Source organism: Canis lupus, chromosome 6, assembly GCF_048164855.1.
Source record: "Canis lupus baileyi chromosome 6, mCanLup2.hap1, whole genome shotgun sequence".
In the NCBI taxonomy this organism is placed as follows: Eukaryota; Metazoa; Chordata; class Mammalia; order Carnivora; family Canidae; genus Canis; species Canis lupus.
In genome coordinates, this window is record NC_132843.1 from 26691088 (window position 1) to 26835266 (window position 144179).

The 144179-nt window shown below is 41.0% G+C and overlaps 4 protein-coding genes and 1 long non-coding RNA gene across 22 annotated transcripts; 2 read left to right on the plus strand and 3 right to left on the minus strand.

The window, feature by feature from the left end:
- Positions 1–8907: 8907 nt before the first annotated feature.
- ZNF397 (zinc finger protein 397) lies at positions 8908–53224 on the plus strand. 7 transcript variants are annotated; one of them, XM_072829269.1, is made up of 6 exons: positions 9328–9436; positions 10906–11402; positions 11668–11791; positions 14477–15504; positions 17580–17594; positions 50497–53224. In XM_072829269.1, exons 2-6 carry the CDS (start codon positions 10986–10988, stop codon positions 52243–52245), a joined length of 3333 nt encoding a protein of 1110 aa, XP_072685370.1. In that variant the 5' UTR covers positions 9328–9436; positions 10906–10985; the 3' UTR covers positions 52246–53224. The 7 variants fall into 7 exon arrangements, with proteins under 7 accessions (XP_072685368.1, XP_072685370.1, XP_072685369.1 ...); XM_072829267.1 differs by lacking the exons at positions 9328–9436; positions 50497–53224 and adding an exon at positions 8908–9100 and having other exon boundaries at positions 14477–18356; XM_072829268.1 differs by lacking the exons at positions 9328–9436; positions 50497–53224 and adding an exon at positions 10059–10116 and having other exon boundaries at positions 14477–18356.
- LOC140635141 (uncharacterized) lies at positions 30741–33130 on the minus strand. Its single transcript, XR_012032469.1, has 2 exons — positions 32027–33130; positions 30741–31650 (listed from the first exon to the last, which is right to left on the minus strand). It is a non-coding gene; the product is annotated as an uncharacterized lncRNA (long non-coding RNA).
- A 12839-nt stretch (positions 53225–66063) lies between the features above and the next one.
- ZNF24 (zinc finger protein 24) lies at positions 66064–76726 on the minus strand. 4 transcript variants are annotated; one of them, XM_072829281.1, is made up of 5 exons: positions 76569–76696; positions 75125–75262; positions 74185–74687; positions 73783–73930; positions 66064–71537 (listed from the first exon to the last, which is right to left on the minus strand). In XM_072829281.1, exons 3-5 carry the CDS (start codon positions 74602–74604, stop codon positions 70999–71001), a joined length of 1107 nt encoding a protein of 368 aa, XP_072685382.1. In that variant the 5' UTR covers positions 74605–74687; positions 75125–75262; positions 76569–76696; the 3' UTR covers positions 66064–70998. The 4 variants fall into 4 exon arrangements, with proteins under 4 accessions (XP_072685382.1, XP_072685383.1, XP_072685381.1 ...); XM_072829282.1 differs by lacking the exon at positions 76569–76696 and adding an exon at positions 75892–76157; XM_072829280.1 differs by lacking the exon at positions 75125–75262 and having other exon boundaries at positions 76569–76726.
- LOC140635135 (uncharacterized) lies at positions 75900–108105 on the plus strand. 9 transcript variants are annotated; one of them, XM_072829270.1, is made up of 9 exons: positions 75900–77006; positions 82117–82218; positions 86872–86947; positions 100979–101079; positions 101620–101870; positions 102753–102894; positions 103056–103455; positions 106767–106866; positions 107820–108105. In XM_072829270.1, the coding sequence occupies exons 1-2, from the start codon at positions 75915–75917 to the stop codon at positions 82132–82134; spliced, it is 1110 nt and encodes a 369-aa protein (XP_072685371.1). In that variant the 5' UTR covers positions 75900–75914; the 3' UTR covers positions 82135–82218; positions 86872–86947; positions 100979–101079; positions 101620–101870; positions 102753–102894; positions 103056–103455; positions 106767–106866; positions 107820–108105. The 9 variants fall into 9 exon arrangements, with proteins under 9 accessions (XP_072685371.1, XP_072685372.1, XP_072685377.1 ...); XM_072829271.1 differs by having other exon boundaries at positions 103067–103455; XM_072829276.1 differs by lacking the exon at positions 106767–106866.
- On the minus strand, positions 93589–101965 carry LOC140635140 (zinc finger protein 396-like). Its single transcript, XM_072829289.1, is given in 5 exon segments — positions 93589–95057; positions 95059–95107; positions 95862–96204; positions 100901–101069; positions 101549–101965. Coding segments are annotated over 5 exon segments (1188 nt in total). The 3' UTR covers positions 93589–94847.
- Positions 108106–144179: the final 36074 nt, after the last annotated feature.

Genomic DNA, 144179 nt, shown 5'->3' on the forward strand with positions numbered 1-144179 from the left:
GGCCATTGCAAGGTGCTGGCAATTACAAAGTCACTACCTTCAAAAGCTCAGCTTGAGAGGAATGGTATAAGGAAACTGAGTGGTGTCAGGTTGAGTAATGATCAAGTATGTATCCTTATCTCTATAGTCCCATAATTTCCAAAAATCATAAGTTAGTATAAAAGTAAATTATAAAAAAAAGTAAATTATAGCTTTAAAAATTTTAATACTCCTTTTCATTTAAATTCAATTAATTAACATATAATGTATTACTAGATGGTAAATATGTCCTAAAGGTAAGTATGTAAAGAAACCATCAATCAAACATTTTCTCCTGTGTTTGGTCCTATATTTCCTGGAGGAAAAACAACCCAAAATTCAGCTGCCCGAATTTTCCTTCCAAAGGGCAATTTTGAAGGGATTGGTCAAAACACCATATGAGGTTTGCCACCCACCCAATAAGACAGTAGATACAAAAACCACAAAGCCAAGCAAACTAAATCTGGCCACAATGACTTTTCTGTAGCCAAGTGGTTCAATTTCCCATTTCTTTTTTTTTTTTTTAAGATTTTTATTTATTCATGAGAGGCACACAGAGAGAAGCAGAGACAAGGCATAGGGAGAAACAGGCTCCCATGCAGGAAGCCTGACGCGGGACTCAATCCCAGGTCCCCAGGATCACACCCTGGGCTGAAGGCAACACTAAACCGCTGAGCCACCTGGGCTGCCTTCAATTTCCCATTTAAAGGTAAAACTACTTGGACATCTTCACCACCACCACCACGAAACTACCCCACCACCACCACCACCACTTCTTTCCCCCTAAATGTTTCACTTAATATTGACATCAGGCCTCTGAGCCGCTGAGAATATCCCTCTCCAACATGAGCTCACTGGGCTATGGTATATAGGTTTTGTTTTTGTTTTTGTTTTTTTTAAGATTTTATTTATTTGAGAGAGAGAGAGAGAGTGCTCACACACCCTTGAGGAGGGGGAGGGGCAGAAGGAGAGGGAGAAGCAGACTCCCCACTGAGCAGGGAGCCTTAGGTCCTGGGATCAAGACCTGAGCCCAAGGCAAATGCTTACCTACTGAGTCACCCAGGCACCTGATGGTGTATAGTTTCTGATTTACTTTTTTTTCTTTAGTAAACTCCTAATGCTTTTGTGACAAGAGGGGGAAAAAGCTTTTATTGTTTAAATAGTTCATTCAAGTCACTCTGACAGCCCCGGTTGGCATCTTAGGATAGGAATCCCAGTAGACTACAAAAAAGGACAAAAAATAAGAGGGATTTTGGTAGGTTTTGGTCTCTGCTGTATGCCCAGCACCTAAAGTAGGCTCTGGTACATGCAGACACCTTGACACAATTGTTTCAAGAATGGATCAGAACCCATTATCTGTCTGACTCTGAAATCTACACTGTACCACATCAATCTCCCAAACTAATCTGATAGAATCATCTGGGATATTTGTCAAAAACATAAATTCTAAGAAGCCTCCCTAGGTGTTCTAATTGAAGGCCTAGAAATGCATATTCTTAACAAAGATCCTAAATAATTCTCACCACCAGGAAAATCCAGCTCTACAGTACTGTTGTGTCTTTTTTTTTTTTTTTTAAGTTTTTATTTATTTATTCATGAAAGACACAGAGAGGCAGAGACACAGGCAGAGGGAGAAGCAGGCTCCATGCAGGGAGCCTGATGTGGGACTTGATCCTGGGACTCCAGGATCACACCCTAGGCTGAAAGGAGGTGCTCAACCACTGAGCCACCCAGGCATCCCGGCACTGTTCTTTCTTCCAGCCTCCATGTTCTTGTCACCAACATGACCCTTCCTCCCCTAATACCACAATACACATTTGTTGAGAACTATTCTAAGTGTATTTATTTACATGATGCTCATAACTTTATAAGATAGGTAGGTACTATCCCTTTCCCCGTTTTTTAGAAGAATGAAGAATAGAACATTTAAGAAACTTGCACAAGGTCACAGAGCTAATAATTGAGAGAGCAGGAATTCGAACCCCATGTTGCTCCAGAAACTGAACCCTTAACCATCATGTTATCCTGTGCATACCCACTGATCCCATCCTCCCCAAGTGCTGGCCCCAAATATCCCTTTGGGTACCCATTTCCACTCCCAGTGATGAAAGTCAACTTGTAGTCTCTGTATACATGATCACAACTTTCAAACTGGTAGATTACATAAAGGAAGCTACATAAATAGATATTCAATTGCGTCTTTTTAATAGCACCAAAAGATAGTCGCCATTTATAGGGGAAGTGTTATTACCTGCAGCAGTATAATCCCAATCACCAAAACATAATGTAATTTTAAAAAGCGAAATAAATCCAGAAAAGGTAAGAAAATTAGGTTGCACCTTCTGAAAAATATTTTAAAGTAATGTATTTGGTCTTCAGGGGGCTTAAATATTGGGTAGTATATAAACTAGTTTGTCCTTTACCACCATGCTACCTGATAGGATTAAAAATTAATTTCTCATTAGGTGCCGTCAGAGAGAAACCCGATGGGTATTCAACAAATTCACCATTCTGTAGAAAATTTCAAGTAAAACCTAGATTTTCTTCTAAATGATTGCCACAACAAAAGAATTTAGGCAAATACTACAAGCTCAAGGTAAATTTTTAAGCAGATTAGATTTTTAAACATGTCCACTTAACCACAAATAATAGTCATAATGAAATGAGGTGACTGTCTTTTAGTATCCAAGTCCTATGGCTTTTTTAAGATTTTATTTATTCATGAGACACACACAGAGAGAAAGGCAGAGACATAGGCAGAGGGAAAAGCAGGCTCCCTGTGGGGAGCCTGATGCGGGACTAAATCCTAGAACCCCAGGATCATGACCTGAGCCAAAGGCAGATGCTCAACTGCTGAGCCACTCAGATGCTCCTCTATAGCTTTTTTTTTTTTTCCCAGAAAAGCTTTCTCTCCAGATTCTAGTTTCCTATTCACAAAAACCAATAGAAAATGTTTTCACTCAGCTTTTAGCCGATTTGTTGATTTTATTACTCATCATAGTCCATGCATTTAGAAAGGCATCACCTTTTCCCCCTCTAATGTTAGAATTTATCTTTATTGAATCACCCCCAAGGCAGAACAGAATCCTCAGGGAAGGTCTTTCTGAAGTGGCTGATAAGATTAAGAGCTAGGATGAGGCTGGTCATTGTGGTTAACCTGAAAAGGAAGGGGGAAAACACTGGAACAGGAAGAGTCCACCTGTAGCTCTAACTCCTTCTGGGCAATGATAAACGCATGAATACACCTCATGAGCAACCGCAAGGACTTTAACATTGATGCAAAGAGAAACAACTGGGTAAATAAGGCCTTTGTTTACTGTTTGGAGTACTATAAACAAGCACTGTCTCGTTCTGTTAATACGGGTATTATCTGTCTCTAAAAAAAAATACAAAGCTAAACTGGTGACATCATGGTATCAGTAATAGAATATACTAGTGTAGTAACTATTTTGGATATCTATAGCTGATGATTTGGCACCTTGGAGTCACAGTGTCATGCTAATGGTCCAAGGTGTTTTTTTGTTAGATATTCTTGTTGCATATGTGTACTATTCAGGATCAGGCATTCGGGAAACCTATTACAAACCCTCCAGCCACAAGCCTCAACTGTGCATTTTGCTTTCTGCACCATAGGAAACACCCCCACCCAGCTACTTCCCAGCACTATAAAGAAAAGTTTAGTTCCCGTTCTCTCTCCATCTTCTCCCTGTGAGTAACCCCATGTGGCCCGGTATGGCACGCAGTGCCTCCCATCCTCCAGGGAATTGTAATAAACTCTTTCTTCAAAGGCAGTTATTGCCATGTCTCTCCTCTTACTCTATCCGATTAAAATAAATCCTGGGTTGAAATGGTCTCTTATTCAAAATCTTCCTTTCTGGACACTCGCCATCTTTGAACACTTCAAATACATACCTACTATCACTAGTTTTAGTTGTACTGAAAGGTAAACTGAGGGACATGAAAATTTTGAAGTGTTTTTGTTTTAAAGAAAGGCAGACTGCCGCATGCAACACCTCATTTGGATGTGTCTGGAGTCTTGGAAGCCTGACTGCCCTTTATTCTCCTACAAATGGACCTTGAGAACTTGTTTGGAGGTCCTATCAGGGGAGCACACCTGCTTCTTTCTATACCCTTGACTGAAGAACTGTCCTCCTCTATCATGGAAGGTCATCCTCTTAGACCAAGTGCACACAGCTTTGGGAGGGACACACATGAACTGGTGAGGGAGAAAAGGGACATCCGCCTAGCCAGCCAGATCAGCCAAATCAACCCTGTCCGTCAATGGGAAGACAGATGTCACAGCCACATCACCCTCACATCCAATTTTTTTTTTTTTTTTTTTTTTTTTTAAGATTTGAGAGAGAGCACAGTCACAAGCTAGGGACAGGAGCGCAGGAGAAAGAAAATCTCCAAGCAGACTCCCCACTGAGAACAGAACCCAATGTGGGGCTTGATCCCACAACCCATGAGATCATGACCTGAATAGAAACCAAGAGTTGGACGCTTAACCCACTGAGCCACCCAGGGACCCTGTTTTGAAGGGTTTTTTTGAGCAAACATCAATGTGAATCAGGCAGCACTAAGCTGAAAATGGCTAGGGGCACCTCACCAGCAGGAGCTAAGAGAAAGGCCTTATAGCTGACAGAAGGAAAAACAAATCAAAGAAATTCTTTGATTAGCTCTAACTTGTTGCCTTATTTGAGAAGGCCTAGTTGGCTGTTTCTGATTAACTGTTCTTAAGTTTCTATTTCTTAATTTTGAGATTTTTGACGGCATCCACGCTAGCTTAGGTTTTGGTTTGCTTGCCTAGGCTGCTAAGGCATTAGAGCCACCTCAGTGGCTCCTTGGCTAATTCCTTGAGCTAAGTCCGGCGCTCTCTCTTGTATGTTTGTGTGCTAGGCCATACTGGAAAGACAATGTGGAAAAGCAAAACCCCTTATGGGGTTTATACTCTAGGATTTATAGTGGTAAGTGAAGTGAGAAAGCCTAGGTTTTATTTCATTCGAATCCCTCATTTTTCTTACCAGTGTTTCACATATACTAATGTTCAATAATATGTCTGGAATAAGGGAATGATCCATTTCCCTAAAGTGTCAGAAGCCATTTTCCTCTACCTTTTATTACTGGACACTGGTTTATGGTTAAGAGACTTTAAGCAAATATATCCCACTTGATAAAATTGAAGCAGAGCATTGTTGAAGGTGATAGTGATTCAAACAGTTAAACTTTACTGAATAAATAGCCCTACTCACCAATCACAAGTTTATGAACCTCATGAAGTGGGTCCTCACCAGATGCTGAATCTAGACACCTTGATCATGGACTTTCCAGCCTGCAGAACTGTGAGAAATAAATTTCTGTTGTTTATAAGCCACTGACTTTATGGTATTTTTGTTACAGTAGCCTAAACAGATTAAGACATCACATAAGTGGAAAATGTTGGCTAAGGCTTTTAAAAGTAATGAGTTACTATCCCACCAGAAGTGTTAACCAAGTCCTAGCCATAAATCTCCAATCTACATCTCTTGCAACAAAGTACTTGGTTTATATTTTAAATATACACTATCTTATAAAGAATGACAGGAACTGTTTTTCTAGTGCCTCACTTTCTTACCTACATAGGAAAATCAGGTTATCTCTGTGAAGTAGAAGCTACTATTACACACTCAACATTCATCTGCCTATCCCCTTTTTCTCCCTGTTAGAAGGCAGAGGTGGGTCAGTAAAGTATCCTCCAAACTGAGAAGGTAGTTCGAGAATTTTTTTTTTAATTTATGTATTTATTTGAGAGACAGCAAGAGAGAGTATGTGTGCAAGCACAGGGGTGAGGGGTGGATAGAGAGAATCTCAGGTACACTCCTCTGAGCACGGAGCCCACTGCAGGGCTCTATCTCAGGACCTTGATATTACGACCTGAGCCGAAACCAAGAGTTGGATGTTTAACCAACTGAGCCACCCAGGCGCCCCAAGAAAGCACTCTGAGACCAGAAAAACAATACAAACTACCCCGTACTCTTTACACAGTCTAACTCAGGGCAACTTACAGGGAGAATTGGGCAGACAGATGATCTGGAGCACAATGCAGCTATTCTCCAGTAAGTCCAGACCTAACCCCCAGCTTCTATAGAGCAAGCAGCATGGTGGTGAGGTCATACCGTGGTTTATCTCAAGTGGTGCTACCTGTGCACTAGTTCTATCTCTACTCGTTATCTGAAGTAGAACCTTCTGTGCACCAGTCATCTCTACTAGTTATCTAAAGTGGTGCCTTCTGTGTGTCATTTTAGGGAAGATTAGAACAAGCCTTCCTGCATTCAGGTCAGGGCATGCGTTAACCTCCACAGGACCTGAAACATGTAGCCTAAAGGGGAGGTCATTGCGAAGGCATGAATAAGATGGAGGGCCAAAGATGGAATCAGTGTTGTCAGCACTCCTACACTGCCCTTAACATTTCTGCCTTTTTAATATAATTTTGTTTACCTTCCCCAGTTTGTCTTTCAGGAGACACTGGCTCCTCCTCACACCTGAGATATGAACCTCAATTGCCCTGAGTCCATCATGCGTACCTCACCACCCATGTTGGTGAAAGGCATAGACAGTTAAGGTAATTTTAATTAATAAGACATGTGAGGAAATCTGCTGAGGGGAAAACTTTTCCTTAGTCTTGAAAAGGGGCAGAACATAATGGTGTTTCCTTTTTTTGCTTATGGATATCATCTGTAATCTGAAACTAAGTCATGTTAGGACCATAAGGGAAGCCCGATTAGAAAACAGGCCAACACACTTAAAAATGGCAGAGCAAAAAGAGGGAAAGGACCTTCGTCCTTGGCAGTATCGTCAAGCCATATTTGATGTATTTGTTTGGTTAACAACCAACCGTAGGGATGGCCTTATCCCCACACACAGAGCTATCTGGGATAATAAAAAGGGCTTAAACAGTATGGACATTTAGTAAGGTTTGCTATTACTGCAATTGAATGCATTCCTTCTTGGGATGCCTGGGTGGCTCAGTGGTTAAGCCTCTGCCTTTGTCTTGGGACGTGATTTCGGGATCCTGGGATCGAGTCCAGCATCAGGGAGCCTGCTTCTCCCTCTGCCTGTGTCTCTGCCTCTCTGTGTGTATCTCATAGATAAATAAAATCTTTAAAGAAAGAAAGCATTCCTTCTCTCCTTGAATAGTTCCACACCAAAGTAGTAGACTCCTCCATATGAGAAATTGAGGTCAATTGGATATAAGGATAACTGCCTAAATTTCCTTCCATATTCAAGCTGCTCTTCCTATTGAAAGGTGGAGTCTATTTCCCCTGCCCATGAGTCTAGTCCTTCTGCCAATGGCATACAATGAAAGTAATGTAGGGCCAATTCCAAACCTAGGCCTTAAGAGAACTAGCCTATTCCCTTTCTCCTTCACTCTATTGGAAGCCCTGCACCATATAAGAAACTTAGGCTAAACTCATGAATGATGAGACTACATGGAGAGAGGCTCTACAGAGGAGAATCAAGTAACTCCAGCAAAAAGGCAGCTTCAAGACCACAGCAACGTGAGTGAAGCTTTCTTGGACCTTCCAGTCCTAGTTAAGCCATGCTAGTGGACACCTCAGAGAGCATGAGCTAGCCATCTCTGCTAAGCCCTGCCTGAATTATTGACCACAAAATTGTGAACGATAAAACACCTATTTTATTTATGCCACAACAGATAACTGAAACATACAGTAATATTACTTGTTCTCTTGATTTGTAAAATTACCAGTTAGTTCAAAAAGATTAATCACTAAAGATTAATTAGTTAACTAAAGATTTAATCACTCTGAGACCTAATTATTTTTCCCCTAAATACATGTTTCTTAATGGTCTTAGCTTACAAAGGATAATGTTTCCATGTACGCATTACCTTGTACTAACATTTCAAAAATAATTAAAAAGAAAATATTTATTGAGTGCCTGGGTTGCTCGGTTCTTAAGGGTCTGCTGTCTGCCTTCTGCTCAGGTCCTAATCCCAGGGTCTGGGATTCAGCCCAAGTTGGACTCCCTGCTTAGCCCAAGGGGGTGGGGGGGTGTCTAAGTCTCCCTCTCCCTCTGCTGCTCCCCCTACTTGTGCTCTGTCATGTAAATAAATAAAATCTTAAAGATAAATGTATTTATGGGACGCCTGGGGAGCTCAGTGGTTGAGTGTCTGCCTTCCCCCCAGGGCCGTATCCCGGGGTCCTGAGATGGAGTTGGCATCGGGCTCCCTGCAGGGAGCCTGCTTCTCCCTCTGCCTGTGTCTTTGCATGAATAATTTTTTTAAAGATTCATTCATTCATTCATTCATTCATTCATTCATTCATTCATTCATTCATTCATTCAGACACAGAGAGAATGAGAGGCAGAGACACAGGCATAGGGAGAAGCAGGTTCCATGCAGGGAGCCCGACGTGGGACTCCATCCAGGGTCTCCAGGATGCAGGCGGCACCAAACCGCGGCGCCACCGGGGCTGCCCTGAATAATAATTTTTTTAAAAAAAAAATCTTTAAAAATAAATAAAATAGAACAAAAAATATGTATTTGCAACAAATGAGTTGACAACCTTGCAAGTAAGAAAACCCGTCGCAAACATAAAAAGAAAAATAGTAACACCTCAATTTTTTTTAAAAATGGGAAAAGCCATTTCCTTGAAAAACCAGAAATGGTCAGTAAACACGAAAGGAAATAGCTTACCCTCAAGGTCCCTAATCTAAATGAAATGCAGGTTAAAGCCCCATGAAAGCATCATTTTTCACCCACTAAACGGCCAAAGAAAAACTCAATCACTAAGTCTTCATGCCAGCTGGGTCAGAGTCGCCCGGCACGACGGGGCCTCGAGGCCTGTCTGCAGTCGCAGCTGGACTTCGGGCTGTGTGCGCGTGCGCGGCTGGACGGGGCCTGATCCGACGCCGCTGCCGCGCGGGGCTGTCGCAGGGCTGGAAGCGCCTGCATTCGGAAGAGCAGCCGAAGTGGCGGCTGTTTTCCGTTCAGTCCGTTCACCCACGCGTTTATTTTCGTCGGAGCTACTGGAAAAGCACTACAACCACAGGGAAATCTTAATACTTTTCTGTTAGACTGCAGGTGAGCTAACAGCGCAGGTGTGCGGGAGGCGAGCGGCGGCGGCGCAGGCCGGGGTCGGAGGCAGCCGACCTGGGAGCGCGGCCCTCCCGGGCGGGGCGACCTCTCACAAGGACACGGCTCCGGCGGCCGCACGCCCCGCGGGGCTGCGCGCTGCCGGGGAGGGAAGGCGGTGGGAACGAAGGGGCCGCGGCGCTGATTGGCTGCCCGGAGCCAGGGGCGGGGCGCACGGAGGTTCCGGAGGCCGCGCGAGCGGAAGGCCGCGGGCGGGCACTTCCGGTCTTTGTGGCTCGGCGCTCCGAGTCGGCGGCTTGCTCCCCGGCCGCCCTGGGCTTCGCGGTGAGGGACGCGGGCCCCGAGCGGAGGGAGGGTGGGGAGGACGCGCGGCCGGGCGGCGGGCGCGGGCGCGGGGTGAAGGCGCCCCGCTCGCCGGGCCGGCCCATCCCGGGTTTCCGAGCGCCCGGGGGACCCAGAGGAGGCCAGCTCGAGCCCTTGCCGTCCAGCGGGAAGGGCAGTCCCTCCCCTGCTCCGCGACTTCACGGATGCTCTTGTTTAACTGGGCTGTAAAAACAGGCTGATGCGGCCGGGCTGGCTTAGTAAACCTAAGTAGTAGCCTAGTCTACATCTTCTAAACCCCTCAAGTTACTGTAGTGTTAGGACCAAATTATATTGCTCTGTCCTGCCGTTTCATGGCCCATAATACCCTCCTGTCGATACTCACCCATCCTAGAGTCAGGTCATGTGTGGTCTCGATCACAGAAATTCAATACATAATTATTTGTTGCCACATTTCACTCTAAAAAATGTTTACTTCCCCCCCGCCCCCCCCCTCCAATATTTTGAGCTGGAGAACGGAGATTGACATTTTTGCTGCTTTTGTGTCTCTGTGATCAAAGACAAGTTTTTGAGCACGCAGTGAGCATTTAACAAACAGTTCTTGGTTAATTCCTCTGTAGATTCATTTACTCACGAGCAGAAACCTTTGTGTTCTTAATGCCTGGCTCACAACAGAGCCCATGGTGAGTGCCTCCGTGTTTGTTGAAGAAATGCGCTGAAAACTAAAATCGATCAAATGGCAGTTATTTTTTAAAAGTTTTTTTGTTTTTAATCTGAATCAACTCATGTTTAATATGAAATCTTAAAGATGTTACTCCCCCTGCAAATGTAAACATTATTTGCCATAGATAGAAGGTAACTAAAAATAAAATTTTAAAAGCCCAGCATTATGGGGCCCCTGGGTGGTTCAGTGGTTGAGCCTCTGCTTTTGGCTCAGGTCGTGATCCCGGTGTCCTGGGATCAAGTCCCACATCAGGCTCCCCGCAGGGAGCCTGCTTCTCCCTCTGCCTATGTCTCTGCCTCCCTCAGTCTCTCGTCAATAAGTAAATAAAATCTTTTTTTTTTTAAAAAGCCAGCATTATTAAATCCTAGCTACGTATTGTTATCCTTGGAAGTCTGAGCCTTATAGTTATTAAAAAGAGAGTTCAGCAAGTTTTACAGACAAGTTAAAGACAGGTTTTTTTTTCTCCTTGATACCATCAAAATTGAAAGAATTGAAAAGGAAATTTCTCATCTGATTCATGTTAATATTGCATTCTTTTGCTTTTAAAATTTCTTATAGTATTAGTGGCAGAAATTCTAAATGGGTGATACATGGGATGAGTGATCTTTAGTTTGTCACTTTATTATTATTTAGTTACAGCCTCAAACTTGTTCCCTTTCAACATATTACAGGGATGACTGACCTTTATTATAAGTTCTTAGATACTTTTTTTTCACTTGTATAAGTTAACTGTTTTTATATATTTCAGGAAAGAAGAGATTACTCCAAGAAACTCTGAAGTATAATAGCCAGTTTTAGTGAGCTTTTTGCTAAGCTGTTTAGGCCAGGATGGCTGTGGAATCCAGAGCGGTTTCAACCTTGGTCCCTCAAAATTCTCAAGATCAAGAACTAATACTAGTGAAAGTAGAAGAAAGCCTTTCCTGGGGTCAGAAATTTAAGCAGAGCGGGAGTATCAGATCCTGCCAAGAATTGTTTCGCCAGCAATTCAGAAAGTTTTGCTACCAGGAGACACCTGGACCCCGGGAAGCTCTGGGCCGACTCCAGGAGCTTTGCTATCAGTGGCTCATGCCAGAGTTGCACACAAAGGAGCAGATCCTAGAACTGCTGGTGCTGGAGCAGTTTCTGAGCATCTTGCCTGAGGAACTACAGATCTGGGTTCAGCAACATAGTCCAAAAAGTGGCGAGGAAGCTGTGACCCTGTTGGAGGATTTGGAGAGGGAATTTGATGATCCAGGGCAGCAGCAGGTGGGAACAGGGAGATGTGAAATGTTGTGGGAAGAGAAATTTACAGACTAGAGCATGTGGCACTCTCATAGCAGTGGAATGAAAAATTGTACTGAATCATACCCTGAAGTGACTACTATGGCCATACCTATCTGTATCCTTAAGTAGTTCTTTTTTCCCTATTACTCATCCCCGGGAGATATCTTCATTGACCTCTTTGCAATTTTGACTAAGCATTTTCCCTAGGAAGTTTCTCACAAAGCTAACCATATTTTACTGATTTCAGGGACCAGCAGTGCCGTGGAAGGATTTGACACGTCTTGGAACATCCCAAGAGTTAACAAACATCCAACTCCAGCCTTTAAAGACACAGCTGAAACCCTGGGAACCTTGCCTTTCCCCTAAAAGTGGTAAGAAAGTAGAAACTCATCTGGGAACTGTTACCAGGCCCCTGGTTTTGAGGATACAGAATTAATTGCATTTTACAAACTTGCCATATGTGAGCCTCACCTGTCTTACTGTAGACCAGGGGTACCCGCTTTAGAAGCTTTGTATTCAGTAACCCTCATGAAGTGCAGTCATTCCTTTGTGTTTAAGTTTCCCTGTCATTTCTTCACTTATTCCTTGATTTTATAACTTAATAAGGTGCTAACACATCTGGTACTGTGTGAGGCACTGGATCTCTACCTTCAAGGAATTTTTATATCTAGTTGGGGTAATAGATAAGCAAAAAGGCAGTGGCAGTATGGTAAGTTACAGAGTAAAAGTGGGCTCTAGGTACTATGGGGGCACATATACACCCCTAACACACCTAACCCAATGTTATAGATTCAAGGAGTACTTCTTGGCAGAGACACCTCAACTAAGATTTGAACTATGAGTAAGGAGAGAACCAGAGGAGGGAGGAATTGGGTCCCATCCTAAAGGGAAAAGCTTTTTTCTACTCACACTTCTGAACTGGATTGTGGGGTTTTCCTCACATTAAGCAGCACTAATTATGAGCCTGATTACCCAGAATTAGTACGCACCCCACAGGTTAAAGTTTTGGCCCCACAAGCCTGCCTCCCTCCCCACCCCCCACTTCAGATGGCAATTGCATGTAACGAATCCCCCCAGGTCACCCACACTTCTGTCCAATTGACTGTAAATCTGACAGTCTGAGACTACCTCCTCGGGTTTCATAATTTGCTATAATAGCTCACAGAACTCAGGGAAACACCTTGCTTATTACTCTTACCAGTTTATAAAGGACATAAGTGAACAGCCAGGTGAAGAGGTACATAGAGCAAGATCCAGAAGGGTTGAGAGCACAGGAGCTTCTGTCCCTGTGATGTTAGAGGTTCAACATTGTGGCACTTGGATGTATTCACCATCCCAGAAGTTCTCTGAACCCCTTTGTATAAGGTTTTTATAGAAGTTTCATTACATAGACGTGGTTGGTGAAATCATTGGCCATTGGTGGTTAAATCTCCAGTCCCTCTCCCTGGAGGTCAGAAGGTGGGGTGGAAAGTTCAGCCTTCTAATCAAGTAGTTTGGTTCCTTCGGCTGGACAGCCCCTACCCTTCAGGAGTTACCTCATTAGCATAAACTGAGGTACTGGTTGATAGGGGCTTATGAATAACAAAAGACACTCCTCACCTCTACCACTTATGAAATTACAAGGGCTTTAAAAGCTCTATGCCAAGAACTGAGGATGCAGGCCAAATATATATTTCCCATATTACAATATCACACAAGTAAAGGCCACAAAGTCCTGAAGGTGAGAGAATACAACTCATTCTGGGAACTTCGGGTAATTCAACTTAACTTGAATGGAGAATTCATAGGGGAGAGATGGCAAGACACAACCAGGGAGGAAAATGGGACCCAGGCTGCAAAAACTTGTAGATCGTCCTAATTAGTTTGAACAGTACAGTGGAGCACATTTGAAAGATTTTAGGTAAGAGAGTAGTTGATTGGACTTGTGTTTTAGAACTTACCTGTAGATTGGAGGATAGATCTGAGGTAGGCAGGAGTAGAGTCCCCTTAGGGACTGTTGTAATCTAAATGGCCACAGTGAATAAATCAAAATGTATTCTGAGTGATGAGGAAGATTGAAGCTGCCTTCTGTTCACCAGTATTCAAATTACATTGCAGTAGCTGGTCATGGTTAAAAGTGGAGAATTTGGGAAAGGAGTTGAGGATAATACTCAGGTTTGAGTCTTGAACAACTTGGTTAATGATGGTGCTATTCATGTAAATGGGAAAATATAAGGAAAAAATACATCTGATGATGTGTTTAGTCTGGGCTATTTTGATGCTTGTGAAGAATCCACAAGTAATCCCCCAATTAGCATTGGAGATGAGAGTCTAAAGATTAATAGAGTGTATTGGGATAGAATTGGGGTCTGGGGAGACAATATCTTATAAGTAGTGAGTGAAACCTAGAGGGAGAGAGTTTGCAGATTGAGGGTACGAGAAAGCCCAGAACAGAATCTGAAAGACCTTGTATTTGAGTGATAGGTCTTGAATCTAAGAAATCAGGCTAAGATAGGTGGAAGAGAAATGTCCAGAAGGAAGGTGTGGTCCCCAGTGAAGGTGCTGCAGAAAAGCTAAGATCCAGAAAGTATTGGATTAAGCAGCTATGAAGTTGGTGACCTTGATGAGAGTAGCGAGGGCGTGTGCAGGTAAGGCAGAAACCAGATTGCAGACAAATGAGTACAGATAACTTTTCAAAAAGCTTTACTCTGATTGGAAGTGAGGTTGCATGAGGAAGATGTGTAGGCAAGGAGCTGGACTTGAAAAAGGTGAGAAATTTGGGCTTATTTATATGCTGAACAGGAGTCAGCAGAGAAAGAGGTTGAAAACCATAGGAAAAGAATGGTAGCCACATTAATCAGTTGAAGTTTCAGAGGAAGCAGGAAAGAATAAACTTCCAACTTTAGATGTAGGCCTATATAGTATTAGAAAGGTGGAGGGGCCAGTATGGGCAGCTAAGGAAAAGATGTATGTGGACTGTGACCTCTTGTGGATGGAACCCTCTGTTTTCTATCACACGGAGAGTGGGTATTGAAAGTGACTAGAAAAATAAAAGTCTGTTTTTGCTGTTATTTCAGATTGTGAGAACAGTGAATCAGCGACTAAGGACATTTCAGGAGAAAAATCACAAGGACTTCCCCAGGAACCTTCGTCTGGAGGAGTTAGTGAACACGAAAGCAATTTAGAGTGGCAACAAGAAAGTGCTACAGGGGAGAAATTAAGAAGATCCCCTTCCCACGGGGGCAGTTTTAGTCAAGTAATCTTCACACACAGATCTCTAGGAAAGAGAGACCATCATGAGCCTCAAAGCGGCTTGATTCTAAGTGCAAACTCTATAACTTATCAGAAAGTTGCTACAGAAGAGAGACCTTATAGATGTGATGTGTGTGGGCACAGCTTCAAACAGCATTCCTCTCTAACGCAACATCAGAGAATCCATACTGGAGAAAAGCCCTATAAATGTAACCAGTGTGGGAAGGCTTTCAGTTTGAGGTCATACCTTATTATTCATCAGAGAATTCACAGTGGTGAGAAAGCATATGAATGTAGTGAATGTGGGAAAGCCTTCAATCAGAGCTCAGCCCTCATTAGACATCGCAAAATTCATACTGGTGAGAAGGCTTGTAAATGTAACGAATGTGGCAAAGCATTCAGTCAAAGCTCCTATCTCATTATACATCAAAGAATTCACACTGGCGAGAAACCCTATGAGTGTAACGAGTGTGGGAAAACCTTTAGCCAAAGCTCAAAGCTTATTAGACACCAGCGAATTCATACGGGAGAGAGACCTTATGAGTGTAATGAATGTGGAAAAGCTTTCAGGCAGAGTTCAGAGCTGATAACCCATCAGAGAATACATAGTGGAGAGAAGCCGTATGAATGTAATGAGTGTGGAAAAGCTTTCAGTTTGAGCTCAAACCTCATCAGACACCAGAGAATTCATAGTGGAGAGGAACCTTATCAGTGTAATGAATGTGGCAAAACCTTCAAAAGGAGCTCAGCCCTTGTTCAGCATCAAAGAATCCACTCTGGGGATGAAGCTTATATCTGTAATGAATGTGGGAAGGCTTTCAGGCACAGATCAGTCCTTATGCGCCACCAGAGAGTCCACACTGTAAAATAACTGGTGAATACAATGAATGGTGTAAATATTCTGGTCAGAATTATATCTTTGTTAGTTGAAAAGGTTTACTTTGGAATGAGACTCCAGGCTGGTAAACTGCCAGGTCTGGAGTCATTCCGACTTACTGCAGCACTTCCCAATGCTACAGCAAATTGTCCCCCGAAAGCTTTTCCTGTGACGAATCAGAACAGCAAATGGAAGAATCACTGCTTCCAGCTTTTCTCTTACCATTAGGAATACTCAGGAAATAAGAAAACTGGGAATATAACATTAAAACCTCATTTTCATGAGAATGTCATAAAGAGGGTGCAGCAACCCAGGCTGTCACTGCATCTAATTGTCCACATGCCAGGTTTGGTATACTGTATGAACAGTAAGAGGGTCATTTTGTCCCAGGAATACAAAAGTTTACTGACCAATTATGAACAGTGACAGGGCAGCAAGACAGATGGGGAAATGGTTTATCAATGATTTATTGAGCCCAGGGCGGCCCAGAAATGAGGAAGTGAAAATAATACAAATTAATTTATCCAACAGTTATTTTTTGTGGGCCTGTGTTGTGCCACGCACTAGGACTACAATGGGTAATAAGACTGTCTACAGTCGAATGGACAAGGCAAACTGGCAGTGGCATTATGGCATGATCAGTGCTATGTGACCTTAACGAGTACCTGACCCAGCCTTGGATCAGGGAAAGTTTCTGAGAAGAAAACGATCTGAAGGATGAATAGGAGTTAGCCAGGGGAGTAGGCAGGCAGGCCAGGGAAGAATATTCCCAGGAGAGGGAACAATAGACCAAGGAAGAATGTCTGGCACATCCTGAGAAATTTTAAAAGGCCATTTTGTGTGGAGTGTTGCTGTTGAGTTCCTTTTGAAGTGGAGTCCTGTCTGTAAGAGAAGCATGGATGTAGCCAGATCCTCTTAAGCAGTGTCTGTAGCAAAATAAGAATCAGTGGAGAAGCTTCTGTTATTAGAGAAAACCTGGAGTTCTTGGACCACAGGGTAGAGTGGAGCTTTTTCTTGGTCTGCTGTGGGCTGAGGAAAGGGTTAGTTTCCTTGCCTCTAGGCTAAGCTAGACCTTGTGCATGTTTGGAGGAGGCCCAATGGTTAGAAAGAGCCCAGCCTAGCAGTTAAGCCCCTGTTAGAGTTCTAAATCTTCCCACTAAACAGAAGGACTCCTTTGGTTCTTCAGACTATCAGAGCTGCTGTCTGCTTCCTGCTAACTCACAAAGCCCTGGGTCAGAAGCTGCTATGGCTACCACATTTGTTTCTGGGGCTGTACCCCCATAGCTCTAGTGCACTCCCTTGGCCTCAGGTGCTAAAAAATATTTGTCAGTCGCTAGGTCTGCGACTTATTCTCCAGGCACCTCACATGTGTGCAGTTTTGTCTTTTATTGGCAGTGTATCACAATCTTGTGAATTTTAGTTAAAGACTGTGCTAAAGGGAAGTGGCAACAAAAAGTAACAGTCCTGATCCATCCACAGACTATGGGAGCCAGCAGGAAAAGTATCCTTGGACTGGTGCTTCTCAGCGCAATGCAGGAAAGTATAAAGTCAGCAACAAAAAAACCTGTTACTCAAAATACCTAACAGGTCAGACAGAGTTCTAAAACTTTGCCAAAAAAAAGGAAATCTATGGGAATCTAGAATCCTGTGCTTAGGGAAAGAGTTTTCATGAGGATAAGTAGAGAATACCCTTGTTGGGGCATATGTAGATGAGCAGATACTAACCAGTAAGAATGGCAGGGAGGCTAAATCCCCATGCTTGGAGAGTGAAAAAAGAAAGGGATAGGATAACTAACATGTAAGCTATTCATACTCAACTCTGTATCCTCTCCCAAGGTAAAGACAAACTGAAAAGGGTAGGACAATTGATAGGTAGGAATTGATACAACATATATTACAAAAGGGAGAGATTATAGAGTTCTTAACATACCAGTACAAAACCTAAGAGGTACTTTGCTGAGGGCTTTGTATATATGTATTTGTTGTTTCTCTGAGCACATTTTGCAGATGAGGAAATGAAGGCTTAGGATCATGGCTTAGGATCTTATTAGCTAAAAAGTGGTGAGGTCAGACTTCAAAACCAGACAATAGGAAAACAACCCTTCTGTGGAGCCACTTCTCTATAGTATCTCCCCATGAAAAAGTCCCAGTAGAAAAAATTGTACTTAAGTAAGCCAATCACAAAAGAACAAATGCTAATGGGTGATAAACAGTCAGTTGCTAAAATAAAAAATGTAGGAGCACCTGGGTGGCTCAGTCAGTTAAGCATCTGCATTCAGCTCAGGTCATGATCCTCAAGTCCCAAGATGGAGCCTGGCTGCGGCTCCCTGCTCAGTGGGTCTCCTCCCTCTGCCCGTCACCCAGCTTGTTCTCTCTCTCTCTCTCTCTCTCAAATAAGTGAAAAATAAATGAAATCTTTAAAAAAATAATAAATAGAATAAAAAATGTATATTAAAGCGAGAGTTGAGATGGCACTTTTTCCCCTCATAAAATGAAGATTCAGGAAAATAAGGAATCCAGTGCTGCTGGTGAGCTGTGAATAGATACCATCTCTGGCAATCAATCCCAGAAGCCTTAAGCATTGCCTTTTGACTTTAAAATTCTACCTGGAAATGTATGCTTCAGAAAACATCATGAATGTATACAAAGTCTTAAAAGCTGTTAAGATGTTGATGTCAAAAGAAATGACAACATATCTTAAGTAAAAATAGAACATGTACAATATGACTCCATGTAAAAATATATTTATGCATTAAAAATCCTGGAAATATGTAATCTCAGAGTGCTACACCAGCTATCTCTGGGTGATAAAATTATAGGTGATTTAATTGTTTCCTTGTGATTCTGTGTCCTCCAAACTTTCCTACAGGAAATACCTCTAACTTCAGAGAAAAAAAGATTAAAAGGAATGAGAACCCAGGATAATCAAGAAATACTAAGGAAAATACGTGCTTTTTATATCATCTTTGTCCGTCCCAAGTCCTAAGTTACCTAACTTGTTAACTCTGACCCTAACTCTTCCTCATTGTTAATGGATAGTGGCAGACACAACCATCTCACACTAGTATACAAAAAATCTCTGCAAATCATAAGTTTCTGTGCAAATAGAAGTTAACTGCGTGAAGGCTATCTGTAATTGAGGAAAGCAATGATCTTGAAGTTGAGCCCTTGGTTCATGTTAGTGCTTTCTCATGAATTCTGCAGCCATGAGTGAGTCACCTCACAACCCTCAGTTTAAAGGAGCTGAAGTAGATGACCTTTTATAAAGCTTCAACATTCTTTGTTTATGAAAGAGCAGGCACCAAAATAAGGTAGATGTCAAAGGCAATTTTTAAAGATGTGCAATTTAGGCAGGGTCCTTAATACCACTTTCCTACCTCTTGCCTTCTCATTTCCATAGATTGCAATTAACTCTGCCCAGCTGGAGACTGGAAATTTAAGCAAATTTGACCTTGCTATATCCAAGCTCCTCTGTGAAATCCTTTGCTTCTCTTGCCCCATTATGTGAATCTAAGTATGAGGGATTGCCAATTAGATATTTCCCATACAGAAGAAACTGACCTGGAGAGCATTTCTGCAAAGAAGGGCAGACCCCAATGACACCCATCTACCCCCTACTTTCTAATGGATCAGAACCAGACATTGATACTGTCATCTGTAGCTGGTGCAAAGGATCACAAATCTAAAGGGTCTTGGGGTTTTTCTGTACATGTTTCTGTTGAGGACTTGCTGAGAGAGGAGGGGAAGTCTGTCGCAGAACCCCAGGCTCTTGCCTCTAACGCTTCCTGCTTCTAAGGTGGACACTGTATGTATGTTTAAAGAGGCTGCTTGTTCTCCTTCCCACAGTTTTTCAACCAGCTGCCCCTAAACGTTGTGACTTCACCTGCTGAACTGCAGCCCAAAGGGCTATCAGCTTCCAGACACCTTTGGACACCTTTTGAAATAAAACCAAGAACACCAATCTTCTTACTTCTTGCTCCAATCCCCCCTGCTTTCTCCCAGCATACCTCCACTTGTGTTACTATGCTCCTGAACAAATCATTTCCAGAGCAAAACTTTTAAGATTCAGATTTTATTACATCTTGTATTACATTCTAATACTCAACAGTTTAAGTATATACTCAAAGTATAAATGTTACGATCAGTTACTAAAAATGATTTAGCAAACAAGGTATTTACCAAAAAAATACTAGGGTTGGGGAAAGAAGAAACCAATAGATTGTATGCCAAAATGTTAACAATGTTTTTGTGGGTGATGGGATTGAGGGGGATTTCTACTTTTTCATTTTCTATATTACCAACATTTACAATTAATTCACAACCTGGGGGGGGAAATCTTATTAAAATTAAAAATATGAAATCCTCCAATTGTCACCTATAGGAAAAAAGGCAACTCCATCTATTTGAAGGGTCTCTCCAGACTTCTGATTGACCTCACTCAATGACAATCTCCCAACCTGTGGACACAAAAACTGTCCCTTACCCCCACTTCACCTCCCATATTACCCCAAACAGCTTTGATCATTGAGTCTTCAAAAGAGACAGTATCTGGAAGGGAAATCAGCATACCCTAGAGGATAATCAAACCTTCTCTTACACATGAATTGCCTTCAACAATTAATGGTTGTTTAATTAAAACTGCCAAAATAAAAATTAGCAGAGAAGTAGAGTTTTGAGGAATCTGAGGGTGTAATTCAAGAAGTACCTTTGAGCCTGATAATAAGGGGAGGGGCAGGAAATGAGGACTAGTGGCTCCTGGGAAGGCAGAGCTCCCCACTCCTACGCTCTTGTCAGCTTCCCATTTCCTGAACTCTAGGGTCATGGCACACCAAACACCGTCCCTCTAGCCTCCCAATATGTTTTCTTTCCCTGGTGTACATACATGCCTTTTTCCACAGGATGCACCAAAGTCTACCATCACACTAATTGTCCTGAGTACCTCAAGGTCTTTTACATAACTCTGGGTCTGGGATAGGCTACCCAACTCTGTGATTATAAACAGGAAGAGAGGAACCAACACAAGTCCTGGCTTCTAAACCAAGGTTTATGCAAAGAAATTCCTGCTGGAGGAGTCCTGATGAAGAGACCTCTCAAGATCCTCTCTCCATGCCTTTGTATGTGCTACAACCTCCACCTATAATGTTCTTCTCTTCCCTCTTGCCTTGACCTGGCTTATAGGCACCCTTTATTCCTCAAGAAAGATTTTGTCACATTCAGAAAGCCTTTAGTGACTCACACCAGGTTAGGTGCCCCTGTGATGTATTTTGACAGAATCCTAGATATTTCTACCAAAGCACTTATCACACTTTACTGTCATTACCTGCTTAATAAATATATATGTATCTCATTAAGCCTTTAACTCTGGGAGGGCAATGGCCATGTCTGCCCCCGATGGCTAGCACATAGCAGGTGCTCAATAAATAAAGAGACCTCAGTTGACCTCAGTAAGCTCAGGGTTGCTTAAAGTCCTGGCAAGGGGGCAGAATGAACTATAAACTAATCCAGGGCATAATTCAACATTTCACAACCTCACAATTCAACACTTTGGAGAACAAAGTGACTCTCAGCACATGCCTCCGACTGCCAGATGCCCGCTGTTCTTGCTGGACAGAGATCCTTGCCATTGGAGGTACCACCTCTCAGTCCACCTGATAAGGAGCTCTTTCGGGATCTTTACCCCAACGCTGGCTATATTGTGAAGGTGCCTGCCCATTCAACACATCCACAACCATCTTTGTGTGGATCACCTTGTACAGCAAGTACTGACTTGGAGTGGAAAGGCAGGAACTATGCTCTCAGGAAACTTTGGTAGGGGGGGGAGGGGGTCTTGCCCCAAAAGTGAATCCCTAGTATTACAGAATTGTACAACCCTGACACAAGAGTTAAACTCTGGTGTGAGTTCTCTGGTGTTGCATAAGGCCTGATCTGTGCCTAAATGTTTTCCTACATTTGCTACATTCATAAGGTTTCTCCCCAGTGTGGATTCTCTGGTGCTGCGTGAGGGCTGAGCTCTGATTGAAGGATTTTCCACATTCATTACACTCATAGGGTTTTTCTCCAGTGTGAATTCTTTGATGTTCAATAAGGATGGAGCTTCTACCAAAAGCCTTACCACATTCAGTACACTCATAGCCTTTGTCTCCAGTGTGAATTTTCTTGTGCTGAATGAGGGCTGAGCTCCGGCTGAAGGCTTTCCCACATTCACTGCATTCATATGGTTTCTCTCCAGTGTGAATTCTCCGATGCCTAATGAGCTCTGAGCTGCCCCGGAAAGCTTTTCCACATTCACAACATTCATAGGGTTTTTCACCACTATGAATCCTCTGATGTCTAACGAGGTCCGAGCTCAAACTAAAAGCTTTGCCACACTCTTTACATGCATAAGGCCTCTCTCCAGTGTGAATTCTCTGGTGTCTAATCAGCTTTGAGCTCTGGCAAAAGGCTTTCCCACAGTCCAAGCACTCGTAGACCTTTCCTCCAGCATGAACTCTTTGCCGTGTTACAACATTTGAGTTCACATTGAGAGTTCTTTCACTCTTGTCATAGTCAAGGACACACTCTTCAGTAGAGATTTTCTTGTTGAACGTTGTCAGACTAAGATGTCTTTCCTGGGAAGGGGGAGGACTCCTTTTGTTCCTTGCAGCTGTTTCTTTTGGCTTTTCAATATTGTGAGAAGCTCCCAAAGCTTCTTCTACTACCTGTCCTGAAGGACTTTCCCCAGGAAGTCTTCCTGGGGATATCATGGCCGCTGATGCTACACATTCAATAATTTCTTGCTTTGCTGTTAATACTTTGTCAGCTGCCAGCTTGCCATCTAAAAATGTGAATAGAAATACTAGTGTCACTCAATCCTCATGTTAGAATAAAGGAAATCTATCATAACAAGAATATAAAGTAACCCAAATGAAGTAGGTACTTACCTATTAGGAAAAATCTTAACTTACTTCCTGATCTAGAATTTGGAGAAGTGACCTGGGGTGGGGTGAGAGGAGGCACCCTCAGAGAGTAAGGGAGACATAAACAAGAGTCAGCAGTGGAGAGGAGGGATGGTGAGCAGGGAAAGACATGATTTAGAGGAGATTGTGATAAACAGGAGTAGTAGTGAAAGATCAGGAAGCCAGGAGACTATCCTGAGTTAGAGGAGAAGATGTGTTTTCTGGCAACAAGGGAAAAGAAAAGAGATGATAGCGAGTGCTCAGGAGAAAAAAAAAGAGGTCTATGAAACCTGAGTAAGTGGTACCCCTAGAAAAGTAGGAGAGCAGGATATAGATGAGGAAATGCTTTCGGAGTTAGAATTGAGCACAGGTTGGTAAGCAAGAACTAGAATGCAGCATGGCAATTGCAGATTCTGGTAGGTTCTAAGTAGACCCAACAATTATAAGCAAATAGAATAAGACAAAGCATAAGAAAAGGAATATTGTAGTTTCCTGACTCATTCTGGGATCAGGTGGGAGTCTTATATGTGCAAATGGTCAAAGGCAGATGGAAACAAGAGGCAGATGTGACCAGATGTGACCACCTGGAGCCAAACTTTCAGCTCTCAAAACCCCCTCTCAGCCCCTCTCATTTCTAGATTTCTAGTAACTCAGGAGGAGACTACTAGGTGTTGGCTAAGGGAACTTGAATTATTTTGAGAGGGAATATCTGAAAAACTGTTCAGTTACTTTCATCCTCCCAGAAGTCCTCTAAACTTGAATGCATTTTACAGATAAAGAAATGAAGGCTCAGAGAGGCAACATCATCTATGTAATGCCATCAAATTAATTCACAATTGGAAGAGTGAGGATTCAAAGATGCTCAGCATCAAGGCCTGCAGTTTTCCCCTATGTCCCCTACCTGGTCAGGGACCTGTATGGTCTAAAAGCCTTTTAACTACGGATGTGGTCTTTAATTGCACATTAACAAACATGCTTTTAGCCTTTAATGTTATGTAGATGATGCTTCACTGTCCATCCAGACCTGCTTTATGAATATGGTGCCTCCTTCCACCAGGTGCTGTGAGTGTTGGCTCCTAATACCCACAGGTGCCCCCTTCTCTGAAGAGTTGCCCTGGCTGATGAGAACCATCTGGCCCACGATGTTATTTACACCCTCACTGCCTCACCCCAACCCCCACCTCCTTAAGAAGGGACAACTCAGCAGTGCCCTTAAGCTCGGGGTGGGGGTGAGGTCAGGATCCCACAAACCCGCAGAGACTAAGCCAAGGCTAAGTTTTACCCAAGATCACATTATGGCTTGATATTTTCCCTTCCTAACTCTGCTCTTCTCACTCCATTACAGATTTCTTCTGAAGGGCCCTCTGCACCCAAATCTCCATATCTCAGGCTCTTCTTCTGGCATGATATACTGTTAGGCTGGGAAAATCATAACCAAGGATATAGGTTGTAACAATGTAACAATGACATGGTGACTCTTAAAGTTCTTTCAAGGTGGATCCCTCCAGTGATTTAAACCTTACAACCTAGGTGAACAATGTGAAATACTCAACGTTAATTCCTCAGAGGCAGGGCTAACCAAGACCCCTAAGACTGAAAAGTGATGAGCACAATGAGCCTTATCAGTCCACAACAGTAATATGCCACTGTGAAGGAACAAAAACACAGTGCAACAGATGAGAGCTGGGAAATGAATCTATCATATATTTTAAATTAATCGGATCCTCCTTAGAGTTGTTTTTATCTTATCCTTGTACTTCAAATGAATGTGGAGGAACTGAAGCATGTCCAGAGAAATGTGCTAAGATGACCAGAGAGAATCAGAGGCAGTGAGATGCTTAGTCAAGAAAGATGTGGTACTCTCTTCCAGATTTTTTCCTCCCTTAGGTGCTCTGCCTCAGCCCTAAAGATTTCCTACATGTGTTACTCCTGTATTCTTTGGAGTTGTTTCCTTTTTTTTTTTTTTTAACCACTTAGTAATTAACTCCATTATAGTCAATAAATTCTTAATATGAACTTTCCCTGTTCAAGTTGCTACACAGTTTCTATTACTGACACATTACTCATCTCCACCTTAGGGGCTGCCTTGCCAGTGGACCACAATATATAAAAACGTCTATTGGTCTTTGAATATCATGGGTATAAGAGAATTTCATTAAAAATCTTAATTCTTAACCCAAAGTTAGGAATTATATTAGAATCTCAGATTTTAGGCACAGCCAATGGAAGAATATTTTGAGACTTGGAGGGGGCCTTTCCATCATATTTCATGACAGCCACAATTGACTGTCATTAAGGAAATGTACTATGCCATAGCTGATAGCCCTATCATCATCCTCAACGCCAAATGGACTGCAACTCCTTACCTCTATGGGAAGTCTGGGACTCCTGAGCCTCACTCTTGCACTGGTTCTCCCAGGGCTGGAGCTGTATACTCAGAGACTTCAGTGCTCCTATGGATGTCATTTCCTTCCAGATCATTCCTTGGCCATGAGCTGTGTCCTAGGAGTAATCAAGTACCAGCACTATGATTCTGAGGATACAGAAGGAAAAAAACCCTAGAATAACAGGGCAAGGCAGCTAGAGCCAGAAACTCATTCAGATGATTAGACAGAAAGCAACAGGACTAAAAGCCTCAGTGCCTTGATCCCAGTAGACAAATAACCCAGAAGACAAAAATTTTTAACTGTTAGCCACAAGGCCGCTTATAATGGCTTCCCGCATTAACTTATAATAGGTAAAACAAGCAAACAAAACACGTACTTCTTACCTGTTGCCTTGGTTCATCAAGCTCTTTCTCCAGCTCCTCCAGCATAGTCACGGCTTCCTCTCCATTCTCAGGCTGGTACTCTCGAAGCCAGGCCTGCAGCTCCTCAGGCAGGATGGCCAGGAACTGCTCCAGCACCAGCAGCTCCAGGATCTGCTCCTTGGTATTCACCTCTGGCCTCAGCCACTGATGGCAAAGTTCCCGGAGCTGACTCAGAGCCTCCCGGGGCCCAGCGGAATCAGAGTAGCCAAACTGCCTGAACCGCTGGCGGAAGGTCTCCAGGCTACAGGTGTTTCCCTGACGGCCAAAGTCCTGCCCCCAAATAGAATTCTCTTCTTCAACCTTCACAATTATAAGTCCTTCTGGTTCTTTTGGAGCATGGTAGGCCAGGGCTGTGGCTCTTCCTGACATTCTGGGAAGCGACAGTCTAAAAATGCTGCCCAGTGGAATCAGGAAAGGAATGGTCTGTGTTTAAGAGATTCCTTCTGAATTCTGCTTCTTCAGGGAACTCCTGAGATGGACAATGCTAATGTTACACAGGGGGGAAAATATGTTTCGAATAAAAATGCAGGTTTTCGAAGATCAATTGCCAGAGAGTGTAGCACTGTAAAGAAAAGTGACTAAAAGGGAGCTCCCACATAAAACAATACATTAATAGATGATTCAAGATTTTTTTTCAAGATCAGAAATAAAAAATTTAAGAATCACCAAAATCAGGGGCACCTGGGTGGCTCAACAGTTGAGTGTCTGCCTTTGGCTCAGGTCGTGATCCTGGGGTCCTGGGATCGAGTCCTGCATCGGGCTCCCCGCAGGGAGCCTGCCTCTCCCGCTGCCTATGTCTCCACCTCTCTCTCTGTGTCTTTCATGAATGAATAAATACAATCTTTAAAAAAAAAGAGAAAAGAGTCATCAAAATCAACTCAACTTTAGAAATAATGTTAAGGTCAACATCAGGGATAATAGTGCTTCTGGATCATGGAAAGCATATCACTGTAGCAAAACACTGTAGTATATTATTCTCAGAATAATAATCACCATATTTGTAAGTACCTATTAGACACCAACAGTAGCCAGATATTTAACATAAGTTTTATATGATTTCCCTAATAATTCCATAAGAACAATCATAATTACGCCTATTTCCTTTTTATTTATTTTTTATTTATTTATGATAGTCACAGAGAGAGAGAGAGGCAGAGACACAGGCAGAGGGAGAAGCAGGCTCCATGCACCGGGAGCCCGACGTGGGATTCGATCCCAGGTCTCCAGGATCGTGCCCTGGGCCAAAGGCAGGCGCTAAACCACTGCGCCCCCAGAGATCCCAATTACGCCTATTTCCAAATGAGGCTACTGAGATGCATAAGTTGACCAAAGAGACACAGCCTGTAAGCAGCAGAACCAGACTCTGCAACAAGACTATCAAGCTCTTTTATGCTCTGGGGTCTCCCCCAAAGGGAATTTGCATTTAATGAACACCTACTATGAGCCAGGAACTTTACAAATACTACTTTATTGGGGCTTGGCAATAATACTATGAGGTAAGTATTATCATCCCCATTTTATTGATGAAGAAACTGAGATTTTTAAAAGTTAAGTAGGAGCACCTGGGTGGCTCAGTTGGTTAAGCGTGTACCTTCAGCCTCAGGTCATGATCTTGGAGTCCCGGCATCGAGCCCTACATCAGGCTCCCTGCTCAACGAGGAGTCTGCTTCTCCCCTTGCTCCTTTACTCTCTCACTCTCAAATAAATAAAGTATTTAGAAAAAAATAAAAGTTATTTACCCATGGCCCCAATTTGGTAAATAGCAAAGTCAAGGCATGAACCTAGAGTTGCCCAATTCTAAAGCACTTGTTTATTACAGAATGGGTTAACCCAGGACAATCTTGGTGGATACTACGTATTTTAAATGATGGTGAAAATGTTAGGAAAGTGTCATAGAGAATGGCCAGAGTGAATGTACAAAGAATTCTTGACTTTAAGTCACAGGTTCTGAGAAAAGAAAAGAATGAATTCATTAATTATTTCAACAAATACTTGAGCTATGCGCTAGGCAGTGTACTGAACAGGATTCTCAGGATTAAAAGGTCTGTCCTCAAAGACTCCTTCATATGACAAAGTAACAAGTAAACCGACAAATGCAGTGTGATAAATCCAAGGAGAGAGGGAAGCAGGCCAGGTGGCACAGAGAAAGACAACTAAGACCAGGGAGAACTGCCTGCGGAGAGGAGACATGTCAGCAGAGACTGATAAAAATGAATCCGGTGAAGATGTAAAGTAAGGTCATTTAGGCAAAGACAACAGTGGGTAAGGAGAAGATGTGGCTGAATGAGGGAGCTGCACGTGGTTTAGGGAGGACAGACCAATGGTTGCCACCTCTGGCTCAGAATCAGCCATGAAGCATGGACCCACAATAGACTGCCTGAGTCAGATCTCTGTGGGTGAGGCTTCAATAAGTAAGTACCCCAAATGCTTCTGATATGAAGCCATGGTTTAAAAGAAAAAAGAAAAAAAAAAAAAAAAAGGCAGGTCAGAGCCTGGGACAGAGTTCAGGAATAGTGAGAAAGGAGGCACCTACTGAGGGACAGTAGGCCAAGGGTCTGAAAGCTTGTATTGCAGAGGTTGCATTTGATCCCCACAGCCATGAGAATGGCTGGAGGATCTGTCTGCCCATTCAGCAAGGGACACGAAGAAGAGACAGGAAGGGGTCTGTTGCAACCATTTGGGCAAGGAGGGCCTGAGGTATGGGAGCCAGAGATAAGGATGGGAGATTTGACAGGACTCAGGGACACATGGGCTAAGGGTTTGGAAGAAAGAGGAGTCAAAGATAGGTTTTCAGATGGTGCTGGTGACTGAAATGGTGGTGGTATCATTTCCTGAGTTATTTATGATAAAAATAGGTCTGATATGCCTACAAAGCAGCATTTCCTAAATTATGTTTTTGCTATAAACACCTCAACACAGAGAAACTTGGGGATAATTTTCCTCTTAATTTTTTGGTACTTGAAAAATACTAAATACATTTCTTTAGTTCTTATTATGTGACAATTGGTATTTAAGAAATCCCATAACAATGCAACATCAGATCTATGTGTCACTCTGCATATAGCATTTACCAAGGGCGGCATCACATTAACATGTGTGCTTTTACTTAGTGATCGCTAGTCTATGTATGTCATGGGTCTTCCCTCTTTAATTTCAATGTTTGTGATACTATTAAATTTTTATTATAAGTACTAATGCCAGGTGGCTCAGCAGTTAAGTGTCTGCCTTTGGCTCAGGGCGTGATCCTGGAGTCCTGGGATTGAGTCCCACATCTTCTCCCTCTGCCTGTGTCTCTGTCTCTCTCTCTGTCTCTGTCATGAATAAGTAAAAAAAAAAAAAAAAAAAAAAAATCTTAAAAAAAAACATTAATGCCTCACCAACGTGTTTTCCATAGGTATGTGGCTGAAGGGAAGTATTTCATCATAAAGCGTTGTTTCTCTTCCTTCTTCCATCTCCTTGAGAGACCCACCCTCTTCTACATCAGAGTTCCATAGGTTAGCCCTTAAGTCTGGCACTGTCTTCACTGTCTCCCAGGCATCTCTACTCTGGGCCTCTCATCTGAGCACCAGCCCTATTTACCCACTGTTCCTCACTCCCACCTCATGAATTTCTCAAAAGGACCTTAAACAGCACATCCATGACCAACCAGTGATTCCTCCCACTCTAATTCTGCTCCTCCCCAATGGTCCCCTCTAGGGAAGTAGGAACATCCATCTGGCTGCACTTCTAGAAATCTGGAAGCATCCCTAACACCTCTTTCCTATATTTAATGCAAATTAAGTCCTACTGATTTTACTGCCTATCTCCAGAATCTGCCCTTCCATATCTCTCCATCAGCAACCAACCTGTCACACTATACAATTACACACAGTCTGCTCATATTGTAACCAGGGCAACCTTCTCAAATTGCAAATCTGACCCTGTTCCTCTGACCAGTTTTTAAAAAGCAAATGCAGAAACAAAATCAAAATCCTTAGCCAGTCTCTTTGATTGTACTCATCTCATTTTACAGATTCCTGAGCTGTGCCCCAGCCTGAGTCAGAAATTCTGGTTTTATATTTGTAAAACATTCTGCAAGTGATTCTGATACAGGCAGGGTTGGGTCAGTTAGAGTCATCATAGACACAGTTAAAGAGAATTGTGTTCCTTTCAGAGCACTTCTCTCGTTTTGTGAGTTTGTATACTTTAGTGGGACTATTGGGTTAATACCTATCTTCTCTGTGATTCAGCTATAAGTTACATCAACATTTTTGCTCACCATTTTCTATCATCCAATCCAATGCACAGAACAGAGGAGGTGCCATATATATGTATCTATATATATATATATATATACCTCATTTATATATATATATGTGAATACCACTATAATGAAAAAAAAAGTTTCAAAGAGGCAATGGTCAACACTATCAAATGCCTAATAAGGACTGAATGATGTTTCCATTGTTCTCATAGTGCAGAAAGATGACTTAGTTCACAGGACACCAGCTTTGGAGTTAAGTGACCCAACGGTTTGGAATCATAGTGTAGCCTCTTACTATCTTAATAGCTCTGTGATGACAGTCACCAACCAAATCTAATATTCTATTTCCTCTCCTAAAAAAGGGAGTTAAGGGGATCCCTGGGTGGCGCAGTGGTTTAGCGCCTGCCTTTGGCCCAGGGCACGATCCTGGAGACCCGGGATCGAATCCCACATCGGGCTCCCGGTGCATGGAGCCTGCTTCTCCCTCTGCCTGTGTCTCTGCCTCTCTCTCTCTCTGTGTGTGTGTGACTATCATAAATAAATAAAAATTAAAAAAAAATAAAAATAAAAATAAAAAAGGGAGTTAATACTTTCATTGCACTGTTATTACAGGAATTGGAAGTAACATAAGACATCTTGAGTAGCGCTTGGTGTATTAAGCATATCTTTTTATCCTGGTGTTTTGATATCTGGGCCTTGCTTACACTGGAGGGACTGTCCTTCCCAGAGTTAGCAGATTCCTAGAGATAATAAACTCACTTCCAAATGTGCTTTTCATATGCAAACCACCAACCCAAAGCCCACACCCCACCACCTCTTGCACTGGGTTCTCACCTCCAGGGCCACCATTCCCCTGCACTAATCACCCATGGTCAGAAAATTAGTGTCAAACCAGAGAGCTTTTCTATGCCACAGAGCCCAAGGAAACTATTCAACCTAAGCCTGTTTACCCTGCCTCACCCAGTGCTTCCCACAGAAGCCACAGTCGAGGCTCCTGTTCACTTTCCCCTCACCTGGCCTCCTGACTGATCCTGTAATTTTGCCATGTGACCATGTGGGGCATGGCATACTTCCTCTTCTTGGAAACTATGAGTAACAAACTATCTTTTGAATGGCCATCATCTCCTGATGTGTTGGCTTCACCATGACTAACTTGGCCCAGAGCAAGTTCTCAATGCACGGTGGATATGGCGCAAGGGAAAGGCAAATTCCACATCACAAGGCATGAGTTATAGAATAGGCTTTATTGGGGAAACTTATCAGCTAGGGGTCGGTAAAAAAAGAGCACCGGTCCATTGAGTCTTCCATCATCCCCAAAAGGGAATTCTGGAGAGAGGTGCTGCGGTTTCAGGGAAGAAAGAGCTCCTTCTACCTTCTTATAGGTAAATGTGAGAAAGCAGCCTTGTCAGTGGAAGCCATAGGTTGACTGCTTGGGACCAGAATTGTGTTTCTAAGTGTCTGTGTTTACAGAGTTGTCTAGGGTACCCATGTGGAGGGCTGGAAGCGCCGAGCTGAGATCAGGGCCTTCCCTGTGGGAGGAGGGGAGAGCCTGGTCCCAGCTAGCTCTCAGTCCAAGCAACCCAAGAACCCCCAGGGCACTTTTGGACAAAACTGCTGGCTGCAGGATGGCTGTGACGATAATGTATCTGCATGGTTTGCTTACTTAATTGTAACAGAAAACACGGAGTTTTCACTGTGCAGCGGAGCACTGTCTCTACCTGTTCATCTTCACAGCACTTTAAGGTCTCGGCTCTACGGTCTTACTCAACAGAAGCTGAGAAGTCAAACTTTGTCTCGGGCCCCACGGCTTGCAAGTGGTGTAGTCTGGCCTGTTCTCAAACAAAGTGGTCGGACTCCAGAGTCCATACTCTCAGAGGCTGATGCCCTTCCACATCTGCCTTCCCTGCCAAACCAGTGGCCCTTCCCAGGAGGAGGAGGAGGAGGTCCCGGGTGTGTTTCCACACGTTTCTTTAGCCGTACTTACGGAATGCCTCCTCCGTGCAGGCACCGAGCCCAGAGTCCTAAAACAGGGCCGTGTCCTTGCCGTTACAGAACTTAACCGATTTAGTAGGGAGGCAGACGTTAAACAGAAAAGGCCACATAAGGAGTCGGGTCTAACTTAGCCGTGGTGAGAACTGCAAAGGGGAACGTCAAAGGGCTCTGAGGGTCCAACCTAGACTGGGGAAGTCAGGACGGACAGCCCAGCGAGCCCTGACCGCCTAAGGGGTGCGAGGGGAGGCTGCCCCCGTTCACCTCCGACTCCTCGGCCCCGCGGCCGGGCACACAGGGGGCGCCCGGTAGGTGCTGCGGAGGCCAGGGACGCCGGGCGGTGGAGGAGCAGGCCTACGGGCAAAGGCGTGGAGGGACGGGCCGGCGGGCGGGCACAAGCGTCGAGGAGGCGCGGCCACCTGCGAGGGCCGCGGGCCCTGCCTGGGGGCGGGGATAGGCGGAGGCCGGACGGGGGCGGTTTGGGAAGCACCCGGGGCCGCGCTGCCGCACCGCCTCACTCACCCTTGGCTCGGCTGCCGGACGGACCCCAGGCGGGGAGCTGAAGGGCCTCGGGCCGCGCGCGCCGGAAGTGGGGGCGGGCGCGCCCCTCTAGGAAGCCCGGAGGACTGCGGCTCGGTGCCCGGCGCGCGGCGCGGAGGCCCGGGAGGAGGGGTGCGGCGCCGGCGCGGAGGGCGGCTCTCCGGGCGGGCCCCGGTCGCGACAGCCCCGATTCTAGAGGGGTTGACAGGCGACGGAGAGAAGGAAAAAAAAAAAAAGAAAGAAAGAAAGAAAGATTTATAGATGATGATAGATAGATGATAGATGGAGTGCATGTTTGGTGCAACTCCAAGGAGGTGGAAAGAGAGCCCTCCCTCTGTAAACGGGGGAGAGAAGGGCGCGAGCACAGTCGTGCCGCGCAAACACGCTGTCGCCAGCGGCGGGTCCAGAAGCTACCGCGGAGGAGTGCGTGGGGGCTGGGGAAGGGCCCGGCCCGGCTTGGCTAGGCTGCGAGGATCGGCCGCGCCGGCGTGGGCAGGGCAGTGCACGGCCGGGACCCAGACGGACCGAGTCCACGGCTTTCTCGTAGAAGGCGCTACGCGAGCCGGGGCTTGCCCAGCGACCCCAGGGTTGGCCTGGAGGAGTGGCCGCGGGGAGGGCGCCGCCGTGGGCGGTCGAGGGTATGCTGGCGACTCAGCCCCGGCATCCCCGCTGGCGAACGCAGGCCGCCGGATGCGGTGGGGTAGGGCTTGGAGAGATTCAGATGCCAGGCTCTGGAATTAGGAACGCCTTAGTAAGCACTGCAGGCCGTCTACATGCGACATGGCAAGGCTTGTACTTCGGAGCTGTATCTGACATACTGCGTAGAGGGGACTAAAGGGCAAAACAGATAAGAAAAAGAGGATGGGTGGGGGGGCTCCTGGTGGCTCAGTGGTTGAGCGTCTGTCTGCCTTTGACTCAGGTCGTGATCCCAGGGTCCTGGGATAGAGTCCGGGATCAAGCTCCCTGCAGGGAGCCTGCTTCTCCTCCGCCTGTGTCTCCGCCTCTCTCTCTCTCTCTCTCTCTGTCTCTCATGAATAAAATCTTACTAAGAAATTACATCAAACATTAAAAAAAAAAAAAAAAAGAAAAAGAGGACAGGCATTTAGAAATATGCACTTGTTAGGATTTGGTAGTATCTGAAAATAGGATTGAAGATGGAGAGGGGGAATGACATGGCCAAGAGAGTTCTTATGGAAAATCCAGAGGAAATTCTAAAATACCAATGTTTAGGGGCGGAAGAGCAAGAACAGATAGAGAAGAGAAGCTGCTTGGAGGAGGAGAGCCCAGAGGTTCAAACATCCTAAAAGCCAAGAGAGTGTTTCAGGAGAGAGAACTGGAGGAGGTGAGAGCTAAGGTGATCCTGGACTTAAGGGGAGGGGTTGGGAGGGGAAAGGCTTGTGAGAGAGATGTTACCTGTGGAATGTACTTGCCAGGGGTAAGTGTAAGGTAAGACAGTGAAAACAGATGATAATTCCTTCTGAGAAATGTGATCGTGCAAGAAGAGAATAAAAAGGACACTTGGTTGGACGAGGCAACATGATTGAAAGGTATTTTGTTTTTCAAAGATACTAGACACCTAATTATATTTGTAGAAAAAAAAAGGTAAACTGTGAGTTGGAAGAAAAAATGAAGATAGAAGAAAAGAGGAATACACAACTGATGGGGAGAAAATGAGACGGGATAGGTAGGTGGAGTTGTCTCAGAAAATAAAATGAAGCATTAGAATAAAAAATGGTGCATTTTGGTCTGTGTTTTGATGCTGTCAATGCAGAACAGCCAAATAGTATTGGTTAGTAATCCTGATTTTGCAAGCAAATAAATGCACATACGATTTGCTGAATTTTCACAAACTGAACATACTCATATTATTCAAATGAAGAAACAGAACATTATCCATCTTCAGAAGTCTGCCTTGTGCTCTCTTCAACTCATCACCCTCCTCTAGCTACACTGATAGCCACTACACTGAACTTTGAACATGATAGGTTGATCTTGCCTCTTTTTATACTGTATATAGTTGGAATACAATATGTACTCTTTTAAGTCAGGCTGAATTCAACATTGTGAACATACTGTTTTACGTAGATGTACACTGTACATTTCCATTTCTAATATTACATTGCATGATTATACCAATATTCATTTACCATATTATTGATAAACATTATTGAAAGAGATATTTAAATATCTAACCACATTAATTTATTTTGGGATGTTAAACCAACTTACTAGGATAAATTCCATTGAGTCATGGTATATAATCCTTATATATAAATGAAGTTAATTTTTTAAAAGATTTTATTTACTTGGGGGGGCGGTGCAGAGGGAGAGGGAGAAGCATGCTCTCTGTTGAACAAGGAGCCCAATGTGGGGCTCGATCCCAGGATGTTGGGATCATGACCTGAGCTGGAGGTAGATGCTTAACACACTGAGCAACCCAGATGCCCCTGTATTAATGAAGTTAATTGGCTAATGTTTTATTGAGGACTTTTATGTCTACATTGTTAGCAATATTGGTCTGTAGTTTTCCTGTAATGTCTTTGTCTGATTTGGTATCAAAGTGATTACTTGCCCTTCTATTTTCTGGGAAAGACTGTAAAAGACTGGTAGTCTTTTTGTTTAAGATTTTATTTATTTATTCAATAGAGACAGAGAGGCAGAGACATAGACAGAGAGAGAAGCAGGTCCCTGTGAGGAGCCCAATGTGGGACTCAGTTCCAAGACCCAGGGATCACGACCTGAGCCAAAGGCAGATGCTCAATCACTGAGCCACTGAGGTGCCCCAAGACTGGCATTCTTTAACTGTTTGAGAGCATTTACTAGTGAAGCCATCTGGGCCTGTGCTTTTCTTTGTTAGAAAGTTTTTCATTACTAATTCAACTTTACTTTTCATACATTTATTCACATTTTCTATTTCTTTTCTAGTCACTTCTGGTCATTTGTATATTTCAGGTAATTTGTCCATGACACTTATGTTGTATAATATGTTGGCATGAGGTTATTTATAGTATTCCCTTATATTATTTTAAATTATTATAAGGTTGGTAGTGATGACCCCTCTTCTCTGCTTTTGTTCATCTTCTTTTTCTTGGTTGGCCTATTAAAGGATTGTTGATTTTTGTTCATATTTTCAAATAACAAAACCTTGGTTTCATTGACATTTCTTTATTGTTCTTCTATTTTGTATTCCATTATTACTCTAATCATTATTACTCCTTTCCTTCTGCTTTTTTGTTATTATTAAGCTTGGTGCCCATTTTCAGACTTCTTAAGGTGGAAATTTAGGTTTTTGATAAGAGATTTTTTTTTCTAATACAGGCATTTTAAAGCTATAAATTTTCCTCTAAGCATTGCTTTGGTTGCATCCCATAAAATTTTGTATGTTGCATTACATATTCATTCAATTTAAAATATTTACTAATTTCCTTTGTGATTTCTTCTTTGAACTAGAGGTTATTTAGATATGGGCTGTTTAACTTGCAAATATTTGTAGAGTTCCCAAATTACTCTGTGGCTCAAAATGCCCACTGGCCAAAGGATGCCCCATCAGCCCCTCTCAGCTCAGGTGGCCTTGGTCTCTCAGTGCTTAGAAGCAGACTTGCCTCCCAGGCACCCCATCTCCTGCCTTTTGAATCCCAGAAATCTGATAAGCTTCCTTCATCTTGTCCTGTCTCTGTCCAACTCAGGTCAAACTAGCAGTGTTTCTGGTGATACGACCTGATTCTCTAGAACCAGGCTGGTTGCCTGTGGATATCAAGGGGAGCCACACAATTACATGCAGAGGTCCTTCTCAGATCCTTCCTGGATCACCCCATTTCTATTTTCGTTTTTTGTTGAGATAGTTGGTTGGGTGCATGAATCACACACTCAATCTCTTCACTAAAAAGTTGTCCAGGGATCCCTGGGTGGCGCAGCGGTTTGGCGCCTGCCTTTGGCCCAGGGCGTGATCCTGGAGACCCGGGATCGAATCCCACATCGGGCTCCCGGTGCATGGAGCCTGCTTCTCCCTCTGCCTGTGTCTCTGCCTCTCTCTCTCTCTCTCTCTCTGTATCTGTCATAAATAAATAAAATATTAAAAAAATAATAATAATTAAAAAAATAAAAATAAAAAATAAAAAGTTGTCCAGTTATATTTGTGGCCTTGTCTCCAGAGCAAGGATAGGATGCGAAATTTTCCAAATTACTGATTCCTTTTTGCTTAACAGTTCCTTCCTCAATTTATCTCTTTCCTCTCACATTTTACTATCAGCATCAAGAAAAACCAGCCACAAAAAAAAAAAAAAAAGAAAAGATAAGAAAAAAAGCAGCCACATCTTTCATACTTTGCTTGGAAAGCTCCTCAACTAAATATCCAAGCTTATCACTTACAAGTTCTATTTTCCATCCAATAGCAGAACATGATTCAGCCAAGTGTCTGCTACAAGTATAGCCTTTTCTCCAGCTTCTAATAATGTTTTCTTCATTTCTGTCTGATTACCTCACCAGTATATTTAATGCTCATTTTCTCTAGCAAAATTCTGTTCATAACAATATATGTATTCTCTAAGATGACAGAAAAGTTCTCTACTCTCTTTTTCACTTCCTTCCAAGCCCATGCTAGTCACCTTTAACATCCATATTTCTACCAACAATCTCTTCAAGGCAACCTAGGTATTTCCTATCATGCACCTTAAAACCCTTCCAGCTTCTAGTCATTACCCCACTCCAAAGCCACATCAACATTTTTAGGTATTTGTTTTTTGTTTTTTTTTTTTTTTTTTAAATATATTTTTATTTATTTATTCACGAGAGACAGAGAGAGAGAGGCAGAGACACAGGCAGAGGGAGAAGCAGGCTCCATGCACCGGGAGCCCGACGTGGGATTCGATCCCGGGTCTCCAGGATCGCGCCCTGGGCCAAAGGCAGGCGCCAAACCGCTGCGCCACCCAGGGATCCCCATTTTTAGGTATTTGTTAAAGCAGCACCTCACTTCTGGCACCACGGAGTGGCTTAATACAACAGAAATTTATTCTCTCACAGCTTGGAGGTTACAAATCTAAAATCAAGATGTGGGCAGAACCATGCTCTTTCTGAAGGCTCTTATGTTCATAACTGTCTCCTAACTTCTGGTAGTTCCTGGCAGTCCTTGGTGTTCCTGGCCTTATAGATGCATCACTTTAATGACTGCCTCTACATTCACATGGTGTCCTCTCCTCTCCATGAGTGTCCTCTGTGTCTGAATTTACCTCTTCCTATAAAGACCCCGGTTGTTGTGTTAGAGCCCACCTTAATCCAGTATGATCTTATCTTAACCTGATTATATCTGCAAAGACCCTATTTCCAAAAAAGTCACATTCACAGGTATCACAGGTTAGGACTTGAACATATCTTTTGGGAGGAACACAATTCAACCCACAACAATGATTCAGTATAGACCAAGAGTTGTTTAAACTTCTGTGAGTTGGTTTTGAAGTTGAAGACTTTTCAAACTGATACCAATGATCTCAGTGATTGAAAATAAAAGAAATGGTCTGATTTGAATTCAACTAGACATCTGGCCGAATTCTGGTGTTTCTGATACAAGCCTACTCATCTCTGTCAAAGTGAACCTTGGCAACTCTGATTACATTGGTCATTATTTTGCTTTCTAAATCTCAGTTTTCAGCACTTGTTCTGTTTTTTAAAAGTCACAGTCAATTGGACATGCATATTAATATTTCAAAGATTTTAGATTGTCTGTAATTTAGATATACCATTCAAAATCAAACAGCAGCAGCCTACTTGTTAGTATTTATTTGATCAAAAGGAAAGTTAATTTTTTCACTTCACTTCACAATTTGGATTTATTTCCCTTTTTTACTTGGATTGATTGAGTTTTAGATTGAAATTCATTCTTTGTGAAGACTGATTATATGGTCTATCAAAAGAAATTAATTTTGAATACAATATAATACATGATAAGCAAAATTTCACATATAAGTCTTTCCTCTAACTTCCTGAGGAAGAGATCTGTAGTTTTTATTATATTCTCAAAGTAGTTATATTACCCAAAAAAGATTAGAATCTATGCCTAAGTCATATGTTAGTTTGGCCTAGTTTCCCCTAAAAAGAAATGGAATAGGAAATAGAAATCAGGTAGAGTATTGGTGAGTGACCTATCAGTTTCATTCTTGAGAATCTCCTATCATTTCCCATGCCTGTATTATCACTCCTGGTATCTCTGGAAACCTCTGAATTCCTTTTACCTTACTGAGAGGAACCTCTTCAGTGTCAGCTGGTGTGGACCACAGCTAGGCCTAGGGTCGTGTTTTGGCTGACTGATCAAACAGTTAGAGTCCAAGCTGACTTCTCAGCCTCAGAAGGCAACATCTTTGGTAAGACTCCACAAAGCAACAAATCTAGCACAATCTGAAAAAAAAAAAAAAAAAGTTTGATTTCCTTGTTAAACACTCAGAAAATCTATGTTCACATCATCACTTCCAGGTAAAAAGTTAACAAACTCTCACCTTTGTAAGTAAAAACTAACCTTTGGTTAACTTTCTCATTGTCTTTTACTGAACACCTGTTTAAGGCAGTATATCAGGGATGCCTGGGGGGCTAAGTGGTTAAGCATCTGCCTTCTGCTCAGGGCGTGATGCCATGATCCCGAGGTCCTGGGATTGAGCCCCCCATTGGGCACATTGCTCAGCAGGGAGCCAGCTTTTACCTCTCCCTCTGCCTGTTGCTCCCCCTGCTTGTGCTCGCTCTATCAAATAAATAAGCAAAACCTTTAAAAATTAAAAAAAAAAACCTCATGAAGGTATAATCAAATTGTGTTACATATGCAGCTAATGGAATAGTATTCAGTAACAAAAAGCAGTGGACTACTCATACACACAGTGATGTAGATGAGTCTCAAGATAATGCTCAGTGAGGGAAGTTTGACCAAAAAAAAGTGCATTCTGTATGATTCCATTTAAATAAATCTCTAAAACATGCAAACTATAGTAACAGAAAACAGAACAGTGGTTGGAGCTGTGGGAAGATGAGGAGATATGAAGGGTAGAAGAAAACTTCTGAGTTTGCTGGATGTGTTCAGTATTTTGATTGTGGTGATGGTTTCACAACTGTATACACATATGACAAAACTTACCAAATTATATATTCTAAATATTTGTTATTATTGAATGTCTGTTCTATCACAGTGAAGCTGTTTTGTTTTTGTTTTAAAGTATCTGCACTCCATTCTTGGGAGGCTAAACCCAAACAAGTTCTTTAAAGGGATATTAGAGTCTCATTCATATATCCCTAAGATTTCATATACCAGAAGACAGTCTTGGGCTGGGACAGAAAGCCCTCTACTTCTACCTCAACCATCATTTCAGCTAGCCACCACTTTTTCAAACCTGTACTTCTTCCCAACATCTCACATATCTCAATCTTTCTCCTTACTCCTCCCGTACTTCCCAAGATATTTGCAAGGACCAACGTTATCCTTTCCTACCCCAGTTTTGCACTCTGCCCCCCAAATTTCAGGTCCTTCTCACCCTGATCCTTTAGCCACAATGAGGATTGTACTAGCAAGCAAACTGTTGAGTTTCTATTTTTTTTTTATTTCTCATCTTGTCTTTATTAATTTCCTTCGTTCTACTGGTTTTGAGTTTTTGTTTGTTCTTCTTTTTCTAGCTCCTTTAAGTGTAAGTTTAGGTTGGTTTACTTGAGATTTTTCTTGCTCCTTAAAGTAGTCTGGTATTGCTATACACCTCCCTCTTAGAACAGCTTTTGCTGCATCCCAAAGAATTTTGGACGGTTGTGTTTTCATTTCCATTTGCCTCCATGTATTGTTTTTTCTCTTAAGCAAGTTGTGTAGAAACAGACCCCTGTGGCCTCCCTTGATGGTAAAGTACATCAAAATCCAGCTTCCAACTCAGGAATTAATTGCTGAGCATTATTTTTAGGGAGATGGTTCTCAAAGTGTGGTCAACAGCAACAGTACCTGTGAACCTGAGCTCCCACCCCAGACCTACTGAGTGGTAAAATCTAGGGGTGAGGCCTGGTAAAAAAAAAAAAAAAAAAAAAAAAGTATTTTAACAAGTTGATTTGGAGGCACACCACTGTTCTGCGTGGGGAGAGGGGGCGATCAGAGAGGACGGGAAGAAAGTCAGAATGGAAGCACACCAGCGAATAAAAAGAGGAGGCGGAGTGGGGATTTTTAAAGGGAGATACTAAGGCAGAACTCATTATGTAGTCAGGAAACCTACCCTGGCCCAGAGAGCTTTCCCGAGAGATGTTTCGACATTGATGTCAAGAACCGGCAGACAGGGCGGCAAAGGACCCCCGCTCGCGACAGCCGAGCTGGGTCAGCTACCTACGCGGAGGTTCAGGGGTTAAATCCCCGCAACCCTCCCGCCGCCGCCGCCGCCGCCGCCTCGCGCGTGCGCCCTTGCAGAAGACCCCCCGCCCCCCCTCCCCCGCGCACCATAGAGCCGAGCAATCCTCCCAGTTTCCTAGAGCGGACGCGGCGATGGCGGGTTCGCAGCGTGGGCGGCTTGACAGCGACCTGGAGGACGCGGCGAGGTATGGGTGAGGTCAGGCCACGGGAGCCCGGGGAACTCGGGTGATCTCGCCTCCGACTCTGCCTGGCGGCGCCGCCAGGGAGCCCGGTGTGGTTCCTCGAGCCCATGGAGAGCCCAGGCCGTCCGGGTCGCCCGCAGGCGCCGCTCCTGGGCACGGTGGGACCTCGGCCTAGTGTGTGTGCCTCGGGGACGCGGTCCGCGCCTGCGCGGCCCTGGGTTCAACCGAAGGCTCCCCAGAAACTTTGCGGGCGTGCGGAATCAGGAAGGGGGATGCATCCACGCGGATCCGCACAGCCTGCCCGGAAAGAGCAGCCGGATGTGTGAGTGCTGGAAGAAGGGGAGGAGGGAAGGATCCTGACGGGGGTGACCTGTAGTGTCAGTTTGGTATAGGAGAGGCAGCGAACATTGTTGACCGCTGAAACAGAATTTTATAATTCTCTCCCCTGCCTGATCTTTCCAGTTCTGTCCTTATTTCAGTAACATTCACACACACACACACAATTATGTTTGAAGGTCTCTAGACTTGGGATGGAGAATACCGTTCCAAAAGGGTTAATGCTTGACTCCTGAATGATGAGGAAGAGGGAGAGGGGCACCTGGGTGGCTCAGTGGTTGAGCGTGTGCCTTTGGCTCAGGTGCTGGGATGGAGTCCGGCATAGGTCCCCCCGCAGGGAGCCTGCTTTTTCCTCTGCCTGTGTGTGTGTCTCTTTCTCTCTGTGTCTCTCATGATAAGATAAATAAAATTTAAAAAAAAAAAGGGGGGGGGGACCACGTGGAAATTAAATGAGATTTTGTTTTCTTCTTCATTTCTTTTATGTCTAGAGGGTGTTTCTGGTGGTCTAGTCTCAGAAATTATATCTCCAGTCTCCACAATGATCCCCTTCCAAGCCCAATGGTGCCCTGTTGCCTCCAGGTTTCAGACTCCTAGACTGGACGAGAAAAGCTTACTAAGGAAATGGTAATTCTCCAGTTGCTCCCTGAGGTGTCAGGTGTCCAGTTGCGGCCCATGGAGATCCACTTCAATCATGAATCTCAAGAACGCCATCCTCTGTCAGGTGAGAAGCAGTGTATTATATATCTCTTAGGGATTTCAGGTGGGTGAGGAGGGTTGTTACTGGTGCTATGTTCGTATCCACAAGTGCTTTTGGTATTCTTCATTGCCTACCCCTCACCCTATTAGGCAGTACTATCATTGTAGTGCTGGAAGCACGGTCACATAGCTTTATTGTGAGTTCCGGCAATCAAATTCTCATGTAGTTCCCTCATCTCCTTAAATCCCAGCTATCCATTTTTCCCATTATAATCACCTTATCACCAGTCTGTCAGTATTTGATGTTTTCCCTTTAAAATCTTTTCAGGTCATCTTTTTCATGTACTGTAGGGGCGCAGTTAAAAGTTTTAGAGTCTGACACTCTAGATTCAAATACTAGCTTTGTCATATGCTAGCTTTTCAAATTACTTGTGTTTTTCCTCTAATGATTCTTTCCTCATTTTATAAGTATATAATAACTTACATCTTGGAGGTTATTTTGAGGATTGGTCTATTGCTCCATATAATAAAGGATCCCAAAATTTAGTGACCTAAAATGTCAGACATTTTAAAATCATGTTATTTTCTTATGGTTCTGTAGGCTGAGTTCAGCTGGCAGTTTTTTTCTCCTGGTTTTGTCCGGGATCACTCATACAGTCAACTAGGGCCAGGGTTTGAGTATCAGTCATATATGTCTGGCTTGCGGTGCTGGCTGTGGCTTGGGTCGTGTGTCTGCAGCAGACTAGCCCAGACTTTTTCGCAGGGCAGCCAGTTCCTCATACAGAGAGAGGGCAAGCCTTGGAATGCATAAGCACTTTTCTAATCTGTGTTTGTGTTATACTGACCAAAGCAAATCGCATGACCAGTTATGTCATGGTGGAAGAGAACTACACAAGGATATAGATATTTAGAGAATTTGTTGGTGTCCTTTACTACTGTAAGGAACACTACCGGCACTAATGCTGCTCCAGTATATAAAGCTCTGCACACAGACTGGGCAGTTAGTAAATTCTTTATAAATGGTAGCCACTGTTATTTTTAGTAAGATAATTTTAATCCTAACTTTGTTCGTGTGTCCTGCAGGGTCTTATTTCCACATCATATTTTGCTGCTTTCTGAATTTGGTCCTCCCATTTCTATTTTGCCTCTGAAATTCACCTTCCATTGTCACTTTTTTTAACAGTAGATTTTCTGCCTCTTTATAGTTTTGAAGTATCCTTAGATTCTTTTGTTTCTCTTTTCTGTATTTAGAACTTGTCTTTCCTTAAGAATCTATTCTAAGGCATCTAGCTCTCATTTTTCCTGAGAGTCACTGTAGAATTGGGTCTCCTTGCAGTTTTACATAAATTAATATGCGTATTGCATGTGTTTATGTCTCTCAGAGTGTGTGTAAAATAATATTTTTTTACTATAGGGTAATTTGTACTAAAGTGCATGTATAAAATACAGAAAGGCACAAAATAGAAAATTTAAATGACCTACAATTCCACCATCCAAAGATAGTCACTGCCAACACAAATGTATCTGTCAAATAATTTAATTAACTATTCAACAGTACTTTTTGTTGATAAATGTTTATTAATCAGATCATAGCTTATTAATTATTGCTAACCATATAATATGATTAGTTATTGAGGGGTTACTCTATGCTGGGCACAGTTCTAAGTGCTGAGTATATAGGAGTGAACTGAACAGATAAGCCTTTATCCTCAAGGAGCTTATATTTGGTTGGGGAAACAGTATGTAAATAAACATATGGTAAAGTATCAGTTACCTTTGTTTGGATTATCATGTTCCCAACACAGCAGAAAAACAGTCCCTTATACTACCATTTCTTTGCAGATTGACTTGTAATTAAATAATACTCCCACCTGAAACAAAACTTCACTGCTGCTGGTGCTCTAGGTATAAGGTAGTGAGGAAAACGGGGGAGGGCCATAATTAACTTAAAATAACTGCTAGTTTTTGCTATACACAAAGCCAAAACTGACAATCATAACTGTCTTCTTCCATCACCCATTTCTTATTGTCTCTACTCTCTGCCAGGATCTCAGCTGTGGAGTTCTTTACCTAGTTTAGTAATATAAACCTTTTTTCTTGAATGATTGGAGTCCTTGATAATCCTGTCTCTTCCACATTACTTCAGTGTACCATTGACTAGACCTTTTAGACATGAGAAAACTAGGAAGCACTCCCATTAAATCCTGAGTTCTAGACCTATTATTCCTTTCCCTAATTATGTAGCAGGAGCCAGTTGTCCAGTAGCATTTGGTATTGGTCATCCTAGCCAGTAGAGTGACCCTTTCTCTGCTTGTTGGTGTAGCAGCATGAGGAACCCAAAATGGCCAGGAAGCAGTCTCAGCCTCAAATTTAACAAAATCATGACTTTGTTCCATGATAGAAGTATTTCTCCTTTGAGAACCAGAACCCAAATGCACCAAGCCCGAGGTTATGGGGATAGGAATTAAAAATATAGGGGCACCTAGGTGGCTCACGCTCTTGATTTCGGCTCAGATCATGATCTCAGGGCCATGGGATTGAGGCTCCCCACTCAGTGTGGAGTCTGGTTGAGACTCTCTCCCTCTCCCTGCCCCTCCCCCTTTAGTGCATGCTCTCTCTCTCTCTCTCTCTCTCTCAAATAAGTAAATAAGTCTTTAAAATTAATAGTAATTATTATTATGGATTATTATATAGTAAAAAGAAACATTATTACTACCCCCCGCCCCCACCCTTGGCTCCTATACCCATGTATTCTGGCCATAGAAAAGAGAACACTGTTTATTGTCCTCTGGCTTAAAGCATATATTGCATCCTATAAGACAGCATCCCAAACTTAGGGTATTGTTGCCTGGCTAGTACTGTTAACTGAGTCTCAGGAAATCATTCCTCTATTATTAAAATCCACATTCTTCTGTGTGATGGGACATGTGGTAAGACCCATGAATTATATGTGTATGAACTTATTGCTGTACTTCCTTCCCTGTGAAACTATTCCTTTGGAGGCAACGTTGTATAGAATTACCATGGTAATAAATACAACATTCTCTTTGGTCAGTACATATTTATATCTGGATTATATATTTAATCCTTTGAAAACAAATTGTTGCCCTCTACATGATAGAAGGGGTCAAGTATAATGAATCTGCACCCTAGTTCCTGGCTAGTTCCTTTCCTGGGAGTGGTACCGTCCATATTCAGGGCTTGGTGTTGATCCCAGCAATTGGCTACTTGGGCACATAGCTATGATGATAGGCATATCAGCCTGTAAGCAGGGTATTGTTGACCCTATGCATAGCCTCCATTGAGCAAACATTAGTTAAGAGGCTGACTGACGGGATCCCTAGGTGGCGCAGCGGTTTGGCGCCTGCCTTTGGCCCAGGGCGCGATCCTGAAGACCCGGGATTGAATCCCACATCGGGCTCCCGGTGCATGGAGCCTGCTTCTCCCTCTGCCTATGTCTCTGCCTCTCTCTCTCTCTGTGTGTGACTATCATAAATAAATAAAAATTAAAAAAAAAAAGAGGCTGACTGACATTCATAACATAGATCACCATGTCTATCTGATTGAGAAGCTTCTTTACAGTGGATGCCCTTTGGTGAGTATTCACACAGTACACAAATATATTTATTCTTTACCCATTCTAGGATATCTGTCCTCATAATTTTCTTCAGAATCCTTATTTCTAGTCTTCCAATCTTGTTCTTTGAGGTACCTAACTAATCAGATAACCCATTAGTCACTATCCATGAATCAATATAGACATGTATCTTAGGCGGTGTTGCCTTCTATGAAAATGGACAGCCAGGTATATACCTGCAATTCTCCCCATTGGGAGGATTTGTCTTTACCAGTATGTTTCAGATCACTCCAGAGTCAGGGTATAAGTAAAAGATTCATTTTCCGCTAGTGTCCACCTATTGGGCAGGCCCATATAAACCAATTCTGTGTTTTTTCCTCTTGTTAACTGGTAAGAGGGAATTACCATTAGACCATGAATATAGGCTAAGGGAGAAAGGATAGTGGAGCAATAAAAAAAGGTATGCCAACCCAAGTTATTAGCACATGGAATTTATTGTGTTCCAGGCTTGCTTTTATAATGGAATGCTGGTTTATATGTCCACTTTCATGATTTATGATCAGATAGGTGGTTCACAATAGTCAGCTTGTAATAGTCATTTGGTACTCTGTGGTCAAGCCTTAAGTCTCTAGTAGTACCCAAGGGCAAACCAGGGTCTGCTTTTAACTTAGAAAATTGTTGGCAGAAGAGAGTATGGCGTTAATCCACTGTAGGTCTCTTCTAGAGACTTGCAAGAGGCTTAATACAATATCCCTGACTCTGCAGATACTTCTAAAGCCATTGGTTATCCTGGATAATATAGTCATGTGACAGGACAGCATGCATTGCAACCTGGACCTCTGCAGAGCCTTTTTTTACTCTTGAGTCTCACTCAAAAATAACAACCTTATGAGTTACTCATATTGGCCATTTCGGCACATTTGACTGTGATATCTGTTGCCTCAAAATACAGGGTTCACCAAGTATTGTGCCTTTCTGAGGTGGTAACAGCTGGTTAGAGGTATAAGAGAAGTGAGAGAAAAAGTTATATGACTGAGAGAAGAGTGTCTTAGGCATAGGGAATCGCAAAAGCCAGAGGCCCCTTGATGTAATGGAAATAGAGTCAGTCTGGGGTAGACAGTAAATAGGCTGGTGGTGGAATGAAATGAGAACAGAGAGAGAAAGGACCAGATGGAACCTTCTGAGCCATACTAAGGACATGGACTTTATTTCCAGTGTAATAGGAAACCGTTGGAGCATTTTATGCGTGATAACATATAAAAACAAATCTATTGCATAGAGAATAGGAGAAAGGTAAGTTAGCAAGAAGAAAACAAATGTTTTGAGAAGAGAGTAATCAACTGTGTCAGATAAATAAAGAGTAAGATTGAGAACTGACCGCTGGATTTGTCAAGATAAAGCTTAGGAATTCTAATAAATTCCATCAGTTTTGATGGAGTTAAAAGAGATAAAAGCCTGATTACAATGTGTTAAAAAAATAGTAGACTTAATATTGGTTAGCATACAGAGCAGTGCGAACTCATACACTCAACAATAAAACCCAACAATTCTGATCCTAGGTTTATGTAACCTTGGATATGTGCTTCAAGATAAATGTACCAGCAGATTGATATCAATGTTGTCTCCTTTGAAGGAGAATGGGTAAATAAACTGTGGTGTATGTCACACTATAGTGGTAAACATGAATAGACTGTAGTTACATGCATGAATATCTCCAAACATAATGTTGAGCAAAAAAAAGCAAATCACAGAATACACATGATATAATTCCATAAATGTATACAATTAAAAAACATGCTCTATTTGTCTGGTAGGGCTGCCATAACAAAATATCACAGATTGGGCAGCTTAAACACAAGTTTATTTTCTCAGCTCTATACATTAACTTTCATCATCTACACTTTGCTTTCTTCTAGAAGTTTTATAGTTTTAATGTTTAGGTTTATATTACATTTCTAGTTAATTTTTGTGTGTAGCATAAGGAAAGAGGGTTAATTTATGTTATTATATTCAGTTCTAACGCTTTTTATTGACAAAAGACTGTCCTTTCACCATTGAATTATCTTGGCAACTTTGTTGACAATCAGTTTTACACATATGTTTGGATCTATGTATGGTTTTAGTCTTATTCCATTAATAGATACATCTGTCCTTATGCAATCCCACACTGCTTTGATTACTAAAGCCTGATAATAAAGCTTAAAATCAGATTATGTAACTTCTCCAATTTTGTTCTTCTTTTCCAAAATTATTTAGACTCTTCCATGCCTTTCTACATAAAGTTTATAATCAGTTTGCTGATTTTTTTTAAAGATTTATTTATTTATTTATGATAGACATGGGTGAGGGGAAAAGACACAGGAGGAGGAAGAAGCAGGCTCCATGTCGGGAGCCCAATGGGGGACTCGATCCCAGAACTCCAGGATCGCGCCCTGGGCCAAAGGCAGGCGCCAAACCACTGAGCCACCCAGGGATCCCCAGTTTGCCAATTTTTATGAAAAGCCTGCTGCAGTTTTGATTGCAGTTGTATTAAATCTATAGATCAGTTTGGGAAGAATTTTATCATCTTAATGATATTAAATCTTCATAAGTGATGGCATGTATTTCTGTTTATTGGATCTTTAACTTCCCTCAGCAGTGTTTTATAGTTTTCATTGTAAAGATATTTTACACGTATTTTGTTGAATTTGTTTTTAAATTTTTCATTTTTGGTGTAATTATAAATATAATTATAAAATATAAAAATGTTTTATAATTTTAGACTCTAATTGTTCATGGCTAGTATACTGAAATACAGTTGGGTTTTGTATATTACTCATGTACAAGGTCTAATAACTTTTTTGAGACACTTTAGAATTTAGAGATCCCCAGTTTGCCAATTTTTATGAAAAGCCTGCTGCAGTTTTGATTGCAGTTGTATTTGATTGCAGTTTGGTAAGAATTTTATCATCTTAATGATATTAAATCTTCATAAGTGATGGCATATATTTCTGTTTATTGGATCTTTAACTTCCCTCAGCAGTGTTTTATAGTTTTCATTGTAAAGATATTTTATACGTATTTTGTTGAATTTGTTTTTAAATTTTTCATTTTTGGTGTAATTATAAATATAATTATAAAATATAAAAATGTTTTATAATTTTATTTTTTTTTAATTTATTTATGATAGTCACATAAAGAGAGAGAGAGAGAGAGAGGCAGAGACACAGGCAGAGGGAGAAGCAGGCTCTAAATAAATCTTAAAAAAAAAAAAAAATATATATATATATATATATGTATGTACGGTCTTATCTGTTTTTATTTATCCTATCTTTTGTTTCTTTTTTTCCTTTTATCCTCAATTTTACATTATCAGGTTCTTTTGTTTTAACATTTTTTCTCTATTAGCTTATTGCTTACACATTCTTTTATTGTTATTAAGCAATAAACTGCTATGAGGTATTATCACCTCATAAGTTTATTACCTCATAAGTAATAATACCTCATAGCAGCCTTTTTCAGATGTGATTCTGTGAGAAATTAAGCCCCAGTGCTCTAAAGCATCCATTGTAATTAATGTATTAATGTTTCTCCTATACATCTATTATGGTACTGGCTGTGTACATCTTTGGGACAATTAAGAAAATGGTCATTCAGATCATTTTGTTTTATTTTCCTATAGATTCCTGGTTGAAAAAGGCTGCCTAAGAAATTACAACATAGGGCAGCCCAGGAGGCTCAGTGGTTTGGCGCCACCTTCAGCCTGGGATGTGGTCCTGGAGACTCAGGATCGAGTCCCACATCTGGCTCCTTGCATGGAGCCTGCTTCTCCCTCTGCCTGTGTCTCTACCTCTCTCTCTCTCTTTGTCTCTCATGAATAAATTAATTAAATCTTTAAAAAAAAAAAGAAATCACAACATAAAAATTTGATTCATTACAGTTTATCTTAATTCATTATTTCTAGGACAATCCAAAGGTCTTATAGTGTTTTAGCTCTATTCACCTCCCTTCACCTGTGCTATCTTTGCCAGGTATTTTAATTCTCTCTATATTGTAAATTCCATAAGACATTCATAGTGCTTCAATCAGTCAGCACACATCTAGATTTACCCATATACTTCACTTTTTCCAATGCCTTTGCCTCTGACAAAGGGAAGAAGCCTCTACTTGGAGGCATGAGTTTTTTTTTTTTTTTTTTTGCCCTTGAAATTAATATGACACGTTTTTAGCTATGTAGACCATTTGCAGTCTGACCATGGCATGCCTTTTATAGTCAACACCATTTAACAGTGGACTGATAGTAAAAAATTTCAGTGGAGCTCCCTACTATCATACCTCCATACCATGTTCCCTACCATCACAGCTCCATACCATGTTCCCTACCATCACAGGCATCTGGTATTGTTAAGCATGGGAATGGCCTCTTCAAAACTCAGCTCAGAAGAGATTTCTGATCCCACCTCCCTAACCTTTTCCTGATTATTGAATATGGCTCTTTCTAAAATGGGATCATATCTTCTTAGCCACTTCCTTGTAATCAGGACAAAAGAGGTGGGAGATTATATAGACCTATTTTTGAAAATTCAGAATTCTGTCATGACCATTCCTGGACATGGGTACTTCTTTCCCTAATAGCAGCCTCTGATCAACCTGGATGGTGGTCCTCCCAGTGACAGCCAGGCTGCTACTGCCGCCTCCTCCTTTCCCTTTCCCTCCTCCCCTCTCCTTCAAGTACTCTTTCACATTGCTTACCTTACTGATGTTGATAAATTGCTTGTGTGTTAGCTTTAATTTAGTCAAACTTTCATAATTACTATGACCAGGTTTCAATACTCCTAGATCTCCTGTGACAAACATATATAGAACATATCTGGTAAGCTGCTTCACTAAATGATTATTATGACCCATTACTTATTGATTCTTTCTAATTGCTGTTTTGGGAGATAATTTTCAGTGTTTTGGAGCCCTGTCATTGTGATGGCATTTTATAGGTAAATACTGATCTGTTTCACCTCAGACTTTCTTACGGTATAGAGAATACATTCCATTTGGATTTTTTATTGTTCTAGATGGTGAGACTAAGACCAAGATTGGAGAGATGGCTTCAGAGGAGGAAATTACAACAAAAATCAAACCATTGCCTGAAGAGTCTGGCAACCCCACAGATGATGTTCTCCAGGATTCTGAATGCAGAGGATTCTGTGAATTTGGGGATAAATTAAATGAGAAGGATCATAATGTCTTTAAAAGAAAACAACATAACTGTGATGAATGTGGGCAAAGCTTTGCTTGGAGTACAGGCCTTATTAGACATCGAAGAACCCATTGGGAGAAACCCTATGAATGTGACAAGTGTGGAAAGGCCTTTAGTGTGAGCTCAGCTCTAGTTCTGCATCAGAGAATTCATACTGGGGAGAAACCCTATCCTTGTACTTGGTGCATTAAAAGCTTCAGTAGGAGCTCAGACCTTATTAAGCATCAAAGAGTCCATACTGGTGAAAAACCTTATAAATGTGATGAATGTGGGAAAGCCTTCAGCCAGAGTTCTGATCTTATTATCCATCAGAGGATCCATACAGGAGAAAAACCCTATCAGTGTAGTCATTGTAGTAAAAGCTTTAGCCAGCGCTCAGACCTGGTTAAGCATCAGAGAATCCATACTGGAGAGAAGCCTTATACATGTAATCAGTGTAACAAACATTTTAGCCAGAGTTCTGATGTTATAAAACATCAAAGAATCCACACTGGGGAGAAACCATATAAATGTGATGTGTGTGGAAAAGCCTTTAGTCAGAGCTCAGATCTTATTCTGCACCAGAGAATTCACACGGGGGAGAAACCCTATCCCTGTAATCAGTGCAGCAAAAGTTTCAGTCAGAACTCAGACCTTATTAAACATCGAAGGATCCACACTGGAGAGAAACCCTACAAGTGTAACGAATGTGGTAAAGCTTTTAATCAAAGCTCAGTCCTTATTCTGCATCAGAGAATTCACACTGGAGAGAAACCCTATCCCTGTAATCAGTGTAGCAAAACCTTCAGTAGGCTTTCAGATCTTATGAATCATCAGCGAATTCATACTGGAGAGAAACCTTACCCCTGTAGCCAGTGCAGTAAAATGTTTAGTCGAAGATCCGACCTTGTTAAGCATCATAGAATTCATACAGGTGAGAAGCCCTATGAATGTGATGAGTGTGGGAAAACATTTAGTCAGAGCTCGAATCTTATCCTGCATCAGAGAATCCACACTGGAGAGAAACCCTATCCATGTAGCGATTGTACTAAAAGTTTTAGTCGTCGTTCAGACCTTGTTAAACATCAAAGAATCCACACTGGAGAGAAGCCATATGCATGTGACCAGTGCAAGAAAAGTTTTAGTCAAAGCTCAGACCTCACTAAACATCAGAGAGTACACTCTGGGGAAAAGCCCTATCATTGTGATCATTGTGAGAAAGCCTTCAGTCAGAGTTCTGACCTTATTCTTCATCAGAGAGTTCACACTGGAGAGAAACCATACCCATGCATACAGTGCAGCAAAAGCTTCAGCCAGAACTCAGACCTTATCAAACACCAGAGAATCCACACTGGGGAGAAACCATATAAATGTCCTGAATGTGGAAAGGCTTTTAGCCAGTGTTCAGCTCTTATCCTCCATCAGAGGATCCACACTGGTGAAAAGCCATATTCATGTGATCTGTGTGACAAAAGCTTTAGTCGGCGCTCTGATCTCATTAACCATCAAAGAATCCACGCTGGTGAGAAGCCATATCAGTGTGATATGTGTGAGAAAGCTTTCAGCACGTGCACAGAAGTTATTGAACACCAGGGAATCCACACTGGGGAGAGACCTCACCGGTGTGTTCAGTGCAGCAGAAGTTTTGGCCAACTCCCTGATCTTATTAATCATGAGATAGTTCATTCTGGGGAAGACAGTCTAAGTGTGGGAAATGTGGGAAAACCTTCTGAGTATTCACCGACTTTATTCAGTACCAGAGACACTATACCAGAAAAAAATCTTAGGAATACTATTGATGATTATGAAAAATGTTTTAATCAGTGCTCAACTCTTATGCTACATTAAAAACACACACACTGAAGAAAACATTAATTTCTACAGTGAAAGTTTAACTGAGAGCTCAGACATTACTAAAAAAAAAAAGTCTGAGGAAGAGTCCTGTGATTAACAGGGAAAAAAAAAGTATTCCATGTGAATAAAAGTATTACTAAATGTCAACAACAGTGGAAAGAAATTTCTGTCTGCTATAATGTAAAGGAAAACAAAACAAGCCTCTAGTCTTTTAATTAAATATAATTCACAAGGGGAGTTTTATCATTATAAAAAATGAATAAAATATTAATGCAGAACCTTATCAGATATTGTAAAAATCAGTGTGATGGGGTGTGCAATCAGCTCAAAAGGAAATGTATTATAATCTCAAACCTTTCATGAGCCCTAATTATTGTATATCAAAGAAGTTACATTAGAGAATGTAGGGAAAACTTAAATCTCTTCCATATCTTAATTGGCATTCACTCATAATCAGCATGCCTCATGAGAGAGGTATGGACTCCAGTGGGAGAGTCCTACCTTGTGCTCACATTAGTTATCTGTCATTAAATTCCCTGTGTGTGAACATGCTATGCTATTCTGGTCTTAAGCTTATTGACTATATAACTCCAGTGCCCGATTTTCTCAGAAAGAAAATTTCTTTTTCTTTGGCCTAGTTTTGGTTTTCTTAATGGGCATGAGTTTTCAGGTTCCTGCAATAGTCAAAGCAAGTATGGACTTACTTTGCTTTCAGTTATGCAGCCCATAGACTAGTGGTTTGAAATCACTTCTTCAAAACTACCATTTAACCAGAGTTCCTAAATATATGAAACAATTTTTTTAAAAAGAATTCCATATGTCAAAGTTTGAAGATTTCTCTACCACTGTGTTTATCTTGTCATTTATCAAGTGAACAAAAATGAGAGCTAAAGTAATGCCTATGATGAATTTGTATAGCATATTCTGTCTAAAAATAAAATGATTTACTGATTTTTTCAAGTCTTAACAATTATCAGAGTTTGTTTTGTTGATTTCTGATATACATACTGATAATAGGCTACATATATGCAAAATTTTTCAACTGAAAATTAGAAACTTATTCTTTAAAAATTTCAAATTGTTTTTCTAATATGAACCATTTGTTAAGATTCCACTACTGTCCTTTACTTTGAATATTCCCCATAATCATCCAGTTAATATTTCAATTTAAGACATTGTTATTGGGGCACCAGGGTGGCTCAGTTGGTTAGGCATCTGCCTTGCGCTCAGATCATGACCCCAGAGTCCTGGTATCAAGCTATGCACCAGGCTCCCTGCTCAGCGGGGAATTGTCTTCTCCTTCTCCCTCTGCCCCTGTTCCCTCCTTGTGCTCTCTCTCTCAAATAAAAAGTATTTTTTAAAAAAACCCACAGTGTTATTTACTATGTGCAAGGTATTTTTTGGTTTGGTTTGGTTTTGTAGTATACACAAGGAATATACAAAGCATATATGATAAAGCTCAATGTGTACAGAAAATATGGCTCAGTATAATCAGAGATAGACAAGATGCTTATAAGAGCTCAGAGTAGGTAGGGTTCAATTTTGATTGGAAAGAAAAGGGAGGGGCACCTGGGCTGCTCAGTGGTTGAGTATCTGCTCTGGGCTGTTTGTGATCGCGGGATCCTGGGATCAAGTACTGTGTTAGGCTCACCACAGGGAGCCCATTTCTCCCTCTGCCTATGTCTCTGCCTCTCTCTGTGTGCCTCTCATGAGTAAATAAATAAAATCTTTTAAAAAGGGGGGTGAGGGGGTTGCTCCTGAGATTTGAGTTTTGAAGGATGGGATTAGGAGCATATGGCAGGAAGGGAATAGTCAATAAAAGCACAGAAGCCAGGAATTATGATATGGAGTATGTGCTTAGTTATTAAATACACATTCAGGGGGATCCCTGGGTGGCTCAGCGGTTCAGCGCCTGCCTTTGGCCCAGGGGGTGATCCTGGAGTCCCGGGATCAAGTCCCGCATCGGGCTCCCGGCATGGAGCCTGCTTCTCCCTCTGCCTGTGTCTCTGCCTCTCTCTCTCTCTATGTCTATCATGAATAAATAAAATTTAAAAAATAAAAATAAAAAGTATCAAAATAGAAAAGTATTAGTTATGATTGGGTTAAGTTTCATACTTTTGCATTTTGTTCAAGGTAATGGGAAGCCATTGAAGGTCTTTGAACCAAGGAATGGCATGATCATCTTGCTTCCTTCAGAAGAGTACAACTAAAAGGGGAAAGAGCAAAAAGAAATAATATTTTAGGGACGCCTGGGTGGCTCAGTGGTTGAACGTCTGCCTTCAGCTTGGGGTGTCATCCTGGGGTTCTGGGATCAAGTCCCACATCGGGCTCCCTGCGTAGAGCCTGCTTCTCCCTCTGCCTATGTCTCTGACTCTTTCTGTCTCTGTGTGTCTCTCATGAATAAATTAAAAATCTATAAAAAAAATTATTTCAGAAGTCTGGAAATAAAAGCCTGATGGTCACAAGTAGAGGAGCTAAAAGGCATTGACATGACAAGAAGTTGTAAAGGGAGTAGGAAATAAAGTACAATTAATTAGTGTCTGTTCTTTGAGGAATTTAAAAAGTGAAGAAGAAAAATAGGATGATGAAATTTATATCTGAAGTTGACCCCTCTCTCCTGACAACAAACTTTAAAAGCCAACTGCTTCCTACATTCTTTAACCTAGTGTCATGAACTTAACATACATGCTTCTTCCTGAATTTCCTATCTGGTGAATTGCACTGCTAAACACTTTGCCATACAGATGAAATCACTGGTAACCACCCTGCATTCCATTTTCAGCAGTTTTCTAAATCCAGTTGCTCACTAGGTCTTCAAAATGAGCTGCAAAAATAACACTACTTATATAAGTGTAATTTTAAAAGTCTGACAATAACAAATATTGAGAAGGATATGGAATCCTTCATACATTGTTGGTGGGGATTTAAAATGTTGCAACCACTTGGAAGTTTGGCTGTTTGATTGCTGATGGGTGCAGGATATCTTTTTGGAGTGTAGGAAATGCTCTGGAATTCGTGGTGATGGCTGCATATTTTAGAATTTACTAAAAACCACTGGATTCAACCCTTTAAAATAGTAAATTATATGGTAGGTGGTTATATATCAATAAAAATTAATCTGCAGAAAAGTTACCATCACCAGGAGAAAGAATATTGTTGTGCCCAAGATTGCGAATCTGAGAAACCACCAAGGAGCCGACACTGATGCAAACACACGAGGGTTTATTTACAAGCTTGAGCCTGGGTCCAAGTATACCCGACACAGTGGAGGAGGGACTTGGACCCCAAGGCTAAGAGGGGTAGCAGCTTTATAGGGGCTAGTGGGATTGTAACATATGCAGAAAGTTGCACAGTCATGTCGGTCCACAGGCAGGTGGCCAATTGAATTACATTTTACCCTATAGTATCCGTTTGAACTGGCCTATCACCCTGGTCGGAATTGGCGCGCAGTTTTGGCGGGCGCAAGGCAGTGGTACATTGTTATGAGCCGATTTCCAATAAGGGTGTGCCAAGCGGCTTGACTAGGGTGGGGCAGCGCATTAAGCAATAAGCAGGTCATGTGGGGGTCATACAGGAGGTGGCGGGTGCAGCACAAAATGGAGTGAGTCCTGTTCTGCTTGTCCAGGGGTAGGGGATTTTTGTTAAATTTCCTGGGTCCCACAAACATATGTTTAGAAATATAATCACCTCATTCATTTGGGGAATATAAATAATAGTGAAAGGGAATATAAGGGAAGGGAGAAGAAGTGTGTGGGAAATATCAGAAAGGGAGACAGAACATAAAGACTCCTAACTCTGGGAAACGAGCTAGGGGTGGTGGAAGGGGAGGAGGGCGGGGGGTGGGGGTGAATGCGTGACGGGCACTGAGGGGGGCACTTGACGGGATGAGCACTGGGTGTTTTCTGTAAGTTGGCAAATTGAACACCAATAAAAAATAAATTTATCATAAAAAAAGAAATATCACAAGTGATACAAATATTGGAGTTATCAGACATGGACTTTAAAATGACTATAATATGCTTAACAAAATAGATGACAGGTATGAATAAATGTTACCAGAATTTACTAAAATCTATGAAAACATCTTTACATTTAAATTCAAGTAATTAACATACAGAGTATTATTAGTTTCAGAGGTAGAGCTCATTGATTCATCAGTCTTCTATAATACCAGTGCTCATTACATCAAATGCGCTCCTTAATGTCCATCACCCAGTTATCCCTCCTTCACCCTCCAGCAACCCTCAGTTTGTTTCCTATGATTTAAAGTCTCTTCTGGTTTGTCTCCCTCTCTAGTTTCATGTTTTAATTTTCCCTCCCTTCCCCTATGATCTTCTGTTATGTATGAAAACTGTTTAAAGGGAAGTTCTGCAACTGAAGAAACCAACAACTGTAATTAAGAGCTCAGTAGATAGGATTACCAGCAGATTGGATAAATTGAAATGAGGATTGGTGAACTGAAAGATTAAGGAAACACCAAGACTGGGGATACCTGGGTGGCTCAGTGGTTAAGCGCCTGCCTTCAGCCCAGGGTATCCTGGAGTCCTGGGTTTGAGTCCCATGTCAGGCTTCCTGCATGGAGCCTGTTTCTCCCTGTGCCTGTCTCTCTCTCTCTCTCTCTCTCTCTCTCTCTCTCTCCCACCCCTGCCCTGTGTCTCTCATGAATAAATAAATAAAATCTTAAAAAAAAAAAAAAGAAAGAAAGAAAAAGAAAACACCAAGACTGAAGCACAGGGAAGACATAGCAATTGTATCTCATATTGTAAAAAGGTCTAACATACAAATAATTTGACTTCCAAAATGAGGTAAGAGATGATGAGTAAAGTCCCTAAAGAAAGAGTGGTCAAGAATTTTCTAACACTCATAAATATCAAGTCATAGATTAAAGGAGCACTACAAACACCAAGCAGAATAAATACAAAGAAAACTGCACGTGACATCATAGTACCTAATAAAACCAAAGAAGAAGAAAAAATCTTAAAAAGGGAGAAAAATATTATATTCAAATAAGCAACAAATAAGACTGGGGTTTAACTTCTCAACATAATGTCAGAAGATCATGTAATATCTTGGAAGTATAACTTCCAAAAGTAAGGTCAATAGTGACAGATGGTAGCTGCACTTGTGGTGAGCATAATATAACATGTAGAGAGGTTGAATCACTATGTTGTACACCTGAAACTAATATCACAACCAGTATAATCTGTATGTCAGCTATAATCCAAAAAATAAAATAACAAAAAATTTAGGGACACCTAGATTTAGGGACACCTAGGTGGCTTAGTGATTAAGCATATGACTTTTTTTTTTTTAAGGTTTTGTTTATTTATTCATGAGAGAGAGAGAGAGAGAGGCAGAGACACAGGCAGAGGGGGAAGCAGACTCCTCACAGGGAGCCTTGGTGCAGAACTCAATACTCAACCCTGGGATCACACCCTGAACCATAGGCAGAGTCTCAACTGCTGAGCCACCCAGGCATCCCAGCATCTGACTTTAAAAAAAAAAAAAAAAAAATATATATATATATATATATATATATATATATATATATATATATATATATATTATTTATTTATTCATGAGATATACAGAGAGAGAGAGGAAGAGACATCTATAGGCAGAGGGAGAAGCAGTCTCCCCGTAGGGAGCCTAAAGTGGAACTCGATCCCGGTAGCAGGATCAGGCCCTGAGCCAAAGGCAGACGCCCAACAGCTGAGCTACCCAGGTGTCCCAGCATCTGACTCTTGATGTTGGCTCAGGTCATGATCTCAGAGTCTTGGGATTGAGCCCTACGTTGGGCTCTGCGCTCAGCGAGGTGTCTGCTTCAGAATTCTCTCTCTCCCTCTGCCTCTCACCCTGCTTATTTCTCTCTCTCTCTCTCTTTCTCTCTCAAATAAATAAATAAAATTTTAAAAATTATCAAGGCAATGTAAAAACATTTCCAGATAAACAAAAAAGAAGATAACTCACTACTGGTAGACTCAAGTAAATACTAAAAGGAGTTCTTCAGGCAAAAAGGGATCCCAGACAGAAAAACAAGTTTAGGAAGAAATGAAGAACTATGGAAAGTACAAAACTGAGGGCAAATCTAAATACTGATTGTAAGAAAATGTAATAATGCCTAAAATCAGAACCTAAGTACATTATCAGAGAAGTGGTAAAAGTACTAATTTATAATGGATTCTAATAAACCAAGGATGCATGTTGTAATCTCTAGAGTAAAAGAGGAGTATAACTAACAAGTCCACAGAAAGTAAAATGGAGTAATAAAAAATGATTTTTAAAAAGGCAAGAGAAAAAGAATATAGAATAGGCAAGATAAATAGATAACAAATAGGAACATTGTAGGGCTGCCTGGGTGGCTCAGTGGTTGAGCATCTGCCGGTGGCTCAGGACATGATCCTTGGGTTCCAGGATGGAGTTCCACATCGGGCTCCCCACAGGGAGACTGCTTTTCCTTCTGCCTATGTCTTTGCCTCTCTCTCTCTCTGTGTCTTATGAATAAATAAATTTTTATAAAATCTTTAAATATGAACATTGTTGATCAGTAATTATATTACATCAGTAATTATATTGTCCATGCAAATGAACTGTAAAACAAAAATTCTCAACTTTTTTAAAGTTTATATTGTATTCAAGCAAGACACACTAATGACAAGGATCCAAGAGATTTGAAATTAAAGTATGGAAAAAGATACTCCATTAAAACACAAACCAAAAGAAAGTTGTTCAGTATTAGACAAGAAGTAGAGGGGATCCCTGGGTGGTGCAGCAGTTTAGCGCCTGCCTTTGGCCCAGGGCGCGATCCTGGAGACCCGGGATCGAATCCCACATCGGGCTCCCGGTGCATGGAGCCTGCTTCTCCCTCTGCCTGTGTCTCTGCCTCTCTCTCTCTCTCTCTCTCTCTCTGTGTGTGTGTCTCTCATGAATAAATAAATAAAATCTTTTTAAAAGTTTATTTATTTATTTATTTATTTATTTATTTATTTATTTATTTATTTATTTAAGAGAGACACAGAGAGAAAGCATGAGTGGAGAAAGGGAGAAGCAGACTCTGCTGAGCAGGAAACCCGATGAGGGGCTCGATCCCAGGACCCTGAGATCATGACCTGAGCCAAAGGCAGACACTCAATTGACTGAGCCACCCAGACACCCCTAAACAGTTTCTTTAATTGAAAAAAAAAATGAAAGAAATTGTAGAGCATGAATTAATGAAATAGAAAACAGTTCAGTTTTTGAAAAGAATAAAATTGATGGTGCCCCAATAAAACTGATCAAGAAAAATAAGGGAGAAGTACCATTTGTCAGCATAAGGAGTGCAAATGTGGTCATCAATGCAGATCTACAGCCATTATGGATATAATATAAAGGATATGATTAATAATTTTATCAAAAATTTTGAAATTAAAAAAAATTTTTGAAATTTTATCCCAAATTAACACAAGAAGAAATATAAAATCTGAAGACGTCTAGGTCTATTAAGGAAATTATCTGGAATTTAAATTTTTTCCCATCAAGAATATTCCAGGCCAAATATCACAATGGGAAATACTTCCAGATGTTAAAAGAAGAAATAAACCAATCTTACACAATCTCTTTAAGGAAATTGGAAAAGATGGTACCTTACCCAGCTAATTTTATGGAAGTTGTAGATTTTGTTCCTTACAGAGGAAGATTTCATTCATGGAACAGGGCCAGGAGGAGCCCGGCTTTCTCCAGGATTTTGGCATACCCATCTCTCCACATCTCCCTAGGATACCCTGCAGGCCTTTGATCACTCCAGCTGTCAGGGAGCTGCAGCTGAGCCTCCAGGGCATATTAAAAGGAATCTTTTTCTGACAGTTGGGATCCAGTTCTCTGACAGACTGAATCTATCTACACTTATCATACAATGCATATTTATCACATTACACTTCCCTAGACAAAGTGTTTATTTGCTTATAAATGTGGCTTTGGTTAGATATTTTCATCGAATTTAATTTAGCTTACTCAATGACACAGCTAATTGCACAGAGCCAGTGGAATTCTCAGACCTTCAGCTGGTCCAGGGGGCCCCATGTGAAGTTCTATAGGAATGGGAACATTTCTTGCCTGTAAGCCATGGTTTAGGGAAAAAAAGTATCCAGCTAAATAATGTGTCAGCAAAGTACCTCAGGAAGACCAGCCTGCCACCTGTTTTTGTAAATAAAGTTAAAATGGAACCCAGCCATGCCAATTTGTTTGTGTGTTACCTATGGCTGCTTTCTGCTACAATGGCAGAGTTGCATAGTTGCAGCAGAAGCTGTAGGGCCTGCAAAGCTGAAAATATTTATTATCTGGCCATTTACAGAAAACATTTGCTGACCCCTGACCTCAATGAGAATTTTTTCTTTTTAACTTTTATTGCTTTATTATTATATTATTATTTTGCTTATTATAAATATGCTGCTAGTTCTTCTGTAAAAAGAAAAAAATTAGTTTTAAAAATTTTTTTAAATTTTTATTTATTTATGATCGTCACAGAGAAAGAAATAGAGAGAGGCAGAGACATAGGCAGAGGGAGAAGCAGGCTCCATGCACAGGGAGCCCGATGTGGGATTCGATCCCGGGTCTCCAGGATCGTGCCCTGGGCCAAAGGCAGGCGCCAAACCGCTGTGCCACCCAGGGATCCCAAGAAAAAAATTAGTAAAAGTCACTGTCTCCAGAAGCCTATTTTGCAAACCTAGAATTTTGGTGTATGCCGTTCTATATATATGTGTGTATTATTTTTGCAAAAATGATATTAATAGTGGTAAACTAAATTTTCCCCATTGTTATTAAGATTTTATATGCCCCCAAGCATAGCTCTACATCATCATTTTAAATTATGGCTATCGTGGATATTTATAATTGCTTTCTCAGTATCCCCACAACCCCATTCCTGCCCCAAGTTTTCTCAATAATAGCACTTAAACTGATTTTCCTTTAGTGATTCACCCTTACTGGACCATTAAGTTTTCTTTATCTTTGACTTTTGACATAATTTCAAACTTATAGAAAATTGCGAGAATTAAAGAATTCCTGCACCAGATACCCCAAATGTTGACATTTTATTACAATTTATAATTCTCTATCTACCTGCTTTTTAATCAGATACATATCTATCTATCTATCTATCTATCTATCTATCTATCTATCTATCTATCCATCTATCTATCCATTGATACATGAGGGTTTTCTTCTGAATAGTTTAAGAGTAAGTGGCAGATGCAGTGTCCCTCTGACATTTAAATCAGGCAAAAAGGAAGAGGATTTTGAGCCAAAGTGACACAATCTGGCTGCCATGTTGAGAAAAGCATGAAGTGATAAGGCAAGCAGGGAAGCAGGTAGGCTATTAGCCTAAGCAACAGGAAGGACAGAATTGCCACTTTCTGAGACAAAGAACATGTGTGGGAAGGAATTAAAGGCCTGATTTAGGGCATGTTAGGTTTAAGATGTGTAGCTAGTCATTGTTCCAAACCCAGTTTATAAGCCGCTTCCTCTGCAGGGCGGGTGTTCTGCTCAGAGACCCATGACCCTTGGAGCTGGACTTCTAGTGTTTGCTGCTGGAGAGGTTGAAGGTGCCACCTGGAAATATGAAGGAATCATGCTCCGTGGTAGAAACTGACCAGAGGGAGGGAGAGTCTGCAGAAAAGTCTTCTCCCTCTGGCCCCACGATGAGCTGAGATGTAGTCCATAGCACTTGCGCTCTGAACACAGTGAGACTAAGCAAACAACTATTCCGCAGCTCTAACACAGCTCAGCAACAGTTCTATCTGCTCTCCTTCCTTTTTCGTGTCCCATTTACCCTCCTCAACCTTTTCTGGGATTGCATCACTTCAATGAAGCATTAACAATACAGTTTTGTTTGTTTTTGTTTTGTTTTGTTTTGTTTTGTTTTGTTTTAGGCTCTGTTTTCTTAGGAATCCAGTTAACTAAAGCAGGCGTCAGTGTGGCTATTTCTGGAATATATGAGCCTGTAGTTCCAAGAAGGGGTCGAGGCTGAGATACAGATTTTGCAGCCGTAGATAATATTTAAGGAGATAAAACCAGATGAGATCACCCAGGAAGAGAGTATAGGTAGAAAAGGAAAGAGATAAGAACACTGCACCATGTAGAGGTCCAAAGAGATAAAGAGATAGTGTTGAGACTGAGGCAAAATGCCCGGTGAGGTTGAGAAAAAACAAGCATGTTGTTTTTGAAGTCAAATGAAAATGCTTCAGTCATGCAAAAATATTGCTGATGGCTCAAGCAATAGAAGTCTAATAAATGAGTATTGGAATCAGCAATATGGAGGTGAGCAAACTTTACTACAGCACTTTATGTAAGAATTTTTATACCATAATGTCACATCTCTCATTCCTAATGTAATATCTATTTTCTCTTTCTTTTCCCACGTCCCACCTCCTCCCACCCCAAAGAGTCTGGCTTGAAGTTTATTAATTTTATTAATCTTTTTAAAATGTTAGCTTTTGATTTAAAAAGAATACAGGAATTTTTTTCTCATTTTTCTGTTTTTGTTGATTTCCAATCTAATCTTTGCTATTTTGTTTCTTCTCTTTACTTTGGGTTTAATTTGTTCTTATTTTGGTTTCTTAAGATGGAAGCTGAGGTAACTAAATTAAGACTTTTTCTTTTTTTTAGAAAGAGAGAGCATGTGCAGGAGTGGGAGAAGGAGAGACAGAAGCCCAAACATGCTCCATGCCCAGTGTGGAGCCAGCTGCAGGGCTCCATCTCATGACCCTGAGATCATGGCCTGAGCCGAAATCAAGGGTCTGGTGCTTAACCCACTGAGCTACCCAGGTACCCCAAGACTTTTTTTCCTAATGTGTTTTATTGGTATGCATTTCCCTATAAGTACTGCATCCCATAAATTATTTTTTCAAATATTTCTCTATACTTCCTTTCTCTCACTTTTGAGGACTCAAATTATAATTATACCTATCAGGGCACTTGAAGTTGTACCACAGCATGTTGATGCTCTACTCATTTTTTCTCAGTGTTTTCCTGTTTTTCATTTTGGATAGTTTCTATTAATATCTCTTATATACTTTTTTTCTTCTTCTATTGCATTTTAACTACAATTAATTCCATCTGTGTTTTGTTTTTTAATTTCAGACATTGTAGTTTTTGTCTCTAGTTTGGTTGCTTTTTTATATACCTTTGATGTCTTTACTGAACATGTTCAATGTTTCTACTAGCTTCTTGATCATATAGAGTATAATTGTAATTGTCTTAATGTGCTTGTCTACTAATTCTGTCATTTCTGGGCCGTTTTAGTTGAGTGGTTTTTCTTATTATAGATTGTATTCTCCTGCTTCTTTGTATGACTTATAATTTCTGATTGGATGCTAGACATTATGCATTGAGCCTTAATGGATGCTGGATATTTTTTATATATTCTTGAGTTCTGTCCTGGGATGTATTTAAATTATTTGGATACAGTTTTATACTCTCAGGTCTTGCTATTAAGTGTCTTTTAGGGAGTATGAGTCTAGGGTTCATTTTTCTTCATTTAGGAGGCATGACCCTTCCTACTACTTAAACCAAGAGTTTCCCAGCCAGCCACAGCACTGTTGATATTTAGGGCTGGATAATTCATTATGCATTGTAGGATGTGCAGTAGCATCTCTGGCCTCTATCCACCAGATGCCAGTAGAACCTATCTTCTTAGGTTGTAACAACCAAAAAATGTCTCCAGAAGTAGCCGAACTGGCGGGGATGGGGTGGGGGTGGCAGGCAATAGTGGCAGGCCAAGTTGCCCTTGAGAACCAATGCTTTAGCTGATGCCCTGTAAATTATGAGGTTTTCTACTCAGGTACCCTCTGTGAGTTCCAGTGATTTTTTTCTCTAATCCTTTTGGATGGTTCTTTCTCCACCTCAAGTAGTTTCCCTATACACATGTGCTCATCAGTACGAGACTCGAGGTGAGTCCTCTGCAGACCCCCAGTGTTCTCTCCTATCTGGTATATTGCCTTGCAAAAGCTAGGCACCGTGGGCTCCCAGGACCCCTTGCTCCAACTTTTCAACTAAGGGAGACTCTACTTGAGTTCTCCTTCCCTGTGCTGTGGCCTAGAAACTCCCTCCAGGTAGTAAACTGAGACACCCAAGCTTCCTTCAATTTGTTTCCCATCTCTCAGAGATCCCATCTCCCTGATCGTTTGTGGGATATATTTTGCAATATTTGTTCAGGCAGGTTAGAACTGGTCATCTTGGCCCAACAGATTTTGGGAGTTCATGATTTAAAAACAAAACAGGACATATTTGCATAATAATCAGGAAAATCCAGGAGAGGAAAATCAATAATGCAAGATGAAGATTGTTGGGAACACGCCTTTGAGTAAGTGTGAGAGGACAGCTTAGAGCCAATGGAGCATTCAGGCAGAAGCACAAATGATCCAAAGTTAAAAGGAAAGAAGGCACTAACAAAATCAATAAATATGGAGACTTTTTTTTCCTGTTTAATAGATATATGGGGATAGGTATAAAGAAAATTAAAATGTGAATGGGATGCTACCAGAATTGTGGACTTATGGGTCACTTTTTGGTGATTTTTATTTCTAAACACTGTATACCACCTTCATAAAGAAAATATGCAAATAAACATTTTATTTTTGCAAAGAAACATTTTAAAGAATTTAAAGAGGGACGCCTGGGTGGCTCAGTGGCTGGGCATCTGCCTTGGCTCAGGGTGTGATCCCAGGGTCCTGGGATTGAGTGAGACTCCCTGGGATTGAGTGTCGGGCTCCCTGCGAGGGGCCTGATTCTCCCTCTGCCTATGTCTCTGCCTCTTTGTGTCTCTCATGAATAAATAAAATCTTAAAAAAAAAAAAAAAAGAATTTAAAGAAAATAAGTAGCTGGGCACTTTTGTTCTATTCTTAGCACCTAGTCATACTACTTCTTTGCCCCCAAATGGTTTCCCATTTCATTTAAAGTCATAGTCCCATCAATGGCTAAACCAGGTCTTCCATATCTGGCCCCACCCTCTACCCTTTCCCATTTCCTGGCTTCACCCACTTTACTTCATGTTTATTCTGCTTCAGTGTCTCTGCCTCCTTGCTGTTCCTTGAACAAATTACATTGCTCCCACATCAAGTTCTTTGCACTTGATATTCCCAAGTATGGATATCTTTCCTCTAGAGTCTCATGGCTTGCTTTCTTATGGTTACTCCTATCTTCCCTCAAATTTCACTTTCTTTTCCAATTTATTTCCTCCTTACCACTCATCGTATGACATACAATATGCTTTTCCTTTCTCAACTGTTGTGTGTAGTTTCCACATATAGAAGCAATAGATGCAAACCCCGACAACAAGGTTTTGGACATTAGCAACTTCAGATCCACAAGTCTGATAATAAAATTAGGGCCCCAGAGAACCATGTTTGAGGAGAGGAGTGCTTCAAGGGTCACATACAGTAGGTGCCTGAGGGGAATGCTCCAAGAGTAATGGTTGGAGGTGGGTACAGCACAGACTTGGCAGTGTAATCACCAGTCCGAGGACCAGGTTAATGAATCTGTATGAAAGACGAAAGAGACATGCCAAAGACATGACTGTGAAAGGCTTTTCATCTATAGATGTTCCCAACACCAATATTCAGTTATTGTCGGAATGTAAAATGTTATGTGTGTGGTGCAGAGGGGAGTAACAAATGGCAGAAGTTGACAGAGGCCAAGTCATGGAAGGCCATGCTAATTTTATTAACCTATATAGTGCATAAAGTGTTAAGTCTAGAGTTTAGAATTACAAAGCTTTTCTACAAATCAATAAGAAAATACAAAGAACCTATATTAATCAGGACAGAAACCCAATTCAGTTATTTTAAACAAGAAAGGGACTTTATTGGCTCACAAAACTTTGAAGTTTGGAGGTAGGGCAGGCTTTAGGCACAGCTGGATCTAGGGCCTCCAGAAAAATGACATCAGAACTTAGTTCTTATTCCTTTCTGCTAATCTCTGAGTTTCTTCTCAGACTCTCCACATGGCATAAATTCAGGCTACAGTCCTTAGTTCGTGGGATTTCTGTAGAGCCTTCTTTCCAATAGTTCCAGCAGAAGTTCTGTTGAGAGCTCTCTTTTGCCTGGCTTGAGTTACATGCCCATTCTTTAATCACTGTGGCTAAGAAGCTGCAGGACTACTCAGGAAGGCCAGACCTGGTCATCTACTCATCTAAGCCACAGGGCATGAGTTCCCCACAATAAATAAGGATTCTGTTACCAGAGGATGGGGAAAGATGCTGAACAACAACAAAAACAACAAAAAAACCACCCAACAACATATATCCACACATAACCCAACAGAAAAGCTATTATAGATAAAGGACATGAAGAAACAATCCATGATAAAAGTAGCCAATAAACTTAAGAAAAGAACCTCAACCTCACCATTAATTAGGGAAATACAAGATGATTTTTTTTTTCTTTCTTGCCCATCAGATAAAAATGATCACGTGTAGGTAAGGCTATGAGGAAATGAGCACTTTTTATACATATGGATGAAAACAAAGTTATGAAGACCTTTGGAAAGGCTAAGATGGGTCTATCAGAAAGCACATCCTTTGACCCAATCATCCACCTCATATAACTCCATCCTAAAGAAATTCACACATGTGCACAGAAATATATGAAAAGGATGTTTACTTTGGCAGTGTAATAATAGCAAGAGAAAAAATAAGGGAATAGTTAAATAATGGGATTTTCCTAGTATTGGTTCTTATTCAAATCAACCATTAAAGAAATTTAAAAACCTTAGGATCAATTTTTGAGACCAAAAAAAAAAGCTAAACAATACATATATATGATCTTATTTACGTAAAGACAGCATTTAAGTATATGTATATTCATATGGAAATGTTTGGGAAGAGAATTAGGATGTATTTCAAATTGTGGACAGTGGAATGTGATTGGAAGTGCTGGAGAAAAGGTCTCTCTTTGCTCTTATACTTGTGTATCATTTAAGTTTTCTACAATGAGACAGTAGTCATTTATACTTCCATAATTAAAAAAATAAAAATAGGCAAACAGTTCACAACAGGAAATTCAAGTGGCCAATAAACATAAAAATATGTTTCTCCTAATCAATAAAGACAAATTTTGCCTATCAGAGTGGTAAAAATATTTAAGGATTCGGTGTTGGTGGGAGTGGAGGCAAACAGGCACTCTACTGATGGAGTTGTAAATTAGTACCATCTTTTTGGTGATAGTTCTCAAAATGTTAAATGTGTACATTCTCTGACCCAATAAATCTATTTCTTGCTATTTATCCTACAGAAATATCCACACGGCCAGCAAAATAGATGAGTAAAAATGTTAACTATACTTTTATCTGTAATAAAAAATTGCAAAGAATTCTTCCATCAATAAGGGGTTAAATTACAGTATATTCATGCAATGGAATAGTGTGCAGCCATAAAGAACAATGTCTACATCAAGGTGGGGAGGCAAGTTTCAGTGCAGTACATGGAAAATGAGGCTATGTACCTACCTCATATGGTTGCTGTGAGGATTAAGGGTTAATCCATGGTAAAGCGCTTCCAACAGTGCCTGTGTACAGCAACCAGAGTCTCAACTATTAACACATTTTGTTTAAATATGTATATGCTTAAGTCTGGAAGAATAGCAAACCAATTATTACTTCCGAGTAAGACTGTGAAAAGGAATGTCCTTTTTCATTTAACATTTCTATACTGTAGAAAATTCAAATTAACGTGTTTAGTAAGCTTTTAAATTTGTAACCATAAAAAGCATAAAATTTATCAAGGTTTAACAGCCATCACTCACTGCACTGTGAAAAAATCTATATCCCCGTAAAGTTCAGAGAACTAAGATCTGAGTTTTAGCTGTAATTGGGCCACATGCAAGTCACACAATCTCCGAATCTTTCTTTCCTGGTTTACAAATCTAAGCGAGATAGGTATAGTGATTAATCCAGTGCCTGGCGTGCAGATTATTTCAATACATATACCCCTCCCTTCAATTTACTTAAATGTGATAAACATATTGCTAAATTAAGTTTTGTGAGCTTAACCTCCAAGAAAACAGAAGAAAATTTAGCAATAATGAGTGAATGCTCAGTAGCCATTGGGCAATTCTCAGCAGTCTGCACGCCATTAATCATGACTGCTCTTTTACTAACCAAACAGATGGCACTGCTTGGCAACTACCAGATCACCACTCCATCAGAGGCTGGGCAGCCCCCAGAATTGCTGTGATTATCTGTGAGTATAAATTAATGGCTGGATGAAATAATAAATCACTGATTAGTTATTTTAAATCAATTTGTCTAATGGGGACTTAGCGAAACTGGAGATGATGAATACACAGACTACAATTTATTTTTCCGTGTACCCCAATCCAGTCTTTTTGGGTCCAGCCCATTTTCCCAACAGAGCCTTGCCTTAACCTCAGAATCCTTTCTAAACAACACACACGTATCACATGTCTGACAAGACAAACTTGTATTTGCCAAGTCTAACACCACTTTTTCTAAGCTCTGACATTATACCAAACATCTTTGGCATTTATGACAAATGTACCACAGGGAAGCTTCTTTGTGTACAGGAAAGATGTAAGATTTAAAAAAAAGGGTGAAATTCTAGCTACTGAGAGGTTGCTCTCTTCTTACCTACTCTGATACAAGAAATCTGTCATCCCAGCAGAAGCATTAAAAATATACCACCTCAAAACCTACTTGGAAAGAAGCCAGTTATAAATAAATAAATCAACTCAAGATCATTTTAGCTTAGAGCGGAGGAGATTATAGCTTTATTGGACATTGACTTGTTTCCTCTCAGCCACAAAGAGAAAAATACCCAAACGAAAGTCCCTACATTTTCTTGTATAACTTAAAATACATTATATCATTACTACATATTTATACTTCAATAAATCTTAATCTATAAAGCACATTTCTTATAATTAATTGTTATCAGAAAATCTATAAACAAGCTCCATTCTGCCTCACTTTCCCACCAGCTGGCCTTGCATTTATTACTATGCTTTTTAACAGGCTCATGCAAATCTCACCTTCCATTTTTAAATTTGATCCAAGCACTAGATGTAACCAAAATCTCTGGAACTATGAAATCTTTTTATTCACATGGGTCATTTTCCACACAATTAATGCCCACTATAAAAAAAGCCTTTTCTCATATTCTCTATTTTAACTTCCAGAGTTTTCCACTAAACAATAAAACCACAGTACTTGGGATTCTCAGCCAAAGAGTATATAATCCTACTACTACAATGTATTACTTTTATACATTTTGTAAAATGTGTTAAGACTTAAAATTAAAAAAAAAAATAGTTCAATTCTGATAGTTAATAAACTAGTTGTTAATAACCTATTGTTTATTTTTTAAATAGAACAATCCATTCAACTTAACATGTAAGTACAACCTCGATGCTACTAGAGATTGAGTAGATTAAAAGACCCACAAACCTCCAAACTGTGATAGAGGATTTTAGACTCACCTCTGAAGATTGCTGGAGAGCTGGCTAGCTCTTTGAGCTGAGTCTTCCTTTCCCCCAAACACAACACCCTGGTAAGAGAACTATGGCTCTGGGAATCTCAGAGATGACCTCCTCCAGGACTGCTCAAACAGAGGGAAGAAGCTAACTCACATGGAACGGTTTTAGAGCAAATCCCCAATGATTTACAGTGGAAGAAATATCTACCTACCTATGGTAGGGTTACAGTACCTAGCACAGTGCCTTGTCGGTAGAAAATGTTTAATAATAAATGCATGGCTGCTTTGTTAGCCTGGTGTGCAACCCTTTTGTACCAAAAGAATAAAACCGCAAACCTGATACTTGTTGCCCACCTGTCATGGATTTTTGTGTCCTTAACAAAAGAAAGGCAAAATAATAAATCAGAACTTCAAGTCTCTTTTGTTTTCTAAAAGCCAAGACAGACCATTACCCTCATGTTCACATTTGCCCTTCGACACTGCTGTTCACTACAAATTCTTCCCCAGTGTTAGAATTTCTACTCTCCTAGTTTTACAAGTGTTTATTGTTCACACTGTCTACTTTCTAGTAGTAACATAGGAGAACATTATTCTCATTAGCGGGATGCCTTCAAATGACAGACAGGACAAGTGGTGTTTGAGTTTCCCTGCAGGCAGATGATTACATTGAGATAAATTCTTGCTATACTTCAATTCTTGAATCAATGTATGTTTCTCTTCCCCAATCTAGGTGTCCCATTCACTGATGTTTTATCACCATCACTTCTTATCTGAGTTTTAAGGCTCATTTTAAATTGAGCCTTTACATTCTGAAATGCATACTCAAATTAGGTAAAAGGAAACAGAAGGATAAATTTTTAAAAAAATGGTTTCAGTTTTCAGATTTTATAATTCCTATATTGCCTTATAACATAGAAGGGAATGTATCCTTGCCAAGAACATCTGAATGATCAACACAGAAATAACGTCTGTCTAAAAAGGAAACTTTTAAGGGACAAAGAATCAGGTAGTTCATTATTTGGAAAAACAGTAAGAATATAAACATCACATGGAAGATTTAGGCATTAACACCTGAATTAAGTTTAAAATTTCAGTTTCTAGGCAGGTATGACATTGTTTCTTTCAAGATAAAATAATGGTGGGTGAAGATTTTCTACATTTCCCAGTGGCTTTTCTAACAGTCTATATAGGGAAATAAAACTATTATGTATCATTTGTTTTTAATTTTGTCTTCATTTCTGAAGAAAAAGACCTGAGTGCTGATTTTTTTTTTTTTTGTAATTTCTTAAACTTTCACAACATTCAGAAGTTTTTCTGCATTGTGTCTTCGCTGATGTCTAAAAAGATTCGAGCTTTGACTATAAGATTTCCCACACTGAACGCATTCATAAGGTTTCTCCCCAGTATGGATTCTCTGATGATTAATAAGCCCAGAATTCTGGCTAAAGGCTTTTCCACATTCAAGACATTTGTAAGGTTTTTCTCCAGTATGGACTCTCTGATGTTGCACAAGAATAGAACTTCTGCTGAATGCTTTCCCACATTCAACACATCCGTAGGGTTTCTCCCCACTGTGGATTCTTTGATGAAGAATGAGGGCTGAGCCCTGACTGAAGTGTTTTCCACATTCATCACATATATGCTGTTTCTTTCGAGAGGGATTTCTCTTTCTTTCAAATCTGCCCTTGGGGAAACAGGCTTCTCCATACTTAAAAATCTGAGGAACACCTATATTTAGAGTGCCAGGAACTTCATGAGATTCTACTGCTGAAGGAATCTCCTGCTTTGGAGCTAGTGCTCCATTTTCAGTCCTACCATCATCATCTGAAATAAAGAGAAAATGTAAATATCACTCATTTCCTATTCTTCGAGGAAAAAAAACCTGAAAAAAATGGAGTAAAAGTGAACTAAAAGTAAATAGCTTCCATGTATCTATAAGCAGCACTCTGAAAACTAGTGAGAAGGTAGCCTACTCCAAAAAAGAAAAAACTGGAATGACTGATTACGAACCTAAGGGAGGTAATGGCATGCTAACATAATGAGGAATTAAAAGGTTGTATCTGAAAAAAAGTGATAAGACGAAGTGGGCTATACAATACTAATCAGAAAACAAAGGGCAGAAGGATGGTAGATGCTAAGACTGTTGGAGTGATGTCGCTAGGTATGGATGAAACTTCAGAAGAAATGTAAGATAAAATTGGCCCCTAGGAAATCTTTATATATTCTTTTGCTTCAAGGAAGGGAGAAATTACATCAAAATATAATAGTTAAATAACAGGCAATCTGTCAGAAAATGAGCAAGAAAAGGCAGATCACAGCCAACACTACACTGAAAGCAGAACCCAGAAGATGTTCAGTTAAGAAACTGAAGCTCAACTGGGGATATTCTCTGTTAACTCAGGACACGATACTTACATTCAGTAGGCCCTTGGTAAATCAAAGTTTTCCTACATATGAAGGTTGCCCTGCTTGGTATTTGCCATGGTACTTAAAGGAGTTCTTATTTCTAAGCCTCAGTTACAGGAGTCTGATGAAACAAAGGCCTGAATTAATTACCAACAAGTACCATTACCCACCTACAGGAAGCAGTATGAGCAAGTCTCATTTGAGACTTTTTGGAAACTTCAAGCCTTGAAGAATATAGTTACTTCAGGGTGAGCAGCAGCAATGAGAAAAGTGGCAAACACTACTCATGTCTATGATAAATGATTAGGAAGGGATAAAGTCTATGGCTCAGTTGGTTAAGCGTCTGCCTTCAGTTCAGGTCACCATCCCAGCGTCCTGGGATCAAGTTTGGTGTCCAGCTCCCTGCTCAGCTCGGGAGCCTACTTCTCCCTCTCCCTCTGCCTTCCTCCTGCTTGTGCATGTACTATCTCAAATAAATAAATAAAATCTTAAAAAAAAAAAGAGGATAAAGTCAAGAGAGGAGACTAACAATGAGAGACTCAAGGATACAGGTGATCAGTGAGGTCTGGAGATGTGAACAGAGAAGCAAGTGCTAAAATTATGAGGGGACAAATGTTCCCCATATGTGGTAGAGACTAGACTCCTGAAATGAGGCTACCAACTAAGGGAAAATTATTCTAAAATTCAGGCAGGGGAGAAATTTTTTACCCAAGAAAATGTCACCTCCAATGACCAAGGATAGTAGTTCTCAAACTTCATTCCAGAGAAGAATGTTCCATGAAACATGTAAAACCACAGGCTCTAGCAGACTTCAGCCCCACCCCACCAGTTCTGGTTCCCTAGCACTGTCCCCTCAGATGGGAAGAAAACCTGATGCCACCCCACCTGTGGCATAAACAGGCATTATTCACAACTACCTCAAGGAAAGATTCCTAAAGCAGTCTCAAGGAGCAGTTTTAGGAATATACTGGGGTTGTATCAAACTATATTAAGTATGTGGTATCAACTGCCAATATACTGGGAAAGACTAGTTTAAGTGACTTATAATTGTGAGCTTTTAATTTTTCTGTACTTAGAGCAGATTTTAGCTATGGAGCCTATTTTTGCATAAACTTGGATAAAGTGAAGAGTTTTACCAAATATTTCTACAAAAGATGCTTCTCAGGAAAAAAAAAAAAAAAAGACTCTAGGTAGGACATTGAAGAAAAAAACAAAAATAACCAAAAATTTAGAAAGACTTCAGTGGTCAGCAACAAAGAATGGATTTGAAGAGGCTTCAAGTAAGATCATGCCAAGAGAATTAAGCAGGAGATCGAAAGGATATGAAACAGATGGCAAAGAATGTTGCACGTGCTGCACTCAAAATAAGGAACCTAACTTACAAGTGGGTGCTGGCTCAAAGTAAGACAAATGCCAGCCCGATGGGAGTAGGTCTTCAAGAAAAAGTAAAAAGAAAAGGCTGACGATGTTAATGTCTAAGAATAAAGACCTGAGATCTGCAGACCAACTGTTGTAAGAATCAAAATCCTATACTATGTCTAGGTCTACAAAATCAGGTTAAGGTAATTATTCCCTACCCTCTGATTGGAACAAGCAAAGAGTTCTGGACAAAAGACCCACATTCTCTTTCACCATCTAGCCCACTGGGAGTTTTGGTCCTCACCACAGTGCCTTAGAGAATGGAGCTCCCAGGATGCCCACTTGAGCTGGTTCTCCACAGCATCAAGCTCAGAATTTGGTAATCCCTGAGCTTCTTCTTGGGAAACTATCTCCTCTACCAGAACTTCCCGTTTTCGTCGACGGAGAGAAACCTGGAAAAAATGAAGTCTAGTTCAGGTGAGAAGGAATTTGATAAGATTCAGAACTAAAAACACGTAAGAGAAACCGTAACACCATATATACTGTGGGGGCCTATGTGACAAAGCATAGCTAGAGGGGGACAGTGAGGGGTTAAGGGGGAGCCAATAAACATAATTCTAATTTAGTCGAGTGGAATTAACTCAACAGCTTTGCCTAGTGCTATGCCAGTGCTTCTGACCCAGGAGAGTGACACAAGCTGACTCACCGGTTGTCCAGGGTCATCTAGCTCACTCTCTAAATCCTCCAGCACTGTCACTGCCTCTTCTCCATTCTCTGGATGATGCTCTCGAACCCAAGTCTGCAGTTCCTTGGGTAGGATGGCAACAAACTGCTCCAGCACTACCAACTCCAGAATCTGTTCTTTTGTGTGTGTCTCTGGCCTGAGCCATAGACGGCAAAGTTCTCGAAGCTGGCTCACAGCTTCACGGGGCCCAGGTGAATCCTGGTATCCAAACTGCCTGAATCGCTGTCGGAAAACCTCTGGATCAGGAAGATGGTTCCAGGGGATGCTTGATCCCTCTTCACCATCGGGATCCTCCTCCAACTTCACTCTCAGAATTTTTTCCTCTTCATCTGGAGTTGGGATTATAAGTATTGAATCCTCTTCCACAGACTGTGCAGACATTCTGATTTATAATACTTCAAGAAAAGTCAATCAAGGCAGGATACAGGCCTCAGGGAAATACCCTGTTTTCTTCACAGGCACTCCTGAGGAAAAGAAATAAAACAAACAAAAATATATAACCAAGTATCTTAAGAATTTGAACATACACTGATAAAAGAAGTAAAAGATACTTGTTTTTTTTAATGGGTTAAAAATTCCAATCAATCACCTACAGCAGAAGTTGGCAAACTACAGCTTACAGCCAAATCTGGCTTGCTGCCCATTTTTGTACGATGCTTGTACTAAGAATAGTTTTCATTTTTACATGGCTTCAAAAAAATCACAAGAACATTTCATGACATGTGAAAATGACATGATATTAAAATGTCTGTATCCATAAATAATTTTATTTGTTCACAATTCAACAATGGCAGAGTTGATTAGTTTCAACAGACACTATATCGTCTGAAAAACCTAATATTTACTATCTGGCCGTTTAGAAAAAAAGTTGGCCAATCTATGACCTACTAAGTCAACAAACCTTATTTCAATAATCAGAAGAATCCAAGTAAGAACCAGTCCAACTCAGTGTTTTCTAAATGCATCTGACGTCGGAACACATTATTTGCAACTCAGGACTGGTTGTCCCACGAAGGTCAACTCAAAAGGCACTGCTTTTCTGTTTAAAAAATTTTTTAACAAAATCCTTTTCAGGAGTTATATTTCTTAGGAGTTAAGAAATATTTTTCAAATGTTTAAGAATCTCCTGAACTTAAAATGTATGTTTAAAAATATCCACTTACTCAGTAACAGAGCAATACTAAAATACTGGAAAAAAAAAAAAAATCTAACCACTAGGTGCCATGCTATTCAGCCACCCAACACCACTACATTCAAATCTATAATGACAGCCCTTAATCACGGCAAATTTAAGGAAGAAAAGGCACTATCATAACACCTTAACTTCATGCAGGGCCCATTATCAGCATCTCACGCTGGATGACTCACAATTTTCCCAGCTTCTATCTTCAGGGAAACCTTGTGCTATTTCTGATCCTTTCCTTGTTATCTGCACAGTCATGCCCATGCCATTGTTTACAACACATACTGGGAATGAGCCACGCAGTTACTCAGTGTACCTATTTAGGGCCCAGAATCTGAAAACCAATGATTTCACAAAACTTCTTGTAACCCTAACAAGACCAGTTATCAGAAGACACCTTATCAGCCAAGTAATGCAGACAGGTTCAACCAAGTACTCTGGAGTGTGGCGGCCAACATCCGTAGGTTCCTATTCCAGGACCCTACCTTATCCAAGGCTCAATCTTTCTATGGAAAAGAAAGCGCTCTCCCTTTTACGACCGCTTTGCAGCCTGCTCGCGGGCGGTGACGAGGTGCAAGGAGGGCAGGCCCGCGGTCACAATGTTTGGGCGGGGAGCCGCGTCCCAGGTGATCTCGCCTCACTCCAGCCGAGATCCGCTGCAAACCCCGCCCCTGCCCTGGCGTCCTCCAGCCCCCGTTCCTCGCCTCGCGCTGGCCGATTTCGGATGACCAAAAGCCCCACTGCCCCAACAGCGTCGGGGCCACGGCACTTCCGCCCGCGTCCGGCGGAACTACAAGCCCCGGCAGCCCCCGCGCAAGGCCCGCCCCCTCCCACCTCCGCCCAAAACGAGTCCCAGAACCCTCCGCGAGACGCCAGGCCTCGAAATAGAACAAAACCGGCTGATGGGGGAGGGGGGACGGCGAGGGTCGCGAAGGACACAGGGGAAGGAGGACTGTGCGCTGGTGCTGGAAGCCCGATCTGGCCTTCGCTCTACCCCTATCTGCCCCCCGCCTGCTGGACGCGGAGACCGCGGCCCGTCCTCCGCGCCCCCGGGAAGCGCAGGAAGGTGCCCGCCAGGCTTCCTCGCGGACTCCTGCCAAGAGGTCCGCAGCCTCTTAGCCCGGCGTCCCCCTCACGCCCTTCCCCTCATTCTCGCGCAAACCTCCGGCTCAGGATCCGCAGCAGCTTCGCTGTCCAAAGCAGACGCAGAAACGCCGCTCACAAGCCGTTTCCCAGAAGCCCCCGGCGCGGACTGCTTCCGGTCTGCGGGTCCCAGGAGGCGGAGGGAGGCGAAGCCCCGCGTTGCCATGGAGATGCGCTCCGGGCGGGGGAGGGGCGGCGCGACGACAAAGATCGCTTTGAGGCTGCGCTTGGCCTCGGGCCTCTCTGCTCCGAGCGCCCAGGGTTCTGTGTTCCGCCTCCGAGACGGGGGAGAGAAAGAGAGAATTCTGCCATTAAGACAGTCTTTACGGCTCCACGAGCCGTCTCACGCGAAGCTCTCAGTAACCCTCTGGAAGGAGTGATGCAAGCGCGTGTTTGTGAGTGCTCCCTACGTTGCACCCGCCACCTGTATTGTCATTTTCACGACAGCTCTGTGGCGGTAAGAACTTTTATCAACCCCGTTTCACAGCTGAGAGAGATAATTGAGGCACAAGTAGATAACTGGCTCCTAACTAGTAAGGGGAATCCAGGTCGGAAAGCAGGGCGGGCCGGGTGGCTCAGCGGTTTGGCGCCGCCTTCGGCCCAGGGCCTGATCCTGGGGTCCTGGAATCGAGTCCCGTGTCGGGCTCCCTGCATGGAGCCCGCTTCTCCCTCTGCCTCTCATGAATAAATAAATAAAATCTTAAAAAAAAAAGATTGGAAAGCAAAGCATGACTCCGACCTTTGGCTCCCGCTACGTGTTACACAGCTTTATTTTGACCAAATTATCCGTCAGGGAAACAAGATGAGACTCTTAAGGGCTTTGGCAGCGACCTCAGCGAATTCGCAGAGTGCATGGTCATCTTCTGACTTTAGGCTTGACGTTTGTACCACAAAAAGCGGCTGCTGAAGTTATCATTTGAAAAGTAAATCAGCCCACTCCAGCCTCCTATTGAAAAAGGCCTTCAAAAGATCCCCACTGCCTTAAGTAGGACATAAAAACTTACACTGGCCTGCAAAGCCCCCTGCGGTCTGTTCCCTGCCTCCCCACTCTGACCTCAGTTCTTAGGCCCATTGTGAGCCTGGATTCATGGCCTCACTGGAAGTCTTCACCCTTCATAGCATAGTAGATTGATCTCGTTTATTCATTTTCCTGGTTTTTTTTGGCCCTCCCCTCTATTTTTTTTTTTTTTTTTGGTCTGTAGGTCCATAAGGGCAAGGACCTTGTTTGTCTTGTACAGCACAGTATCCCCCACCTAGTCCTACGATGCTGACTGCCTGGTACATAGAGAACTCAATAAATATTTGTTGAATAAATGAATGAATCGTGGGTTTGTCACACTGCTGCTTTTGCTAGGTCACATGTCAGGCATCAGAAACCACACAAAAGAGCCCTGTTGTTTAAGGTCTATGTTAGAAGTGTAGGTCCAGCCTTCCAGAAGCATTCCAAGATCCTCAGGCTTCAGCTTTCTGCCTCATTCAGGGCTTCATAGAGTGCCCTCAGCCTCTGCTAGATTCGTGAATGAGAGAGCTAGCCACCAAGCTGCTGATGGTATAGCACTCATTTATGTTCTTTTTTTTTTTTTTTTAAAGATTTATTTATGATAGACAGAGACACAGGCAGAGGGAGAAGCAGGCCCCATGCGGGGAGCCCGATGCAGGACTCGATCCCGGGACTCCAGGATCGCGCCCTGGGCCAAAGGCAGGCGCCAAATGGCTGAGCCACCCAGGGATCCCCTCATTTATGTTCTAACAGGAACTTTGTCTCCTCAGAACCTAACTCTGGTCCTTCCTCTCTCTTCTCATTTAGGAGGCTTCAAAATCCAACCATTTCACTCTCCTCCTTGGCTACTGCCACCAACCTGCTTGGCTGGTCTTCCCAATTTTCTTTCTTTTTTTAAAAGATTTTATTTATTTATTCATGAGAGACACAGAAAGGCAGACACTTAGGCAGAGAGGAGGCAGAGAGGCTCCCTGAGAAGAGCCTGATGCTGGACTCGATCCCAGGACCCCAGGATTACAACCTGAGCCAAAGGTAGACAGTCAACTACTCCACTGAGCCATCCAGGCGGTCCTCTTTCCAACTTTCCCTGTTTTGTGACCCTAACGACTAGCTCAAGGCATTTTTGTTTTATTTTGTTTTGCTTTAAGAGTTTTTACATCTGATTAATATTAGAGAACAAAAAAGATAAACAATATCAAACAGAAACACTTGGGGGAGTTGAAAGTGTTGCAAAATTTTATAAAACTCTGTTTGGGATTTTATTATTCCTAATTCTAGGAGAGTAAATGGAAATTACAGGGAGTCTTCCCTCTCTAATTTATTCTTTTGAGGGCAGGGACCCATAACATCCATTTTGAAATAACCATCCTTCTGAGCCCCATTATGTGGGCTCTTTCCTGAATGGTGGTCCCTGTTGCCAACTTAAAGACACAGTCAAGATAGAGCATCACGTTCTTCTGAGCAACCAGAGAGTAAGGAATAGCTCCATCCCAGTGCTGGACAACCTTGCACATACCTACCTACATAGGTCATATAGGTGAGCTGATTTGTGAGGTCATGTAGGTGAGCATGCAGCTGATTTGAGTGTTGGCAAAACACCTGTGATCCTCCCAGAATGTGAGAACATGAGAGGCTTGTGAGGAGCTACAAGAAGGCCATTTGCCACTCAGGTCCCCGTCTTGGCAGGAGGCTGTCATGACACAGTTCTTCATTGCTTGCTGGGTTGTGATGAAGCTTTCTGCCTCACTTGTGACCTGGTGTGCAGCTGAGACTGTAAAAAGGCTTAGTTACAGCACAGCATTAGCCCCTTAGAAACAAGGCATCCCACATCTCAGGCTGAAGTCATCTGATTCCTTTTGTTTTGGTGTTATCCTTTTAGTGTGAGACAGTAGCTCATGAGGAGCCGGTACCTTTTGGCTACTCTTGGTTTCAGTCTATGTAAGTACTGATCTGTCTAAATCTTAAAAAGGCTCATTTCTTTACCAGCCGAATCGTTTGACCTTGCTTTAAAAGCATCTCATTCATTAACTAATGGTAAAAAACCAAAACCAAAACCAGATAGAGATACTACCTGGGTTCCAGAGACCTAGACGTGACTACAATGAAGTCATGATTCCTTCTTTTAACATCACGGTCTTATTTAGGAAATGAACAAAAAACCAAGTATTTGTAAGGCAGTAAAGAAGTACTACAGTAGGAGGTAGCCCCGGTGGCGCAGCGGTTTGGCGCCGCCTGCAGCCTGGGGTGTGATCCTGGAGATCTGGGATCAAGTCCCACGTTGGGCTCCCTGCATGGAGCCTACTTCTCCCTTTCCGACTCTGCCTGTGTCTCTGCCTCTCTGTGTCTATGAATAAATAAATAAAATCTTAAAAAAAAAAAAGAAGTACTACAGTAGGGGCACCTGGGTGGCTCACTGGTTGAGCAACTACCTTTGGCTCAGGTCGTGATCCCACTGTCCTGGGATCGAATCCTGCATCAAGCTCCCTGCAGGGAGCCTGCTTCTCCCTCTGCCTATGTCTCTGCCTCTATGTGTCTCTCATGAATAAATAAACCTTAAAAAAAAAAGGTGCTATAGCAAAAGAACAGAATACAGAGTGTGTGTGGGGGACACTCCTACATGAGGTAGTGTGCTGAAGAGGAAGAGAAGCATCCAAAGACAGAGGAAGCAAAGAAAAGTTTTCACCTTGAAATGAAAGTACAGACCTTCAGACCTGCTGTTAATTAGATTTCATTCAATAATAATAAAAATCTTTTCTAGGCTTTTCTTTTCTTTTAAATTTTTATTTATTTATTTATGATAGTCATACAGAGAGAGAGAGAGAGAGGCAGAGACATAGGCAGAGGGAGAAGCAGGCTCCATGCACAGGGAGTCTGACATGAGATTAGATCCCGGGTCTTCAGGATCGCGCCCTGGGCCAAAGGTAGGCGCCAAACCGCTGCACCACCCAGGGATCCCTAGGCTTTTCTGTAACAATTATTATTTTTTTTTAATTTTTTTTTTAATTTATGTATGATAGGCACAGAGAGAGAGAGAGGCAGAGACACAGGCAGAGGGAGAAGCAGGCTCCATGCACCGGAAGCCCGATGTGGGATTCGATCCCGGGTCTCCAGGATCGTGCCCTGGGCCAAAGGCAGGCGCCAAACCACTGCGCCACCCAGGGATCCCTGTAACAATTATTTTGAAGCTCTCAGTCCTTCCCATCAGTTCAGAAGTATTTCCCTCTGGGCGTTTAAAATACACTGGTTAAAGATTCTGTTTCAGCCAATAAGTGCACTGTCATCTAAAGAATCTGTTTCTCTTTGCCAGATACTCACTTTGCCTTCCTGGTAGCTGGGAATGTCCATATGATTCAGTTCTGGTCAGTAAAATGTCAGAGGAATAGTTTGTATCTCTCAAGAAATTCCTATAATTCATGTAAGTTGTCAAATTTGTTGGCATAAAGGTGTTCATACTATTTCCTTAATATCCTTTTTTTAAAAATTTTATTTATTTATTCATGAGAGACACTGAGAGGAAAAGGCAGAGACACAGGCAGAGGGAGAAGCAGGCTCCATGCAAGTAGCCCGACGTGGGACTCCATCCCAGGTCTCCAGGATCACACCCTGGGCCGAAGGTGGTGCTAAACCGCTGAGCCACCCGGGGCTGCCCAATATCTTTTTTTTTTTTCCCGATATCCTTGTAATGTCTGTTGGACCAGTTGTGATCTTCCCTCTTTCCTTCCTAAAATTGGTAATTTTAGGTTTGTTTTTCTTTATCAGTTTGCTTCTAGTTCATCAGTTTTATTAATTTTTCAAGGAATTAACTTTTGGCTTTATTTGCTCAATTACTTTTGTCTATTTCATGGAGTTCTCCTTTTTAAAAAACAATTAATATACAGTAAAATTGACTCTTGTTTTGGCATATAGCTATATAAGTTTTAACACACGTACAGATTTGTGAAACTACCACCAAAATTATGATGCAGAATAGTTTCATCATTCCATAAAACTACCTCAGGATATACTCACAACTTTCTTACATCCCTAATCCATAGCAGCAATTAATTTATTATCCATCAAAAGAGTTTTGACTTTTCTAGAGTGCAATATAAATGGGATCATAAAGTACGTACATTTTTACATACCTTTCATTCAGCATAATGACTTTGAGACTCATCCATGCTATTGCATGTCTCCATAGTTCATTTTATTGCAGCTATCACAGTTTGTTTATCCACGCAACCATTGAAGGACTTTTGGGTGCTTTCTGGGTTTAGGCAATTATGAATAGAGATACTATAAATACTCATGGATAAGCTTTGTGTGAATATAAGTTTTGATCTCTCTAGAGTAAATATCTGGAAAAGGGACTGCTGAGTCATATAGTTTTATGGGCTGAATGTTTGTGCCCACCACCCCCCCAAATTCAAATGTTGAAGCTCTAACCCCCAATGTGAAGGTATTTGAAGATGGGCCCTATGAGAAAGAATTAGGTTTAGATGAGGTTATGAGGGTGGGGAATTAGTGCACTTATATGATGAGATGGAGAGAGCTTGGTTCCTCTTTTTCTTTCTCCCCACCACATAAGGTCACAGTGAGACAGTGATCATCTGCAGGCTGGAAAGAGAGCCCTCACCAGAAAACCAAATCCACTGGCATCTTGATCTTGGACTTCCCACCCTCCAGAACTGTAAGAAATAAATTCCTGTTGTTTAAGCCATCCAGTCTATGGTATTTTGTTATAGCAGCTGGAGCTAATATATATGACTTTTATTTTTTTTAGTTTAAATAAATTGAAAATTGAGCCAAAATCAATAATATATGACATATAAAATATGAATTTGGGAAATAAGCATTAAAATTACATATATAAAAATTATATATATATGTATGATGTATTTTTTATATATGGCTTTTTCACCCTCTCTAGAGAATCTGCCTAGAGAATAATGTTGGGGAACAATATATAAAATGTACAACTGGAAATATGTTGACAGCTATGTTTAAACATTATAATGAAGATCCACAATTTTTTTTTAAATTTTTTAAATTTATTTATGATAGTCTCACAGAGAGAGAGAGAGAGAGAGGGAGGCAGAGACACAGCCAGAGGGAGAAGCAGGCCCCATGCACCGGGAGCCCGACGTGGGCTTCGATCCCGGGTCTCCAGGATCGAGCCCTGGGCCAAAGGCAGGCGCCAAACCGCTGCGCCACGCAGGGATCCCGAGATCCACAATTAAAGGAGATTTTAGGTCTCTCTTTTTCTCTCTCTATTACACACACAAAGTATATGCTTACTTTTATAGGAAATTGCTAAACTGTTATCCAGAATGACTGTACCATTTTACATTACCATCAGCAATGTATGAATATTCCAGATGCTCAACATATTCACCAGCACTGTTATGTTAGTGTTTTTTGTTGTTGTTGTTTAGCCATTCTAATATGCATACGATTATATCACATATGGTTTTCATTTGCATTTCCCTAAAGGTTAATGATGTTGAGCAACTTTTCATTTGCTTATTTGTCATCCATAAATGCTCTTCTGGGAAGTGTTTGTTCAAGGACCCCCATCCCCAATGCCACCTCATTAAAAAAAATTTTTTACTGCTAAATTTTTGAAGTTCTTATAAATATTCTAGATAAAAGTCTTTTGTGTTGTCACTTATAAATACTTCTCCCAGTCTGTAGTTTGAATTTTATTCTTAATAGTGTATTTCACAGCAAAATATGTTTTATTTTAATGAACTCCAACTCATCCATTTTTAAATTTTATAACTAGTGCTTTTGGTGTCATAGCTAAGAATACATAACACCAGGACATGAAGATTCTCTCACACTTCCTCCTAAAAGTTTTATATTTTTATATTTAGTATTAGATACATGATTTATTTTGCATTAATTTTTGTATAACGTGCAAATTATAAGTTGAAGGTTTGTGTCAGGGGGAGGGTTTGCATATAAATATCCAGTTCTATTTGATAAGTTTCTTTTTTTTTTAAGATTTTATTTATTTATCCATGAGAGACAGAGAGAGAGAGAGAGAGAGAGAGAGGCAGAGACATAGGCAGAGGGAGAAGCAGGTTCCTCTAAGGGAGCCCAATGTGGGACTCGATCCCGGGACTCCAGGATCATGCCCTGGGCCGAAGGCAGGCGCTAAACAGCTGAGCCACCCAGACATCCCATTTTAAGAAGTTTATTTTGTTTCCATTCAATTGCCTTTTCATCTTTTAAAATTTTTTTTTAATATTTAAAAGATTTTATTTATTTATTTGAGAGAGAGAAGGAGAGAGCCAGCGAGAAAGCACAAGCAGGGAGAGAGATACAGGCATAAAGAGAAATAGATCTCTCTAAATAATAGAAATAGATTTCTCTAAATAAATGAATAAAATCTTTTAAAAGAATAGAATTAGTTGCCTATATCTACAAAAATATCCTACTGGAATTTCTATCAGAATTGCATTAAATCTATTGATCAGTTTATGGACAATTGGCATGTTAATTATATTGAGTCCATCAACCCATTAATATACCATATCTTGTCATTCATTTTGATCTTTTGATTTTACTTATTTTCATTTTTATTTATTTTTTTAAAAGATTTTATTTATTCATGAGAGACATAGAGAGGCAGAGACATAGGCAGAGGGAGAAGCAGGCTCCCTGCAGGGAGCATGATGTAGGACTTAATCCCAGGACCCCAGGATCACGCCCTGAGCCAAAGGCAGATGCCAACCACTGAGCCACCCACGTGCCCCTAAAATTTTTAATTGAAGAATAGTTGACATATAATATTATATTAGTTTCATGTGTATAACGTAGTGATTTATATACATTATGAAATGCTCGCTTTAATAAGTGTAGTTACTATCTGGAGTCATACAAAGTTATTATAAGAGTATTGGGGGATCCCTGGGTGGCGCAGTGGTTTGGCGCCTGCCTTTGGCCCAGGGCGCGATCCTGAAGACCCGGGATCGAATCCCACATCGGGCTCCCAGTGCATGGAGCCTGCTTCTCCCTCTGCCTGTGTCTCTGCCTCTCTCTCTTTCTCTCTCTGTGACTATCATAAATAAATTTTAAAAAAAATTAAAAAAAAAAGAGTATTGGCTATATTTCCTATACTTGATCTTCTTTGATTTTATTCATTAACATTTTGTAGATTTCAATGTACAAATCATGCCCACATTTTGTTCAATTTATTCCTGAGCATTAACTGGTTTTATGGGCTATTTAAAATGATATATTAAAATATCTAATTGTACATTGCCCATATTTAAAATATGCAGCTGACCCTTGAACAACATATGTTTGAACTATGTGGATTTGCTAATATGAGGATTTTTTTATATACAAATATAGCATAAAACTGTAAGTGTATTTTCACCTCCCTATGATTTTCTTAATACCATTTTTTCTCTAGCTTACTTTATTGTAAGAATACAGTATAAAACACACATAAAAAATATGTGTTAATTGACTATCTTATAGGTAATGCTTCTGATCAAAAGTTGGCTATTAGGAGTAGGTTTTGGGGGAGCCAAAAATTATACGTGGATTTTTTACAGTGCAGAGTGGTTGGTGCCCCTAATCCCATATTGTTCAGGTGTCAACTGCAATTGATTTTTGTGTATTGACTTTTATTTTCAACCTTGACAAACTCCTGTATTAGCCAGGGTTCTCCAGAGAAACCAAAACAATAGGATATATAACATATTTATAAAAACATTTATTAGAAGAATTGGCTCATTCAGTTATGGAGTTATGGAGGCTGAGAAGTCCCACAGCATGCTGTCTGCAAATAGGAAAGCTGTTGATATAATTCAGTCTGGTTGCTGTCCTAAAGGCAGGAGAAGATGGATATCTCAGCTAAAGCAAAGAGCAAAATTGCCCTTCCTTTGCCTTTTAGTTCTGTTCAGGTTCTGAAGGAATTGGATGATACCCACCCATATTGGTAAGGATGAACTTCTTTTGTCAGTGTACTGATTCAAATGCTAATCTCTTCTGGAAATACTTTTACAGACATACCCAGAAATAATGTTTTATCAGCTATCTGAGCATCCCTTAACCCAGTCAGGTTGACACATAAATTAACCATCACAACTCCATTAGAAGCATTTTTATAGATTCAGTGGATTTTCTATGTGGATAATCATGTTATCTACAGAAAGGGAAAGTTTATTTCTTAATTTCCAAACTATATTACTTTTTTTTCTTGCTTTATTGCCTTGGCTAGGACTTCCAATACAATGTTGAGTAGGAATGGAAAGACTGGACACACTTTCTTTGTTCCCAGTCATAGGGGGGAAGGGATTCAGTCTTTTATAACTGAGCATGATACTGACTCTAGGGTTTTTGTTTTGCTTTGTATAAGACTTTATTTTTTTAGAGTAGTTTTAGGTTTACAACATTGAGAGGGAATTAGAGAGATTTCCCATATGCCCTCAGGCCCCACACATACATAGCCTTCCCATTATCAATATCACTCACCAGAATGATACATATTTAACCAAGGATGAACCTATATTGACACATCATAATCACCCAAAGTCCATGGTCTACCTTAAGGTTCACTCTTGGTATTATGTATTCTATGGGTTTAGACAAGTGTATAATGACATAAGTCCATTATTATGATATCATACAGAGTATTTTACCTGCTCTAAAAATCCTCTGAGCTGTGCCTATTTCATCTCCTCCACCCCCAGGCAACTACTGATCTTTTTGTCTTCATAGTTTTGCCTTTTCCAGGAAGTCCACTATATAGCGGAATCTTTACAGATTGACTTCTTTCACTTAGTAACATGCACTTAAGGTTTCTCCATGTCCCTTCATGGCTGGATAGCTCGTTTCTTTTTAGCAATGAATACTATTCCATTGTCTGGATGTACCACAGTTTATGCATCCATTCACCACTGAAGGACATCTTGGTTGCTTCCAAGGTTTTGCAATTATGAATAAAGCTGCTAAAACAGGTGTCCAAATTTTTGTGTAAATGTACATTTCCAACTCCTTTGGGTAAATACTAAGGAGCATGATTGCTGAATCATATGGTGAAAATATGGTTTTGTTAGAAACTGCCAAAGTGTGTATACCATGTTGCATTCTTGCCAGCAATGAATGAGTTCCTGTTGCTCCACATCTTCGCCAGCATTTCTTGGTGTTAGTGTTTCACATTTTGGCCATTCTAATTGGTATGTGGTGAACTCTAAGTTTTTCACAGATGTGCTTTATCAGTCTGGGGAAGTTACTTTCTCTTTGTAACATAAATAGATGATGAATTTTGTCAAATACTTTTTCTGCATCAGTTGATATGATCATGTGGTTTTTCCTTTTGGAACAGCTCTTCTGGTGGATTGCTTTGACTTTTGAATACTGGGTCAACTGTATAGTCCTGGGATAAGCCCCACTTGGTCCAGGTATTTTCTTCTTTTTATACATTGCTGAATTCAATTTGATAATATTTGTTGAGGACTTTTGTGCTTACATTCATTAAGAATTTTGTTTTACAATCTGTTATTCCTAGTGTTGTTTACATTGTGTAATTTCCGTTGATCTATATAGATGACTATTTCATCTGTCATTTGCATTCTTCCACCGAGTTCATCCAGTGTATGTTTTACTTTGGCAATTGTATTTTTCTATAAAATTTCCATTTGTATCTTCTTTATATCTTTCCTGATGTTTCCTCATTCCATTCATTCACACTTTTTAAAAAATTTTTTAAATTTATTTATGATAGTCACACACACACACACACACAGAGGCAGAGACATAGGCAGAGGGAGAAGCAGGCTCCATGCACCGGAAGCCCGACATGGGATTCGATCCCGGGTCTCCAGGATCGCGCCCTGGGCCAAAGGCAGGCGCTAAACCGCTGCGCCACCCAGGGATCCCTCATTCACACTTCTTAAGCTTGGTTATAATATGTGGTTTAGAGTCTTTTTCTGATAGTTCTAACATGTATGTCATCTAGGCAGTGGCATAATTTGATTTTCTTTTTCTTTTTTTTTTTTTTATTTTCTTTTTCCTTGCAAATTGAGATGTTCCTGGTTCTTACTATGCCTAATCATTTTGCACTGTATCCTGCACATTTTGATATTTTGTTATTAGATTCTGGGTATCATTTTATGTCCTAAGCAGAAAGTTGATTTGTTTGTTTGTTTTAGCAGGCAGTTGCCCCACATAGGGTCAGGCCACAAGTTCTGTGTGGGTTGTAGTTCTAAAGTCAGTTCAGTTTTCAAACATTTCCAGTCCTTTGTGCATGCCACCTGATGGCCAGTCTGGATCTGGGGAAGTAGTCTACCCGGTAGCTCAGTTCTCAATGCCTGTGCTGCGCCCTGTAGGGTCAGATCCATGCATGTACAGTTTAGAGGTGAGCGGAGGTGTTCATATATTACTTTTAGGGATTACACTTGATCTCTCTGCCATTTGCAATTAACTCAATGTTTTCTGGCTCCCTGAGGACTCCCTTAGTAATCTTCCAGCTAGAAAGTTAGGGCTGTAGTTTCCTTGCTCTGGTGTTTTCTTCTCTCAATTACATCTGCATCCTGGTCAAGAAGTGATAGGACACAGAGAGGATAAAAGCCACGGAGATTGGTATCATGCTCTTGGAACCAAAGCTCCTCTGATCAAAGCTAAGAGTTCCCCTCCCTCTGAGTTTAAGGTGATTTCTTTCTGTGCCCCCTGCCATTGCTGGGTTGCTGCATGGCTATATTATTGCCTGGAGGCTGTGGTAGGAGAGAAGTCAAATGAAGAAAAAAAGATACAGGATGGGGGCACCGGGGTGGCTCAGTCAGTTAAGCATCTGACTCTTGATTTTGGCTCAGGTCATGATCTCAGGGTTGTGAGATTGAGCCACACTGGGCATGGAACCTGCTTAAGATTCTTTTACTCCCTCTCCCTCTGCCCCTCCCCCACATCCCTCTTTTAAAAAAACTAAGGGATTTCTCCCATTCTTTCTGACTCTTAGGAGCCCCTTCCCTACTCCTTAGGCCACGCACAGAACATTTCCCTTGGAGTTCTTCCTGTTCTCTCTCTGTGTGCGCTTCTGGGTTTTAGGCTAGGAGGCTGAGTCTAGGCTAGGAGACACCGAGGAGGAAGAAAGCATAAATTCAGTGCAGTTCAGTGGAACTTCAGATTCTAGTCCTCCTCCCGAATCTGCTTGCATTATTTACTCCTCAAGGAGTTGCTTCTTTATCTCTGTCCAGGATTCTGTGGGAATCTCTCTGTGGAGAAAGACAAGAGTGGAATGTGCTTACCTTCCCTGGAACCAGAGCTTCTGTCCTTATTTTTATCATTGTGTCCTTTCTACTTACTTTGGTTTCAAATTCCTCTTTTATTTTTCCCTAGATTCTTGAGGTGAATAATTAGGTCACTTATTTCAAACGTTTCTTATTTTCTAAGGTAAATAAATGAAGGAATGGTACATCAGGACTTGAGTCCTGCTCTGCAGATTTCTTAGCTCCTTCCTCCATGTGTCAGCTTCATCTACCAGCTGTTGCAACATTGCCTGCCATCATAGCCACTCACAACAACATCTGGAGATAGAAAGGCGTCATCTTTTCTATCTCTTCTTTTTAGAGAAAGCAAACTTTTCCTGGAGACCATGGAACAGGTTTTCCCTAATGTCTCATTGACCCAGATTGGGTGATATGCCCATTCCTAAATCAAAATTACTTGCAAGTAGAACAGGATTGCCATGACTGGGTTAGGTTAATCATGTGGAGTTGAATGAATATTGATAAGTCAAACTGTAAAACCACTCAGTTGACAATACCGCTAATAGGCAGTGAATAAAAGCAGTCTAATGGAATAATCTAGTTCTTTTTTTATTTAAAATTTTATTTATCTGTTTGAAAGAGAGAAAGCATGAGCACAAGCTGGGAGAGCAGCAGGCAGAGGGAGAAGCAGGCTCCCTACAGGGAGCCTGATGTGGGGCTCAATCCCAGGACCCTGGGATCATGACCCAAGCCAAAGGCACCCTGGATTAATCCAGTTCTGATGCAGCCCCATTGACCTGTCCAAATAGTGACATTCCACCTAGCATCCTGACAACTCCTTCTGCAATATATTGGAGCCAGCCAAGCTACATAGGGAAAGATAGCAGATGTTTACCTGGCTGATCATTAGCTCAGACACTAGAGTTCACATGTTATATAAGCTTCCAACCAATGTCATTGATCTATTAGTAAAAATGTGGTTATTTCCACCTTTTGGCTATTGTGAATAATACTGCTATGAACATGGATGTACAAGGATCTGAGTCCCCACTTTCAGTTCTTTTTTTAAAAAAAAAATTTATTTATTCATGAGAGACACAGAGAGAGAGAGGCAGAGACACAGGCAGAGGGAGAAGCAGGCTACATGCAAAGAGTCCGATGTGGGACTAGATCCCCGGTCTCCAGGATCATGCCCTGGGGCCAAAGGCAGGAGCCAAACCACTGTGCCACCGATGGATTCCCCCCCCCCCCGCCCCCGCTTTTAGTTCTTTTGGATGATATACTGAGGAGTGGAATTGCTGAATCATTTGGTAATTCTATATTCAGCTTTTTGAAGAGTCATCAAACTGTTTTCCATAGTGGCTATATCATTTTACATTCCCATCAGCAATGCACAAGTGTTCCGATTTCTCCACATCCTTGCCAGCATTTGTTATCTTTTATATTTTTAATCAAAGCTATCCTAATGTGTATGAGGGGATATCTTATTTTGGTTTTAATTTGTATTTCCCTAATGATTAGTGTTGTTGAACATCTTTTCCTGTACTTATTGGCCATTTGTATGTCTTCTTTGGAGAAATATCTATTCATGTCCTTTGCCCATTTTTGAAATAGATTGTTTAGGGGTTTTGTTGTTATCATTGAGCTGTGGGAGTTCTTTATATATTGTGGATATTGATACCTTATCAGATACGTAGTTTGCAAATATTTTCATTCCACAAGTATTTAAGTGCCTATTGGAGGTCAGGTACTGTGACAGATGCTTCAGAGATAGCAGTGAATGAGTCACTTCATGCTTTCAAGAAACATAAAATAGTGGCATCAACACAGAAGCAGATATAAGCACCCATTGGTGGGATAAACACAATTCTTCTCAAATATGCAAAGAAAAATGGAGCTAATTTTTTATAACTGATATTTTTGCTTCTTGAATTCCCACCTCATTGTATGGGTGGTGGTGGTGAAAGAATTTAATTATTCAGTCCATTTTAAGTTCAACTCCCTAAATGGCTATTTCTTGTTTTGCCCTTTTCTGTCATCTGGATTTCTGGGGAGGGGGGTTTATATTCACTTAGGTGAGATGGTGCTGTGGATTGGATCTCAGATGGGCTTACTGTCCTTCTTTTCTAGTCTCTTGTCTTCACAAGTGGTCTGCCGTTGTGCTTGCTCACCAAACTATAGCAACCAGTAACTTGTTCTTTTGGCTAGGCTGGAGGCCAATATCTTTTCCTTCATTTGTCATCTCCACATCGGTTCCAGCCACCCTCTAAGGTGTGGCTGAGACTCCCAGCTGATTGTGGGCCTTCTGGGTCCTGCAGCTCTTGGCTATAAGATCCACAAAGTTACTTTGTGCAATGGTCCCAACTCTCCAGGTGATGCAATCAGCTCTTTTCCAGGGTCCCCATTGAACATGGAGAACTGCTAAAGATCTCCTAAATCATATGTTAGCTGGTAGGAGCCCTTTGCTTAACACTGCATTGCCATTTTTATAGTAGTCCAGTGTTGGAGAACAAGAAGTCTGTTCAGCAATTGCTCCCTCAATGCACTCAATAGCAAGTTGGCCCAGCCTTCTCCCCTTTCAAATTCTCTCCCAACCCCCTCTGGCATTTCTCTAGGCATTAGGTGCAAAGGTAAAGGAACACCTGTGTCTGACCTTCTCTTTGCCTCACCATTTCCAGGGGACAGGAGGGCTTTTTCATTTTTTCCTTTTGCTATCTCATGACTTTTTTTTTTAAGATATTTATTTATTATTATTTATTTATTTATTTATGAGAGACACATGGCGGGGGGGGGGGGGGCAGAGACACAGACAGAGGGAGAAGCAGAGGAAGAAGCAGGCTCCCTGCAAGAAGCCCAATGAGGTACTCAATCCTGGAACTCCAAGATCACACCCTGAGCTGAAGGCAGAGGCTCAGCCACTGAGCCACCCAGGCGTCCTGCTATCTCAAGACATTTCTTCCCAAAGTATCATTCATCCTCCCCCTCTTCCTTGGAGCCATATATGCAAGTTGGTATTTTAAAAACATTTTGTGTGGTAAATGTAATACCAGTATGTAATGAGTAGAAGAGTGTGGTAGTGGTCCCTAACCTACTCTTGGAGGGCTAGGGTGGGGCTTCCTGGAAGAAGTGGCATCTGAGCTAAAACACAAAGGAGTTAAGTGCAGAAGCTGGTAAGAGTTCAAAAGGAACACATGCAAAGGCCTGGAGGCAGAACTTCGATGATTCAGAATGGCTTTGGCGTAGAGCATGAAGGATGCAATGGCAAGAGACAAAGCTGAAATGATAAGCTGGAAAAAAAATGAAAAAAAAATGAAACGGTAAGCTGTGATCAGATCACACAAAGCCTCAAAAGCTTTGTTTAGGAGTTAACTTTATATTAAAAGCAATGGAAAGTCTATGTTTTGAACAAGAAAGGGACATGATCAAATGCATGTTTTTGAAAGATCATTCTGGTTGAAAGAAATGGATGATGAATATGAAGAAGTCAAAGCTAAGGGCCATTTTGTTTCCCCTCACTTAGGGGATTACCTACCATCTCAAATTTTATAAAGATAACACTAGAATAGTATAGAGTTGGAGGGTTAGTCACATCACCATACTTAAATGTTGAGAGATGAGGGATAATAACTGATGGCAGCCCAGGTCCTGAATGGTAAGGGACTAGCGAGACCCTTCTTTCATTCTGAGGAGGGGAAATAATGGGTGAGGTTAGCAAATTTGATAGCAGGAGGTTGTAAGTTATCTTTTGGGGTTTCTTTGCCCTGTAAACAGGAGGCAAAATCAGCCATTTGCCCATGAAGAGGAAGATGGCCAAGGAGTATGGCAAACACTGTTGGGTGACCTAATGTCATTGACAAAACCCACCTGCCCTGCTGCTTTCCCTCTAGAGGTTGAAAACCCATGCTTTACCAGACACATTTGCAACAAGGAAACATAAGCAGAATTTTCTTGGAAAATTCTAGAGTTTCTTGGAAAGCTTTTACTTTTCCTAGCAAAGGAGATGGCCATGGCTGAAGCTCCTTTTCCTCTTTCTTGACTTGACCCTGGAGGTCATTCCTGGAGCTGGGTCAGCTCTCTTGCCTATCTGAGAAAATAAGCATGAGGGAAAGGCCAAAAGAAGGGCAGAGACCACATCTAGACCAGCCATTGTCCAGCTGCTGATTCACAGCCAGAAGCAACTCACCTCCAGATTTCTGGTTACAAAGCCTTACCTGTTTAAACCATCATAGTGGATTTTGCATCCAGAAACATTCCCAATACAGGAGGGTTTAAGGGCAGTAACAAATACATGATCTGGCCTCCAAAAGAATGAGAGGTAATGAGGGAACATAGGATTATACCTAATTATTAAAGGCTAAGATGAAGTGAAATTCATAAAAATACAAATTTCATTGGAAAGTGTTTGCTATCTATGGAAATCAATCTAATGGGGGTACTAATATCATGCTAATTTTAAAAATCAAGGTTAGCCCAAGTCATATTAAATTTCCATTTAAATGAACTAGCATTAGGAGATCAATGTAAGTGTATGATTAACTCGTAACACAAAAACACCTTTCAAAGTTTTGTCACGTACTTAGATGATATGATTCACACCACCTTCTGGGGGAGAAACAGATTATTCACAATGTAGATAACACAATCTCTTAAGGTTTATGGCAGCACCAACTGAAGACAACTTCCCTCAGAACACTCCAGGTTGTCATTTTATTCAAATAGTAACAAGAAACTCTGTCTTTCCATAATCATGCAATAAATCACAATACTGTGTCTGAGGCAGTAGCTGCTTTCATAGATGGCTTGTTCCTTTCTTTAATTACAAAGAGAATGAGCCCAAATAAAGATTCTCACACTTTTAATAAATGTAAATATACAAAACTCAATATATATTCATATTCACTAGAGCTACAAAGTATAATCACTATCAGACAATTCTATAATCACAACTTACATTCACCTCTTCCCTTACCAATCTTATATTATCAATATTCTAAGTAGAGGACAGTAATCCCATATTTATTTCTGGAGTTACTCTCAGCACTAGATATGGTTAGATTTTCTGAAAGTACAATATTTATACTCCTCATCAAAGAAGTTCACTATGAGGCCCCTCTTCCCTTCTCCTAAGGACTTCCATTTTTGATGTTTGCTTCCATATTGGCTAACTGTGGCACCACAGAAAACATTATGAGGCATATATTCTTATAATAGTTTTTATCAAGAATCCCTAGATTCTTGGAACGTTATTTGTATACTGTCATGATAATTTTAATAACATACAAGTCATTTTATTTTTACACAGGAAATCTGGCTGACATATGGGCAAAGTTCAGTGAACTCTTCAAACTGAACTTTAGTAATTTTGTACAAGAGCGTCAAAACCCAGGGGTTCAGGTCTTGATAGTTTGTCGAGGGACAAACCTTAAGAATGCACATGACCCTGAAAAGGTTCTCTTGTGGTGCCTGAAACATGCTCACAGCTGATGTATAGCAGAAAAGGGGACACTGGAGGAGAGCTGTTAGCTGGTAAGGGTTTCCTTTCGCACATACGCTGTGCTGCACCTTTCCTTTACAGGCCACATTTGCTCGTATTCCATCAGTCTTATGTGAACTGTCTTTTCTTTATCTCTTTTTCATTTTAAGATGATCACGAATGTTATATAAGCACCCATAGATAGCCTTGTTTATTATAACATTCCTTATATTTATGCCACTCCCTAAGACATGCAGAGCCAATCTGCTGTATTCACTGAGTTATTTCCAAATTACATTGTAGAGATTATTTTTGGGGGGGGGACGCCTGGGTGGCTTAGCAGTTGAGTCTGCCCTTGGCTCAGGGCATGATCCTGGGTCCAGGGACCGAGTCCCACATCAGGCTCCCAGCAAGGAGCCTGCTTCTGCCTCTGTGTTTCTGCCTCTCTCTGTGTGTCTCTCATGAATAACTAAATAAAATCTTTAAAAACATTTTTTTTTTCCTACATAGAAAATTACTTAGAGGGTGCCTGAGTGGCTCAGTCAGTTAGGTGTCTGACTTTTGATTTTGGCTCAGGTCATGATCTCAGGGGTGTGGGGTCAATTACCACACCGGGCTTTTTGCTCACTGGGGAGTCTGCTTGAAATTCTCTCTCCTTCTGCCCTCCCCACTGCCACACACCACTCTCTCTGTAAAAATAAATCTTAAAAAACAAAAAAAAACTTGACTTAGTATCAGTAACGTGTAAGCTTTTGTGAATTTTTGTAAGAGAGTAGGTCCCTTTACTCTTCTTCCACCGAACAGTGACCCTGGACATTTCAGCCCAGGTCTGAAGGTACACATTCTTTTGGGCCTCCTCAATCCTATTCTCATATTTTGAATCTAGTAACAAAAAACAAATGGTAGGGGTGCCTGGGTGGTTCAGTCAGTTAAGTGTCTGCCTTCGGCTTGGGTCATGATCTCAGGGTCCTGGGATCAAGCCCTGCATGGGACTTCCTGCTCAGTGTGGAGCCTGCTTCTCCCTTTCCCTCTGCCCACAGCTCTCCTGCTTGTGCTCTCTCACTCTCTTTAAAACAAACACATGGTAAAAATTTCAAAAATTCTAATCTTTGGTCTGAGAATCCCAATGCTCGAGTTATGGAATTGAGGAAAACACTTATTTTTATACTGAGGAACTTACACATTCCTTCTCAATAGGGAAAATATATTTGTCCAAAAAGAAATGTACTAGTTCATGACTTGTGTTAGTAATGAAAATAGAACATGTTTGAAAATGCGTTTCAAGAGCTACCCTAGGGATGGAAATCTGAATTAAGCTGTAGAATCTCAAACATTTGTATTGACACTGTATTGATAAAGCAGGAGAGCAAACAACATTGACAGAAGATATTTTACATTCTCTTCTGTAGCTTTTATGACTTTTGAAAGCAAACTAGTGCCCACCAAAACTACTGAAATACTAAAGGAGTGTTCGTGCTTTGTGTCTTCTCTTGCTGAAAAAGCTCTGAGCAAATGCTTTGATTCCCTTACAACACTGATGGGACTTTTTCTTTCATGTGTCTCTTTCTATGTCTGAGAAGATTTGAGCTCTGACTAAAGGCTTTCCCACATTCATGACACTTGTAGGGTTTCTCTCCAGTGTGTGTTCTTCGATGCTGAATCAGGACGGCACTTCGGCTGAAAGCCTTTGCACACACGTCACATGTGTAGGGTTTCTCCCCACTGTGGATTCTATGATGGAGGATGAGGGCTGAGCTCTGACTAAAGACTTTGCCACATTCATCACACTTGTGTTGCTTCTTCCCAAAAGGGTTTCTCTGTCTTCTTTCAAACTTGCCATCTTGTTCACAGGTTCTTCGATATGTGCAACTCTGAGGAGCGTCCATAAGAAGGGTGTTAGAAACAGTGTAATGCAGTTCCATGGCTGGAGAAGTCTTCTGCCTCAAAGCTGCATTCACATTTAGAGTTTTTGTGTCTTTAGCTGAAATAATACACAGAAAAGCAATGTCACCAGTTCTCTGTACAGAAAGAAAGAAAGGGGGGCACCTGGGTGGCTCAGTGGTTGAGGATCTCCCTTTGTCTACCATTGGCTCTGGTTGTGATCCCGGGGGTCCTGGGATCAAGTCCTGAAACAGGCTCCCCATGGGGAACCTGCTTCTCCCTCTCCCTATGTCTCTGTATGTCTCTCATGAATAAATAAATAAAATCTTTAAAAAAAAGAAAGAAAGGCAAATAGAATGACACAAAGAAAATCTGTATGGATTATTCACTGGCTAGCATGTTTGTAAAACAGCATCACAAAGTAGAGGATGGAGATGGTAAGTCAGAAAATATTGAGAAGACCAAAAGACAAAAAAGGGAAAGATTTATATATTGAGGAGACAATCAACTATAAAGTTGAAAAGTTCCACGCAAAAGGTAGGATGGTGAGTAGAGGTACAAAGATGTATCAGAGACTGAAGAAAATCTGGAAGAAATGGGACTAAAAGATGAGGAATTATGGGAGAAGCAGAGAAGCAACTGAAGGAGAGGAGCCAGATGGGGCAGCAGGTAGTAATTAAATAAGACTTAGTATGAGCATCAATAAAAAAAATTTAATAATGATAAATGAAATGAAGAAAGCCAAAGGGTCAAAAATGAATATGGAAAATAAGGTCAGAAAATACAAATTGGGGGGGTGGGGGGAGGATTATAGACTAGGATAACTGACACGTCAAAAAATCAAGGGTAGCACAAAGTACTCACTTATGAAAAAACCCTACCCTTAAATGTATTTTATAGTATTAGTTGACTGCCATTGTTACTGGTGTAAATAGAAGTCATTTTGTAAATGGTAAGGACTCTGTTCCAAATTCTAAGGTGACTCCAACATCTGGTCCCCACCATCAAAATTCAAGGACGTTCACTTTAGCCACTTTTATTCAACATTGTACTGGAAGCCCTAGCCACAGCACTCAGACAACATAAAGAAATAAAAGGCTCCAAATTGGTAAGGGAGAAGTAAAACTCTCACTATTTGCAGATGACATGATACTGTATCTAGAAAACTCTAAAGACTCCACCAAAAAACTATCAGAACTCATAAATGAATTCAGTAAAGTTACAAGATACAAAATCAATGTACAGAAATCTGTTCCTATATACAAATAATGAAGCAGAAAGTGAAATTAAGAAAATAATCCCACTTACAATTGCACCAAAACCAATAAAAGATCTAGCAATAAATTTAACCAAAGAGGTGAAGGACTTATATTCTGAAAAGTATAAAACACTCATGAAAGAAATTCAAGACAATGCAAAGACATGGGAAGATATTCCATGTTTATGGGTTGGAAGAACAAACGTTGTTAAAAATGTCTATACTCCCCAATGCAATCTACAGACCTAATATAATCCCTGTCAAAATACCAACAGCATTTTTCACAGAACTAGAACAATCCTAAAATTTCTTCTTTTTTTTTTAAAGATTTTATTTATTTATTCATGAGAGACAGAGAGAGAGAGAGAGACAGAGACAGAGACACAGGCAGAGGGAGAAGCAGGCTCCATGCAGGGAGCCCAACATCGGACTCGATTCCAGATCTCCAGGATCATGCCCTGGACTGAAGGCGGCGCTAAACCACTGAGCTACCTGGGCTGCCCCAATCCTAAAATTTCTATGGAATCACGAAAGACCTTGAATAGCTAAAGCAATCTTGAAAAAGAAAAACAAATCTTGAGTATCACAATCCCAGATTTCAAGTTATGTTACAAAATGAGAGTAATTAAAACAGTATGGTACTGGCACAAAGATAAACATATAGATCAATGAAAGAAAATAGAAAACCCAAAAATAAACCTATAATTTTATGGTCAATTAATCTTCAACAAAGGAGGAATGAATACATAATGGGAAAAGGACAGTCTCTTCAGCAAAGTGTTGGGAAAACTGGACAGCTACACCCAAAAGAAAGAATCTGGACTACTTTTTTTTTTTTTAAGATTTTATGTATTTATTTGACAGAGAGAGCATGTGCTCACAAGCAGGAGTAGCAGCAGAAAGAGAGGGAGAAACAGACTCCCCGCTGAGCAGGAACCCCTGCCCCCCATATGGAGCTCAATCCCAGGACCCTGGGACCATGACCTGAGCCAAAGGCAGATACTTAACTGACTGAGCCACCCAGAAGCCCCTGGACCACTTTCTTACATCATTTACAAAAATAAACTCAAAATGGATTAAAGACCTCAACATGAGACCTGAAACCATAAAAATCCTTGAAGAGGCAGCCCAGGTGGCTCAGCGGTTTAGAGCCACCTTCAGCCTGGGGCCTGATCCTGGAGACCGAGGAAAGAGTCCCACATCAGGCTATGCATGGAGCCTGCTTCTCCCTCTGCCTCTCTCTCTCTCTGTGTCTTTCATGAATAAGTAAAATCTTTTTTAAAAAATCCTTGAAGAGAACAAAGGCAATAATCTGACATTGGCCATAGCAACATTTTTCTAGATGTGTCTCTTAAGGCAAGGGAAACAAAGCAAAAATAAACTATTGGGACTACATAAAAATAAAAATTTCTGCGCAGCAAAGGAAACAACCAATAAAAGTAAAAGGCAACCTACTGAATGGGATAAGATATTTGCAAATTTATTTATCCAATAAAGGGTTAGTTAGCATCCAAAATACATAAAGAATTTACACAACTCAAGACCCAGAAAACAAGTAATCCAATTTAAAAATGAGAAGAATAGATATTTCTCCAAAGTAGACATATAGATGGCCAACACACACATGCAAAGATGCTTAACATCACTTGTCATCAGGGAAATACAAATCAAGACTACGATGAGAGAACCTCACACCTGTCAGAATGGCTAAACTAAAAAATGCAAGAAACAAGTGTTAGTGAAGATGTAGAGACAAAGGAATGCTCTTGCACTGTTGGTAGGAATGCAAATTGGTGCAGCCACTGTGGAAAATAGTATGGAAGTTCCTCAAAAAGTTAAAAAGAGAACTACCCCATGATCCAGTAATGGCACTAACTAGAAGATATTTATCCCCCAAAACACAAAAACACTAATTCAGAGGGATATATGCACCCCTATGTTAATAGCATTAATTATAGTAGCCAAACTATGGAAGCAGCTCAAGCGTTCATCTATAGATGAGCGGATAAAGAAAATGTGGTATAAATACACAATATTTATTGTGTAATGTGTGGAATATTACTCAGCCATAGAAAATAATTAAATCTTGCCATTTGCATCAACATGGATAAAGCTAGAGAGTATTATGCTAAGTGAAATAAGTCAGCCAGAGGAAAACAAATACCATATGATTTCACTCATATGTGGAACTTAAGAAACAAAATAAATTGAGCAAAGGGAAAAAAAAGGGGGCAAACCAAGAAACAGACTCTTAATTACAGAAAACAAATTGTTGATTACCAGATGGCAGGGGGGTGGGGGGCTAAGGGAAAAAAGGGATGGGGATTAAAGTGTACGGTTATCACGATGAAAAAAATAAAATTAAAAAACAAAACAAATTTAAGAGAGTAGTCCTCTGTGAAGACATTTGGAGGTAGAATGTTGTTATTGTCAACACTGGGATCCCAAGACCTGGCTTTGAGGCTGATAACTTTTGCAATTACCACAACAAAAAGCTACCAAGGCAGGAATGGTTCCTTCTTGATCCTGATGGAGTATGAAAATACTTTCATTTCTCTCTTACCTAAGCCAAGACAGCTGCTAGACTAGGGGTGTTAAGTGCCCCTACGAGCCTCTTGTCAACAAACAGAAATATTTTATAAGTTTTTGTATTTTGATTTTCCTATATTTTCTTATCAAAATCACCTTGTAAAAACTCTAACCTTACTTAGCTGATCGACCCCTGTGGAATATGGAAGCAGTGCTGGGGGGAGAAGAGGAGATCCTTCCAAGTAGGGTTTCCCACCTTCATTTCTGACTCCCATTTTATCCAGCATGATCATCTAGAAGGAAGGTCTCTGCTCAAATGTCATTCATCAAAGAGGCCTTCTCCACCACTTTAGTTAATAAGACTGTGTCCCTACCTTATTTAATAAGACCCGTCTCCCTTATTTTGCTCTGCTTTTTTTCCCACAGCCTTTATTTTTTTAGTATCTGCAACAAAAGAACAGAGTGCTAAGCCAGCCATTTTAAAGTGCTGCAAGCAGCAGCAGAGGCCAGTTTAGGATGTGAGAGAGTGGAGAAAAATATTCAAGTCACTATGAGAGGGCAGTCATCTTGGCAGAAATATGGTGATTTGAATACTAGATGCCACTAGTAACCAAGCAAATAGCTATACAGAAAATGATTACGTGGACTAGTGGTCTGTAGATTGTGACTTTCACCAAGCTTGTGGGCTGATACTACTTGCTCTTGCTTCAGTCAGGGTAGCTGTGTTTTCATCTGTTTTATATAGTGGAACTCCATGTAAAATATAATGCTTCTTTTAAAAAGGCTGAAAAATCCCCATGGACATGATGCCAAGGATTTAAAAATCTGAAAGATATTATAAGAGAGTCTGGAAAAGAAACAAGAACAAAATCCTGAGGACAATCATTAGCACAACATTTAATAGTGGAAGTCTGCACAGTGATGAGGAGGCAGGAGGGGAGATTTGAGACCTCTTGCAGAAAGCAGCTGAGATGTGTGTGGTGGGCTGAGAGGCCACCTTTGCCCCCACCATGAACGGAATCCTGCCCCTCACCTTTTCGAATTGAGTGAAACTCCCCTGATGGCAACGGCAGCTGCTTCTTTACAGGCTTGATCTGGCTACTTGGTGACGACTCCTGAGTGATTTCCCAAGATGTCAGCTTCTCTGCAAGCATGTCCTCACTTTGTCCAAAAAAGACCTAAAAGCAGGTAGGTATAACAGAGACTGAAGAAGGGAATCATGTTGGGGATAAAATAATAGAGATGGTCGCTTGGTGGCTCAGTTGGTTAAGCCCTTGCCTTTGGCTCAGGTGGTGATCCTGGGGTCCTGGGATCAGCTGTATCCAGCTCCCTGCTCAGCTGGAAGCCTGCTTCTCCCTCTCCCTCAGTCGCTCCCCCTGGTTGTGAGCACATGCTTGCGCACACTCTCTCTTTCTCTCTCAAATAAATAAATAAAAATTTTAAAACAAAACAAAATAAAATAATAGAGAAGAAACTACATAGAAAACGTCCTGGGATACAGGAAAAGGGAGGAAGAAAGCAGAGCCACATTCTACGAGTATATTTACCACCCTACGTGGTTAGCGAGTAGGAGTATAATTTGAGAACTCTACCTGCAGTCATGCCCCAGAGCTCCTGACTCAACCTGGTCACTCATCCCCACAAGATGCCTTTTTACCTGCTCAGTTGGCCCATCAAGCTCTTTTTCCAGCTCCTCCAGCATAGTCACGGCTTCCTCTCCGTTTTCAGGCTGGTACTCTCGAAGCCAGGCCTGCAGCTCCTCAGGCAGGATGGCCAGGAACTGCTCCAGCACCAGCAGCTCCAGGATCTGCTCCTTGGTATTCACCTCTGGCCTCAGCCACTGATGGCAAAGTTCCCGGAGCTGGCTCAGAGCCTCCCGGGGCCCAGGGGACTCCTGGTAGCCAAACTGCCTGAACCGCTGGCGGAAGGTCTCTGGGCAGGAGCTGCTTCTCCAGGGGAGGCTGGAGTTCAGATCACAGGTCTGCTCTTCCTTTTCCATCTTCACTATCTAAATGCTGTCAGACTCCTCTGAAGTTTGTAGAAAGAGTGATGACTTTCTCAGCTTTAAAGACATTTGGACTGGGAACAGATAGATAGGTTTTAATCTTCAAGAAGGTAAAGTTTTCCTTAAGTATGATGAAAGAAACAAGTGGGAACAAGACACAGACAAATGTTTCCTTAGAACAATACATCTAAGAAATGGAAGACTGTACAGAAAGCACTTCCCTTAATCTTAGTATAAAGCAAGCTTTCAAAGAATACTTCCTTAAGAGAATCGAAGAGCTAAGATGCATTAATTTATATGCATGAGTAATTCCCAATTTATTCTGTAAATCATGCACACGAGGCTGACTATCATAGTAAGAGATCAGCCAAGATTGCGCAGGAACTCCAGGAGAGCAGGAGTAAGGGAAGCTTGAGAAAAATTGACTCTGGGGCAGGCTCAAAGAGCCAATTAATTTTTTTTCTAGCCTGATGCAAAGAGTGCTAAGAAATAGCACTCAAAAGAGAAGTGCTTTCTTTTTTTTTTTTTTTTTTTTGAGAAGTGCTTTCATGTGGATTTTTTTTCAATGCTTATTATTAAGCAGTATTAATATAACATTAAGTCTAATACTATCAAATAGTATTAAGACAATACTATTTTGACAGTAACCATTCAAAAGAAAAAGTAATTGCATATTCCTCCTCCTTAATGTGCTTCCATTTATTTCATATTTACTTCTACTTCCAAATCCATGACATTTTTATTATTTATCTCTCTCTACCATAGAATATTTAGAGTGTTTCTAATTTTTACTGTCATAAATAATGCTGGGAAGCACATTTTCAGGAATATATTCTTTTTCTCCAACTTATTCAAGGATACCCCAAGGACTTGGCTTGTTGGGCCCAAAGGAGAGTGGCAAATATATTGCTATGTATTATGAAATGAATTACACAGAAAATTTTTTAACGATCCACAATGCCAAAGCAACATGGTGGTGAAGCAGGGCAACAATTTCCGTAAGTATCATTAGCTTGTTAGCAGAAAGGGAGTAGCACGACATTTTTAGCACCATTTTAGTATAAGCATCATTGATAACTGATGGCTAATTAAAAAATCTTATATGTGCCCGTTTTTCCTCTTTATGCACTCTACCATCCCCCACCCCAGCTTCATCAAGTGCTGTTCTAGGCACCAAAGGTACAGCAGTGACCTGAACAAGGCCTATGGCTCCTTAAAGCTTCTATTCGAAGAGAGAGTCCGGTGTTATCCATCAATGATACGACGGTGATTGCAATGCAGCAAAGGATAACAAACGACACAGAGAATGTACTACGCTCTAGTCTCAGCACCTTATTTCCATCCTGTCAAAAGCCCCGTGCGGTTACTTTCCCGCGCGCGGGGCGGAGGAGGACCCGAGCGAGGCCAGCTCGGGCGGCGGGAGCCCCGGCAAGGGGCGGGGCTGGGGGCTGAATCCCCGCCAACCCTGCCCGCCGCGGCGCGGCCACGAGGCTGCCGGGGCCCCCGCGCCCGGATGAGGCTCTAGGGTCGAGGCGGAGCAGCAGCCAGGGTTCGAGGCCGTGAGTCCGGAGGCCGTTGGGGGGTGGGGCTGGGGGTGGGGGTGTTACACCGGGACCCTAAACTAAAAGCAGACTCTGACGTCGCGGAGAGCGGCGGCGGGACGCGCTCTGCCGCTTGGGCACCAGCCGTCCACACGCGCCGCCTGCACACCTGCTCTCGGCGCCTCCCAACACCGCAGCCGGCCGGGGGCGAAGCGCTGGCGCCCGGGGGCCCGGCGGGGGCGGCGGGGGCGGCGGAGCCGGGGGGCGGCAGGAGCGTGCGGGCGCGCGGCGAGGGGCCCGGAGGGGCGGGGCCGGGGGCGGCGGGGGTCGGGGCCGCGGCCACCTCCTCCCACCCCCGGGGGGGGGCGCTTCTCCCCGAGGCCTGCGGGCTGGGAAGAGGACTCGGCTCTCACCTCCCTGCCGGGAAGAGCGACCCCGCGTCCTCCGGAAGACGCCGGGGGAGCGCCCGATCCGGAGCTGCTTCCGGTCCTCGAGGTGGGGTCGGCGGCGGGCGGGGGATGGGCGCGCGGTTGCCATGGAGACGGGCCGCCGCCGCGGGCTGCGGCGTTAGCGGGAGGAGGGGACGCGGCGGGTGGGCGTGCGGCCCCTCGGCGCCCCTGTCCGCAGAGACCCGCGCTGTCATTTCTCAGAGTCCTTCCACTTAGGCTATTCCAGTTACTCTTTCACTTAACTCAGCAAGGTTATTCCCATTTTGCAAGAACGCCTCAAAGTTTCGTGACTTGCCCAACATCACGGAGGGGAAAGACTCCCGGGCTTGCTTCTGCCTTTGAGCGCAATTGGCCTCTGACAGCATCGGCGCCGCTGGAGTTCTGCTCCAAATAGCGCTGTTGTAAGGAACAGGTTTGCCCCCGCCTCTGCCCCACGCTTACACAGGAGAACCTAATGGCCCTTGAAAAGGTGACAGCCCACCTACACACATATTTTGGCATATAAACATATATATGTTTTTTACCCTCAGATATCATAAGTAAATGTAAAAATAAATTTGAAGCCAAATGGGGCTTCAAGGCCACAACCCCACATACTGGCTTCCTCTTCCACCCCCTCTCTATAGGAATTCTTGGAAAATGTATTTATGGGGGGAAGTGGGGAATTAGGAAGACAATGGAGATGCTTAAAAACCACTTGCTAATTAACAACAAGGCGCGGGGGGGGGGGGGGGGGAAGGGGAGGCGGAAGCCCTGGGTATGACCTCTCCCCTCAAAAAACTATGCCAGTGCTGGAGTCTGAGATGGAGAAGAGGCTACTTTATTCTGTCTATATCAGACCTAGAGGGTTAGGGGAGAAACTTGTATCTTAACCTACCATGACATTAAATTTGAAGAAATTTTTGCGTCAAGAGGGGACAACAGGATATGATTTTTTGTTGAGGCAGCTGCAAACACGACCAGCAAGATAGCAGCTGAAAAGTGCAGAAGAGAACATGTTTACTCCGATGGTAGACGGGTTAATTTAGTCAAGGCAATGAAGCATCTGAAACAAGAGCAGTCAATGGCTGATAGAGGTGTGAAGTCAGAGAAGGTGGTTTAAGGAGAAAATGGACAATAGTTGAAAGTTGCAAGGAGAGTAAGGAACTGTGAAAAGACATGGGATTTGGCAAGAGATCAGGAGTGAATTCATGGGTTTGTATTCCACCAGATATGCAGATCATCCCAAAAGCAGATGTAAAAGACTACTTATGAAAGTTCCACGCATGAAGGACAGGTTTTGTTTGTTTTTTTATTTTTTTGATTTTGAGGGTAGAGTGAAAAATTTGAAGGAACAAGGTCCTAGTAGACCAACTACTATATACCAGATGCATGTTACTCACTGAGAATTGAAATGTAAGATACAAATTCTTTTTGGGAACTGATAGACTAAGAAGAAGGGTATGTGAATTGACCGTTGTAAGCTACATGGCAGATGTTCTGATGGAGCTACCTACAGGATGCTGTAATAGTACAAAGAAAGAAAGTGCTGGGGCGGGGGGAAGGGATGGAGAGAGTGGGACTGGGATTGATGGGGACAGCTGAGTGTCATGACCATGTACTGCCAGCACTCTGGGGGACAGTACAGAAATTTTATATTTGCTGGGATTGAAGGATGGTAAGCCATGAGAGGGTAAGGGTAAGGATGAAGAAATAAGTAGTCTTAAAAGATGTGGCAGGCCAGGTAAAAGGCTATGAACTAAAATTTGAAACAGTATCTTGAATAAGTGGCACAAGCTGATAAACAGTTCAGATAGAGCTCTGTGATGGCAATGTGAAGGATGGATTTGGAAGGAGACAAAACTCAAGCAGGGTGACCAGCTCTGAAGCTCTTGCAAATATCCGGACTGTAGCTGTTAGAGATCTGAACTAGTGCAGAGGGAGTGAGGATGGAGGCATATTCAGGAAACATTTAGGTTGCCAGTGCTTGCTTAGATGGTAGACTGACAGATGATTGGATAGTGTATCACTTAGGAAAGTTTTTAAAAAAAAAACAGTGTGAGTAGGTTTGACAGTAGGTTGTATGGACATTTGAGGAGAGTTTTCAGTAGATTGAATCTGAGGCTGAATAATAGGTGATAGTTAATACCTTCCCCATAATTGGACATTTTATGAGATTATGTAAAAAAATATCAAACATGCTCTGTATCTCTATACCTTATACCCTATATAAGCATATTAAACTTCCTATGAATTTCATAAGCCGCTTACTAATGCAGCGAAAGAAGAGGGCACTCTATAACGATAGTCACTCTTCTACCTTTTCTTCTTCATCACTATATATTTTTAAAGATTTTAAGTAATCTCTACACCCAACATGGGGCTCAGACTCACAAACCCAAGATCAAGGGTTGCATGCTCCATGGATTGAGCCAACCAGGCACCCTAATCACTCTGTTTCTTTATCCCAACATATTTGTGCTTCATCTGGTTAGAAACTTTTGTGGGTGTGGACCTGTATCCATCTATACACACACCCATTTTTTCCTTGCCTAGAGATGCCTGAAAGAGGTATGGTAGAGACAAGCTGCCATGTTTCTACAAAGATACAGAGTTAGGGAATTAGGTTTAGAAATAAAAGGCAATTTGCCTACAATGGAACTATGGTTTCCAAGAGAGTAGTGAAGAGTAGGAAGTCCCAAGTGTGCATGCACCCTGAATAGCTGTGAGAGTTTTGATGAGCAAGCCATGTGTCCTTTTGTGGAAGACAAGAATGAAGTATAAGTTAGGAAAACAACTAAGGAAGCCTCCCAAACTGAGTTTATCACTTATACCCTCAACTGCCATGCTTCTCAAATTCCTTGCTTTGTTAGTAAAACCGCTGTTGACTCCATGTTCTAGGCAGAAGTCTTAGAAGTCATCTTGGATATTTCCCCCATCCTTGTTCACTGTTTCCAGAAGTAGTAGACAGACCTGGGTTCGTTCCTCAACTCTGCCACAAGTGAGCTATAAGTTCCTAAAATTTGCTAATCCTTCTCTCATTTATAAAATAGAGATCATAATAGTCATCTCATTGGAAGAGATTAATCTAATGTAGGTAAGTAAAGCTCCCCAGGCAATTCCAGTGAGCAGCTCTTTTAGTTAGGGCCGGTATAACAACAAAATTGGTGCCTTAACAACAGTTCTAGAGGCCAAAAGTCTGAAATCAGTTGCACTGGTCCAAGTCAAGATGTCAGCAAAGCAGCCCTCCCTCTAGAGGCTCTAGGGAAGAACTCATTCCTTTCCTCTTATAGCTTCCAGTGCCTGCCAGCACTCCGTGGTTGGTAGCTGCATCACTCCAGTCTCTAAGGCCAGCATTCTCGAGTCTTTCACTTTCTCCCTCTGATAAGGCTCCGTGAAATTGCATTTAAGGCCTACCCAAAAAAATCAAGGATATAATCCCCTCATCTCAAAATCCCTATTTTGGTCACTACTGCAGAGACCTTTTCCCCAAATAAGGTAACATTTACAGGTTCCAAGAATAAGGAGCTAATATCTTCTGGCCCATTTTTTGGTCTACCACAGCAGCTGAAATTGAGAACCTCCATATTAGCTAAATAAAGAACTATGTCAAAAGAAAAGCTTTTTTGGAAAAACAAGCATTTGAGAGGAGTTTGAGTTTTTTGGTTTGTTTTTTATTGATGTCTAATTAACATACAGTGTTAAATTAGTTTCAAGTGTACAATGTAGTGATTCAGCAATTGTATACATTACCCAGTGCTCATCATGATAAGTGCACTCTAATTCCCCTTATTTCACCCTCCTTCCACCCTAAGAGGAGTTTTAACCCATGGTCTATGGGCTCTGTATCTGTGTGCCGAGTGCGGTAACCACTAAATACATGTGGCTGCTTAAGTTAGACTTATTAAAGTTAAATAAAATTATAACTTCAGTTCTTCACTTTTGCCATTTCAGGTTCTCAATAGCTTCATATGGCCAATGACTATCATATTGACAGCACAAGAATCACCGTACAAAGCTCTGATGGACACCACTGAATCCTGTATTTCTAGGTGCATATGTGTACTTTTTGGGGACAGGGTCTAACTGAAGACACAGGTTACTGACCTTGACAAAGACTAGCCTGCCCCATACTTTTGGAATTGGTACCCAAAATGTAAATTTTGTTTTGTTTTGTTTTGTTTTGTTTTGTTTTCAAAATGTAAATTTTGATTTAATACATTAAAAAAAATCCACACTACTCACTTCTTTTGGAAAACTGAAAAATCTGAGAATACTGATTCTGCATTCCCTCTGGGCAAATGTCTCTTGGAGCAAAGTAGTTTCTACTTGTGGACACTTAGAGCCTGCTTTCCCCCGTTGCTAAAAATCCCCATCTGCCCCCTTCCAGTTCCATCACCTGCCTGGCTTCTAATCTGAGACTTTCGGTCTTCATCTTCTATCTGATTCTCAAAGATGTCCGTGACCCATATCACTGCTTCTCAAAGTTGAATGTGCAGAGGAATCACTTGAGAATCTTCTTAAAATGCAAATTCTGACTCAGTAAGGTTGAGGTGGGGCCTGAGGTTCTGCATTTCTAACACATTCCCAGGTGATAATAATGCTTTGGTTAGCAAGGCTCTCACTGAATCTCTAGCTAGTTTATTATATCTAGCAACAAGGCAATGTCTATTTCCTAGACTAACTTAATGAAGAACCAAATTCGAGCTGCTATAAAGCTGGTCCAAATATCAGACAGGCCGGGCACCTGGGTGGCTCAGTCAAGTGTCTGCCTTCAGCTCAGGTCATGATCCCAGGGTCCTGGGATTGAGCCTTATATCGGGCTCCTTCCTTGGTAAGGAGTCTACTTCTCCCTCTCCCTCTGATGCACTCCCCTGCTTATGTTCTCTTGCTCTCTCCTATGTTAAATAAATAAAATCTTTAAAAAAGAAAAAAGAAAAAAAAATCAGATGACAGCACTATTAGCAGTTCTATACAATTAGGAAATGAAGTTTCTTTCCCCATCTTTAAAGTGACTTCTTTGGTATTTGATAGTGAATTTGTACTGTTTAAAACTTAGTTTTTAGGAAGGTTATATTTTTATTCCACTTATCATACAGTAATAGTAGTTTCATTTGTATAATATAGTGATTCAATGCTTCCATCCAACACCCAGTGCTCATCACATAGGTGCACTCCTTAATCTCTATCACCTATTTCCCTCATCTCCCACCTACCTCCCCTCTGGTGACCATCCATTTGTTTTCTAATTAAGAGTCCGTTTTATGGTTTTCCTCTCTCTCCTTTTTTATCTCTGCTCATCTGTATTGCTACTTAAATTCCACATATAAGTGAAATCATATGGTATTTATTGGGTTAGTGTTCAGGATAGAGGTAGGGAAAGGGTGAGGGTTAGGATTAGGACCAGGGTGAGGGTGTGTGCCTTGTATACTGCAATTCATATGGTTTTGGTTAGGGTTAGGAGTGAGGGGTAGTGTTAGGATTCAGGTTAGGGTTACATTATGAGCCTTGTATCCTGCAGTTCAGAAAACTCTCCAGAGAATGAAACCTGAGATTTCTGCTTGGATATGATTAGACAAGTTGAGGCAAGGAAGGGATATAGAGCTCTAAATACTCTTTTTTAAGAAAGATTTATTTTATTTTAGCGTGTGTGTATGTGTGTGCACATGTGCACACACACAACACACACAAGCAGGGGGAGGGGGAGCAGACTCCCTGCTGAGCAGGGAGCCCATGCAGGGCTTGATCTCAGGACCCTGAGATCATGAACTGAGCCAAAACCAAGAGTGGGATGTTTAACCAACTGAGCCACCTAGTGCCTCTAAATAAATATTCCTTAAATTGACGTTCATTTGTTTCTTATGTTATCTCTACCTTCACACCTATTTTCAGAAATATTACCAATTCTTAAAGGTTTGGGATCTTACCGAGAGTAACTTGGTTACTTCTCAGCTTTTCTTATGGTGTATTTAGGATCCCACTTTCTCAATTCTAGGGTTGGGTTACAGTAATGATTAAGTTTAGGGGAAGGGTATGTGCATGGTATCCTGTAGTTATGGTTAGGGTTAGGGAAAGCATTAAATTTAGGTGTTCCAGTTACTGGTTATTGATAGGACTAGGGTTTGTGTTATGGTGAGGGTTAGGGCTACTGTATGTGCAATATATCCTATAGTTTAGAGACTTTTTCAGAGAAGATAATCCTAGCCTTCTGTGTGGGTAAGAATAGACATAGTAGCCATTCTCTGTGCTGTGGCATGAAAGGGATTGGGTACTCTAAATTATTTTTAAACAGATACTCAATTGTTCCTTCTATTTAAAAAATATTTTATTTATTTATTAATGAGAGACACAGAGAGAGGCAGAGACATAGGCAGAGGGAGAAGCAGGTTCCCTGTGGGGAGCCTGATGCAGGACTTGATCCCAGGACCCTAGGATCACCATCTGAGCCAAAGGCAGATGTTCAACCACTGAGCCACCCAGGTGCCCTTGTTCTTCTGATTTTATCTCTATCATCACATCCATTTTCAGAGCTTATTATTTAAATCCCAGTTAAATAGTAATATTAGTTCCAGGTGTATAATATAGTGAGTCAACACTTCCATCCACCACCTGTTGCTCATCACAACAAGTACACTCCTTCATTTCTATCACCTATTTCACCCATCCCCTCTCCCACTACAACTCAGTTTAATTATTACACAGATATGGGTGGAGTGTTTTTAATTGCCCACTCTGAGGGTACCTTGGTGGCTCAGTGGTTGAGTGTGTGGTCTCTATGTCTGTCACGAATAAATAAATAAAATCTTTTTAAAAATTGCACACTCTGAGGTAAAGTCTGCCTGAGATTCTTAGCAGAAACCATTTTACCAAACATTCTGAAGATCATCAAACAACCTGAAGATAACATACATCTTCCTAGTGTGGATTCCTTGAATGATCAACACCGGGTGAGTTCTGACTCCCCATTCCCCAGTGTGGATGATGTGGTGCTGAACAAGAGTTAACTTTTAAGTAAAAATTTTTCAAAAAAATGTCCCAAGGGCAGGGCAGCCTGGGTGGCTCAGTGGTTTAGTGCCACCTTCAGCTCAGGTTGTGATCCTGGGGTCCCGGGATTGAGTCCTGCGTCAGGCTCCCTGCATGGAGCCTGCTTCTCCCTCTGCCTGTGTCTCTGCCCCTCTCTGTCTCATGAATAAGTAAATAAAATCTTTTGGTTTTTTTTCTTATGATAGTCACACAGAGAGAGAGAGAGAGAGGCAGAGACATTAGCAGGCTCCATGCACCGGGAGCCCGACGTGGGATTCGATCCCGGGTCTCCAGGATCGCACCCTGGGCCAAAGGCAGGCACCAAACCGCTGCGCCACCCAGGGTTCCCAGTAAATAAAATCTTTAAAAAAAAAAATGTCCCCACTGAAACATGAGAATTCACAGATTAAAAAGGCCAGCCGTTTGCATGCACAACACAAGGGATGGAGACCTATATCACTCTGGAATTTCTCAAAATATAGAACAAATTTGAGATTCTGAGAGCTTCTAGAATGTAGCTGCAAACTAAAAATTGAAAAACAGGATGATATTAGACTTCTCCGTCTAGAAGATGATAACAATGCCATCAAAATCTTGAGGAAAATTAATTTCCAACTTAAACCCTGATGAATCATATTCAACATAGGAATAAGGACATTTTCAGATAGGCAAAGTGTTTAAAAAAAAAAGTTACCTCTCATGCACCCTTTCCGGGGAGGCTACTGGAGGTCTACCCAAAAGAAAGAGTAATCCAACTAAGAAAACAGATAAGGGATTCAGCATAGTAGGTATCGAAGGCAATTCTCAAGAGGGTGATAACAGAGATCCCAGGTGACAGTTTTGGAGTTAAAAACTAAAGGGATGGAGAGCTCAAGGCACATACCTCCAAGGGGAAAAAATGGTACAGATAGAATACGGGGTGTGTTTGTTATGTTCCAAAGCTGAGAGCAGATTTATACTTTGGGCTGAAAGTTAGCGATTCTGACAGGATTAGTAACGGGTACACAGAAGACTAAGCAAAGTGGGGAACCACACTCATTTATCATTAAGTCCAGGCAAACAAAATGGCATACAAGAAATTTAATTGTAGTATGTTAGAAGGCTTAGCTATAATATTTACATAGTCATTATAATGTAAACACTGGAATCTGATCTAACCAAAATAAATTAGAAGTATATTGGGAAGTTTGAAGAGAGGGGGGAGTGACAGTTCTGTGTGTGAAGGTGATGTGGCTGTAGAAGGGAGCTAAATCCTTATTTTCCATCATTTGAACTTAATAACATGTAAAAGTCAAATATCAAAAGAGATAGCTGTCTTAAGTTATTTAGAACATGCAAGTAAATCCCCATAGAAACAGCTGTAAGAATAAAAAGGGGGCACCACTGGGTGGCTCAGTGGTTAAGCATGATCCCGGGGTCCTGGGATCGAGTCCCATGTCAGGTTCCCTGCATGGAGCCTGCTTCTCCCTCTGCCTGTGTCTCTGCCTCTCTCTCTGTGCCTCTCATGAATAAATAAATAAAATCTTTAAAAAAAGAAAAAAAAAAAAAAAGGAGAGCCCAGTGGGTCAGAGAGCTTCTGCAGGAGGATACGTTGGAATATAGCATAAAGACTTCATGACGTTTTCACGTGAAGAGACAAACATCAGAAATTTCCTACTCCTACAGTACTGAAAATCCACATCTGGTAAGACAGTAAAGCCTAATGAGAAGAGAGATAAATAGAATTTCGGAGTCTGCTATAATCTTGGGTGTTCAGCACACTGTCCATGTAGAATCTTGCTTCTTGCCTTTTTTCCGAGGCATAGGGCTTCAGATACTCATTTATGAGTTGGTTCTCCCCAAACTAGAACTAAGCATTTGGTGATAACTGGATTTGGTGCTGTATTAGTTTCCTAGGACTGTCATAACAAATCACCACAAATTTGGTGGCTTAAAACAACAAAAATTTATTCTCTCAATGTTCTGGAGGTTAGAAGTCTGAAACAAGGTATTGGCAGGCCCGTGCTCCCTCAGCTCTAGAGAAGAGTCCTTTTTTTACCTCTTTCCAACTTCTCATGGTTGCTGGCAATCTCTGCCTCTGACATCACATGGGCTGCTTCTCTCTGTATCTAAGTATGGCTCCATGTCTAATCTCTTTAAAAGGACACCAATCTTTGGATTCAGGGTCCACTCTCATCCAGTATGATCTCAACTTAACTAATTGCATCTGTAAAAAAAATGTACATTTCTAAATAAGATCACATTCTGAATTTCCAGGTGGATATGAATTTTGGAAGGACACTGTTCAACCCATGACAATGCCTTTTCCAGCTGGCAGATTATTGAAATTCACGCTTTGCCTGGTCTGTGAACATGAAATGGGCCTCTTAAATATTTTTTCTTTACCAACAAGCATGATACTATGATTTGTCAGTAGGAGGCTCTGGAAAGACACAGGAGAAAGGGGCTTCCCTTCCTGGTTCTGGTGTGCTGGCTCAGCATGCAGAGCTCCAAGATCCAGCAGCAGATTTCCTTGGCAGCAGTTTCTTTTTGCACCCTCTTGGGCAGTTTCCTAGCACAGTGCCTCTAGTGAAATACCTCCCAGTGAATGACTTTCCCTTGTACTCTAGAAAAAAGACTTCCAGCAAGTTCCATTACCATGGCACAATAGAGACTTCTCTGCTGTGCAATGAGCAATGGGCTATGCACTGTAAAGGAGGCTGCTAATAATCCAGTAGACACTCCATAGATATAAATCAGTCTTTTACCCTACTCACCCCAGTGCTTGCTGAGTGAGCCATAAACAAAGTGGCCACAATGGTAGGGATGGAAGCTATGCATGGGGTTCAAAAACATGGACTTCCTCTACCCAGTGTTGACCTGTCTAGCATTACTACTGAGTACCTAATCTGTCAAAAGAAGAGCCCAACACTAGGCCCCTCAGATGGCACCACTCTTCATGTGGACCAACCAGCTACCTGGTGGCAGAATGATTACGCTGGACCTCTTTCTTCATAGAGAAGGCAGAGATTTATCCTTACTGGAATCATGTTTTCTGAATATGGAGTTGCCTTCTCTCAACATAATACTTCAGCCAGCTGTACCATCTGTGTACTTATGGAATGCTTTATCCATCATCGTGGTGTTCTGCACAGCATTGCTTCTCATCCAAGAGCCCATTTCACAGCCAATGAAATACAGCATGGGGCTTATGCTTATAGAATCAACTGGTCTTTTTTTTTTTTTTTTTTTAATTTTTTTAATTTTTTATTATTTATTTATGATAGTCATACAGAGAGAGAGAGAGAGAGAGAGAGAGGCAGAGACACAGGCAGAGGGAGAAGCAGGCTCCATGCACCGGGAGCCCGACGTGGGAATCGATCCCGGGTCTCCAGGATCGCACCCTGGGCCAAAGGCAGGCGCCAAACCGCTGCGCCACCCAGGGATCCCGAATCAACTGGTCTTAACCCACATACTCTGTCACCTAGGAGCAGATGGCCTAATTGAGAGTTGGAATGGCATATTGAAGACTCAGTTGTGGTGCCATTTGGGAGACAACACCCCAAAACATTGTGATTCTGTCTCACAGGATACAACATATGCTTCAAATCAGTGACTGTTAGAGACTGTTCTCTCTCATAGCCAGAACACATGGATCTGCGCATCAAGGGATTGAGGTGGGAGTGGCTCTTCTCACTCATAAACTCAATAACCCATTTGGAGAATTACTTTTCCTGCCCCAGAAACTTTGAGCAATGCTGTTATGGAAGTCATAGTCTCCAAGGGAGGAATGCTTTCATTAGCAGACATAGTGTTTCAATTGAATTGGAAAGTGAGAATGCCTCCTGGACATTCTCCTTGGACTTTTTGTACCATTGAACAAACTGGCCAAAAAAATAAACAAATAAAGGTCACTCTAGGTGAGGTGCTTGAACTTGAGTTGCTGCTATAAATGCAGACAAGAAGGACTATGAAACCCAGGGAGTTACCTGAAGGTACCTAGGAGTGAGGTTTGGGCCACTCCAGATGAATTTCTGGCTGAGGATGTGGACTGGGTAGTGGAAGAAGGAAGATGTAGATATCATTGACAACGTCACAGCAAATCACAGAAACCATGATAGCAGTAGCTTTGTATATTTTCTATTTGTTTATTATACATTTGTGTTTATTTTATATGATAACCAGTTTCTTTGATCTCTTTCCAATTATTTATCTACCTAGAGTCAAAAGTTAACTTCACAATTTATGCATTAGATGATAGAATATTCAGTGGGACTCTGCCTGAATTTGAGGAGTAGTTAAGATTACCAGTGATGGATACAGTGACTATTGGGACTGTGTATCTCCATATTTTGAGGAAAAAGTGAGAACTTTACCTTCAAAACAGATAGCTGTATTTTGTTACAAGAAATGTTGGACTTGTTTTGTTGACGTTCAAAAATTCAAAAATGTATAGAAGGGTATGCATGGAAGCTGAGTAGCCACAGGGCTATCTCCTTTTGTGTTGTTGTGCTTTTGCTCTTTGAATCTTAAATGTCTCTTCTTCTCTGAAATTCAAGACCCAGATTGTCTCACCATGAAATTTCTTCCAATTACCTTACTCTATAGTGATATTCTTCCCTCATGTCCCTGAAGAACTTGACTACATCACACATTTAGCACCTAATTATACTCTGTAATTTTCCTCTAATTATTTCATGTGTTATACTGTCTTTCTACCAGCTCAGCCTGGTAGATCCTAAGTTCTTTTAGGATTATGTCTCTTTTCCTTTTTTTCCCCGTTATCCATCAAAACACGCATATGAATACACACTCAATGAATACCTCTATGAAATAGCTGACTTTCTCACTTGCTTCACTGATTAATCTGCTTCTTGCTCCAAATTCACTTTCAGCTAATACAATGTTCCTCAACCTAATTTGACTAGAGAATACTTTTGACATTAATATGCAATTTCTCAAAACCACTTGGGAATTTTTTAAAAATCTTATCACATTTTGCTTTGGATTTCACAGTGATTTATGTAAAATGTTTGATTTTGGATTAGCATATCATAAAACTCTTTTAAAAATATATTCTATAATGTTTGTAATATGACTTTTCCTATTACTTAAAAATAATTATGTGAGAATTAAAATGACATACTGTAGTTCCTCAAAAAATTAAAAATAGAATTACTGTATGATCCAGTAATCCCACTTCTGGGTACAAACTTAGAAGAATTGAAAACAAAGTCTTGAAGAGGTATTTATTCATAGCTGCCATGTTCATAGCAGCATTATTTACAATAGCTGGAAGATGGAAGTCAAACAAGTGTTCATTGAGAGAGGAGTGGATAAACAAAATGTGGTACTATACATGCTATGCAGTATTATTCAGCCTTAAAAAGGAAGGAAATTCTGACACATGCTATAACATGAATGAATATTGAGGATATTATGCTAAGTGAAATGGGCCAGTCACAAAAAGACAAATATGATGTACTTCCATTTATATGAGTGGAATCAATAGAGTAGTGAAATTCATAGAGACAGAAAATAGAATGGAAGTTGCCAGGGGATGGAGGAGGGGAAATGAGGAGTTGTTTAATGGGTACAGTTTCCATTTTGTAAGGTGGAAAGAATTCTGGAGATTGGTTGCACAACAACATGAATATGCTTAACACTACTGAACTGTACACTGAATAGTTAAGATGGAAAATTTTATGTTATGTATATTTCATCACGATTTTAAAAAATCCAACAGTCTATAAAATGAAATTTGTTGAGAAGATTATTCAGGAACCAGTAAAAAAAAATACTGAGAAAAATTAAAGGAGACCAAAATAAATGGAGTGATATCCTATATGTTCATGGATTAGAAGACCTGATATTGTAAAATGACAGTTTATTCTAAAATTATGTAGATTTATTGCAATCTCAATAAAATTTCAACACTTCTGGAAATTTTAAAAAACTGATACTAACACTTATATAGATAGAAATGCAGAGTTAAGAAGAGCCAAGACACTCTTAAAGAAGAAGAATGAGGTGGTAGGGTTTGTCCTATTGGCCGTGAAGATGTATTAAAAGTCTGCAGTAACTAGAACAGTGTAGTATTAATTTAAGGATAATAAACATATCAGTGGAAGAGATTAAAGATTCCAGGAATAGATTCACACATACATGGTTATTTGATGGTTGACATGAATAGCACTGCAGAATAGCAGGTGAAAGATGGTCTTTTCAACAAATCATGTGGCTCAACTAAATATCTATATAGAAAAAGTAAAATACAACTTTATTCTTACCTACACCATACACAAAAGTCATGTCCAAGTCAGTTGTAGACCTAAACATGAGAAGCAAAACAAAAATTTTGGAATGTAATATAGGAAAATATCTTTAAGGTATTAGGATAGGGAATGATTTTTAAATATAGGACATAAAGGGCACCTTGGTGGCTCAGTCACTTGGGCTTCCAACTCTTGATTTTGGCTCAGGTGATAATCTCAGGGTAGTGAGATCAAGCCCCACTTTGGGCTCCTCGCTGAGTGGGGAGTCTGCTTGAAATTCTGTCCCTCTCCCTTTGCCCCTCACTCGTGCACACACACACTCTCTCTCAAATAAATAAATAAATATTAGAACAATAAAAATAGGACACTAAAAGTACAAGTCACAAAGGGAAGAATTATGAATTTGACTTATTAAAATTCTGAACTTATGTTCCTCAAAACTCTAAACGGGCAAGCAAGTGTGGGATCCCAGGATGATTATTGCTGTGCAACAATAAGAGGGTAAATAATTAGTCTAATTTGAGCAGCAGCACTGAAGAAAGCTCCAATAACTTTTAAAAGTAGTAATGTTAGTGGTTTCAGATTTGTTTAAAAAAAAAAAAAAAAGTTAAAGGACCTTACTGCTTCAGTAGAGAGTTTAGGCATTAACTTTGATAACTACTTAGAAAACTAAGCAAATAAAAAAAAAATGAAGCCATGTAATAATTTTGCAGGAGCAAAACACACAAAGATGTTACCAGAAAGAACATATGATTTACTTTCTGGTTCATCTTTGAACAGTATTTATGAACTTATAAATCATAATATGGTAAACATGATTCATTAATATTGTATTATAACTATATTTAGATATACTGTAGTTATGTTTCAATATAGAATAATAGTACATTAAAATTAAACATAGAATAATATATTTAAATTCATTTTTATTTATTAGCACTGTATTAAAACTACATTTAGAGAAGGAAGAGGTGATAGGGAAAGACCTAAATCCCTAGGTTCCCAAGTGGTGATATAGTGTTCTTTGCCCTCTTCTCCACAAGAGGGCACAAGATGAATAAGATTTTCAATTCCATTGTTTCACTGCTGGCCTTTGGCTGTTACCAGCCAACCACAGTGTACTTCCACTTTGGTATTGTTGACAAGGTGCTATTGTTAACATCTAAACAACCATCTTTGAGTTCAGGGCATTATTAAAGTGACATACAGACAACGAAGGCATGATTCAAAGCACAGAATATAGTGGGATCACAGAGGGGAAAAGAACAATATATTTGGAGGACATGCTATGGGCCCAAGGAGTCCCACAGATCATGAGTTAGGGGTGTTCCTTTGGAGAGGTTGGAATGGTGGGGTGGGGGTGGGGCACACTGGCAGCAGTGTCAATGATGCATTTGGATGAGGCAGTGGGGATGGGATAGACTGAACATGGAAATACCAACTGTGAAAGCACTGAGACCCAGGATGGCAATGGGAATGCAGGAAATTGTACACTAGAAGACTCGGGGGTGGGGATGAAAGATTTCACCACCAAGACTCTGCCTGCAAACACTGGGCAGAGTCATGTCTGTTCTCTCTTCTTTGTTCCCTGCAACCTGCCATGTTCTACGTTCCCTCGAGGCCCCATGAGCTTCACACACACTCACCCTGCCCTGCCCACCACACCATCATGGCTGCCTTCTGGTGTACTTCACCCTCTCTTCACAGAGGCCATTTCCTTGTCTAGGGCCCTATCGTCTTAGAGACTGGTGTTTTCATCAGGCCTCTTCCCACTTATCTGAAGGTTTGCTCTCACATGTCAAGCCTAGGCTGCCTTCTTATGCAGGACCTCTTAGCTCCTCTGACCAACTGTTCCCCTTCTTTTAGCCTGCTTCCTTTCTTGAGCCTCCCTGGTCTCTAGGTTTCTTCTCTTCTCCCACCACTGGCATTGTCATCCTCCCTTCCCCATCGTGTCACATCTGTCACCTGCTCAGCTAACCTCTCTCCAAGGCTTGGAAACAGACTAACTCCCAGGACCCATGAGGTTCTCATGAATTTGGCTGACACTGTTTTCACACTTCCGTTTTTCCTTTTGTGGCCTCTTCAAGCTCTACTCTTGGCATTTCAATTGAATATTGAAATGTATTTTCAAAGCCATAGCTCTGCTTTGAATTCTGAATTTGAGAAGTAGAAGAGGTATGTACTATCCTTTCAGATGTTACTAGGAAAATATATTTAATTGAGCTTGTCCACGGTGCTATATAATAGTGTCATGGAAATCACACAAAACCAGGGTCCTAATGCAAAGGTTATCCTCTTGTTGCTGTCCTTCCTGGCTAGGGCACCTGGGGCAACTGAATTTACCTCTTAGAGTTTCAGTTTCCTTGTCTGTAAAATGAAGGCAATGGTAGTAATTTCCTTATAGGAATGTTTTGAGAAATAAATGAGGTAACTAAATGTCTACACTAAAATATGTAGCTATTATTATTACTGTTATTTCTTCATCTGTAAAACTCAAGTGGGATTGCCAAGGGAAGACTGAACGATCTCACAGAGGCTCCTTCAGGCTCTGGCTTCTGATCTTGTCACATATGCCTTGCCATATGTGCTGGTTGTGTTTTATAACTCAGTCCATATAGCTTTTCTCATCTCCTTTTCTTCTCTGGCAACTTTTACCTCACTCCAGTCTTTGGAACACCTCTGTATAAAGCTCTTTGCACTAAATTCCTGTCTGCTTGAAAGAGTGAGTTATTTCAGTTCTGGGTGCAGTGGCTTCACCATTTGGGGAGTCAGCCCCAGACACATGGGACACACAGACCAAACCAGAGGAGTCACTGCCACTTCTGCTCACATTTGGATTTCTAGATATGAAAATGGGCCAAAAGATGCCATATTGGTTGTCATGACAAACCACTTGTTGTATATGAATGTTTTTATTTCTGTTCTGGAGGGAAATCTCAATACAGCCTGCAATGGGGCAGCTTTCCTGGGCCTGAGAGAAGATCCAAACCTTTACTGATGTGTTAAACTGATCGGGTTGCCCAGTCCCCTTTAAGACAATTCTGCTTTTGGCTTTTTGTTCCCTTCTCCTTTAGAACAATAGCAGCCATGAATCAACCCTTTGTTCATTGCACGGGCAGTGTAGCATGACAGGATTTGAAAATGGAGCTAGAGTTGGCCCAGTTTGGGCTGAGTGATAGGTACTGCTTTCCCAGGTGTGGTTAAGACTACTTAAAAGGAGGTTTCCAAAAACTGGTTCTGTGATCCCAGCTAACTTCCTATCTCTGGCCCAGAAAAGAGGTTTAAAAGATTGAAAAAATGTTGGAGATGAGAAGGGATTTTGGAAAGAGCTGCTGGTGGTGCTGATTCTAGCCTGTGCAGTAGAGGGAGAAGCCAGAGGGGCTGCACAGGAGAGGCCAGTACTCCTACAGTTTGTAGGGGCAGAGGAAATGTGTGAGTGTTTTCCAAGGACCAAGTTTGGGTCATAATAGTGAGAAAGCTGGGCATGGGGTTGTTTTACATCCCAACCCAAAAAGCTACCTGATGAGCAGAACCTCACAGCAGAGTAAGGTCTGAGATTCCATCAGACACATAAAGGTTGGGGAAGGGGTCTTGAGTGACTGGAAAAAGATCTCTATACTGCATTACCTTCCTTACCTTAGGAAGGAAAGCACTTGCTTCATGGGAAGGGCTGATGCCAAATCATCATAGAATTCCAAGCTGTGTGAGAACTTTCCTGCCCCACTTTCACCTCCACCCTGGGTGGGGTCAGAAACCATGACAATGGGTGGAGTGAAAATCATTAAAGAGGTTGGAGAGAAAAGAGAAATGTATCATAACTTTTCCCCCTGCCAGTATTATGGCAGAGGAGGAAAACCCCAACCCAAACATGAAATTTAAAGTTAACTATTATTATTTGCAACCACGTGGATGGAACTAGAGGGTATTATGCTAAGTGAAATAAGTCAAAGAAAGACAAATGCCACATGATTTCACTCATATGTGGAACTTAAGAAACAAAATAGATGAACAGAGGGGAAGGGAAGGAAAAATAAAATGAAAACAGGGAGGCAAACCATAAGAGACTCTTAACTCTAGGAAACAAATAGGGTTGCTAAGGGGGAGGTGGGTGGGGAGATGGGGTAATTGGGTGATGGGCGTTAAGGAGAGCACTTGATGTAATGAGCTCTGAGTGTTATATGCAACTGATGAATCACTAAATTCTATCCCTGAAACTAATAAAAAAATAACATTAATTATCATTATTCTGAACACTACACTTTAATTACTGGATTTACAGTGACCAGAGGATCTTTTGTTACTCATAAGGAATCAAAAAATCTTGGGAGCTGCCCAAGTGTTTTTCCATGCGACAAGGAAGAACTAGCCCCATCATAGAGAAAACGAGTGATGCTCTCTGACCCTCACCATGAAATTTGTTTGCTCCATAGAAAGGCCAGGCTGGTGTTCCATGCCAGAGTTAGGAGTCCATGGAGTGGCCATAAGGAGTGGCAGTGGCTCTGGACTTTATTTTGGTGCAGGATCTGAGCCCAAGAGTGTTCTTGACCCACTCCTTTCATTTCCCCCCAGAAACAGTGGATCTGGGGTACCTGGGTAGCTCAGTGAACTGGGTGTCTGCCTTTGGCTCAGGTCATAATCCCAGGGTCCTGGGATGGAGCCCCACATTGGGATCCCTGCTCAGTGGGGAGCCTGCTTCTCCCTCTCCCCCCTACTCATGCATGTGCTCTCTTCCTCCTCCCCAAATAAATAAAATCTAAAACAAAACAAAACAAAACACCACTGGATCTTAGCAAAGCTGGAGATGGGATTGGGGGAAGTAGAAGAGAAAGGGGAAGGTGTGAAATAGACTGTTCAGAAGAAGGGGATGTGAACTTGTTGAAGGAGTGTGGTAACCCTGGCTGGCAGAGCTGGTACTCATTTGAGATTTGTGAAAGAATCTTCCTGGCTATGACATCCCTGTCTCTGGTGCCAGTTCCGCAGGTCTGATGTCTGAGTGGTTCTGGTTAACTGGCACTGGGGTAGAGAACAGCTGCAAGGTGATTAAGAATATCAGAAGGCAAGGGGTGATGTGCTGGACCACAGATTGTCGGGGGAGGAGGGGCAAGATGGGGAAGAGTAGGGTCCCCAAATCACCTGTCCCCACCAAGTTACCTAGAAAACCTTCAGATTATCCTGAAAATCTATGAATTCGGCCTGAGAATTAAAGAGAGAACACCTGGAATGCAACAGTGAGAAGAGTTCGCGCTTCTATCAAGGTAGGAAGACGGGGAAAAAGAAATAAAGAAACAAAAGGCCTCCAAGGGGGAGGGGCCCCGCGAGGAGCCGGGCTGAGGCCGGGGCGAGTGTCCCCAGGACAGGAGAGCCCCGTCCCCGAGAAGCAGGAGCTGCACCAACCTTCCCGGGCGGAAAGGGGCTCCCAGGGAGTTGGGAGCAGGACCCAGGAGGGCGGGGATGCCCTCGGGCTCCCTGGGACACTAACAGACACCTGCGCCCCGGGAGAGTGCGCCGAGCTCCCTAAGGGCTGCAGCGCGCAGGCGGGACCGGAGCAGCTCGGAGGGGCTCGGGCGGAGGAAGAGGCTCCGTGCGGAGGGGGCTGCGGGGCGGGAGCGCGAATCCAACAGCGCAGGCCCCGGAGCACTGGGCGCCGGGACACAGCCCAGGATCCGGCCTCCTCCCGGGGCAGGCAGAGGCCGGGAGGGCCCAGGACCGCAAGGACGCTCCTGCCCCAGCTGAGCAGATCAGCGGCCCCGCCCGGAGCCTCCAGGCCCTGCAGACGGAGAGCTCCGGAGTTACTGCGGGAGCTGACTCCAGGGCTCCAGAGCTGGCCCCGCCACTGGGGCTGTTCCTCCTGGGGCCTCACGGGGTGAACAACCCCCACTGAGCCCTGCACCAGGCAGGGGGCAGAGCAGCTCCCCCAAGTGCTCACACCTGAAAATCAGCACAACAGGCCCCTCCCCCAGAAGACCAGCTAGAAGGACAAGTTCCAGGGGAAGTCAAGGGACTTAGAGTACACAGAATCAGAAGATACGCCCCCGTGGTTCTTTTTGTTGTTGTTGTTGTTGTTGTTGTTTTGTTTTGTTTTGTTTTGTTTTGCTTTTTGATTTGTTTCCTTCCCCCACCCTCCTTTTTTTTTCCTTTCTTTCTTTTTCTTTCTCTTTTTCCTCTTTTTTTTCGTTTTTTTCTTCCTTTTTTTTTCCTCTTTCTCTTTTCTTTCCTTCTTTCTCTCCTCTCTTTTTCTCCTTTTCCCAATACAACTTGCTTTTGGCCACTCTGCACTGAGCAAAATGACTAGAAGGAAAACCTCACCTCAAAAGAAAGAATCAGAAACAGTCCTCTCTCCCACAGAGTTACAAAATCTGGATTACAATTCAATGTCAGAAAGCCAATTCAGAAGCACTATTATACAGCTACTGGTGGCTCTAGAAAAAAGCATAAAGGACTCAAGAGACTTCATGACTGCAGAATTTAGAGCTAATCAGGCAGAAATTAAAAATCAATTGAATGAGATGCAATCCAAACGAGAAGTCCTAACGACGAGGGTTAACGAGGTGGAAGAACGAGTGAGTGACATAGAAGACAAGTTGATAGCAAAGAGGGAAACTGAGGAAAAAAGAGACAAACAATTAAAAGACCATGAAGATAGATTAAGGGAAATAAACGACAGCCTGAGGAAGAAAAACCTACATTTAATTGGTGTTCCCGAGGGCGCCGAAAGGGACAGAGGGCCAGAATATGTATTTGAACAAATTCTAGCTGAAAACTTTCCTAATCTGGGAAGGGAAACAGGCATTCAGATCCAGGAAATAGAGAGATCCCCCCCTAAAATCAATAAAAACCGTTCAACACCTTGACATTTAATAGTGAAGCTTGCAAATTCCAAAGATAAAGGGAAGATCCTTAAAGCAGCAAGAGACAAGAAATCCCTGACTTTTATGGGGAGGAGTATTAGGGTAACAGCAGACCTCTCCACAGAGACCTGGCAGGCCAGAAAGGGCTGGCAGGATATATTCAGGGTCCTAAATGAGAAGAACATGCAACCAAGAATACTTTATCCAGCAAGGCTCTCATTCAAAATGGAAGGAGAGATAAAGAGCTTCCAAGACAGGCAGCAACTGAAAGAATATGTGACCTCCAAACCAGCTCTGCAAGAAATTTTAATGGGGACTCTTAAAATTCCCCTTTAAGAAGAAGTTCAGTGGAACAATCCACAAAAACAAGGACTGAATAGATATCATGATGACACTAAACTCATATCTCTCAATAGTAACTCTGAATGTGAACGGGCTTAATGACCCCATCAAAAGGCGCAGGGTTTCAGACTGGATAAAAAAGCAGGACCCATCTAATTGCTGTCTACAAGAGACTCATTTTAGACAGAAGGACACCTACAGCCTGGACCACAGACTGTCTAAGCTAGTTGAGGAAGAAAATGAAACATTGGCCCTGCAGACTGTGCCCTATGGATCCAAGTGTCGGAGCTGGGATTCTGCAGAGAGTGGGAATCACATGCCAGAACAACAGTCTGCCAAACAGGCTTTTGAAGGTAGTACATTCACTTGTGAGAATAAGGTCTGGGGTTAGAATGTGAACATTGGTAGCTAAGTCATTATGGAGGGAGAAGGAGGTGATGGTTGTAGAGATAATGAAGGACTGAGAATCCAGAGTGTGATGGCTCATCCATGGTATGGAGTTGACAGCAGAAAGGTGGAAAGGACAGGCTTAGTGAGTCAGGTGCTAAAGTCGCTGCATAATAAGGGGGTAAGTAGAAATCAGCCAGGAGAGTCGCATGTGATCAAGTCTTCTGGGTATGAACATTTAGGGAGCTCCACTTCAGGGGAGAGATATAGACTGGAAATGGATCTGGATGGTTACAGTGACTGGAATGCTATAGTATAATATCCAATTATTAAGCTCTAGTCCTTTCACAACACACACATACATGCACACGCAGCCCTAGCTGAGCAGGGTCTGGGCCATTATGCAGTCTCAATTTAGGATAAACTGACCTTATTCCTTCCCACCATCACTGACACCCTCCAAGGGCACTTAGGACATGCTGCAGGGAGAATGAGGCAGGGATGTCCTGGAGTCTATTCCTTCAGCCCTTTGCCTTCCCTCCTTCATTTGGGGTAGAGAATTAATTGTCTAGTGCAAATAATTAAAAGGTACCATATTAGTGCTCTTCAAGTGGCTCTTCATGGCTGATGGATGGCAGAGGCTGGCAATTAGACACAATCATGTTTAATAGGTCCCAGTGTTTGAACCAGCAGCCATGTCATTTCTCTGTACCACGTATTCATGTATAAAGTAAACTGGAACGACACATCTGAATGGCTCTTTCCTCCCAGGAAGAGGAGTGTCAACATATAAATAACACTTCTCTTAGCCCTTTGAGACAATTAAGCCTTTTTCAGCATTCTAGGTTGATATATTGCTCTGTGCTTCCATGTTAAATGTAACATCTGTTATTAATTTGTCCATGGGAGTGCCCTATTCTGGATCCACAGTGATACTTGTCAGTATATAGGTGCCACACCTGAATTAGCACCCATGTCATTAGCATCTATACTCTCTTCCAGTTTACTTAATTGTCTTCCCTAGCAGTCTGCTCAGGGTAGTCCAAGGCCTGGCACATGCCCCTGGTCTACAGTCTTCATGCTTCACCCCCAACCCTCCATTGAGGTTGAGGTCATCAAAGCCACAGGAGCCCTCTGGGTTTTCCTGGAAGAAAAGAAGGGGCTGGGGAAAAGCCTCCAGGACCATCAGCAAAACAGGGAGGGAACACAAAGAGGGGCAGAAGGAGAGTGGAGAGGTGACGGAGAAGCAGGGGAAGAGAAGGATATGGGTCTGCAGGGTTAGACAATGTCCATGCAAGCAGGACAAGACCTACAGGGCAATTGCCGGAGCCTGTGAGAGATGCACAGGAAGCCTGGCGGTAAGGTATAGAAGCCAGATTGCAATCAGGCTAGGTATGAGGAAATGGAAGAGACAAGTGTGGACAGTTCTTTCAACAACTCTGGCTGAGAAAGGGTGGGGAGAAATGGGGCAATACCTGTGGGACAGGTGTTTTTATGATGGGCGAGGTTTGACAAAAAGCCTACTTTATGTTTAAATGTTCCCTGGTTCTAGTATGTTAAGGCCAAGATGGTACGTAGGCAGTCATAGGTAGGGACACTGACAGCATGATAAGCGTTGACACCTCTGATAAGCCTGTGATAGCACTTAATTGTATGTATATCACACAGCACCAGTGGTTCTTAGCCAAAGTTCCACTCTAGGACAGTCTGGGGTGGGGAGTGCACAGCATCTATATTATTTGGAAGCACTACAGGTAGATGGCAGAAGAATAAATAATCTAAATAAATAAATAATTGAATTACAAGAAAAGAGGAGAAAGAAACTAAAAAATCTTCATGTAATGAAAATTCCTTCTGAAAGTCTACCAACACCTAAAAGCTATGTTGGATTTAAAAACAAATATCAAACCTTTAAAGCTCTGAAGAGTCTTGCCTAGAGACCAGGTGTTCTCTGGATATTCTAGGGGAATGAACCCAATTTTAGAAAAGAGGCAATCTACAATCAGGGAGTATCTGATGACCAGAGACACCTAGTCAAATACATGTAGTTTCCCCCAGCTCCTGGGAAAAAAGATAGTGTAGAGTCTGGCACTTGCTAGTTATAGGCAAAGGAGGTTAACTTGGAAGAAGTGCGCTTATTTTATTACAATATAAGTTACCAGAGAATGATTTCAGAATGGTGAATATCTTGGTAAAAATGTGATCGAATGACATCATACCTCAAAAAAATGAAAATGAAACTTAATTGAAATTTAAATTGAATAGAATGAGTTTAACTGATAAAGTACATAAATTGTCTTTTAAAGGGGCAGAATTCAGGGTACCTGGGTGGCTCAGTTAGTGAAGCATCTGCACTGGGCTTAGGTCATGATCCTAGAGTCCTGGGATCAAGCCCCGTGACAGGCTCTCTGCTCAGAAGGGAGTCTGCTTCTCCCTCTCCCTCATCTCTCTCTCTCTCTCTGTCTCAAATAAATAAATAAATAAAATCTTCAATAAAAGGGCAGAATTCTGCTCCTTGCCAAGGTAGAGTAGCAAGAGACTGCATTTGCCCTCCTACCTGAAAAAAAAACAAACAAAGAAAGATGAACAATGGTTTTGAAGAGACTGGATCTCAGGCAAAAAAGGACAGCTCACATTACTATAGGGACAGGATGGAAATTGAGTCTGCCACTGTTTTTTTGTGGCATCCTGCCTTGTTTCTTGGTAGGATACTACTACTAAAAGTCTTTTTCACATTTTCCTGATACTACCCAGTAGGTATAAATTATACTGTGTCTTGTTACTTTACTATGAGTGAAATTAAATTTAGATAAGTACCAGCTTCAGTCTGTACTATACTTTCATTCCCTTGAGAGGAAATATTATTATCATTTTTAAAGAATCCAATTGCAAAGAATTTTATTTCCTCTTTAATTTGTTTGTCTGGAGCTAAAGTGAGACAGGGAGTGAAGGGAAATAAAGGAGTTCCCCTTCAAGGTTGTTTCCATATGGGTGACCTTTTGAATTATCTCTCTTTCTAAACATCATACTTTCAGTCCTAGCCTTTCCCTTTCTCTCTATATAAGGGCAGAAATACTCCTTATATGCCCATAACTGTCTTAATCAGTCAACAGGAGCCCCATCTTGCTTTAATTGTGTTTTCCTCACCTCTCAGTGCCACTCCTATTTATCCCCCTCCTCCAGAGTCCAACTCTGATAGGATACCATATGACCCTGCAATCTCACTTCTGGGTATGTATCCAAAGGAATTAAAATCAGGATCTTGTACAGATATCTGCACTCTCATGTTCATTGCAGCATTACTCACAATATCCAAGATATGGAAACAACTTAAGTGTCCATCACCACATGAATGAATAAAGAAGTGATAGGTATGGATATAGGAATATACACAGATGCATGCACAATGGAATGTCATTCAGTCATGAGAAAGAAGGAAATTCTGCCATTTTTGACAGCTTGGCTCAATCTTGAGAACATTACGCTAAGTGAAACAAATCAGAGAAAGACAAATACTGTATGATATCACATATGTAGAATCTAAAAAAATCAAACTCAGGAACAGAGTAGAGTGTTAGTTACCAGTGATGGTTGGAGGATGGGGGAAGTAGGGAGCTACTGGATAAAAGGAACAAACTTCCAGTTATAAGATTAACAAATTTGGGGATCTAATGAACTGTGTGGTGATTATAGCTTTTGATACTGTATCATGTACTTGAATGTTGCTAAGATAGTGGATCCTCAATGTGCTCACAGAAAAAAAAAAACGCTAACTATGTGATGGATGAAGGTGGTAGCTAATACTTATGGTGGTCATCATTTTGTGACATGTAAATGTATCAAATCAACACTTTGTACACCTTAAACTTACACATATTCAGTGTCAATTGATCTCAATAAAGCTGAAGGGAAAGAAAGATTCCTCAGCTTTAACTTGTGGCCCTTTTGCTGATTTTAAATTTCCACTCTACATTTGATATAGTGTTCTGCTTCTAATTGCTGTGTGCAATGTATAGCTTTCCAAGCAGGTATACACAAGGGGCTTTCAGGGTCACAGATCTATGTAGACATTTAATTCATTAGATAGTGTCAGATTGCTCTTGAGAATAATTGCACCAGTCTTTCCTCTCACCATCAAAGTGTGAAGGTTCCATTTCCTACAAGTTTGCAAATGTTTGATATTACCCAACTTCCAAATTTTAGTGCATCAAATGAGTATAAATGATGCCTCATTCTTTCATTATGGAGGTTGAGCTTTTCTTCACATACTTATTAGCTATATAGGTTCGCCTTATTTATATCCTTTGTCAGTTTTCTAATTAGGTACCCTATCTTTTTTTGTGTTCTGCAAGATTTCCATATATATTTTAAAGCAGCACTATCCAGAACTTTGTGAGATGATGGAAATGTGCTCTTTTAAAAAATGTTTTATTTTCCTTAAAAAAAAAAAAAAGAAAAAGAAAATTAAGGGACACCTGTGTGGCTCAGTGGGGCTGTGATCCTGGAGTTTGGAATCGAGTCCCATGTCGGGCTCCTTGTGGGGAGCCTGCTTCTCCCCCTGCCTAATGTCTCTTCCTCTGTCGCTCTGTCTCTCTTATGATTAAATAAAATCTTTAAAAAATAAAATATTTATTTATCTGAGAGGGTGAGAGAGTGCATAAGCAGAGGGAGGGGCAGAGGAAGAGAGAGAGAAGAGGCTGACTCCCTGCTGAGTGGGGAGCCCTACATAGGGCTTGCTCCCAGGACCCCAAAATCATGACCTAAGCTGAAATTAAAGAACTTTCTTTGTTTTTGTGCATGTAATGAACCACTTTTCCCAACTCATTTCGTTAAACAGTGCCTTCTTTTTCTGGCAGAGTATGAAAGCATTTTTTTAAAAGGTTATTTACCAGGTCCAATAATACCTACATCTGTTTGTTAGTCGTCTGTTCTATACAATGGTCCTTTTGCCTGTTCCCATGCAAGTATCCACCGGTTTAATACCTTACCTTCATAGTATGTCTTCATAATTTGCCTTCCTTTGCTTTTCATGATCAAATTGACTATTTGATAACCTTTATTCTTCTGTTAAATTTTAGAATAAGTTTGTCAATTTTTTTTCAAAACTCTTGCTGAAATTTTAATAGGGATTGCATTTAATTTATCTTTTAATTTTGGAAGAACCAAATTCTTAAAGTATTATTATTATATCCATGTACACTTATATAAATCTTTCTGGAGTTTTTTCATGTGTAACATCTTTTTTTTTTTTTTAAGTTTTATTTTTAAGTGATCTCTATACCCAACATGGGCCTTGAACTTACAACCCTGAGGTTGTCCTCTAGGTCACTGAGGACAGGCTTAGAGGGAACATACCTCAACATAATATAAGGCCATATATGAAAAATCCACAGCAAACATCATACTCAATGGTGAAAAACAGAGAGCTTTTCCCCTAAGATCAGGAACAAGGCAAGGATGTCCACTCTCACCACTTATATTCAACATTGTACTGGAAGTTCTAGCCATAGAAATCAGACAAGAGGGGCAACTGGGTGTCTCAGTGATTGAGCGTCTGCCTCTGGCTCGGGTCATGATCCCAGGGTCCTGGGTTTGAGTCCGACATCAGGCTCCCTGCAAGGAGCCTGCTTCTCCCTCTGCCTATGTCTTTGTCTTTGTGTGTGTGTCTCTGTGTGTGTGTGTGTGTGTGTGACGAATGAATAAAATCTTTAAAAAAAAACTGAGACAAGAAAAAGAAATAAAAGGCATTCAAATTGGTATGGAAGTGGTAAAATTTTCACTATTTGCAGATGACTGATACTATAAAGAGAAAACCCTAAAGACTCCACCAAAAACTGCTAGGACTGATAAATGAATTCAGTAAGGTCACAAGATACAAAATCAATATTCACAAATCCATTGCATTTCTATATACTATTAGGAAGTAGCAGAAAGAGAAATTAAGAAAATAATTCCATTACAATTGCACCAAAAACCTATATAGAGAGATGCAATTTATTTTGGATTCTTTTCTTTTTCTTCCTTATTGCTCTGGCTAGAAGCTCCTGTACAATGTTGGATGCCCTTGTCCTGTTTCTGATTGTAGAAGAAAAGCATAGTCTTTCACCATTAAGTATGATGTTAAAGCTCTAAGTCTTTTGTAGATTTCCTTTATCAAGTTAAGGAATTTCTCTTGTATTCTTAGTTTGCTAAGAGTTTTTTTTTTTTTTCAACCAGGAATGGATGTTGGATTTTTGCTTGAGCAATCAATTACCTTATAATGTGATTTATAAAATTTAAAAGTTCCTTATATTTACCCAGTCAGTTACTGTTTCTGTTCTTCATTCCTTTGAGTAAATTCTGTTTTCTATCTGGTATCATTGTCCTTCTGCCTAAAGGACTTCCTTGAATATTTCTTAAGAACAAGTCACTGGTAAAGGATTTTTTGGGTTTGTTTGTCTGGAAAAGGTTTTATTTTGCCTTCGTTTTTGAGAGGTATTTTTGCTGAGTAAATAATTTGAGGTTGACAGATTCCGCCCCCTTCCCAGCCAATACTTTACAGATGTTGCTATGCTGTCTTCTAACATGGTTTTTCTCCAATGAGAAATCTGCTGTCACTCTTTTTTTTTCTATGTAATGTGTCTGTTATTTTCCCTTCCAGCTACTTTTAAGATTTTCCTTTTATCATTTGAAAATTTCAAAATTTTTATTATGATATACCTTGGTATAATAATCTTCTTATTGTTTTCCCTTTCTTTTTCTTCTGCCTTTTCTTTCTCTTCCTCCTCTTTTATTGTACTTGCGTTCCATTGAGTTTCTTAGAACTGAGGGTCTATAATTTTCATCAAATTTAGGAAACTTTTGGCCATCATTTTTCATAGACTTTTTTTCTCGCCCATTCCCTTTGTTCTCTACTCTTTTTTTTTTCTTAAGATTTTATTTATTTATTCATGAGAGACACACAGAGAGAGAGAGGCTGAGACACAGGCAGAGGAAGAAGCAGGTCCATGCAGGGAGCCTGATATGGGACTCGATCCCGGGTCTCCAGGATCACACCCTGGGCTGAAGGTGGCGCTAAACCGCTGAGCCACCCAGGGATCCCCCTGTTCTCTATTCTTTAGGGGCTCCAGTTGTATATATACTTGATCACTTGTAGTCATCCCACAGTTCAGTGATGCTCTGTTCATTTATTTTACTCTTTGTTCTCTCTGTGTCTTATTTTGGATAGTTTCTATTTTTGTATCTTCAACTTCATAAATCCTCTCTAATATCTAGTAGTTACTTTAGGGTTTATATTATGCTTATTTATTTATTTATTTATTTATTTATTTATTTATTTATTATAGACACAGAGAGAGAGGCAGAGACACAGGAGGAGGGAGAAGCAGGCTCCATGCAGGGAGCCCGACGTGGGACTCGATCCCAGGACTCCAGGATCGCGCCATGTGTCAAAGGCAGGCGTTAAACTGCTGAGCCACCTAGGGATCCCTGTATTATGCATCTTTAAGCTACTACAATCTATCCCCAAGTGATGTATCACTTCAATTATAGTATTAGATACTTATACTTTCCTTATATTTCTCCCCTCCTGGAATTTGTTTCATCCATTTTATACATTTGTTATAAACCCTACAATGAGATGTTATTGCCTTTGTTAAGCCACCGTTTATTTTTAAAGAGACTTAAATAATAAGAAAAAATATGCATATTTACCCTTGTATTTACCATTTCTGGTGCTTTTCATTTCTTTGTGTAGATTCAAATTTATTTCTGACATGGTTTCCCATTTGCTGGCAGGATATCCTCTAACATTTTTTTGTAGTGCAGTTCTGATGATGATAAATTCTTTAGCTTTTGTATGTCCGAAAACATCCTTATTTTGCCTTAGTTTTTTTTAAAGATTTTATTTATTTATTTGAGAGAGACAGAGATAATGAGACAGAGCAGGAGTGGGGGAGAGAAGAGGCTCCCTGCTGAGCAAGAGAGCCAGATGTGGGGCTCAATCCCAGGACCCTGGGATCACAACCTGAGCTGAAGGCAGACCCTTAATCAACTGAGCCACACAGGCACTCCTCGCCTTTGTTTTTTAAAAGATATTTTCATTGGGTGTAGGATTTAAGGTAGACAATTTTCTTCTTTCTGTGCTTTGAGCATATTGCTCCATATCTTCTTGCTTACATTGTTTCCAATGAGAAGTCTGTTATTCTTACCTTTGTCTGTATGTAACTCCCCTGACCTCCTGCCCCAGCTTAAGAGTTTCTCATCACTGTTTTTTAAAATTATTTTGTTATTTGGTGTAGTTTTCTTCATGTTTCTTAGGCTTAGGGTTCATTGAATTCCTTGGATCTTTGGAGTTATTGTTTGCAAAAAAGTAGGAAAATTTTCAGCCATGAAATCAAATATTTTTGACCTCCTCCTGCCTTCTCTCCTATGAAGACTACATTTATATATGTGTTAGCCTGATTGAAGTTGTGCTGCAGTTCACCAGGTTATTTTTCTTTTCTCCTTCTTTTCTTCTGCCAAGTCTAATCTGCCATCAATACCATCCAGTGCATTTTCATTTCAGACCTTATAGTCTTTGTTTCTAGAAGTTTGATTTAGGTGCTTTTTAAAAACATAGATCTTACATTTCTATTTAAAATTTTGAACATAGAAAATACAGTTATAATAATAATTGTTTTAAGAGCTTTGCTTATTCTAACAAAGGTGACAGCTGTTGGTTGGTTGGCTTCAATTTATTGTTTTTCTTATTGTGAATTGTATTTTCCTGCTTCTTTTCATTGCCTAGTGACCTTTGTTTTAACACCAGACATTGTGAATTTTACCTTGCTGAGTGCTGGATATTTTTGTTGTTGTTGTACTGTTAATAGTCATAAAGTTTGTTCTGGGATGTAGTTAAATTTCTTAGAAAAAGTCAAATTCCTTTCAAGTCTTATTTTTATGATTCCGGTGGGTCCAGAGTAGTACTTTAGTCTAGGGCTTATTATTTGCCATTACTGAGGCAAGGTTTTTCTGAGTGTTCTATTCAATGTTCTGTGAATTATGAGTTTTTCCAGGCTGGCTGGTGGGAACAGGCACTGTTCCCAGCTTGGTGTCAGTGCCAGCCCCTGTTCTTCAATTCTGTCAGATAGTTTTGTTCCCTTAGTCTTAGGCAGTTCCTCTCCTCCTGTGCCGGTGAATACTTCTCTGCTAAATACTCAAGACTGACCATCTCAGATCTCTAGAATTCTCTCTCTGTCCTAAGCACTCCAGCCACCTCGCTCTCCCGATGACTGTCAGCTGTGACTCCTTGACTCAGGAAGGCTGTTAGTTTCTGCCTGGGTTCCCTCGCTCTATACTGCAGCCTAGAAACTCTTAAGGCAGTAAGCTGGGCAACCAGAGCTCACAGTATTTTGTTCTCTCAGGTTAATGTTTATTATTGTCAAATGTCCAATATCTTTAAACCTGTTGTTTCACATATTGTGTCTTGGTTTGTTTGTTTGTTTGTTTGTTTGAGGCAAGAGTATAAGCTTCTGTTTTTTTTTTTTTTTTTTTTTTTTTTTTATTTTAAAATCCAGAGTGGGCTACAGAATTCCCACCCTTGGCTTTATTTATTTATTTATTTTTTTTATTTATTTATGACAGTCACAGAGAGAGAAAGGGAGAGAGGCAGAAACACAGGCAGTGGGAGAGGCAGGCTCCATGCACCGGGAGCCTGACGTGGGATTCGATCCAGGGTCTCCAGGATCGCGCCCTGGGCCAAAGGCAGGCGCCAAACCGCTGCGCCACCCAGGGATCCCCCTAAGCTTCTGTTTTTATGAGAGAACGAGTGAGAAGCGCAGGGCGGCCGGCAGCCCTGAGGCCGGTGGGTGAACTGGGGGCCCAGGGAGGGGTCAGCAGCTCAGACCTGCAGAGACCCAGGGCCCTCGCCCCGGGGGCCCACCGGCCAGGCCCAGACTTTGAAGCAGTCGTGAGCCTCACCCCCCGCCCCGGTCCACGGCGGTGCCACCCTTGACGGTGAGGGCGGTTGGTCTTCCTTCTACCAGACACTGCTGTGGGAAGATCGAAATGGGAGTTACCTACCGCATTTGGCCAATAGGAAGACCACCCTTGGGGAAGATTTACTGGCCGTTCATGGAAGGCCTGTGTATATAACATGAAAAAGCTGCTCTCAACTTACCCCCCAACCTTTTCAGAAGAAGACTTTTGCCACATCTAGGCCTTCTAGATGTAAAGAGGTGGCCGACATATAATAAAGTAGTTAGAAAATCATACGTCTTGTAAATGCCTGTTTGTTTTTTAAATCATAGAAAAGAAATGTCTTTTTGAAATGGAATTGTTAGATCACTTCTAGAAGCGACGTCAGGAGCGACACACGTTCACATTTGTGCAGTGGGTAAGAGGACATGAAGTAGACCTTGAGGAGGAAGAAAAGAAGGTTCTGTGCCAGACTGGTCATACTTAGAAGACATTTTCACATTATAACCATTGTTTTGTGTGTGCATTTTATTCCTCAACTACTATGTATATAGTTGACAATGCTAAGTACCTTTGTCAAATATCTAGTCTTTCTAGATGTTCTGAAGTGCCTGATACACGTTAAAAATAGAGGTAGTAAAAATACATTTTGTAAATATCTTCGTTGACACTCATAGGAAATGCTGTTTAATTTGGGGGGAATGGCCAAACCACCTCTTTGAACAGTATGCATTGTGTTTGTGCACTGGTTCAAAGGAGGAGGGAGGAGAAGGAAGTGCAAAGAGCTCTGCCAGTGTGTTTATGGTGAGGGAAGATTAACCATTGTCCTTTATGTTCCTGCATTTTGTTTTACTTAACTGTGTATATAGTGTATATACTGGACAAATGAGTCCTAATTTTCAACATCTAGTCTTTCTAGATGTTAAAGAGATTGCCAGTGTATGACAAAAATAGAGTTAGTAAACTAATATGTTTTGTACATTTTGTGTTAAAATTCTTAGATTGTCTTCTGAAAATTGGAGCATTATAGCCCACTGGGTTTGTGGAGGAAGAAGGGAAGAGAAGTTAGTCTTAGGCTAGAATGTTCTTATTTTGAAGACACTTTCAGATTATAACTGTTACATGTGTGCAGTTTATTCAAGACTGCTATGTATATAGTGGACAAATTAAGTCCTTATTTAAAACATCTAGTCTGTCTAGATGTTTAGAAGTGCCCAACGTATGTTAAATGTAGAGGTAGTAAAACAGCACTCTGTAAATATCTTTTTGCCAAAATTCATAGGAAATAACTCTTGGGAGTGGAATTGTTAAACCACCTCTGACAGTATATGCTGTCGTGTATATTCAGTGGTTTGGAGGAGGTGGTTCAGTGGTTTGGAGGAGGAGGGAAAGAATTGCAAAAGGTAATATGCTAGTGTGTTCATACTTGGACATTTTCAGACAAAGCCATTTTTTGTATGTTCTGTGCATTTTGTTTTGCTGTGTATATAGTGTATATAATAGACAAATGAGTCCTAATTTTGCAACGTCTAGTCTCTGGATGTTAAAAGAGGTTGCCAACGTATGATAAAGTAGTAAAATTAGCACATTCTGTACACGTTGTGTTGAAATTCAAAGGAAAGCTTTTCTTCTGTAAATAACTTTTGGATATGAATTTGTTCAACCACCTTTAAGCATTACACATGTCTGTACTTGTCTACTGGATTAGTGGGGGAGAGAAAGAAGTGAGGGAGGGAATAGTTTAGGCCAAAATGGTGGTCATATTTAGAAGATACCTCAGATTGTACCCGTTGTTAGGTGTGTGCAATTCTACTTAACAGTGCTGTGTACATAGTGGACAAGCTAGTTCTTATGTGAAATATCTAGTCTTTCTAAGATATTTAGAAATACTTGATGTACTTAGAAGTAGAGTAATGCTTCTTGAAAATAGCTTTTAAAGACTGATGGGAAATATTATCTATGGAAATAGAATTGCTAAACCACCTCTCTGAACAGTACACTTGTTCAGTGGTTTGAGGGAGGTGGGAAGGAAGGAATTGCAAAAGATTTTTTGCTAGTGTGTGCTAGGAGATTTCAGCTTATCCATTGTGCTATGTTATGTGCATTTAACTTGACTGTATATATTGTATATATACTGGAAAAATAGGTCCTAATTTTATAATATCTAGTTTCTAGATATTTAAGAGGTTGCCAATGTATGACAAAAGTAGTTAGTAAACTAACACATTTTGTACACTTTGTGTAAAATTCATCTAAAGACTGTCCTCTGAAAAGGACTTTTAGAGATAACATTGTAGTCACATCTCAGTGACATGTGCCTGTCTACTCACCCTCTGGGTTGGCGGCGGAGAGAAGTTGTGAGAAATGAAGGGTTCTAGACTAGATAGAATGTTCCTATGCAGAAGACACTTTCAGATATAACCCATTGTTACACGTGTGTAGTTTATTCAACACTACTGTGTATATAGTGGACAAACTTAAGTCCTTATTTGAAACATCTATCCTTTCTAGATGTTTAGAAGTGCACAAAGTATGTTAAAAGTAGGGGTAGTAAAATAACACATCTTGCAGATAATCCTTTTGTTAAAATTCATATGAAATATTGTCTTTTGAAAATGGTATGATCAAAGTGATCAAACCACCTCCCAGAGCAGTACACATTATATGATATCTGTGCTGGTTCAGGGAGGAAGAAGAAAGCACAAAGGGCTTTATACCAGTATGTTTATAGTGAGGTGGGATTAACCATTGTCCTGTATGTCTGCATTTTGTTTTACTTAGCTATGTATATAAAGGACAAATGAGTCCTAACTTACAATATCTAGTCTTTCTAGATGTTAAAGAGGTTGCCAGTTTATGACAAAAGTAGTAAAAAAAAAATACATTGTGTACACTTTGTTTTTTTTTAATTCATCTCTCTTTTTTTTTTTTAGATTTTATTTATTTATTAATGAGAGACACACACGGAGAGGGGGAGAGAGAGACAGAGACAGAGACAGAGACAGAGACACAGGCAGAGGGAAGCCTGATGTGGGACTCAATCCAGGGTCTCCAGGACCACGCCCCAGGCTGCAGGCAGCGCTAAACCGCTGCGCCACTGGGGCTGCCCCATTGTGTACACTTTGTGTTTAAATTCATAGGAAAGACTGTTCTGAAAACTAGAAGTGAAATTGTTAAATCCCCTCTAAGCATTACAGATGCTTATACTTTTCACTAGGTTGATACAGATGAGAAGAGGAAGGGTTCTAGGCCACAATGTTCTTTCAGTGCTACTATGTATGTAGTGGGCAAATTTTAAATACTTACTTGAAACATCTAGTCTTCTGGATGTTTGAAAGTGAACAACGTGTTAGGAGTAGAGAGTTAAAGTAACAACACCCTTTAAGTATTGTTAATTTACAGGAATGGTTGTTATTTTGGAAATGGAATTGTTAAACCGATGTCTTGGAGAGTGTGCTGACTGTTCACTTGGGGACAGGGCAGGGAAGAAGTGAGGAGAGAAGGGTTCTGTGCCCTTGAATTTTTAGACTAAAATTCTGTTTAATAGTAGAGCTAGTAAAATAATTCCTCTATAAATGTCCTTTTGTTAGTTTTTAGGAAGGACCATTCTGAGAGTGTCTGTTAATCCACCTCTTACAGCTAGATGTAGTCCTATACTTAGTCGTTAATATGGTGGAGGGAGCAGAGGAGGGGTGAAGGGAAGGGCTTTTTGCTAGTATCTCCACATCTAGAAGACAGTTTTAGGTTGTAGCCATAGGTCTATATGTTTTTATGAAGTACCCATGTTTGTTGTGGACTAGGTTCATTGTTTTGTAATATCTAAGCTTTTTGGATGTCCTGAGGTGACAATGTATGATAAAATGTACAGCTAGTGAATGAACCAATTTATAAGTTTCTTTTTGTTATCATTGATAAGAAAGAAGCATCTTGGACATGAGATTGTTAAGCTGTCTCTGAGAAATGTCAGAACTTATTGGGTTGGCACCAGAGGGGCAGAAGGAAGTATAGAGGGAGAGTTGTATGCGGATGTTTTCATATTTACATTTTAATGATAACTGTTAACGTGTATTAGTCTCTTTAGCTGTACTATAGGAATACATTAAATGATTCAATGGAAAATACCTTCTTGCTATTTGAATATTATAGATTGGATGATGAATTCTTTTTTTTTTTTTTTTTTGGATGATGAATTCTTTTGGAAGCATTATAATGTTGTGTACTCTGTTACTTTATGTCTGTTTTTTAAATTTTATTTATTGGTTTATTCATGAAAAACAGAGAGAGAGAGAGAGGTGCAGAGACACATGCAGAGAGAGAAGCAGGCTCCATGCATGGAGCCTGATGTGGGACTTGATCCTGGGTCTCCAGGATCATGCCCCAGACCAAAGGCGGTGCTAAACCACTGAGCCACCCAGGCTGCCCTATGTCTCAGTTTTATTTATTTTTTTTTAAATTTTTATTTATTTATGATAGTCATACAGAGAGAGAGAGAGAGAGAGAGGCAGAGACACAGGCAGAGGGAGAAGCAGGCTCCATGCACCAGGAGCCCGACGTGGGATTCAATCCCAGGTCTCCAGGATCGCGCCCTGGGCCAAAGGCAGGCGCTAAACCGCTGCGCCACCCAGGTATCCCTATGTCTCAGTTTTAATTGAACATTAAGGGAATGGAGTATTTTAATTGTAACTCTGCCAATATCTTTATCTAGAGGCCTGTTGCCATTTTTGTCTTTTATATTTTTGTCACCAAGAAAGACAGGATTACATTTTTTTTCAGATGGAGTTGGTGTAGTGTGTTCTTGGTTACCAAAATACTCATAGTTTGGGGACTTTGACATGATAAATATTCGTGGTGTGTAAAAGCATGATACATAACTGTACGATCTTACATTAAAATGCTTACTTGTGTAGATAGATACACACACGGGACCTAGAAGTCAAACTATAAACTGCTTGTGATTATGGATGACTTTGTTCTTTGCTTCTTGTGTTTTTCAGTTTCCTTTTATGCACAATTAACTTTTTAAAAATAAATTTTTAAAAAACCTAAATTTTTTTTTTGTTTTTATACTCCTGTTAAACCATCTTGAGTGGAAACATGTCCTTTCCCTTATTTTCTTAATTTGAGATTTTTAAGTAATCTCCATAAATATTATGTGAATTCTTGAATTCTTTTTTTTTAAGATTTTTAAATTTATTTTATTTTATTATTTGTTTTTTAGAGAGAGAGAGGCAGAGACACAGGCTCCATGCAGGGAGCCTGACGTGGGCCTCGATCTCGGGTCTCCAGGATCAGGCCCTGGACTGAAGGTGGCACTAAACTACTGAGCCATTCGGGCTGCCCCTCTTTTCTTTTTTTTTTAAGTAGGCTACACACCCAGCATGGAGCCTAACGTGGGGTTTAAATTCACAACCTTGAGATCAAGACCTGAGCTGAGATCAAGAGTCAGACACTTAACCCACTGAGCCACCCAGAGACCTCTAGAATTATTTCTTTGAGTTTTTTTTCCTTCTGTTATCTCTGTTCTTTCTGGAAGTTATTTGGAAGTTAAATCTTCTGGACTAATCCCCTAATTTCTATGCTTTTTTTTTTTTAATTGAAGTATAGTTGGCATACAATATTATTTTAGTTTCACGTATATAACATAGGGATTGACAGTTATATACATTATAAATGATCACTGTAAGTATAGTTACCATCTGTCACCATACAAAGTTATTACAGTATTATTGACTTTATTCCCAAAGCTGTACTTTTTATTCCTTATTTATTTTATAACTGGAAGTTTGTATGTCTCAATCCCTTTCACGTATTTTACCCGCTCCCCCCTGCCAGTTTGTTCTTTGTTTATGAGTCTGTTTCTGTTTGTTTGTTTTGTTTTTTAGATTCCACATATATGTGAAATCATGTTAATTGTCTTTCTCTATCTGACTCATTTCATTTAGCATTTAGGTTGCTTCCATATCTTGGCTATTGTAAATAATACTGCAATAAACATAGGGGTGCATATATATCTTTGAATTGGTGTTTTCGTTTCCTTTGGATATATACTCATAAGTGAGGAACTGGCTCAGAGCATGTGACTCTTGATCTCAACTCTTGGTCTTGAGTTCGAGCCCAATGTTGGGTATAGAGATTACTTAAATAAATAAATAAATCTTTTTAAAAAAAAAAAGCCTGTATGTGGAATTCCTTGATTATATTTCAATTTTTTATTTTTTGAGGAACTTCCATACTGTTTTCCATATTGGCTGTGCCAGTCTACATTCCCACTGACAGTGGGATATTTATAATAAATATAAATGATATATATTTATAACTGATATAAAATGATACCTCATTGTAGTTTTTATTTTTATAGTTGATACGCAATGTTACATTAGTTTCAAGTGTACAATTTAGTGATTTGACAAGACTATGTTTTGCTACACCCACCACAAGTATAATTACTATTACCATACAGCACTATTACAATAGCATTGATTATATTCTCTATGCTCTACCTTTTCTTCCCGTGACTATTCATTCCATAACTGGAACCTTGTATCTTCCATTCCCCTTCATTCATTTTGCCTATGTCCTACCCCTGGCAACCATCAGTTCTCTATATTTATGGGTCTGTTTCTGCTCTTTGTTCCTTTGTTTTGTTTTTTTTTAGATTCAACATACAAGTGAAGTAATATGATATTTGTCTTTCTCTGTCTGACTGACTTCACTTAGCATAATACCCTGTAGGTCTATCCATGTTGTCACAAATGGTAAGATATCATCCTTTTTATGGCTAGGTAATATTCCTCTCTCTCTCTCTCTCTCTCTCTCTCTCTCTCTGTGTGTGTGTGTGTGTGTGTTGCATCTTCTTTATCCATTCATCTATTGGTAGATGCTTGGATTGCCTCCATATCTTGGCTATTGTAAATAATGTTAAAATAAACATTAGGGTACATATGTCTTACATATGTCTTTTCAAATTAGTGTTTTCATTTTCTTTGAATAAATACTCAGGAGTGGAATTACTGGATCATATAGTAATTCTTTTTTTTTTTAACTTTTTGAGAACCCTCCATACTGTTTTCCACAGTGGCTACACCAGTTTGCATTCCTACCAGCAGTGTAAGAGGCTTCCCCTTTCTCCACATCCTTGCCAACACTTGTTTCTTGTGCTTTTTATTTTAGCCATTATGACAGATGAAGGTGATATCTCATTGTGATTTTGATTTGCATTTCCCTAATGATTAGCCGTGTTGAGCATCTTTTCTTGTGTCTGTTGGCCATTTATGTGTCTTTTTTAGAAATATGTATAGTCAGGTTCCCTTCCCATTTTTAAATCATATTTTTTGTTTTTTTTATATTGAGTTGTATTAGTTATTTATATATTTCAGATATTAACCCCTTGTTGGATATATCATTTGCAAATACCTTCTTCCATTCAGTATATTGCCTTTTTGTTTTGCTGGTTTCCTTTGTTGTGCAAAAGCCTTTTGGTTTGATGTAGTTCCAATTTTTTTTTTTTCTGTTTTTGTTTCCCTTGCTTAAGGAGACAGATCTAGAAAAATATTGCTAAGACCAACATCAAGTATTTACTGCCTATGTTTTCTTTTAGGAGTTTTATGGTTTCAGGTCTTATATTTAGGTCTTTAATCCCTTTGACATTCTTTTTGTATGGTGTAAGAAAGTTATCTAGTTTCTTTTTTTGCATGTAGCTGTTCAGTTTTCCCATCATTTATTGAAGAAACTGCCTTTTCCCTATTGTGTATTCTTGCATCCTTTAATATAGATTAATTGGGCTTACTTCTTGGCTATTTTGTTCTACTGATCTATGTGTCTGTCTTTGTATCAGTACCACACTGTTTTGATTACTGTAGTTTGTAGTATGGTTATAAACCCATATTTTCTATTCTTTTTTCTCCTGTTTTCTGTCTATATGTCCTTCTATGTATCTAAGTATCTATCTCTTATTCTACTTTCTTGGAGACTGCCTCAACTTTATCTTCTAAATCTTCTGCTGAATTTAAAATTTTTGCTATCATACTTTAAATTTCCAAGATACCTCTTTTGTTTTTTAATGATTCTTTTTTATAGCTTTCTGTTATTTAATGGATGTAATATATATCTAGCATATTAATTATATTTTTTCAATATATTCTGCTGTCTGCACTGTCTTTGCTTCCAGATTTCATTTTTCTATTTGTTTATTTGATTTTCAGATTTAATGTTAAAGGCTTTCTTCTATTATCAGGTGATTTCTGGTTTCTCATCAATATTTAAGAGGTAACATTTAAAGAAAATCAGATGCTCTTGCCTATTTACACAATAGCAAACTTCATATTTACACAATAGTAAACTTTACCAAATTATGTACTTTTTTTGTACTAACTCTTATATCCTTTATTCCAAAGTGCCTTCCTATAGTTATTTCTAGAATTTTTTTTTTGGCTAAGATTGCTCCAAGATTGCTCTCAAAAAAGAGGTTTTTTTTGTCTAGGAAACTCTGTAAGCCTGTGCCTGAGGATAGCTTTATTTCATTCTCACATTTATTTTATATTATTTTTTAAAGTAGGCTCTGCACCCAACATTGAACCCAACATGGGGCTTGAACTGACAACCCCGAAATCAAGACCTGAGCTGAGACCAAGAGTCAGACACTTAACTGACTTAGCCACCGAGGTGCCCCTCATTCTCACATTTAAATAATAATATGGTTGGATAAAAAAATTCTACTTCAGAGCTCTTTCTACAGCACTTTCAAGACCACTGTTCTATGATCTTTTCATATCAGTAGTTGTTGTTGACAAGTCTAATGTCTGTCCAGTTCTGGGCTGTAGAGAGGTTCTCTGTTTCACATGGAGTGCTATCTTTTTCTCTCTTACAAATATCCTTAATGAAGCCAGGACACCAGATCCCTCTAAAGAAGGATGATGACTTTATGTAATTAATTTCTATCTGCAGCTGGGGCTGTAATTCTCATCACAGGATCTGAGAAGCCAGCTACTCAGCACCACACATAATAGATTCTACAGCTAAGGGAAATGTCCAATCACAGAATCATGGAAAACTCAAACTCTTTTATGAGTTCACTCTCAGAGAACTTATGAAGTATTAAATTCTCACTGGCAAGACCAGTGGTGAATGGACATGGAACCATGCCCTCTCTGGGTTCTAGGTATACCTGGGTTCTGTTGGAATAGAGATACCTCACAAGCAAAATATTGTGTGAGAGAGGCAGTGATACACAGAATAATGCCCCACCCCAACCAAAGATGTCCATGTTCTTTTTTTTTTTTTAAGAATTAACTTACTTATTTGTTTGTTTGTTTATTTATTCGAAAAAGAAAGAGTGTGAGCAGGGAAAGGAGCAGAGGAGGAGGGAGGGGGAGAGGAAAGAATCTCAAGCAGACTCCCTGCCAAGCATGTAGCCTGACATGGGTCTTGATCTCATGACCCTGAGATCATGACCTGAGCTGAAACCAAGAATTGGATGCTTAACTGACTGAGCCACCCAGGTATCCCAAACACGTCCATGTTCTAAT

Excerpts from the sequence above, each read along its gene's own strand:
- ZNF397 (XM_072829269.1), top strand. The coding sequence starts at position 10,986 with ATGGCTGTGGAATCCAGAGCGGTTTCAACCTTGGTCCCTCAAAATTCT. Across the intron at positions 11,403-11,667 it reads ATGATCCAGGGCAGCAGCAG|GGACCAGCAGTGCCGTGGAA; the intron begins GTGGGAACAGGG and ends TACTGATTTCAG. Across the intron at positions 11,792-14,476 it reads TTGCCTTTCCCCTAAAAGTG|ATTGTGAGAACAGTGAATCA; the intron begins GTAAGAAAGTAG and ends CTGTTATTTCAG.
- ZNF24 (XM_072829280.1), bottom strand. The coding sequence starts at position 74,604 with ATGTCTGCACAGTCTGTGGAAGAGGATTCAATACTTATAATCCCAACT. Across the intron at positions 73,931-74,184 it reads TAGATGACCCTGGACAACCG|GTTTCTCTCCGTCGACGAAA; the intron begins GTGAGTCAGCTT and ends CATTTTTTCCAG. Across the intron at positions 71,538-73,782 it reads CCATTCTCTAAGGCACTGTG|ATGATGATGGTAGGACTGAA; the intron begins GTGAGGACCAAA and ends TCTTTATTTCAG.
- LOC140635135 (XM_072829270.1), top strand. The coding sequence starts at position 75,915 with ATGGAAAAGAAAGCGCTCTCCCTTTTACGACCGCTTTGCAGCCTGCTC.